The sequence below is a fragment of the Cnephaeus nilssonii genome (genome assembly GCF_951640355.1).
Source record: "Cnephaeus nilssonii genome assembly, chromosome: 4".
NCBI lineage: Eukaryota > Metazoa > Chordata > Mammalia > Chiroptera > Vespertilionidae > Cnephaeus > Cnephaeus nilssonii.
Genome location: NC_137075.1, coordinates 50,029,686 through 50,173,864, shown reverse-complemented (window position 1 = coordinate 50,173,864; position 144,179 = coordinate 50,029,686). Strand labels below are relative to the sequence as shown.

The window sequence follows — 144,179 nt, the reverse complement described above, 5'->3', positions numbered from 1 at the left end:
CCTGGGAGAGAGCCAACAGGGCTTGTCCAAGGCACAAAAATGCCTTCTTTCCAGACACCTGGTCAGGTCACTCTCTACTTTATAAACATGTTCAATCACTGGAAATGGGTTGAAAAAAATTTTTTTTCTGGAGATCTCTTAATATTAGTTGAGAAGAACATTGTCTTACTCCTTACATTTTGGGTTATTTTGTCTTATTTTAAGGCTTTGGAGACTAACTATCAATATAAAATTTTTACTTCCAACATTAAATCAACTCTAGATGTTACTACATAACCAAGCTTGCAGTCATAAGTAAATGAATCGGCTTACCTCCTCTTACTACTCCATTTGTGCAAATGGCAGACATAGAAATACCTGTGAGTGTTGTCACTACCACACTCAGGCCAATGATGATGACTCCAAGACCTGCAAAATCCCCCAAGAAAAGTGTTTGGCTCCAGTACTTCAAGAAGTCCCCAGTACGTCAGGAGGCAGCAGTCTGCCTCTTGTCACAGAAGGTTCAGTCTCCCCATGAGAAACCTGAAATGTTCTAAAGAATCCCACTCCACGAAGGTCTAGGAAACACCTGAAATGTACTAAACTTTAAAATTGAAGCCATGTCCAGGAATGATTTTCCAAGAAACACCAGGAAGAGGAGTGCAGACTAGCCTGAAAAATAAAATATTTGAGCAAGGAAGTTGAGCATCTGGAAACTGGGACCTGCAATGTGCCAGAGAGTCCATTAGAAAAGAGACCACAGCTGGCCAGAGTGGGCCAGGTCTATACTCACAGTACCTCATATTTTCTTCAGCATCCAGATCATCCAAAGAGTTAGCCAGGCTTCGGGAACATCGGGCTACTTTCTTGTTCCATAAAAAAAGGTATATAAAAAGTTTTGCCTACCCGTAGTAAGTGATGAGAGCATTAGATATCTTAGAAAGTTTACCTCCACGCACAAACCCGTTAGTTGCTATTGCAGAAGTTGACAACCCAGTAATAGAGGTTACCATGGTGGAAAGAAGAATTATGAGAACTCCAAGACCTGTTAGCAATGAAAGATAAAAGATAGCACATTTTACTTTTCTTCCTTGGATTCCGTATTGCCACAAACTATACTGCCTTTTGTTTAAGTCTTCATGTCCAAGCCTTGGGCCACAACGGAGTTCCTTTGTGCTAAAGAGAAACTGGTTTGCCTGGCATACAGATCAAGTCAGAGAACTGCTCATTACGATGAAGGATGGTTTCCAAAAGTAAACACAATCTAAACTGCAGCCCTGGAAAGGAAACGTTGACTTGTGCTGATGTCCTGGGAGAGAAACTACCCTGGCTGTGGAAAGAGAAAACATGACATTTGACCTTCTCTCTTGCTTGAGAGGAATGAATGAGAGAGTTGGGGGTTGACAAAGGTTAAATCCTTCCCCATTCTTCTTGCATCTCTCTTGCCTGAGGAGGGGTTGGGGGGAAAACTTGGATTACCTTTAAAAACACTCCAGAAAGGTCAGTGGTGAACTATTTGAGCCTGTGTTGCCTTTACCTTACAAATGATCATGCGGGTCACAAGTTTAATTACCTCCTCTGACATATCCATTTGTGGCAATAGCAGAGGTGGATAAACCTGTGATAGCAGTCACTGTCACGGCTAAGCCGATGATAATCACACCAAGACCTCAGTTGAGAGAGGAAAAATAAAGGCAATTAATTGGTGGAACAATCCATTAGGTCATTTGCATAAAAACCAGCAGGGTAATCACCAAAGGACCACTTTTGAGTTAACAAGGTGGCCTAACAATTGCCACAGAGTAAGTGCTCAGTTCTAAAGTTTTCTGTCAATAGTAGTACAGATCCTACAAACTCAAGAGCTAAGATGTGGAGTATGAAATTGAACACAATGAAGCAACTATGACTGGTCAAAATTTAACATGAACCTCACTGATGATGATGATGAAGTTCTAAACACATTTATACACATAGTAATTGGCCTATACAATACCAAGCTGTTAATATAACTAAAGAGTAAATGTTCATATTTCCAGGTAACTATCTTTTTATGTACATTTGGTTGTGTGGGAGTGGGAAATTAGATACAATCTAACAAATTGTTCATCTGGCAGATAAGTAATATGGAAAGAACCAAATTGAACTACTTTCACGCACTGGCTATGTGACTTCTGACAAGTTAATAATTTTCTGAGCCAAAATGGCAGTGAAATGAGAAAGAATGCATGTGTGAAGTGGCCAGCATTGTGCATAGAACACAGTCCACCATCAGTGGCATTGCTTTGTGATCTGATCCACAATAGCCATAATAGCTATTGTTTATTAAAAGCCTACTCTCTATCCAGCTATGTGTTAGATAACATGAGAAATACAAAGAACAAATAAAATGAAGAAAGCTGCCCTCCAGGATCTTATGGTACAGAAGTCAATGATTAAGAGAGGGAGAGCGTGGTAAACCAGAATTCAAAGGAAGGCAAGGGTGCCCTCCGCTAAGGATTATTTTGAGCTAAAGGTAGTTGAAAAGAAGCAGATACTTCCCTCTATTTGCCTAAACACAGGACATAAATTTGTAAAGGTGCCAGAGACAAGTCTAGACCATTATCAGCTGGAATTGGTACCAGAGGAACATAAGCTTATCTTCTACTAGTTCCTCCATATATTTGCCTTCCCACAGTTTGCCACCCTCCGTAAGTGTTGGCAGGCTCTCTAGTTCCAAGGATAATTAGAAGGGTAATCAGCCAAGAGAGGTTGTGATCTCTCTGGACGTTCCCCCAGGAGATATGGAAGTCTAGGGAGATTAAGGGAAGAAACGGGAACATCCAGGCTCGAGCATAGGTCTCTAGGCTATTTTACAGGTGCAGTAGGAAGAGGCTAACTATGGGTAAAACATGCAAACTTGGACCATATTGCTTTGGCACCTGTACATTCTTAAGTGTGGTGTTCTAAGAAATTGTTGCACTAAATTTTTTTACATCTATTGCAGGGATCCTGGGGTGAGCATCGCCTCTTCATCACTATGTAGCCTCAGTTCTTTGTACCTCTAAAAGTGATTTCTTTTGACCTTTTGCACATCATTTTGCTCTTGACTTTGTTTTGAGTAAGTTTGACCAAATGTTTAGCTCACCCCAACAACTATACAGAACCATATAGTTTGCATTTCAGGGCATTAAACCTACTCTGATTTTATTTCCCTACCCCAATTTTCCCCTTGCCTCTATTTTCCCAACAATTCTTAATTTATCCTTTGGTATTGCATACATTTCTGTAAATCATATGAAATCCTGAAATAAATTTTATTCATTTAAACAGTGGAGGGATTTGTTTATCTCTCACAAACAGAAAATCCCAGGCTAAAAAGTAAGGTAGGGAACATTTAGTTCATAGTTTTCTCAAAGTACAGTCATCTAATCACCTACTCCAGAAAATGCCTGGGGCACCTATTAAAAATGCCCATACTGAGTTTGATCTTTCAAAGTGAATCCCTGGATTCTACAGTTTTTAAAAATATATATTTTATTGATTTTTTTTACAGAGAGGAAGGGAGAGAGATAGAGAGTTAGAAACATCGATGAGAGAGAAATATCGGATCAGCTTCCTCCTGCACACCCCCTACTGGGGATGTGCCTGCAACCAAGGTACACACCCTTGACCGGAATCGAACCTGGGACCTTTCAGTCAGCAGGCCGATGCTCTATCCACTGAGCCAAACCGGTCAGGGCGATTCTACAGTTTTATAACTTAACATCCCAGGTAATTTTTATGCACCCCACAGTCTGAAAACTATTGCACTATCCTCAGCCTGTCTCAATTGGTGTCTTGCTATTCAGCAAGGTTCTTTAACATTTATCTTCAAAGAATTGATTGGGAAACCATTAGTCCAGCTCCCCAACTTTTAGATGACAAAATGACCCTCACAGAGTATAAATTACTTGCTTCTGGTCATACCTGCTTTTCACACCCTTCTTCCCTGCTTGATGTTAAGTTTACGGGAAACTATCTGGCCCCAGCCACAGTCTCCAAGGCAGAGAAGACCAAGGAGATGGCATTATTGGCTCATTCTACCATTTGCTTTCCTGGACAAGACAGCCAACACTCGTGACTCCAGAATGGTTACCTAAGGGCTACAGTTAGTTACTTCTGGCTCCAGCTTTCTTCTGGCTTTGTTCCCAGGGTCTGGGCTTAGTGTATTCAGGTTTCTTCTCCAAGCTATCCCCAGAGCAGAAAGAAACTATTTGTATTGTCTCTTTTCTTACCTAATAAAAGGGATTCAAATGGGACTTAATGAACTCATTTAGCTTTAAGTTTAGAGCAAAGGCCAGTAAAACTGAGTAAGGGTAGTAATAAGTTTCTACTACTCACTAAAGTCTATTCTCTGAGAATTAAAAGAAAGGGCAGTGTGAAACTTATTTTAACAGCCATTTAGGTAGAACTCTATCTCTTCTAAAGTAGGATTGAACTGTGTAAGTAAAAGGTCTTTATTAAAACAAGACTGATGTCTGAAAGCAAAATAAGCAGTTTAGCAGAAGATAGGATTCTTCCTATTTTACAGTGTTGCAATAAACATGAAACTGGATTGACTGTGAAGAGTAATGTAAGATCTGATTAAAGTTCAGATTATAGCCCAAACATATGGATGTTAAATAAATTGCATTAAAAAGAATTACTTTTGCCCTTGGCTATGCCCACACCTCCAAACAAAGTAATGATTCTTGATGATCTCAATAAGTTACTAAACTGCCCTTAGAAACCTAATTTTGCATGAAACCCTGGAGCAAAAACTTGGCGATATTAAGATGCAGATTTTCCATGGAACAGCATATACTTATTTGGGACCCTGAGGCTGTAAGCATTCATTTGACACGCATCATAAAGCCAGCAAGCAGCCCTTTGTCAGGAACCCAGCCGTTGCCAAACATGAAACATGGAAAAACTATGGGAACAGGTTCCAGTTTTTCAATTTACAACCCAGCCCTTTCTTTTTTCCGAGTTAGTCTTCTGATGATTCTGAATGTGTTTTGAGGAACAAAGGTGTTAAATGATGATCAAGTACCTTTTGAATGAGAAGTGAGATACATTCTGGAATAGTATCTGAAAGCATATCCAAATGTCTGTGTTCTTGATACTAATGATTTATAAGTCTTCCCTAAGAGTGAATCCATAATGTATTTTCCATATATAGAGTAGCACACCATTATCAATTTTTATCACATTAAAACAGGAACTTTGATAAAATTCAAATACATTTTTATATAAATTTTATTAATATACTTTCAATAAAAAGATTTGCCACAGGAAATAATACTTTAAATAGAATATAATATTTAAACATTAAATAATCACTCATAATAATTTCAACCACATTCATTTTCCATTTAGAAAAATTAGCAAGAGTTATATATATGATCTCAGTTGTTTTATCTGTCACTGTATGCTTCCATCTGGCAATACTTTATTAACCTTTGTTTTCTTACTGCTGATATCTGAAATGAACAGAATTATTTTCTTTGGAAAATGTTCAACAATTCAGCATTTTTATTAGTCAGGTCACATTTTCACTTGTTTTCCTCAAGTTATTTTTACTTAGTGAAGTTTTGCCAATAATCATAAGGGGGATACTCTGATAAATGTCAGTATGTCACAAATATGAATATTATTATTTAATATGAATGTGTGTCTATATACCTGTACACCTAAAACTCTATGAAAATGTAGAAATATTTCCTTGAGCATTTATCTGGTTGGCAAACTGGAAAATTCCAATCTCCCAGGAGTTAATGCTTTACCTTTCCTCTCTGACAAACAAGTCTAAGAGGCAAAGCAAGAGTACAAATGCTCTTCTGTGACCTTCATCTCCCATTCAGCATTAATGGTGAACACAAACTGCTCATTGAACTTAAAATTGACATAAAAAATTATATAAGAGAGGGGAAACATGCTTACCGATTCCAGCTTCTCCAACAATCCAGGAGAGGCGAATGAAGAGCATGACACCCCAGATGTTCAGCATGCACCTTACCTGCGGATGGAAGGATGTTGAAAGGGACATGAGAAGTGATAGTGCGGCAAACCAGGTCTTTGTAATCCTGGTGTTCAGGCCTTGTTAACAGTCTACTAGAACATTGAATGGATCATTCTCATTTGTAAACAGAGGAGCTTTCTCACCAGCACACCTTTCACCCATCCAAACTTCACAGCACCGGATTTATCATCTTCTTCTTTGTTTTCATCTTGTTCATCTCCAGGCATCCCATCACCGTTAGCAACCCTGTCAGTTGAACCTGGGGCAACTGCCACATTCTGCATTTTTACAGAGAGCAAAAACACAGTATACGGTCAACAAACACACATCTCCATAAAAATTTCAGAGCAAATCAAAACAATGGACATAAACTCTTAGACAAAAAAAAAATAATTCTAGATATTTTAAGATAATTAATTTCTGCCCTGGGAAGCTGAAGGCACTAAGACTACCGGTGAGCAATCTGGGCAGTTCTTCTACTGGTGAGAATATTACCTTTCAGGAAAATGACAGAACACAAAAGGAACAAAAGAGAGAAGAAAGGATGCAATAAAAGGAGGAAGGTCTATCAAGAGTGAATGAGGGTCTTTAAGAAGACTTGGTAAGAGGACCTGAAAGTTAACCTTCCTTACTAAAACAGAGTACCTGGCCTTCCTTCCATTATTCTCTCTGGGATTCATTTTATTCATCTAAAATAATAATGATGAAACTTCTCTACTCATGTCAGAGTATCTTTAAGAAGATTCAATGAATGCAGACACATTTTTTCTTTTTAAGAAAAAGGTTTAAAGGCATCGTATGGCTACAAGAATGCTATTTCTGTAGGGAAAATTTCTTTTCAATGAAATATGCCTTTGCCTGAGAACTGTGGGCTGTGCTATTAGTATTGTACAGAAGGAGAGAAGTCTCACAATTAGAAAGATTGGCTGAGTGTGAAGTAAGACGTAGTATAAAAAAGCTTAAAATCGTTATTTTATTTTTAATTTTATTTTTCCTATGGCCTAACTTTGAAAAAGACCTTCCTCTGAATTCATTGGGGGAGGTGGTAGCTCTGTTTCTTTCAAGAACAACTCCCTAATTTCTCTTTAGGTATGACTTTTATTAACTTCAGAAGCATCCACTTAATTTAGCCTATCTGGCACCTACCTGACTCTGTAATAGTTAAACTATACCCCATTGTGCTTCCCAAAATCAATCTTTCCCAGTAAGGGTTTTGAGACCATTAGGGAAGTCTTTTAATTCAGCACTTAATTATCATTATTAAAGAACAACTTTATTTGTTTAAACGTTTTAAATTTATTTAAGCCTAGAATGATATGTTCTGACATTACCAACTAAGAGGTCTTGAACAAAGGTATCCCTCACCCCCTAAAATGGAACTGGCATGAAATAAATATTCCATATTAATTATAAGAACCTTATTTGGGGGCCATGGGAATTCTTTCCCTCGCCATGCTCAGGGATTCTTGATGCTTGAGCTTTGGTGTACCATTAGCCTACACACTGTAAACTGGCTCTAATTTAGGCTGTTTATTCAAAATGAGTTTGACTTCTTGTCTCCTTCTTCCAGCATATTTTTTTTACTTCTCTATGTAAGTGAGGATATTTCCCAATTTTGTTCTCGCATAAGACTTTTTTTTCATGATGCTAATGTGACACTTGGGTAGCTAATGTAATATAGTACAATAAGAGTCATTGTATGTCAACTAAACTGAAAAGAAGATGGTGCTGTTGGTTACTTCTCCTCAATGACAACTATGGGCCTTATACATCAGGCTATTGATAAACAGTATTGAATCCCTAAAGGGGACTTGAAGGTCACCCGATATCTATCACTTAGGAGCAGACAACTTAGTTCCTCATCCGTTCTTGCTTCCTATTTCTTTTCTCTTCCTTCCCTATTGGGTATTCCCTTTCTCACGCTTTCCTTTGTACAGGCCACATTTCAAAAGGGAGAGGAAAGGAATAAATCCCAAACCAGATTATTTTATTTAATGACATCATTGGAGGGGAAAGGTTGAATGAAGAAGGATACAAATTAATAGTTAAAATTTAGTTATGAATTACCTGGAGTATATATCTTAAACATCCTTAAATCCCTATTTGCACAGATAATTGAAAGTCGACAGCAAATATTTACATCAATGTAAGATATGGATAAACGAAGTCCATGGAAGTAGAGGCTGAACTAGCAGGGCAGAACTTGGTGCTGTATTCCAGCCACAAATGCAAGTCATGCATGTAATTCACAATTTTTCAGTAGTTAATTTTTAAAAAGTAAAAATAAATTAGTAAAATAACATGGGTTCAGATATGGATCCTTAAATTTTAAAAATATACTTAATTTCTGCAGAATATCATATTTCTAATACTTGAAATGTAAATATTTGTTAACAGCTGTGGAACCCCACACAGTAGATGGGTGAAACAGTTGAGGTTGTTCTCCAGTCAATTAAAATTTCAACTTCTCTCTGAAAGGATTCTACAAACATAAGGCAGCTGAGTGGGTCAAATGTAACTTTCATTTTCTACAATTGGAAAATCAATGAGAACAGGGAATTGAAAAATGTGTTAAAATGTCCATGACAGTTGAAGAGATTATTTAGTTAGGAGATTCATTTATTGACTTAATTTGAGAAAAAAAACTTTGAAAGTTGTCAATAATCTAGTTAATCAAGATCCCATGGACAGATTAAGAAGTACAAATTGCCAATTATAAAAATAGTCATGGCGATATAAAGTACAGCATGAGGACTATAGTCAATAACATTGTAATAACTATATATAGTGTCAGATGGGTGATCACTTCATAAGGTGTATAAATGTCTGAGCACTATGTTGTACACTGAAACTAATATAATACTGTATGTCAACTATAATTGGAAAATAAATTAATTTTTAAAATTGTTATCTAAATGTTAATATGCTTTGGAAAAAAAGATCCCATGGCCAGCCCATCAGCAGTTACTCATTCAGGGAGAAGGCAATTTCCTTTTCCTGGATTAATTGGGGATCCCATGAGACAAAGCCTTAATCACTTGCTTTACAAAGGCAGTCTTGGGAATAAAACCCATGTTTTATGATTAAACCTGAACTTGAGGGTCTGGCCCAGGAAATTGCTTTGCTCTCTGATGAACTCTGAGGGTAACTATGACCCTTAGAACTGGATTAATGAGAATACCAATGGCTGTAAAAAATCTTACAAAGTAGGTTAAAGGATGAATAGAATATTAATATTTCCTCTTAAATGAACATATATTTCTGATTGATGCCCTTCTAGTCACGTTTAATAGTTCTTCAACTTATCTCTCTATATAAAGCAAAAAGAATCTTCTACAGGACATGTCAGGGAAATCTCATATATGGAAATTAGTAAGGCAATAATTTTCTCAACTATTCCTAAATGAAGTCAATGTAGGATGTATAACCCTCCCTTAAGTAAATATGTTCAACCTGCTAAAGTTTCAAAATTTTAAATATATTTATACCTTAGAGGGGGAAAAATCCTTCAATGTATATATTTCTTCTATTGACTTTAATGGTCTGATAGTAAATTTATAAGTACAGAATCTATTTCCATTGCTCATTCCCAAAGTTGAGAAATTGCTGCACCATATAAATTAGAAGACTTGGAATACAGTTTGGGCTATGCAATTAATTCAGGGTGTGTCCCCCCAGCGAGTTACTTAACCTTTCCTGGATATGGCAAATGAGGATACATCCACTGGGTTTTCTGAAAATCTTACTTTGAAGTAGTTTACTTGAAGGCAAATCCATTTTTCTATGTTTGCCATTTTCCTGTTCTGACATGGCAAAGCAAAACTTGGTTTCTCTTCTTAATAAATGCCTTGTTTGCAAGCCCAAACAGCAATGATGATAAAGTACTGAACAGGACTTTGGGGGAGGGTTTGTGGGTGCTTGGTGGCTGTGGCAAGCAGACTCCTGGCTTCTGCATGTTCTTGGGACCAACATCTCAAAGACTAATAAAAGTTTTATGCTTGCTGCCTGGAACCAGTTTTTTCCCTTCATTCTTGAAGTTAATTTGTTTGTTCACACTCCATTACCATAAATGATGACCCACAACCTTTATAAATGCATTTTAAATTGCATAGCTTTAGGGAATGATTATTTATTTACTAAGAGTTTTTACCTGTGCCTTAAGTATTCAGAGAAGTTAAAATAAAGCGCATTAAAAAGAAAGACCATTTGATAACAAACTTTGTTCTGCTAATACTAATAAAGTAGTAAAGCTTCAACTGTACACAGATTAAGGGGTAAATGAAAAAATTGACATATTTATTCTTTAAGTTCTAACTAGATATGTTTTCAAGTTTTTAGCCTTTAATCTTGCGATAGTAGAAACTTTATACCATCATTGAGAAGTAGTTTCATAAATATTTAGGCCTACATGATATCCTCCTCATTATTTTAAAATATTTTTTATTATTGAAATATTTAAACATATGCAATGATAAGGAGAATAATATATCTCATGTACCTATCATTCAGCTTCCACAATTATCAACATATGTCCAATATCATCCCCCCTAGACCCGTGGTCGGCAAACTGCAGCTCGCGAACCACATGCGGCTCTTTGGCCCCTTGAGTGTGGCTCTTCCACAAAATACCACGGCCTGGGCGAGTCTATTTTGAAGAAGTGGCATTAGAAGAAGTTTAAGTTTAAAAAATTTGGCTCTCAAAAGAAATTTCAATCGTTGTACTGTTGATATTTGGCTCTGTTGACTAATGAGTTTGCCGACCACTGCCCCAGACCTCTCAGACTGCTGTCACTGGATTGTTTTAAAACTAATTCCTAAGGACCAGATAATTCCTAAGGTTCATTTCAGAATTAAAACAGCAACAACATGATTCTAATCACATTTGTATATCATAATAAACAATATTATTATGTTATTATGTTTGTACATTTCTAGCCCTTTGTGATAAAGGGGAATATTTTAAATTGTGAAAATAAACAAAACAAAACAGAAACAGACTCATAGATACAGAGAACAAATTGATGATTGCTAGATGGGAGGGTGTGGAGGATGGTGAAAAAGGCAAATGGTATTAAGAAGTACAGACTGCCAGTTATAAAGTTAGTCATGGGGATGTAATATGATTATATATATATATATATATATATATATATATATATATATAGATATAGATAGTCAATAATATCGTAATAACTGTAAGGTAATATCCTGGTGATCAACCATAAGGTATATAAATATCTAATCACTATGTTATAGACTTGAAGCTAATGTGATATTGTTAACTATAAATAAAAATAAATTTTAAAAAAGGAAATAAAAAGGGTTTTTTATTGTTCTAAAAGTTACTATAGACTATGCCTCTAACTCATACCAATGGAACAATTTATAGTCACAGTATTTTTACTACATCTGAAAAACACATGGCTCACACACAAATGGACTTACATTTTTGATAACTTGGGCCAACATAGAGCTACATGTGATAAACCATAATAAACTAGAATAAGAAAATGAAATGAAATGATTCTTAGTATTTTCTAAGTATATTTGAAGGGAACTCCTACTCTACTCACCATCTATCACTGAACAATTTATAATGGAAAATTAATCTTTTTTGTTTGTTTGTTCCCATAGAGTATTTTAATAGTAAGAGCTCCCAGGTATGGCCTTTGGTACTACAAACTCGACAGGTATTAGAATGAGCCCTTATTTGCAGTTTAACTCCAACAAATATTTTAGGGGTAGCTTCTGGTCATCCCTCGCCTTTAAGGCATTTATTACCTCAATTTTAATGTCTATTTTATTTGCTTGGCGATATTTCTAATAGCCCCAATTTGAATGCTAAAACTCCAAATTTGAACTTTTAAACACTTTAGAAAAAGTTTTTTTTTATGGGGAATGCATTTGTACATTTTGTTTGTCCTTTTACAGAAGATAAGCATTTCTACATTGACTTCTGTGGTTTAATGCTTAACTTGACTACATATCCTTTATTTCTAGCCATAGCAATGCCATTTGACTTATAAAATTTTAAAATCTCTTTAACTCGCTTTATACAGAAGCTCTTATAAATAAATGGCTAATAAATGCTTTTAATGGTGACAATGAAAATTGAGATCTGCAATTAATTCTGTAGGGGAAGCAACATAATGTCTTGGCACAGTCCCCAAAATAAGAAGGAATTGGGGTCTCCTGCTCAACCCATCATGACTGAGGTGTGATTTCTTCTTTGTGCCCAAGTTCCACCGAATTTCATTGCCATGGAATGAGCCGAGGCAAAGGACTATGGGAGAGTAGGCTAGGATGAAATATGTAATAAAGAGCATTGGCTCTGCAGTCATGTAGGCATGGGTTCAACTTATCAGCCATGTGACCTTTAAAATAAAAATAAATTTTAAAAAAGGAAGTAAGAGGGGTTTTTGACCTTGGAAGTTTTGAGTTCTCTAAGTCATTGTTTTCTAAGGTCCATAGGATTTTATAACACTTTCACCAGCTATAAAATAAAAATAATAGTAGTACCTAACTTGAAGAGTTGTTATAAGGATTGAATGAGAATTTGTCAAATGTGAGCATTCTGCTTGATATATAAAAATTCTTAGTAAAAAGTTTATTATATATCAGAGTCACACTTAATGCTTTTATTCATAAATTTATTTTAGTTGCTAACAATCTGACTCATATATGAAGTCATTCTATTGACTTTGTTTAGAATCAGTTTCTAAACAGTTGGTTTCCTTAAGAATAATATTTTTATTTTTATAATATTTTATATATTTCATAGACAATTTATTTCAATGACATGAGAACAGTGATTTTGATGGAAAGGCTGTGTATTTTCCTGATTCCTTTGTAATTATGTTTTTTTCTGAAATGCTAACAATGGTAGTTAGTAAGGCTGAAAAGGAGTTCCATGAAGAGATGGCCATAAGTATTACGGTGGATACTAAAAGTGGGATTGTTTTTACAAAGTAAAAATACTAAATTAACCTTTGCTAGATGTATAATATAATGATCATTATGAATGTTTTGATATGGGAAGATCTCCAAAGTATATTTTTTAGTGAAAACAACGGAGTCCAAGAGAATGTGTAAAATATGTCCTAATAAATGTTTTAAAAAAAGAATATGGACAGAAAATTATATATATATATTAGTATAGGCATAAAAATTTCAGGATTTATAAGAAACTCTCAGTAATGATTCCCTTGAAGAGAATAACTAAATTTACATTAGATAAGGGATAGTTCATTACATATATTTAGTACTTGTTAAATATTAGATCGGTGTATATTTTACTTTTTAAATAAAAAATTTAAATTAGCTAGTAGCTAGTATAAAAATTACCATAGTCGTTATCAACATTTTTTGAGTTTCTATCCATTGGAGGCAATATGCTAGACTTTGTGTGCATATAAACATTAGTATTCACAAGCATCTTGCAAGATCAGCTGAAGTTATGTAGCTTGTACAATACTGTAGAGCAAGTAAGGGATACAGGACTCTTTTTTCCTGCTTTTAATTAGAGTTTTTATAAATCCTTAATTCATAATCACCAGTATAGGCATTTAACTCTTTACTATACAGAAAATAAAAAATATTTCTTCAACTATGATTGCAAATCATTGGCCTATCAAATTCTGTCAATATCTACTCCTACTAGAATTTCACTTAAGATTGATACTTAAAACAAGATCTTTCAAACTTATTTTTTATTTTATCGATTAGGACAAACTTGTATTTTTTTTTTCTGACTTGGGAATTATAACCACAACTAGCACAAAATCCAATTGGTTTCTGACTAAATATGTTTTGCCATTTAGTATAAATGTACCATTCTTAAGTGGCTTTTTAAAGTAATATAATAATGGATACAAAAAGATCACCAAACAAGTAATATGTCAATTACTTTCCACTTTTAAATTAAGTAAACGCTATCACTTACAATGTTTTTGTGTATAAAGATCTGTGACATATCTGAGTATTATATAACGTTTACTCTAGTTGTGATTTGAGAAACTACCATAAAAAATGTCAAGGACCACAAGGAGGTGGCAGTAGAGTTACATTACATTACATTGCAAATCTTCATCTTTTATTTGGGGGTGTGGGGTAGAGGAAAGCCTGGGAATAGTAGCAGCAAATTCACTGGGAAGGAGAGAGGTGAACTGAAGAAGGCACTGCTAATGTCTTGCAATCAAAGGATATCACAGGGTAGAACACATGGGGAGGCAGACTTGTCCCTACAACTTCGGTGACACTACAATGATCCTGGCTACAGGAATGTGCCCACTGTAGCTGCTGTGGTTGTATTTGAATTCTGCTCCCAAGTGGCTCTGTGGATACTTGTGTATGATTTAATCAAAATGAAGTACCTTAGATAAGTAAGGGTCAAGTCCATACAAAGAGTAACTTATTGCTGTACTAATTCAGAATGATTAGTCAGGGCATGGGGCCTAAACCTAACTTTTAATTTATTTAATTTGCCATTCCTTTGTAGCTGAGAAAAAAAAAAAAAAAGCTTTGAGTCAAAGTTAAGTCCTCAGTCTCATTTTATCTTTCCAAAAAGAATATGATAACCCAGCTATCACATCTGTCAAATGCAGCTATTGCATTTCTACTGAATCAGGTGGTCTTTTTTAACAACGTCGTTCCCTCTGAGTTATTCTTCCTGTGTATAAAGATTTACATGTTACGGCTTTAGAAATTGTAAATAAGCTACTCTTTTCTCTCCAGAATTCCAGTCCTAAAAAATGGTGAGTTTACTCCATTTCCTTTTTAATAGAGTTAAAATTTATTTTCTTTTATTGTAAGTTGGGGAAGGGGGTGAATGAGAATATTTAAATTTTGATCACAATTTTATGAAGGAGCAGCTTTAAAAATTATCTTGTAGAGTGTGGTGGAATGGGATTTCAGGTCTTTTTAAAGAGGACTTTGGCTCATTTTACTACTTCAGAATAAATTGAAATTTCTTTATAATGCCCTAAATTTCTCTTTCTACCCCTCCCACATCTTGGAAACCCCTTGTACACTCTTTTCTCAGCCTTCTTTTCCCTCTTTCCTCTCCCTTTTTTCTCTTCTCCTCTCTTCTTCCTCAAATAGAAAAGGAAAATGACACCTCGGTCTGATTTCAAATTGCCCTCTTCTCAAAAATCTTCTGGGGGAGTTGTCATTTTGTATGACATTGCCACATTGCTAACTCCTCTTGACTTAGCATTAATATCTCAGAGAATCTAAATCATATTCCTATAAAGAAAACAGCCACATAACAAAGTGTTGCAGATATAGTACACAGAACAAGTCAGGTTTGGTGGGGAGAGGAGGCTCTGTCTCCTTTCACCTCCTCACCGCCCCCAACCCTCCCCCCCCCCCCACCCCCCTGGCCCCACCACCAAATCACTCAGTCTCTGGTTGTAGAACCCAGAGTCAGGGACCTTATACAATCACGGGAAACAAGTTTTGGAGATGGGTTTCCTTGGAAAAAGAAGGATGAGCAGAAACTAAAAGGAACTTTTCACCTTTATTAGCATCTTTCATGAGATCAGCATTCCTAGAATCCCAGAGTAGGTGATCATTTAATTAAAGAAAATTGTTGAACGAATGAATGAATATGAAAGAAATTGTTCCAACCAATTTTTTCCCTCATCTCAACACTTGGGCAAGAGTAAACTATATTTGGATATGTGACAGTTAATTCTTCTTCTTAGCAAGTGATTATATCCACAAAGAATGATATTCATTCCCAAATGTGTTCCAGAAGAACAGGAAGATAAAGTGCATCAACATATCTTAGAGCAGGTTATGGAAGAAGAAATGAACGAAGCTTACACATGATTTGCTACAAGATTAGAAAAAGTGCTGCCTTATGTTTCTGGCAGATTTGGGAACTGTGGCTATATTCCTTAAATAATAAAAAGTTTAGCCACATCTGCTGCTTCTGTACTTAAATTTAATTTAGTTACTTTTATATGTTTAAGTGCACTCGGGAGCCTCAGGCAAAGCTTTGAAGAGGAAGGGATAACATGCTGAATCTTATAAATCTCTGCTGTCTCTTTAAAGAATATGGAAAATACCCATGTGCACTAAAGGCTGGTACCACAGAATTAACTACAGCAAGCACCAGGGATCTATATATATTTTTTTTACAACTGTTGTAGAAGCATTCATCCTAAGGTGAAATCAGCTTAGTATTCAGTTTGACATGTTTAACCAAGTGTGAATCGAGTAGACTACAATTGTAAACAAGCCAGGACATATTGCCTAACTTTCAGAGTCAATTCTCTAGTTTTCTTTCCTCAGTCAGCAAACATCTGTGAAACACTTTTGTGTATTTTCTGCTTATTGGGAACGAGGGACAGCCGTGTAAGTGAGATGGACAGTTTGGAATAGACCTCGTCATTGGACGCTTCTACATTCCTAGAGCTACTGAAGAACAGGAAATCGCCTGAAGGAGGAAGGGAGGATACCTGCTTGTTCTCTTAAACTTACCTTTGCAAGTTGCTCGTGAATTTCAAGCAGGCTGGGTCGATTGGCCTTGGGCCCACTGAGGCTGCCGGTGTTGCGATAGTACTCGATCTTGGGGACAGCATCCATGGTGTTGTGGCCAAAGGTTTGTAGGTAGTATGTGTTTGTGTGAGAATCATAAACATGAAAACTAGTATCTGTCTTAGTAGTTTCTCCATTTTGGAGGAAATTGTCATAGCACTCCTGTTTCCCAGGCCTAAAGCTGATTCTGAATCTGGTCTGGGCTTCATCCCCAAAAGAGGTTTCCTCATAATGTGGAGGGTCGCTGTTATCCGCTGCCGCACTGCTCTCATGGCCCTCATTTATGACATTAACTTGAAAGCGATTGGTATTACTGGGCGCTGAGTCCAGAAATACGTTGGAAGAATTGTTCAGTGACATCTTCCAACTAGATTTTTTTTTTTTGGAGGTGGGGACTCAGCTATTTACTTTATTGCTTTTTTAAAAAATTTATATATTTCCTCCTCAAAATAAACACTAATGTGTTTACATTAGGGAGCTCCTGGCTTTTGTTAGCTCAATAAGTAGATTCTTGATGTATTTCCTATTCAGTCTTCACATTATTCTTCAAAGCTGTCAATGAAAAAGAAAATTAAACTTGGTTCAAGTAATAGAAATATATTTAAGTAGGAATGGGGGTGTGAGGAAACTGTTGTTTCACAAGACATATCTTTTTGAGTTAATTTCATTAAAAAGTGCCTGTCCAGGAACCTTGATCACCTGAGTAATTAAATCCCATGATAAGTAACTGGGGATTTAGCAAACCGAGTTTCCAATAGAGTCATTAAACTGTTACCTGTGTTTGTAGTGATTGCTTAGACTCTGTGCAGTTGGATTCAATAAGAAAAGATATAACTACTATTTAGTACAGTAAGAGCTGATGAGAACATTCTTAGCCTGAAACAGTTCATCGACAGTACTAAATGTTGAAACTGCAAGGTATTTTTTGATTGATATCTATATAATTAAGTGATAAGTAAAATTTAAAAATATTTAATCTTCTAAAAGTATATTCTTGGTAGATTTAAAAAAAATATGTCCTGTCAAGACGATGTCCCTCTAAATGATGAGCTTTTTCACTTGCCTTCAAAATGTTTGATTTGCTCAAAAATTTGTCTGTTTTACAAATGCTATTATAAAGTCTTTAAAATAACACATGATTAATCAGGGTAAGGACATCAATCACAGTCCTCAGAAAAGTCGTGTTCGATATTTAGGTTAAACAACCATGCTTCTCTGATTCCCCTTAATTAAATATTCTGAATCTTCATTGAGAAGCTTATATGTGACTTTTAGATAAGCAGAGTATTGACTCATTTTCAAAATCCACAGTATAACCCCATCTTAGCGCATTCTTTCTTTAGAATAATATCCTTTTATTTATACCTTAACATTTGTCTTTTCCAAGAAAGTTTTAGAAAGATAAATACAAAACCTTGTCTTTCTCCTGAAATTAATAAAACTATTTATTTGAATTTAAAAAATTTCAACTTCAACTTTCAAGTAACCTGTCCTGGGGAAATCCTAAGCGACTCTGTTGTCTCTTCAGTTTTTATGGAATATCCCACTTCTCTTTATAGTCCTTGATATCCTCGCCCTTACTCCACTCCTCAGAATCTACTTTATGCATAATATTAAGTGGCATTTACCCTGCCCAGAAATGTTTAACTCACCACCAGGAGCCTTTTCTCAGGAAGCCTAACTTGCTTCAGCATCACCCAGGCATATATGGGGCACTTAGCTTTCAGCTCAGAATCTTAGCCTTCTTCTTATTGGTTAGAATCTTCCTTGAAAGAGATGACTGAGCAATGATTGGCCTGGAATAATTACAGTAGGTCCCGCCCAGTCATTAGCCCTGAGGAACCGTAAGTACTACATCAAATAGTAACTACTAGTAAACCATTAATCTTTTTAGGTAGAAAGTAAAATAAAGTTTCTTTAATTCATAAGGGGAGTTGTGTTACTCAACAGCAATTATCCAACAAAATACGAGCAGTGCTTTAGTTGTTTGGAACTAAATAAATTCAATCCCATCTTCTTATTTCACATGATTCTTAGTGACCTCCTAGTGTTTGGCATGTGCAGAAAATGTAGTCCTCCAGAGATAATTTCTATACTTTGTAACTAGAAAATGCTATTTGAGATTATTTTATCTTGCTTATCATACCTATTACTTTGACTCTTCTCTTCCTGGGAAGTGAGCAGATTGAGAGTACAGTCGATGATTTATTGCAAATATTCCTATGCAGTAGGAAAACAATTTCCAGAAGAAATCAAACTGTAGGTAAGTTTCCCAGTGGCACTGCTAAATGACCTTTTTGTCTCCCTTTGGGAAACATTTTATCAAACTCGGATTTTGAGTGTTGTAGAGGGAGAGGTTTGGCTCACATCTGGGAGGTGGTAATTATTAAGACAGCACAAACAATTCCTCCCTGCAGGTTCTGTCATGGTTTTCAGTTGCGAAGATTGAATGAGTCCTCCTGGTGTTTTATCCGAAACTATGCAAGTGAGTTCCAGTTGCCTGAGCAGCATGGCTGTGGTGTGATACAGGGAGTGAGAGCAAGTCTCTGGAGTCAGAATGCTCCCTTCCCATCCTGACCCTGCCACTTCCTACCTGTGTGATCTCCGGCAAGTTCCTCAGTCTCTTTCTGCCTTTATTTTCTCATCTGTAAAACGCAGTTGTGGATAATAGTGCTACCGACCTTGTTGTGGAGTTATTGTGAGGAATAAATGAGTCAATTTGTGTTTATACTTAGCGTTCGCTTTTACTATTTTGGCAATATTTTCATTTGGTGACTTTTACTTAGCCACATCCAAGATTCTGGGGTGAATCATTAGAGAGTGAGATAGATCCTATGCCTACTAAAATAGGGAGAAACAGATGCCAGACTGTATAAAGGGGACTAGAGGTACCTAAGTAAAGCCCCTTACATGCTCTTAGTCAGGTGTCATGCTAACCAGTCAGGCTAATATATGAGGCTGTACATTATATAGAGACAGAATTGCAAGTATGTACCTATAACTCCTTCTGCTCTCAAAATGCCGCTGGGACAAGGAATTTATCTGCTTTACAAAGAGTTCTGACTCCCCAAATAGAAGGTAGTTGGGCATAGGAATTAGTCACATTTCAGATTCAGCTAGATGGGGCTGGTTATTTAAATCAGTTGAGATGAGGCTGAAACCGAAAACAAGTCCTGTTCACTGGCCTTGGACAGGCTGTGGACTTACTTGCAGTTACTTCTGCCCCCTCCAGTCTCCTTTCCTTCAAATGTTCCCCCAATACCTGCCCCTTTCAGGAGCCAACCTATTTCTCTCTTTCTTGTTTTCTTGGGGGGATGGAGTACAATGGACACTTATTTATTATATTCCGTGTCCCAGATATGGTGCTAGGCAGGTCTTTTGTTGTTTGCTTTTGCATTTTTACTGTGGTAAAATACACTTCACATAAAATTTACTGCCTTAATCATCTTTAAGTACACAGTTCAGTGATATTAAATACATTCACATTGTCGTGAGACCATCACCACCATCCATCCCCATAACTCTTTTCATCTGGCAAAAAAAAACCCTATATACCTATTAAACAATAACTCCCTATTCTCCCCCACCCCCATTTCCCATTCTGTTTTTTTTTAATGATTTTTGAGTACTTTACTAATAAGCACCTCATATAAGTGGAATCACACAGTATTTTCCTTTCTGTAAATGGCTTATCTCACTTCGTATAATGTTCGTAGGCATATTGCAGAATTCCCTTCCTTTTCAAGGCTAAATAATATTCTATTGTATATATTTACCCAAATTACTTACCCTTCATCCTTTGATGGACACTTGGGTTGTTTCTATTTCTTAGCTATTGTGAATAATGCTGCTATAAATATGGGTGTACAAATATCTTTTGGAGACTCTGTTTTAAATTTCTTGGTCAAAGACCTGAGCAGTAACCGTATTTGTAAGATCTGTAGAAGTATGAGGACAGTGTTGGAGTGCAGCAGAGTATTTCCAAACAAGGATTCTGACATTAGATTGCCCAAGTTCAATTTCTAACACAACCATTCCCTAGCTTGGTGATCTTGGGAAGTTAGTCTCTCTCAACTTCAGTTTCCTACCTGTAAAATTGAGATAATAAAGTGAAAATAGTAATACTGAACTCAAAGGATTGATAAAAGTACCAAATCACATAATAAATGGAAAATACCTAATTTAGTATTAACTCAGTAAATATAAGTCATTCTTTAATATATATATATATATATATATATATATATATATATATATATATGTTGATTGATTTCAGAGAGGAAGAGAGAGAGCGAGAGAGAGATAGAAACCTCAATGATGAGAGAGAATCATTGATCGGCTGTCTCCTGCATGCCTCCCCACTGGGGAATGAGACCATAACTCGGGCATGTGCCCTTGACTGGAATCAAACCCGGGACCCTTGAGTCAGCAGGCTGACACTCTATCCACTGAGCCAAACCAGCTAGGGCTATAAGTTATTCTTTTTTTTGGTATGTTTGGCAGTGTTGTATTCTCAAGTGATACAAATATTTTTATATTTATTTATCTCCTGCTATTCCTCCATTCATTGATTATCAAGAATCAGATTTTTATAGTTGGAAAAGATTTTGGAATTATAAAATTCTATATTTTCACATATCAAATGAAGAGAATGAAGACTGGAATTGCAAGTATGAGACAGAATTTTATAAATTTTGTTTATAAAATACACTAAATAATTTACACTAAACCATTGCTTTTTAAGGTTTGGGAACCTTTATTAATATGACCAGTGAGGATAATAAATAATGATAGAAAGGTATGTTTAAACTGGGTTTTATGGTTCTCAAATTCCTTTCACATTCATCGTGTCACTTAGTTCTCTCAGCATTCCTACAGAATGGGCTTCTTTATCCTTGTTTTGCAGATGTTGAAAAGAAGTCTGCTTTAGGTAAATATCTAGGTCATAAAGCTTGTTTTGGGGTGGGCCAATATTAGAAATCATATATCTGAGTTTAAGCTCCTAAACTAAATTTTTTTTCATAACATCTTAAGTCCTCATTCATCTCAGATGTCTGGGTCGCCAGACATGTTTGTAGAGTTCATAGTACACCAGGATTGAAAGGGACATTAAGCATCCTCTAGTTAGCCTCCGCACTGAAGTCCACTGAGATTAGATGACTTAGCCCACTCGCACAGCTGAAGTGGTAGCAGGGCAGAGACTGGACTGCTTGTTCCTGGACAAGTGCTCTTTCCACTAGGTCATGCTGGAAACTCCCTTTTTTGTGCTGTTGATAAAAGGAGAGAAGGATATTCTCAAGATCCATCCATGTTGCCCCAAATGGCAGTATTTCATCTTTTCTTAGGACTGTAGTATTCCATGGTCTATATGTACCATATCATGCTAAGAGAAATAAATCGGACAGAAGAAGTCAAGCACCATATGATTTCCCTCATATGTGGGATATAAACTGAAATCAACAATGGACAAACAAGACAAACAAACAAACAAAAACTCATAGACACAGACAACAGTACAGTGGTTACCAGTGAGAAAAGAGGGTGGGGAGGAAGTGAAGAGGAAAGGGGTCAAGTGTATGGTGATGGAAGAAGATTTGACTTTGGGTGTTGGGCACACATGTATCCTAAAATTGCACACTTGAACTCTATTTAATTGCATTAGCCAATGTCACCCCAATAAATTTAATTTAAAAGGGGCAAGGAGGAGGAGGAAGTATCAGTTTGAAGCAGGTCTGGTCTGGATCTCAAGCTCAGGGGTTTTATTGTAGGAGATTCCAGAAGGAGAATAATTAGAAGGGTCAGGACACTGTGATAATTGGAGGTCTTCAGGGCCTGTGGCTATTTGTAGGTTTGTGTATTAGTTTTGTGAATTTTTTTTTCCAACCGTGAATATTTTTGACCAATGGCTATTACTAGGAAAATCATATTCGATTTATCCTTGGGACCAGGGGTCCCTTATGTTTAAGACACCTGATTCTCTAATGTTAAGTGGGCTGGAGTTGGGAGTGTGGAGAGGGTGTCATGGCATTGAAGAGGGGCAGAAGCAGGAAGCCTCTAGCAGAGTTCATTTGCATAAAAAGAAAGCAGGGATTTAAGGCTGATGTTTGAGATAAGAATAAAGATGGTATATATGGTTGAAGGATCCTTCTACTCTATTCATTAGACATCTCAGTATTAGGGGATAGAGGAAAGTGAGGAAACCCAACGATGGTTTATCATTTACACAGCAAGGTGGATAAATTAACCATGCATGTTTATTGAATTTAGTGAATGAAATGAGTCTCTCTCCAGCAGCACACTCAAGGTAATTACAATTGTATTCACCACGTGTCCCAAGAGCACAACACTAAAAACCAGGAAGCTGGAACAGTCATGCAAGTGCATATTCAAATGTCCCTTTATCAAACTCTTCAACTTCATCTTCCCATGTAGAGGAAGGCATGCTACTATACGGGTCTAACAGGATTTTGAAGCATCTGATAATAAGAAGTCCCAAGAAAATACACAAAATCCCAACAAAAGCAAAGCCAGTTTTTTGCTCCAAAGTCAATGAGAAAGCTGATACTTCGTTGACACTCATCTTAGCTGAAGAGTTGCCACAGTAGGAACTACTCATTATTCACTGTCACATCGTTGTGGCTCTTGAGAATTCCAGCTGGAGTCACCTCTTGGCCTAGATACAAAATTGAAATCAGTTTAGTTTTATCAATGTGTGATATTGAGCAGGTAATTGTTTTATAAAATCTGGCATTTTTCAAGCCCTCTTGACTTAACTCACAAGACATTTGAAAACATCATTAGATATGAATCAGGATCAAATTAGCATTGGAGATGCTGCTTCTATTGTAGCAATTACAGAACTGCCTTTGTGGACACATAAAACTGTAGCTCTATATGCTCAATATAAAACCAAGTATGGCCCTAGCTGGCTCCAAAGGGTCGCTAGTTCGATTCCCAGTCAGGGCACAAAGCTGGAGTGTGGGCTTCATTCAGTAGGGGGCATGCAGGAAGCAGCCCATCGATGTTTCTCTCTCTCTCTCTCTCTCTCTCTCTCTCTCTCTCTCTCTCTCTCTCTTTCTCTCTCTCTTCCTCGTCTCTCTCTTCCCCTCCATTTTCATTACTCTTTCTCTAAAATCAATAAAAACATATTTTTAAAAAATCAAGTATGAAGGTAAATATTCAAATAATTAATCTTAAAAGCTTTTAATCAAAAGCATTGTGAGGTAAAATCTCTGCTTCTTTGACCCGGATTGTCATCTATTTTTTGCATGTGTAGATACAACCACATATAATTATAGAGTGTGAGCTGGTCACGTTCTCTAAGGTCCATGTTACAAGGCCTATCTCTAGTGCCATTTTGTCTGATACAGATACTGATCTTTTTTTTTTATTTATTGACTTCAGAGAGAGGAAGTGAGAGGAAGAGAGAGATAAAAAGAAATATCAATGATGAAGGAGAATCATTGATCAGCTGCCTCCTGCATTCCCCCTACTGGGGATTGTGCCCTGATTGGGAATCAAAACATGCTCTCCTGGCTCATAGGTCAATGCTCAACCAGTGAGTTACATCGGCCAGGTGATTCTGATACTTTTAATGTCTTCTCTCTTTTTCCCTCCTTAGCTTTTAGACTTATGTTCATGTATTTTCTTTTCTACAACTACTCCACACAGTAAATCTCAAATTGTTAAAGAGAGAAATTGTATTTTTAAAATTTTGTTTATAAGTGCAGTATCCAACATAGCAGCTTGCCGAAAACAAGCAGCAGTAAATGTGGACTATAAGCCATCTTTCCACGATCTCCATTAGCTTTCAGAACACCCTAAATAAACATAAAATTCAAATTAAACAGCATGGTTCCTATGAAAATGTAGCTTCAAGGCAAGCCCCTCAGTTCCCTCCCAACCAGATCCCACACCTAAGCTTCTACTATTCTGAGATTCTGAAACTACAACAAAAGTGTTGGTAAAAAAAAAAACAAAAATAAAAGTGTATGCTGAATTGAAGCAAAACAATTTTCCCATTTGATGTCTTAATGTTAATTAAATTAATTACCTTTAGAATCAGTTAATCAAATCATAATGTAGACAGAGAAGCAGGGTCACAGCTGATCATTAGAAGAATTAAATCCTGTTAACTTGGCTCTTAGCCAGTGATTAATCCACTAAACCCTGTCATTCTTATTAAAACCCACCAACTGACCAAATAAACAAAGGTTTTTTCTAGCGCTAGCAATAAAACACTCAACTCATTTGTCACTACTAATTAAAGCATGGTATCTTGCTGCAAATAGTTACAAAATAGTCAAGGGGATGTAAAGTACAGCATAGGGAATATAGTCAATAATATTGTAATATCTATGAATGGTGCCAGGTGGGTACTGAAAAAATCAGGGTGAATACTTTGTAAAGCATATGATAGTCTAATCACTATGATGTATATTTGAAACTAATGCAAAATAATGTTAAAGATGAATGGTAATTGAAAACAAAATAAAGCAAGGTATCTTCCTATTAAAGATACAAAACCCTTATATTTTATATTATAATTTGTCTAACATCCTATCTAATAAAAGAGTAATATGCAAATTGACCATCACTCCAACACACAAGATGGCCACCCCCATGTAGTCAAAGATGGCTGCCCCCATGTGGACACAAGATGGCCGCCACAAGATGGCCTGCAGGGGAGGGCAGTTGGGGGGACCAGGCCTTCAGGGAGGGAAGTTAGGGGGGACCAGACTGGCAGGAGAGGACAGTTGGGCAGGGCCAGGCCTGCAGAGGAATGCTGTTGGGGGGGACCAGGCCTACAGGGGAGGGAAATTGGGGGGGACCAGGCCTGCAGGGGAGGGCAGTTGGGGGTGACCAGGCCTGCAGGGGAGGGCAGTTGGGGGTGACCAGGCCTGCAGGGGAGGGCAGTTGTGGGGGACCAGGCCTACCTCCTGGTCAAACTCCCAGTCGAAGGGACAATTTGCATATTAGCCTTTTATTATCTAGGATGAGGGATAGAATTAGGCAACTAGTATAGTGGGCCATGAAAAGAGAGGCATCAAAGGTGATTCCATTTTATTAAGGCTGGACACTTGAAAGAAAGTGTTTTCTTTTAAAAAATAAATAAATTGATTGGGTGACATTGGTAACATGAACATATAGGTTTCAGGTGTGGGTTTCTATGTTACAAGATCTGTATATTGCACCATCTGCCCACCACCCAAAATCAAATCTTCTCCTGTCACCATATATTAGGAGACAGTGTTTTCATTAACCAAAATAAAGAAAATATGAGCATAGTGTAAATTTAGAAAGCAAATGAGTTTTTTTCTGAACTTAGTGAATTAGTGGCACACATTAGACACTTTAATAGGCAGTTTTGAATCAATTAATCCAGATCATTTTGTCCAGCATAAAATTGCCAGTGGGGAGAATATCTTAAGGGCCTATTGTCAAGTAAAGTTTGTGTAAAAGAATGCATCCTGGGTGGAGAGAGTCAAATATATAGAAGCGTCAAAACTTCACAGATCAAAATTTAAGAGATGGAAAGAATGGAGTTTTGCCTAGGAAAAGAAAGATCAAGAAAGACGATAGCTGTATTCAAATATTTGAAGTGTGATCCTCTGGGATCTACTTGTTCTGGATTGATCTAGAAGGCAATTTTGTTGTAATTCTTTTAAGGTTCTATTTGCAGGTACTAGAAAGATGGAAGATGGAAGAAGCCTAGAAAAGAGGCTCAACAAACAATTCTCTTATGAGGAGAAAATCATATCTGTTTGTGGAGTCATATATGGAATGATCAGAAACACAAGGAAATCTGTAGTAGGAAGTTCCCCTGGAACAAAGGAGGCTAGAGTGTCTATAAGGTGTGGCTAAACTGTGACAAATTCTGCAGTGGTAATGGGAACTGAAAAATAGGACACTGCCATTCATAATTTTTTCATCATTTAAAATTTTCAGTTGAATGTCCAAGAGGGACACTAAACTGAAGAAGGTTTAGGAGTGATGGGTAAAGAGAAATGGGGTCAGGCCCTAAAGGAAACTTGACAGAAAAGAAGTTTTATTTGTACAAAAGTTAAAAGATCCTGAGATCATCAGACTAAGTACTTTCAAGAATAAGGATATGATTATACTGTATATTCAGTTTTAAAAAATAGAACCGAGTAAATTCACTTGGAGTTCAAAAGAACTATGACATCCCCATTTTTAATAAAAAATGTTGGGATGAGAAAGACAGATGTTTGGTAAATATCTTAAAAGGAAGAACTTAAACTTTTGTATTAGTCCTAAAATTCTACCTTTTATTAAAAATGAAAACAAAACACCAGTCAAGAAGAATAACTGAAAGCGTAGTATTCAAGGTTGAAGAAAGTCTGGCCATTGCTCTAGGCTGTGTCTACACAAGCAAATAAGTAAAATGTTAAGCAATTGCCTAACAGTATCTTTAGCAAATAGATGGTCTTGGTAATTTAAGCCATATACATAGTAGTTGAAATACTACTATTTTCAGGCCTAAAATTTTCAAATCTTTACCCAAACTTTCCATTTTTCTTGCTCTGTGAAATGAACAATGTGAATGAACTTGGTGTCATTTCAATACCAAGTCTTAAAGTGTTTGAGAATATACTGCTAAGTATGCTGTGCTTTGCACGTTTCTTTCTTTTTTTAAAATATATTTTTATTTATTTCAGAGAGGAAGGGAGAAGGAGAGACAGAAACACCAATGATGAGAAAAAATCATTGATTGGTTGCCTCCTGCACGCCCCTCTACTGGGGATTGAGCCTGCAACCTGGGCATGTGCCCTTGACTGGAATTAAACCCCGGACTCTTCAGTCCACTGGCTGACGCTCTATCCACTGAGCCAAACAAGCTAGAGCTGAGCTTTGCACATTTCTATTGGTATAGAGAATAATATGACATAAAATCAATGGTAATAACTAGATAGTGTTAAAATAAATAGAAGTCTTCAGTTATAACACTGATTTCTTCATAATTAATAAGTATCAAAAGTTACTCAACAACTCTGGATAAACAATATAGTTTCAGTTTCTCTTATCCCTGGAAGAGATTGGAAAGCAAATAAAAATAAATCAGCATGTTCTTCCTGCTGCACAACAATCATTTTAATGCCTACTTCAAAAGGAATCTGTTTTACTGGGAAATAGTACATGAGTGCAAAATGACAAAAATTTAGACCATGAAATTACAAAACCATGAATAAATTTTTATGAGAAAAAAATAGCTAAGAAATAAAATTTCCAAAAGGAAGTAGAATGTTAAAATTGTGTGGCAAAGTTATTTTAAACATGCTGTACAACAACAACAACAAAATGGGTAAAATTATCAATATTGTACAGTTTAAATATCAGGGTCTATATGTATTATGATTAAAGCATTTAAATACAATTTTATAGTACTCCTGCAAATGATAAAATATTGCCTCAAGTTATATTCACTGGAATAAGTATTTAGGAACCTTTAGAAATGAATAATTGAGTTGAAAACATCATTTCCTTCATGGAAATTGTCAGAAACTGCAATCTCTAAGTCCTGACAAGTCATAGGATTGGGCCAAGGGTATACCTGTAGATATAAAAAGGCCCAAATCTCACTGAGTTGCCTTGTAGTTATTAATCAACCAATAAAATATTTCTATGTTAAGCTTTATAAATCATACCATCTTTAGTAGTCAAACTAAGATAACAGTATTTTTATACCTGATATATAGCATTTTATAAACATGACTGTTATGTGTGATGCTTATTTCTTCTATGAAATAAGTTTACTGATTGGAGGTATAAAATTTATTTTTCAGAAACAGATAGTTATTTAATTTGCATGCAGCATGTGCAATTGCAGAACCAATATTGAAAAGTATGTGCCCATTAAAAATAAAGAATCTCCTGTATTTTATTTTAATCAACAGGTTTTCCCCCATTTATTTATCTATTAATGATATTCCAAGCAGGAAATCTGAAATAACAGCTATTGTAGTGGAATATAATGTTTCTGGGTGAAAAGCATTTTGATATTGGTCATTAGATATGATAATCTCTAATGGTAATAATATGAACATTCACAATTTCATAAAATGAGACATATAAGAAAAACCAAGCTTAAGAAATAATGAATCTTCTCATACACACAAGTACAGCCCCCCCCCCCACTGTATATCAAGGTTATTAAATCCCATTAAAGCTAAAGAGGTAAAATGAAACATTATTGAGGCCACATCTGCACAGAGCTAGTTAATCGTTAGGAATGGAATATGTTGTAATCAAAGGAAAACCTTAAATTACAAACCCAGATGTCTTCATCATGATGAAGTGCATAAATTTCAGGCCTTCCCAGGGATCCAAAACCTTGGGATCTGCCAGAACCACCCCTCCCCCTTTCAGATTTCAACCTTAAGAGAATTCCCTTCTTAAGAGAATCTTTGGATAATTCCTCAAGGACTCTGATATTCGTTCCTTTCAGAGCACTGAAAACCTAGTCTGAAAATTCTCAAAATGTCTCACTAGAGAAACCTAGACTATCATAATCATTATGCCTTGTCTGTCTCCAGTTCTCTTTGGACATACTAGACTGGAGAAGCATAGAAATCTACGAAACATGGGAGAAGCATCAGCACACTGCACTCATACGTGCTCTTTTGTTTTGTGTTGCTTTTTCTTTTTGGCAGCAACAGCAGCAGCAGCAGAAACATGAATGCTCTTCCTCCTTTAGAATTCGAACTCACCAGACCTGCAGGCTCCTTTCCCCCACCTCCTCTCCCTCTTCCTAGCTTCAGGAATGCAAGAGAATGAGGACATGCTTCTCATCTGGACCTGCACTGGCATCCTTCAGTTAATGCGGTGGGTAGGGGGAGAAAGTTACTTCTTGGCCAGGGTTGTCTCACCTTCCATGCTTGTTGCCATGGAGATGAAATCCAGCGAGTAGACTTAAGTGTTGGCAGGTTTGTCTGTGTTCGCTGATCTGTTCAGTAGTAATGTAAAAGGCATGTCCTGGGAACCTGCGTGGAGTCACAGGACCGTGGTTCGCGCTTTCCTGGCCTACCTGTGAAAATGTATCTGTCAGCGGGAGGCAGGAGCCGCGGGCGCCCGCGAAGTACTTGTGTGTGCGCGCGCGAGTGTGTGTTTTGCAGGAAAATGTGCTTGGATTTCTTCGATGTAGCAGTGTGCTAATATTTTGCTGCGCGCGCGCGAGTGTGTGTTTGTGAGGGCTCTAAATTCTTACGTCTTTCTTCTCCTCCAATACGGGAAAGACGCGAGTGAAAGCTTTAACTGGGACTGCATGCGGCATTTGAGGTTATTTCCCCCTGCTCCCCGTTTTCTCCACTACGCAAACCCAACCGCATCCCCTCCCTTTCTTAGGAGTTAAGTGCCTAGGCGCTGTCCGTAGTGCTGAAGCATTGCGTAGTAAAACCTAGCTCCCACTTAAGAAGATTCCCAGCGAGGGAAGCTCTGATAAAACTCCAATGTGGTTTTGAGGCACGTTTCTAAACAGTGTTAAAGAATCCAAGCCCAAACAATATTGAAAGCAAAACAAAACAAAAATCTCTCATCTCATTCTTACTTAGGAGGTCTTGTCGTTCTCCAGACTCAGCTAGAACATTCCAATTCTATTCAAGTTTGGATAATACACCCAGAACCTACAAGTTGTGAGCACCTGTAGATTTCCTAAACATTAATTATTGATCTTATGAGTAATTAAATTGTCAGCGTTTGGGGAAAATATAAATACAGAATTGGGTCATCGTTCATGTAAAAATAAAACACTGTAAAGGTGTGTTATAGTTTAATAATAAAGTGAAGACAAACTTTGTGGTCATTTGGAGTGTTTACTAATTAAAAAAAAATTTAGGGTCTTGCAAAATATGGGCAATGTACAACTGGGAGTTCATAAAATACTTCATTAAAAACAAAAAGGCTATTCTTTTTCATTTAAAAGTAGTAAACGCCCTATAATATAGGTGAATTGACTGCCCACCAAAGGCAAAAAAAATAGGAGTATCTTCTTCCAGTAACATGATCATAGCTATGATTTTGACTTTTTTTAAAGCTCACTAAATCCATATTATTTTTTTTTGGTACTAAGTGCTAAAGAAGTGCCTCTTGAAATTTAATGTGAATATGAATCCCCTGGGGATATTGCTAAAATGCACGTCCTCATTCAGCAAATGTGAAGTTGGGTCTCAGGTTCTGCATTTTGAACAATATCCCAGGGGATGCTGGCATTGCTAGCCTCAGAGCCATGTTTCAAGTAGCAAGGTGCTAGAGATATCATATTCTGGAAATGCAGTCACTTATAGAGTATGCGAAAGGAGGTCATTTTCTTCCCTCTGTTATTCTATATATGTTTTCAGACTGTTGCAAGAATAGTCTATTGATGTAAATGCAGGGGTTAACCATTTTGTACAATATTAACAACAAACTTTATGAATTTGATTTATTTTGACAACGTCTGAACACAGGCTGTATACTTTATTCCACTATTTCCATACTATGATTTTCAATAACCCATTCTCTTTTCAAACCCAGCTCAATGATGCAGGACTAAGTTACATGATTCTACTGTTGATGTATGGGCCGCACTCCAAGAATTTATTATGATTGGAGACCTTGACTTGTAATTTATAACTTTAAATATGGCTCCATAGTAAATGCTCATGACACTGATTTTAAAAATCTGTGTCAAATATAATTTAAATATATAGAGATATGTTACAAATATAATTCTCACCAAGTTTAGAAAGTGGGATATAACCATTGTTTCATAGATCATTTGAGTGAATGCTGATCTATTATATTTTGAAGGTTCCTCTAGATGGTTTTCTGGTATTTAAAAAAATCCACACCTCCATCAGTTGATGCAATGCTTTTAGTTAATGATTTTGAATTGATGCCAAAGGAAAGTTTTGACTATAAATTAGGTTCCTTGGTCATAGCGGGTGCATGACCTTGACCTTTTTTAAACTATATGAACAAGGGTGATACTCTATAAAGTCTGCAAAGTGGCTTATTCAGAAAAGCATAATGGATTAAAAATCCACTAAGTTCCACTTTCTTTGCTAGATGCTGGGACACAAAGATAGATGAGATTTGGTATTTGCCCTTGATGAGATACATTGCACAACAACTTGACAATTTCTACAAAGTTCTATAGAAGCACAGAGATTAGTAATTTATATTTTAATCTCTATTGCTAAAGAAGGTATGAAGAACAGTAATGAAGAATAGAATAAAACCCAGAATGCCCGTATTTTAAATTCTTACCAATGTCTGCTGCCAATAAAAGTTGTTGAAAGGGTCCAGCCGGTGTGGCTCAGTGGTTGAGCATGGACCCATGAACCAAAAAGTCCCAGTCAGGGTACATGGCTGGGTTGCAGACTCAATCCCCTACTGGGTCTCCAATCATAATAAATTATTGGAGTGGGGCCCATACATCAACAGTAGAATCATGTAACTTAGTCCTGCTTCCTTGAGCTGGGCTTGAAAAGCCAATGGGTGACTGCAGATCATAGCATGGAAATAGAGACTGGAGTGCAGGAGGCAGCCGATGGATGTTTTTCTCTCATTGATGTTTCCATCTCTCTATTCCTCTCCTTTCCCCTCTCTCTAAAAAATCAATTAGACAGAGAAGCATCGATCAGACTGTCAAACCTCAGAGGGAAGGTAGGGGAGGGTGGGGGTAAGGGGGAGAGATCAACCAAAGGACTTGTATGCATGCATATAAGCCTAACCAATGGACACAGATAACACGAGGGTGAAGGCATGAGTCGGGGGGGGGGGGGGAGTTGGGAAGGTAATGGGGGGATGAGGACACATATGTAATACCTTAATCAATAAAGAATTTAAAATGAAAAAAAATCAATTAAAAACTTATTTTTTTAAAAAAGAAAAAATGTTGAAATATATGAAATATTTGAATGTTCTTCTAAAGAACATGTAGTTAACCTATACTCCTGGATAGTCTATTATTTATTTTCGGAGCAATCAAAGTTATTAGAAAGATAAATATGTGGGTAGCATTGTCTAGACCTCCCCCAGACAGAATTGCCTTTACTATGCTGTGCATTACACTTTCAGCTTACACACAAATATTCTATATAAAATAACCTCAGCTTATAAAAACTACAGGATTGTTAGTAAAGACTTGCCAAACACATGACTTCCTATTTATTTATGATATTCCTCCAAAAAACATTTCTTTCAATATTAATTTCATGAATTGAACTCTCACACCCCTCCTACTCACTTAAAGGAGGTAAATAGTGTGTTCTCTTTTTATATACAATGTATTATATCATGTAATTGATTTCATTTGCCTTTTCTTTTAGTTACCAGGGATGTCAGAGTCAAATTAACAGCTACAAATTAGTAACTATATATAAGGACATGTAAATGTCCTCATAAAATAAAAAATGAAGTCAGTACATTAAAAATAAGTAAATAAACACATTTATTTCTCTACTTTTTGTCCAAAAGTTTTGACTATTGGGTGGGTTTTATAAATTTGTTTTTAACAAGATACTAAAATACATGGTTCTATTGTTGATGTATGGGCCCCACTCCAAGAATTTATTATGCTTCTATACTAAAATATAGAAAAAAATGATCATCTAGATAGCTATGAAGGTAAAATCTAATTTGTAATGACTAAATAATAAGCTAATAGGAGAAAATTTCAATTCATATAACTATCATCAGCTTTATTTCTAAACATTTTGTTTTCCTGTTTCTCCTTCTATACACTATAAACAGTGTCCCTTATATTACTACAATTTTTTTTGTTTTGTCAGAGAGTAGAAATGTTAATTATCTACCTTGTTAGAAGACATGGTAACTTTAGAAATTTGAGGAACATGACAGCTCTACTGTAATGAATATATTCTCGAATGAGGGTATCACAAAGAAACTGAAAGCAAGAATTTCCTCTGACAAGCCAGCTCAGAGTTCTTTTGAAAGGAAAATCGTGCTTGTTATGAATTCGTGCTCTCCTGGCTCCAGTTGACTTCTTGCTCTCATTTTCTATAGTGGGATTATCCTTTGAACTTATTAGACCATCATGTTACCTTCAGCTTTTCATGGAAATCTGTCTGGCTGAAGTTTGGTTATTCTTTCTGAGTTAAAATGTTTTAATGTTGCTGTGCCTTTTTATTTGAAACTAGAGGCCCCGGTGCATGAAATTTGTGCAAGGGGCTTGGCTTTCGCAGCTCTGGCTGCCTCGGCCAGCCCTCGCAGCCCCAGCTTCATCTGGAAGGTTGTCCTGAAGGACGTCTGGAAGGTCATTTGGTTGTTTGGTCTAATTAGCATATTAGCTCTTTATTATATAGGATGTATTTACTCAAATGTGAGATATTAAAACTTTTAAATAAAAAACTTAAAAAATGATTAAAGACAAATATAAATTACTTTTGTGATATAAATTTAAAAATTAATCCAATGCTTACTTAGCTTTAGGTGGGATTAGAGAATTAGCTATATCCAAAATTCAATTGTTTTTTTTTAAATATTTTTTTTGCCTATTTTGAGTATCATTTGAAGCTACCCATACTTTTTTCTACATACATGACTTTATTTTTTTTAAAATATATTTTATTGATTTTTTACAGAGAGGAAGAGAGAGGGATAGAGAGTTAGAAACATCGATGAGAGAGAAACATCGATCAGCTGCCTCTTGCACACCCCCTACTGGAGATGTGCCCGCAACCAAGGTACATGCCCTTGACTGGAATCGAACCTGGGACCCTTGAGTCCGCAGGCCGACGCTCTATCCACTGAGCCAAACCGGTTTCGGCGACATACATGACTTTAATATTTTTGAAGGATCAAGAATGATTTTGAAATTCCAATAAGAAATATATGCCCTCTACCTAAAACTACACAGATGCAGATAATTTTGCTCACAACTCAAGGCATTCATGGGCCCCTCAAAGTCCATTTGTATAATCCCAAAGTAAAGCAAGGAGTGATTTAAAAATTTCTGCTATAAATGAATGATCCATCATCCCATTCCCAATTTTGCAACTAAGTATTGACAGACTTAAAGACTTGTTTTTTGTTTGTTTTTTGAACCATCCATTATTTTTTGGTTGTTTTCCCCCTTGGATTTCCTTGGAAATTAGATGGAATCATTTTACCACATGATCTCTAAAAAGTAGCCAATACTGAATGTGCTGAAATAGGATTTGAGTACAGTAATAGGATGGATTTGATTAGAAAATGGCTATGTGGGATTTTTGTCAACAGTGAAGAAATTATCTAAGTGGAATCATAAGTGAATTGAGCATGATGACACTTTGGTGTAGATAATGATCTACCACTGTCTATTTGATGAGTCTCACTGACAATGAGATGTTATGTTTTGCTGGTAAACTTTTCTGCAAAGAAAAATGTACTAAATATTACAATTCAGAGTGATCTATGATGTTTTATTTCATTGGTTTTAATTTTAGTGCTCCTAAGCCTTAAATTGATTCATTTAAAGTGCACTTCAAACCCTGTGTTATATTTACTGTTGAATCTAATGAGTATTATAGGGTACCTTGGGCACAATCTCCAAGAATGTGTAAGCCATAACTACAGTATAATATATTTAATTGGCTTAAGTTATTTTGCTGGGTTAAAGAAACAGGGAAACAAAAGCAGTTTATTCTGCTATGGTCTATGTTTCTGTAATATCAATCAGTTATTGGCAAGTAAGGATGTCAATAAAATGTGGAAATCAATTGAATTATACATGATGTTCTCCAGTACATTAGTGTTTTGACTTCCCAGTAAAAGCAGCTTAACCCTCACCCCACTAACCCAGCTGAATGCAGTAAGCTGTGGAGGAAAGCAGTTCTACAGGCTGTGCCTGGCTCAATTTTTCCACATGCTGTCTTGACATGCATATTGAACAGTTTTCCTGATCTTTGTGCATTTGTCCTTATTTTCATAATGCAAACTTTCCTTATACTTTTGCATCATTCTTTCTTAAATACATTATTCTTTCAACTCACTTTTGTAAAGTTCTATATATTAGTATGTGTGTTTTTAACTTTTCACTTTTAACTGTGGTAGTATTTTCATTAGGTTTGTAAACGGTTTTTTGTAATGCTCTGGTTGTGAAGCTGTAGGGGTTTTACAATGGATGTTTCCTCAACATGATTTTTTCCCTAAATATTTCCTACTTTCTTTTTAATTGAATGAACTTTTTTTTTTAGAGAAGCTTTAGGATTACAGAAAAATCCACAGAAAGTACAGAAAGTTCCAGTATACCTCTTTTCTCTTACTTACCCCATAGTTTCTTCTGTTATTAACATCTTGCATTAGTACATGCATGTGTTACAATTGATGAAGCAATATCGATACCTTATCATTATTAAGTATAGTCCATAGTTTACATTAAAGTTCACTCTTTGTGTTGTTTAGTTTACAGGTTTTGCATAGTGTTGTGTACCCATCATTATATATCATAACAGAATAGTTTTACTTCCCTAGGTATTTCCTGTGCTCCACTTATTCATTCCTCTCCTCCCTCCACCCCCCAGTCAACCTCTGGGAAACACTGATCTTTTTATTGTAGCTATAATTTTGTCTTTCCCAGAATGTATGTATAGAGTTATGTAGACTCTGTTACCTTTTCAGACTGGCATTTTTTACTTAGCAATATGCATTTAAGGTGCTTCCACAACTTTTCGTGGCTTGATAGCTCATTTTTTTCATTGCTTCATAACATTCCACTGCTTGGGTATACCACAGTTTAAACATTAACCTATTGAAGCACGTCTTGGTTGCTCCCAATTTTGGGAAATTATGACTAAAGATGCTCTAACTATTCATGTGGAGGTTTTGTGTGAACATAAATTTTCAATTCATTTTGGTAAATAACTAAGAGTATGATTGCTGGATTAAGTGGTAAAAGTATGTTAAGCTTTATAAAAATCCAGCAATACTGTGTTTCAAAAAGGCTGTACCATTTTACATTCAGAGTTCCTGTTGCTTCACATCCCTCATCAGCATTTGGTGTTGTCAGTGCTTTGGATTTCAGCCATTCTAATAGCTATGTAGTGGTATCACATTGCTGTTTTTGTTTTGATTCTCTAACGGTATAAAATATTGAACATCTTATGCTTATCATCCATCTGTATATCTTTGGTGAGGTATCTGTTCAGATCTTTTCCCACTTTTTAATTGGTGATTTGTTTACTTTTTCTTTTTTAAAATTAAATCTTTATTGTTGAAAATATTACATATGTCCACCATTGACCCCTTCTAGACCACCCCAGTCCCCTGCTCCAGACCTTCACCACCCTATTGTCTGTGTCCATGAGTTATTCATTTATGCTACAAGTTCTTTGTTTTGTTTTCTTATCATTGAGCTGTAAGAGTTCTTTGTATATTTTGGATATATGTCCTTTATCAGATGTGTTTTGCAAAGATTTTTATCTTGGTCAGAGCTTGTCTTGTCTTTTTCTTAGGTTGCCAGTTATTTATAAGGCATTCTTTTTTAGAACATGAGGTGTGTGTTTTTCCCCAGGAATGTGTGTATTGTTAAAGATGAAACACTTGCATATTTGATATAAGATTTCTAAAACTAAGCTAGTCAAATAAAACTCACACCTCTCATATTTTAAGCAAAACTAAATTGAATGAGTATTTAGTAAGATACAATGTCACTTTGGGCAACTATAGAAGACAATTGGAAAGACTACAAAAGGGTCTTATCTTTCAGCTACCTACAAGGCAGTATTTAAAAAGTTGAAGTTAGTGGCTATTTCATAAAAGAATATTTAAAATATGAAGGTTTTATGGAGAAAGTTCAAAGAATGTTCTGAGGACTGATTAATTTTAATAATTTTTACATAGTATTTTGTATACAGTATACAGTTGTTCTTATAGGACTGTTCTAGAACTTTGGATGATGTGCAAAGTAATAAACAGTTGGGAAGAATAAGGTCTGATGTTTCAGAAATGTTTTTGATACTAGTTTCCAGAAATATTAGGAGGCCAGTTGCAGAAATATATAGGTGGAAGTAAATGGACACATTTCGCAGCGACGTTGGGGTTGTCAGACCATCTACCTTGACATCTATCATGCAGTCTCCTTAGGAATCTGAAGGCTATCTAGGGGAACTCAAAGTTGAGATTTGTTGGTGGAGCCAAGAAAATAACATAATTTATAAGTGTTTTACATACTTAATCTTATTTCGAAGTGCAGGCATTCCTAAATCTAACAGACACAATGAATGAATGCATGAATGAATGAATATAGTAATTTTTTCCTTTGTATTTGAGTCTGTGCCAAATATTACTTATTGATGCTCAGCATCATCCTTATCCTTAGAAGCTCTCCCTTTTAGTAAACATTTCTCAGACTCTGTTGCCAGTAGCATTCCAACTTGAACTCTATCACTGAGAGGTAGGTGCTGGTGTAGATTTTTAGAGGAGGAAGACAAAGAGAAACCATTCATCTCAGCAGCAGTAATCTTGTAGGTATTAGCAAATGGCTGATGAGATGAGATGTTATGCCAGTAGCTTTTGGGTATAAGAAAAGTTTGGGACTTACTGCCACGGGCAACAAAGATCATTGGTGCTGGTTCCCCGTGATCCCTCCCCACCCTAACTTTTTTGTTTATTTGTTTGTTTGTTTATTGATTAAGGTATTACATATGTGTCCTTATCCCCCCATTGCCTCCCACCCGCCCACTCATGCCCTCACCCTGCTGGTGTCTGTGTCCATTGGTTAGGCTTATATGCATGCATACAAGTCCTTTGGTTGATCTTTCCCCCTTACCCCCACCCTCCCCTACCTTCCTATTGAGGTTTGAGGGTCTAATCGATGCTTCCTGACTCTGGATTTGTTTTTGTCCATCAGTTTATTTTGTTCATTATATTCCACAAATGAGTGAGATCATGTGATCTTTCTCTGGCTTATTTTGCTTAGCATAATACTCTCCAGTTCTATTCATGCTGTTGCAAATGGTAAGAATTATTTCTTTTTTACCACAGTATTCCATTGCGTAGATGTACCACAGTTTTTTAATCCACTCATCTGCTGATGGGCACTTAGGCTGTTTCCAAATCTTAGCTATGGTAAATTGTGCTGCTACAAACATAAGGGTATATATATCTTTTCTGATTGGTGTTTCTAGTTTTTTGGGGACATATTCCTAGAAGTGGGATAACTGGGTCAAATGGGAGTTCCCTTTTTAGTTTTTTGAGGAAACGCCATACTGTTCTCCACAGTGGCTGCACCAGTCTGCATTCCCACCAGCAGTGCACCAGGGTTCCTTTTTCTCCGCATCCTCACCAGCACTTATTTGTTGATTTGTTGATGAGAGCCATTCTGACAGGTGTGACATGGTACCGCACTGTCATTTTGATTTGCATCTCTCTCATGATTAGGACTTTGAGCATGTTTTCATATGTCCCTTGGCCTTCCTTCCGTCTTCTTTCAAAAAGTATCTATTTAGGTCCGTTGCCTATTTTTTGATTGGGTTGTTTATCTTCCTTTTGTTAAGTTGTATGAGTTCCCTGTAAATGTTGGATATTAAACCCATATTGGTGATAACATTGGCAAATATGTTCTCCCCTGCAGTGGGCTTTCTTGTTGTTTTGTTGATGGTTTCTTTTGATGTACAGAGGCTTTTTATTTTGATGTAGTCCCATTTGTTTATTTTCTCTTTAGTTTCCATTGCCCTAGGAGCTATATTAGTGAAGATATTGCTTTGGCATATGTCTGAGATTTTGCTGCCTGTGGATTCCTCTAGTATTTTTATGGTTTCCTGTCTTACGTTTAAGTCCTTTATCCATTTTGAGTTTATTTTTGTGTATGTTGTAAGTTGGTGGTCTAGTTTCATTTTTTTGCAAGTATCTGTCCAATTTTCCCAACACCATTTATTGAAAAGACTGTCTTGACTCCATTGTATGTTCTTGCCTCCTTTGTCAAATATTAATTGAGCATAGTGGTTTGGGTCGATTTCTGGGTTCTCTATTCTATTCCATTGATCTATATGTCTGTTCTTGTGCCAGTACCAGGCTGTTTTGAGAACAGTGGCTTTGTAATACAACTTGATATCTGGTATTGAGATCCCTCCTACTTTGTTCTTCTTTCTCAGGATGGCTGCAGCTATCGGGGTCTTTTTTTATTCCAGATGAATTTTTGGAGAGTTCAGTCTAGGTCTGTGAAATATGCTGTTGGTATTTTAATGGGGAGTGCATTGAATTTATAGATTGCTTTGGGTAGTATGGACATTTTAATGATGTTGATTCTACCAACCCATGAACACAGTATGTTCTTCCATCTGTTTGTGTCTTCCTCTATCTCTTTTTTCAGTGTCTTGTAGTTTTCTAAGTACAGGTCTTTTACCTTCTTTGTTAAGATTATACCTAGGTATCTTAATTTTTTTGGTGCGATGGTAAATGGGATTGTTTTTCTAGTCTCTCTTTCTGTAAGTTCACTATTGGTGTGTAAAAATGCCATAGATTTCTTTCCGTTAATTTTGTATCTGGCTACATTGCTGAGTTCATTTATTAAGTCTAATAATTATTTGATGAAGTCTTTAGGGTTTTCTATGTACAGTATTATGTCATCTGCAAATAATGACAGTTTTATGTCTTCTTTTCCAATTTGAATACCTTTTATTTCTTCTTCTTGTCTAATTGCTCTATGGCTAACACTTCCAGTACTATGTCAAACAGGAGTTGTGAAAGTGGGCATCCCTGTCTAGTTCTGTTCTTAGGGGAAATGTTTTTAGTTTTTGCCCACTGAGTATGATGTTGGCTATGAGTTTGTCATATAAGGCTTTTACTATGTTGAGGTATGATCCCTCTATTCCCATTTGCTGAGGGTTTTTATCAAGAAAGGGTGCTGGATTTTGTCAAATGCTTTTTCTGCATCAATTGATATGACTGTGTGATTTTTATCTCTCAATTTGTTTATGTGATATATCACGTTTATTGATTTGTGGATATTGTACCATCCTTGCATCCCTGGGATAAATCCTACTTGGTCATGGTGTATGATCTTTCTGATGTAATGCTAGGTCAGATTTGCTAGAATTTTGTTGAGGATTTTGGCATCTCTGTTCATGAGGGATGTTGGCCTGTAATTCTCTTCCATTGTGTTGTCTTTATCTGGTTTTGGTATTAGGGTGATGCTGGCTTCATAGAATGAGCTTGGAAGTGTTCCTTCCTCTTGAATTTTTTGAAATAGTCTGAGGAGGACAGGTTTTAGTTCTTCCTTGAATGTTTGGTAAAACTCCCCTGTGAAGCCATCTGGCCCCGAGCTTTTGTTTGCTGGAAGCTTTTTGATGACTGCTTCAATTTGCGCCATAGTTATCGGCCTATTGAGATTTTTAGATTCTTCTTGTGTCCTCCCTCTTTGCTTCTTGGTGAGCCTGGCTAGAGGTTCATCAATCTTGTTTTTCCTTTCAAAGAACCAGCTCTTGGTTTCATTGATCTTTTGTGTGTGTGTATATATATATATATATATATATATATATATATATATATATATATATATTTGGTCTCTATGTCATTTATTTCTGCTCTGATCTTTATTATCTCCTTTCTTCTGCTCTCTCTGGGCTTTTCTTGTTGCTCTCTTAAAATCTAGCCATTACTCCTAGACCTTTGCTCCTCCAGCCCTACAAGTTATTGTGGTAAACATCTAAATGTTTGTGCATTAAATCCTACATGAAATATGTATATTGTTTGACTTGATCCAAAGCTTTATTTCTTTTTCTGCTGACTAAAGTAAGACATGAAAACCATGGAAATACACCTTATCAAGTTTGTTTAAATACATATTTATGTGTATATATTTGCATATTCAAACAGTTTGTGAATTGAAATGTAATGATATGAAATAATTTCATCCTACTAGTCTACAATACACCACGAAGAATGTATAATATTTGCATACTATTGAAAAATCATTGCTTCTAACAAATTAGGCTCATAAGTAGCCAGCAGGAATGGTGTGACACTTGTTAAAAAGAGCTGCAAAAGGGTAGATTTTTTTTTATTTGGTTCCGTTTCATAAAAGTGAGGTAACAAATCCAGTGGCAATGCCTAAAGGCAATGGGGGGTTATTTTTCTCACAAAAAAAGAAGTTTGGATATCAATAATCCAAGGCTTATACAATGGTTCTATAAGGTCATCGATGTTTCAATCTTCTAAACTAATGATCTGTCATCTGTAGCTTGTAGCTTTTGTCCTCAGAACTGTTGCCTCATGGTTTCAAGAAGGATATTCCAACCTCGAGTTCTGCAGAAAAGAAGGAATGCAAAGAATTTACTGGGAAAGACCCTTCTAGAATTCGTCACATATTTGTTTTTACAACTTCTTAGATAGACTTGTGTCCTGTGGCCCCCTATTTTACTAGGCACATTGCTACTCTCAACAAAATTGTGGTTCTGTCAATAAGAAAAAAAAAGGGAAATGTATATCAGATAGGAAACTTGTAGTGTTGTATAGCATAAAGCAAAGGAGCAAATAAAAACCAATATAAATGATATCTACAGAAAAAAAAATCTTAAAAGTAGTGTTTGTGGATAAAATTTGAGACTCAAATAAATATACGGAAATTAAAGAAATCTTTAGTCCTCAAAAAAAGTCCCACTATTTCTTACAAAAAATCAAAAGTAAATATTATTGGACAATAACCCCAGCATTGTAAAGTTGAAAAATGTACAATTATCTAGGAAATTCAAGCAAAACCCTTGGTATTTTCTGAATTATTTGAATAATTGAGGTGAAAGTAGAATTTCAGCCTGGATTATTCAGATAATTGCCCTAATTCTAAACTTCACTTGACTGGTAGAGAGCTTTCTTCAGAATGTGTTTTTATAATGCTAAATGCTAAAAAATAGATTCTTAAATTAAGCAGAGCAATGGAGGTGGAGGGAGAGAAATAGTAAATAGTTGATTGTCAGAATAAGACAGTATTTTTCTTTCTAGTGACAATAACTGTTAACCATTTTTTTTTAAATCATAGAATGAACTTCTATGATGCAAAAGGAAACTACATATGGATTTCAAATACAACCTGTAGTATTATTTTAAATAGATTTTTATTGACTTCAGAGAGGAAGGGAGAGGGAGAGAAAGATAAACACATCAATGATGATAGAGAATCACTGATTGGCTGCCTCCTGCATGCCCTATTGGGGATCGAGCCCGAAACTCAGGCATGTGCCCTTGACCGGAACTGAACCCTGGACCCTTCAATTCCCAGGCTGATGCTCTATCCACTGAACCAAACCGACTAGGGCACCTGTAGTATTTTTTTTTTTAGTTATAAATTCCATTTTAATTCTCTAAAGTTTGGAAACTCAATAGCTCCAAATTCAGCCATTTAATTTTATAAAGTCAAGCAAATTGACTTCAAAATCATACTATACTTTCTGTTTGACTTTCATAAGTTTGATCTTTGCCTTTGAATTCTTTAAAAAAATTTTATTTTTTAATTACAGTTGGCATATATTATTTTTTGTCAAATATGGAGTGCTTCACAAATTTGTGTGTCATCCTTGCTCAGAGGCCATGCTGATCTTCTCTTTATCATTCCAGTTTTAGTATATGTGCTGCCAAAGTGAGCATGGCATACATTATTATATTAATTTCCAGTGTACAACACAGTGATTAGATATTTATATAGCTTAGGAAGTGATCACTCTGATAAGTCTAGGACCTGTCTGACACCATACATCTATATATATAAAGTGTCAGTGACAGGAACGCCGTAATGACCAGAATGACCTGGGCCGGCCCGCCAACAGCCCCACAGCTCCTCCCCCTGCCCAGCCCCGCCCCTGATAGCCCTCCCCACAACAATAGGGGGCAGGCTGGCTGGCCAACCTCCTGCAGTCCCTCCCCTGGCTGGGCCACCTTTGATGGGCCCCCACCACCCCTATCGGCCCGTGGTCCCTCCTCTCAGTCAGCTCCGCCCACAATCGGCACCCTACTCTGATCAGGGGCAGAGTCAAGCCAACCACCCATGTTCCCCCACCCCCAGGCCTCTGGCCCCCAATAGGCCCCCCCACCCCATTCAGGGGCGGGGCCAGCTGGCCCACAGCCCTCAGTCCCTCTCCATGGCCAGCCCCACCCCTGATCAGCCCCCACCAACCCATCCACCTGTAGCCCCTCCCCCAGCCAGCTTCCCACACCAATTGGGGGAGGGGCTGGCTGGCCAACTTCCCACGGCCCCTCCCCATGGCCAGCCCCACCTCCAATAGGCCCCCCCACCTCAAATGGGGGTGGGGCCCACCAGCCAATCACCCTCGGCCTCTCCCACCAGCCGGCCCACCTCCTGCCATCTCCTCCTCCCAACAGGCCCGGCCCTGATCCGCCCCGATTGGGGCCGGGCCAGCCGAACCCCACCCGTGCATGAATTCCTGCACTGGGCCTCTAGTACTCTAGTAGTTATTATAATACTAGAGGCCCAATGCATGAAAATTTGTGCAAGAGTAGGCCTTCCTTCCCCCGGCTGCCGGCACTGGCTTCCCTCTGGCACCCGGGACCCGGGCTTCCCTCCTCCGGCCACCAGCAAGTGGCAAGGACCCAGGACCCCAGCTGGCTTCCCACCACCCCCCCCCCCCCCCCGCCCCCGCCCTGGCTTTGTCAGGAAGACGTCCGAAATGACGTCTGGAAGACATCCAGTCTAATTAGCATATTACCCTTTTGTTATTATAGATTATTGACTATAATCCCTATGCACTACTTTACATCCCTGTGACTATTTTTATAACTGGCAACTTGTACTTTTTAATGACTTCACCTTTTTCACCTATCTCCTAATCCCCCTTCTATATGGCAACCATCAATTTGTTCCTGTTTGCTTATTTTGTTTTTTAGTTGTCTGCTTTGTCTGACATATTATTTAGCATAATACCCTCTAGGTCCATCAATGTTGTTGGAAATGGCAAGATTTCATTCTTTTTTATGGTTAAGTGATATTCCATTGTATATATGTACCTCACAGGCAAAGATAAAAGGATGATCGCATTCTAGTTGCCACTAGAGTCTCTTCTTTGGAAGTAGAAGTCTGATTAGTGAGCCCAAGTGGAAAGTTATTTGCCAACCTTCCCTATAGCTGGGTGTGTCATGTGACTACGTTCTGACTCGAGTGGAAATATTTGAGAATTCTGGATGCAATCCTTCTTTCCTGGACTCTAATGCCCACAAGATGCCTAGATCTATAGCAGTCACCTTGGGCCAGAGGGTGACCTTCAGAAGGGAGGCCTCACACTAGGGTGGTCTAAGATTAAGATAGAAAGAATCTGAGTCCATGATGATGGTGGAACTACCATATCTGCTCGGAGACACCTCCCTCTGCACTTATTTTTCTCAAGAGAGTAATAACTTCTATCTTGTTTCAGACACTATTATTTAATTTCCAGTCTCTGTTACTAGCAGGTGAACACAATTCCTAAATGATGCACATGTTAAACATCAATTGAAACTATTTTGGGATTTTACGGTTAAATTCCCAGATATACATAATGGCCTCTCTCTCTCTCTCTCTCTCTCTCTCTCTCTCTCTCTCTCTCTCTCCCCGTTACACACACACACAATGTACATGTACACATTGCAATTTGTAAGAAAAAAGCTAAGTGGTTATGTGAAGTTGTATTAATACATTTTATGCAACTGCAAAGGGTCACATTTGTAAGAGGAGCTGTAAGAAGACAAAAACTAAAGCATTACTAAATTATTTCACAGCATGTATAATTAGACTTTAAAAAGTAGAGGGAGCAAGAAGAAAACACAGAAACAGAATGTAGCAATAGAATGTTAATAACTATTTTTTATTTTTTGTAGATTTAACTAAGTACAATATTAATAGCAAAAGAGGGAGAAAAGATCAATCTACAGAGCAGTCAGATGGAGTGGTAAGGATTAATCATTTTCTCTTCAGAAGCTGCCCCCAATTCTCTCATCTTTTAAGATGCAGCTCTTCTATGTAGCTCCCAGGGATCCCCATGTAGGAATTAACCTCTGCTCTGTATGCATTTATAGAAACAGGACTAAGGTACAGTGAGTAAGGCATTTGTCTTAGGCATAAAATTTAAAAGGGGGTCAAAAGCTCAATAATCATGATACATATTTTAATGGAATATTTAATTATAACACTACAGCATGCAGGCTGGTCTCCTGTTTTTGTAAATAAATTTTTTCTTTTATTAAACCTTTATTGTTGGAAGTATTACATAGGTCCTCCCCCCCAACCCAATAACCTCTTCCAGCCCACAATACATTTTTAATTATACTTTGCTTTTATCTTTATTATAGAACTCAAATAGCGCTTTTTATAAACATCCTTTCTCAACAGGCCCACACTTCTTTTTATATTCCTCATGCACCTACTACTCTGTTTCAAGAATAAAGGCCTCTTAAAAATATTAAATTAGATCTATTGAATGATTTTGCAAAAATATACTCGGGACTGCAGGATTAAGTTTTCATCATTAAATTCAACTATAGCAAAATAATAACTAGAGTAATGAATGTTTTGAAATGCTTACAATTCAGTTATTGGGAATATCACCTGACTTCTCTATGACTAAAACCCTACCCAGCCTGGAGAGATAGGGAATTGTAACACTACTTTACATTCATATGGCGCTTTGTGCTTTCTTTTAATACTCACTCAATCCTGCAAGGTTAAGTATTACTATTCTTATTTATTGTGGAAAAACTGAAAAGTGAAGTGCCTTGCCCAAGGAGTTTCAGGAAGAAAGTGGCAGAGCTCGCATTCTAACCCAGGTTTTCTGTGTCAAAATCCAATTCCCATCCTGGCTGGTGTTGCTCAGTTGGTTGAGCATGGTCCCTTGCACTGAAAGGTTGCCAGTTCGATTCCCAGTCATGGTACATGCCCAGTTTTGGGTTCATCCCTGTTTAGCATACATTTTCTCTCTCTCTCTCTCTCTATCTCTCTCTCTCTCTCTCTCTCTCTCTCTCTCTCTCTCTCTCTCCCTCCCTCCCTCTTTCTCTAAAATCAATAATATATATATGTATATCAAATCCCATTCCCTTCTTCAAACACTGTCATAGGATTGACTGAAGAGAAACAATTTAATAGAGCAACTATAATAGAGTGTATTGTGTTTAAAGAATCTCAGTAACACCTTAAGCAGCAGTATTTTAGCAAGTGTACTTAATGATTAAAAATTGTTCTGATTTTTGTGTGTTTGATGACATAGATGAACTCTTCTAGCATAACATCAAATGTTATGATTAAGCACAGAAACCTGCATATTGAAATGTCAAAGAACAGGGGGAAATTATGTAATACTTGAGTATGTTTCTAACTACAACTTTACTTCTAACGTGTGCAATATTTTGCAAAGTATGTAAATCATACATGTTTGCTTCTTCAAGAAAAAGAAACGTTTGAGAAATTCTTTGAACTTTTCAGCTGAAAAAAGTTATTTCAGTGTGAAATTAAAGTACTTAATAGTTATAATTAATCTTAATGGATTATTTTTATTCTTAGGGGAAAAATCCATGACTGTATTTTAAAACTCCATAGGGTAATTCAATTTGGTTAAGAGTCTATAACTGCTTCAAATATAATTTCCATCAGCATATAATAAAGACATAACCAAAAAACAAAACATCTGTTATTAGCCAATCTAGTAGATTTCTTTTAAAAATTATTGGATTCTCCTCAGTTCTCCTCATTGATTAATTCCTAGAGAAATGAAAAACTTGTCTTCTCTTTATAAGCTGATAGCTGAGTTCCAAGGAAAGCCTTTGTCAAGAACAACCAGAACTCACAAGAAATTCAAAGCCATTCGTTTTCTTGAATTGCAACCACTCATCAATTGCTACGTATTGAACCACAGGGTGCCTAGGCATTCAAGTGCCAAGTGATTTATTTGCATGATTCAAAGGATTTCTAAGGGAAGCCTGAAGATCTGCAGACGCCTTTAAAGATGCAAAGTGGTGTGTGCTTCTCCCATTTAAACTGCCCCTACCTGAAATGAACAGTCTGAATGGAACAGTGCTCTAGAGGTTTCTAACACCCTGAGCCGACCATTAAGCAAAGACCCCCGTTGGGTGCCCAGCGAGCGACGGGCTGGCGAGGGGGGCAGAGCCGGACCCCACCTGGGGCTCTGGACCCGTCCCGCCCTCCCGCCAGGAGCAGGGCCGGCGGCAGCGAGGGCGGGCCCCCCGGCCACCGCATCCCCGCCCTTCCCCCACCGGCCACTGCCACCCTGCCCTTCCCCCACCGCACTCCCACCCCCCACCCCCACACAGCCTCCCCATTGCCGGGCCCCGACTGGTTCTCGCGAGATCCGGGCAACTGGGCGCTCGGGGCCTTTTCAAATCGGGATCCGTTACCGCGCCCCCGGCCGCCGCCATTGTCGCGCTCGGAGCCTCGCAGCGCCGGCGGAGCAGCGGCGGCGGGATGGCGGACGCGGACAAGGCCGAGGTGCCCGGCGCCGCCGGCCGCGACAGCCCGCAGCAGCAGCCCGCGGAGCCGCCCGCGGAGCCGCGGCGAGAACCGCCCCCGCCGGAGACGGAGAAGCAGCCTCAGCTCAGCAGCAGCAGCAGCAGCAGCGCCAACGGCGTTAAAATGTATTGTCTTTTCCTCGGGGGACGGGCGAGGTGGGGGCGCAGCGCGGCCTGGGGCCGGGGCCGGCCGGGCTGGGTCTCGCGGGGAGCGGCCCCGGAGGAGCAGGTGCAGCCGGGCCGCTCCCAGGCCCGGCCGCCCGGCCGCCCGCCTCGGCCCGGCGCGCGGGGTGCGGGGGCCCGGGGCCCGGGGCCCGTCCCACTTGCAGCCGGAGGTCACGGCTCCCCCGTCTCCCCTGACTCCGGCCGGGGGGCCTTGGAGCGGAGCTCTGCGGCCGCCTCGGTGCCTGGGAAACGGCCGGCTTTTAAAGGCCGGCGGTTAGTGTTCATCACTAGGGAGTATCTAGGGATGACATCATCGACATTTCCTCCCGGCCCGGGGACGCGCTTCGGCGGCATCTCCCGACCTCCGGGCCTCGTGCTGAGCTTCAGGCATTCGGTTGGCCTGTTGTTTTTCCAAAGCAAAGACCGATTTCTGAACGGATAGGTACCCAGAGGGGGTTGAATCATGCGCTGTTAGGACCGAATCCATTGTGTTACCCCTAGCATTGGAAGAGGTACTTTGAAAGGGGGAAAACATGTGCTTTGCTCGCCCTTCCCGCCCCTCAAATGTGTGTCAACCCCTGCAGGCTATTTTTTTTTTTTTTTAAAACAGTGTGTGATGGCAGGTTCATAATTTGGTAAAATGGTATAGCAATATTTTCTTAATTGGAGGAAATCCACTACTTTTAAGATCGCACCTGTCACTAGAGCCTATAGAGAATGTAGTTGATGCGAATGCACCATCATTTCTAGTGACTATAAGGAAATGTCATTACCACCCCCCGCCCCCTTTGTTCTTGTTATAAGGGGGTATGTGAAGTCGGGCATTTATTTGTGTATGCCCAACTCTTTAAACCTGAAGTTGAAAGTATGTTGTTTTTTTTAGTGAAAACATTATTTTCCTTCTCTCAGTTATTCTTCAGAGTAGAAAGCAGTGAACATAATGCTCATATTACAAGAGGCCAGGGGCATGTGCTTTCTTCTGTTTTGTATGGGAATGTTTGAACCAGTGTAGTAAATCGGGACCAGTCTGTTTAAGGGTTGGTTGCACATGAGGGTGGTTAGGGCACTCTTGCTCTCAGTTTGGCTTGAATAGGCTAAGCCAGTACCTTTAGCCAGAATAGAGGTGAAGGTATAAGCGAAGGAATGTGGGTGCACCTCGGTAACTGAGGAACCAAAAGTGACTGAAGGTCTTCCTTGCATGCCTACCACAATGTGGGCTTTCAGGGATTTGGCATCATAAATATGAATGAAAACCAGTGAAATGATACACTTAAAATGTGCTTTCTAAAAACATCTGAACATGGGTCTTGCCACCCTTTTCTCTTGAACAAAAAGGATAGCCTTGGATTACAGAGAGAAGCCCTACTTTCCTTGGATATGAAAAGTTTCATATACCATGGAGCAAGATTCTAGTGTGTGTGGAGCCCTTCGGTGTATATGTTTCCACAACAGGTAAAGCTGGTATCTAAACTTCCATCAGATCCAGAAGTCTCTCATCCCTTTTAAAGTCTCACTGTGGTTTAGTTAGACAGGAGAGGAGAGAGGTGGAAAAAGAATCTCTTTAACTTCTAATTGGAAAAAGAAAATGCAAGGTGAAGAAATGTTACTAGTAAATCCAAATGCAGATCCTTTTCATATTGCTTATTATTCATTCCTTTGCTATATTCTTTTCCAAGAAGTTGAGTGAAGAGGTCAGTTTACTTTCTGGGGTTTCTTGTACCGTCTACTCTATTCCATAAAAATATATAATGGTGCAGCATGGGTGACCTACTCAACACTGAATAACTAGCAATCTAACAACCATTTTTTGGACCCTATGAACCAACAGGAGTAGTTAACACTCAATGCATAAACTTCAGTTGATTTCCATATATTTTTAATGATAAGAATTCATAGAGATGATAAAAATTACCAAATATTATCTTAAAATATATATTGCTTAGAATTGAACACAGTGCCTCTTGTTATCAAGATTGAAATGACTTTTGCTGAGGTTAATCCATAGTCACAGGATGGAGACCACTATGTCTTACTCATCTTTTATCCCCAAGGTATTATGATTAAAAAGACCCAATAAATATTTATTTAAGAAATGTAGAAGTGAACTTTTATGATCCTGAAACTCATATACAGAGGGTTTAGTGGGCATGTTCACAACTTTTGACCAGAAATTAAAGATGTTTTCCTAGGTGTAGTCGTCTTTTTCTTTGTGCCAAATAGTATCCTAGCTCTCATAAGTGAATATCAGGAGGAAAATAGTATTGTTATAACTCCTCATTATTCAAGGTTGATTAAGTATGTGGAAATTGAGAGTTATATTAGGGTACTAGTATAAAATATTAAGCATTGGAGAAGGGTGAAATAGTTGAAGTAGAATAGTATTTTTTAAAATCATATTATGAGTAAAGAATGGAACTGGGCTTAATTTTGGATCTCATGCTATAGCTTTATGTTTTTAAAATCATATTAAAACTATGTTTTCTTGTTTGATGTTCATTATTGATTTTTTTTCAAAAATTTATGTTATCATTTGGGTAGGAATAATACAATCGTAAGAGTAGATAACATTTTTGTGAGTTAAAATAGTCATAGTCTGTACAACAGGATGGTGATTACCAGAGTGAGAGGGGTTGGGGGGAGGTAGAAGAGGGTAAAGGGGGGATAAATAGTGATGGAAAGAGACTTACTTTGGATGGTGAATACACGGTACAATGTACAGATGATGTATTACAGAATTGTACACTTGAAACCTGTATAACTTAATTAACCAATATCACCCCAATAAATTCAATGAAAATTAAAAAGAAAAAGAATAGTCACCGTCAGTATTTCAAGTACATTAAGAGGAAGGTTTGTCTAAAGCAGTGGTTCTCAACCTTTCTAATGCCGCGGCCCTTTAATACAGTTCCTCATGTTGTGGTGACCCCCAACCATAAAATTATTTTCGTGGCTACTTCATAACTGTAACTTTGCTACTGTTAATGAATCGTAATGTAAATATCTGTGTTTTCCGATGGTCTTAGGCGACCCTGCTAGAGAACCGCTGCTGTAGAGCCTAAGACCATCGGAAAACACAGATATTTACATTACGATTCATAACAGTAGCAAAATTACAGTTATGAAGTAGCCACGAAAATAATTTTATGGTTGTGGGTCACCACAACATGAGGGACTGTATTAAAGGGTCGCGGCATGAGAAAGGTTGAGAAGCACTGGTCTAAAGGAATAGTTTGGGAATTATTACATGAACTTCTGGATATAGTGCCAGTATTTTGATATTATATAGCATTGTTTTCCTAAGAGATTTTACATATATTTTTACTATGTCTTCCATAATGTATTTAGGACATAGAAAGAGTTCAGAAATTGAGTAATTGTAGCTTAATTTCTTCATCAGACCATGCCTTTGGCTCTAAACTAATCTGCCTTCAATAGGTAGTCTTAATTATGCATATAGATGAGCAGTTGCCATTTTTGGTAGTTTGCTATAGTTGGACAGGTGAGATGATCCTTTCCAAGCTGTGCCCTTTCTGATGAGGGAAGATGTTTGACAGTGAAGGTGTCCCTTTCAAGGTCTGAAAAAGTGGCAAAGCAAATGTGGTCCTAATGTCTCTTAATTTTAGCAGTTTTTCTGCTAAAATTAAGAGCTAACAGCACCATTTGACTGTTCGCTCATTTAAGAATTAACATTTATTGAGCACGTTATATGCAGTCATCAACGCTAGATGCTGCTGACAACAACACAGGTAGTTTTTGTTTTTGTAGAGTTTTATAAATCATATGTATGGCTGTATTTTTTCTTGCTCAGAAAAGTGGTGTGTGAAAAGTTCTATATATCATGGAACAAGATTCTAGTGTGTGTGGAACACTGCAATGTATATGTTTCCACAATTGCTTGGCTTAGAAGATAATTTAGACCCTGGATTATGAAACCTGATTGGTTATCGGATTATCCAGAAAGTTTAAAAAAAATGTAGATTCCTGGATGCCATTCCCAGAGATTTTTATTAATATACTAGAGGCCCAGTACAAAAATTCCTGCACGGGCGGGGTCCAGTAGCCCAGCCATGCATGAATTCCTGCACCGGTGGGGTCCAGTCGCCCAGCCCCAATTGGGGCGGATCTGGGCTGGGCCAGCTGGGAGGAGGGGCTGCAGGCAATTGGCTGGAGGGCCCTGCCCAAGATTGGGGTTGGGGGGCTGATTGGAGGCAGGGCCGGCTGTGGGGAGGGGCTGTGGGTGGAAGAGGCTGATCAGGGGTCAGCTGCTGGGGGAAGGGCTATGGGAGGTTGGTCGGCCGGCCCCACCCCCCAATTGGGCCAGTTTGCTGCCTGCAGTGGGTGTCATAGCAACCCAACGTTCTGGTCGTTCCCGTGTTCCATTTGCTGGCTTTTTATATATATAGATGTTTATGAAAAATTGCTTTAAAATCAAAGTTTTAGTTAATTTTAAATTCACTAGTGTAATTAGTGATTTAAAATAAGTGTTATTTCTGTAAAACAAAGATTTCTTTTGAAAAGTAAACTGCATTTTAAAAATATATATTTAAATTTTTATCTATAGGATTTACTTTAAGTGTATACTTATATCCAAAAATGGTTGATGGATAGCATCACATAGTTGACTTGTGATTACAGTTTTATAAATTAAATAACTTTTCAGTTAGGGCCTCATTAAAAGGTAGTGTTGCATTTAAGTACTGCTCCCTTCCTACACTTCATCCCTCTATTACAGATAATACTAATAAAAATGACATGATTCTATAATGTGCCCAATCCTAGTTTATAGGTTAAAACACAGAAAATGTTGAGCATGAAAATATTAGGATAACTTATCAGTTTTCTATGTTGATGAAACTGAAAATAGAAAAAGTTTTGAGTCATATGGGAGTATATACATGTACAGATATGTAGATAATACCTATGTTTTTTTAACTATATTTTTCATCAATGGAGGAGAAAAGTTCTGGGAAGAAACTGTTAACCTTTAAAGAGATGAAAAATTTTAAGATATCATTTTGTAAAATAATTTTTTAGAGTTCTGAATAAGGCCCAGAAAGTTAATTCTCCATTAAAGGTGGCAGTTTTACATACTGTAGGAATAAAATCAGGCATTTCCCCCTCTTAAGTTCTAATAACATTTTATTATGCATTATGATGAGAAAAGCTGGGTGATTTTTTTGATTCTGCAGCTATATAATATAGAAAAAAAGGATTGTGAAATGAGAATTTTGGTAATATGCCCAAATCCTTGCTTTGAGAGATGGCATTGGGTAATTTCAAAGCCAGCAGTCTGATTCTCCAGCTGCTTTACTGAGATCTAACTTAGTGGATAGTATTGTGAAGTAAAGTGATAAATATTGAATGTTTAATATAGACTTCCATTTTGTTTTGTGTTTAATTCATAGGGAGAATGATGAATCAGTGAAAGAAGAGAAATCTGAATTAAAGGAAAAATCTACAGGAAATAAGAAGGCCCATAGATTTCATCCTTATTCAAAAGACAAGAATTCAGGCACTGGAGAGAAGAAGGGTCCAAATCGTAACAGAGTTTTCATTAGCAACATCCCATATGACATGAAATGGCAAGCTATTAAAGATCTCATGAGAGAAAAAGGTAAACATCTATGATAAACCCACTGTTGAATAATCACATTGAAGGGGGAGGGAACTAAGCAAACTTTTTTTTATACCTCTGAGCCACACAGACTCGAATAATTGATTTTTGTTTATTTCTTGACACATGAATTAATCACTTCCTCCTCTTTCACTTGACACAATTTCATTACAAGGTAGTATGGATAAATAAAGTTTTTTTCTTTTTGTTATTTTACCAGGATAGTAGTGAGCCAGCATATGCATGCCACCAAGAACTTTGTTAAAGTGATTGCTTTGTTTAGTTGAAGTTTTTATAGATTTTTAAAGGGCTATTGCATTAGTTAAGTAATACATTTAGCTGTTAAAGTATGAATAATAAGGTCTGATAATTTTTTCCCAAAAGCTGCTTTGTTATTATCTTGGTGGAGTCTGGAATCTGGCTGTGGAATTCATTTTGTTTGCATTGTCATGAATGCGATGATGCTGTCTCTGCAGTTCAATTTAAAAATTGCGTTACTGCTGTTGCAGTTTTGTTTTCAGAATAAACCTGAAAACCTACATTTTATATACATGGTTGGTTTTGGGGGAAAATAATTTTAATACTTGATCTTGTAAAAGTTAGTTTTGTTATCTCTTGAAAAATCGAGTTTCAACAGTCCTGCAAACTATGTACTTGGCTTTGAGGCTGATCTCCTCTAATAAACTAAAAAAAAATTGCATTGGTGTATCTGTTGTAAGGTGACAACTATTTGATTGGTTTTATTCATTGACTTTATTTAGAAAGTGTGTGGCTTGCTGTGAAGCATGACTTGTAAATTTAGTTTGATGGCAAACATGATTGAAGACATTCAGGTAGGAAGTCACCTTAAAACAGCTGTTGTGTGTAGGCGACTAAAGTTATTTGCAAAGTGCTAATGTTGATGTTTTAATATGATAGGCGAAGGGACCATTTGTATGTATATGTGCATTTGTTCACCAACTATATCATGCTGGCCAAATATGATCTGTAGTATGAATTAGGTTAATACGGTTGTTAGCTTTTTTAGAGAATGTGGATGATGTACATTTCTGAAAATTAGTTAAATTTACAGAGCCATTGACAGGAGGTATGTTGGTCTGGTTTTGATTGTTGGTGAATAATAGGTGCTTTTCTGTAGAGTTGTGCACAGGTGTGCAGTAAAGCAAGATACTGGTGTTTAAATGTATTGTTTCTTGGTATCTTCCTTTTGTATGTCTTATGTAGTTGGTGAGGTTACATACGTGGAGCTCTTTAAGGATGCGGAAGGAAAATCAAGGGTAAGTTCTGTGGGCAGTAATCTGCTTGAGGTTTAAAAGTTCCTCAGCAGTTTACTTTTTGTATAATATTTGTACCAGTTTTTTGGAAACTTAAGTTTCATTTTGTTTTACTTTATTATGCAAGATTTGAGGCTTTATACTAGCAAGTCTGACACTTATACAAATCAAGCTAGCTGCCTGGAAGGGATGGGTTTTGTAAATGCTCATCAAAGGGCATTCACTTTTTTAATGCTCTAAGGTAATGCTTCTTCTTAGACAATAGATTTTAATATAGGATTTTTTTGTTGTGTTTTGTTGTCTTCAAGGATATTTTAAAAGTCACTGAATTGATAATATTTCCTAAAAGTCCTATGAGAGGCCTATAACTTAAAGGTGCTGATTCAGAATGTATGTTTGGAATTTATATTGAAAAAACCTAATTTGGTAGCCTACAGGACTACATAAGAGGCAGTGCTCTGACCAATTGGTATTGATGACATTGATGATTTAAATTGACATAGAAGGGATTGGGTGATAGTCAATTTTGATTTTTAGCAGCAAGAAAAGAATATGCTGAAGAATGGAAAGCTCTTAACAGTATTTAATTTTATTAGCAAAAAACAATTGGGTGCATGAAACAAAAAACTTGGTCATTACATCCATTGTCACTTTGAACAGTAATAATGACGGAATTATTTTAAAAAATGATACTACAAATTTGTTTCTTTAACATAGGTGACCTTTTTTTTTGCATTCTTGAGACTGGATGCTGTTAAATTATATGCAGCCAGTTTGAGAACTTTGTTAAAAGTGAGATTAATTCCCATTTTGATTTTATATAAAATTGAAAAATATACATTTAAAACTATTTGTGTACAATATAGCTTTTAAAAATATTTGTAACTATGTAAGGACAGGTATATTGGAGTCTTCAATTGTTTGTTTGAATTACTTTTGATTGAATTTGTGCAATTACATTATATTAGTTTAAACGTAAAGAAGAGTCATCTAAAATGTGCTCTAAGCTTATTACGCTAGATCCTACTATCTTAAATAGACATATTTAAAATTATGGAAAAATTGTGGTCACTGCCTTTTATGTTCTGGAGGTATAAAAGAAAAAAGTGACTATTAACTGATTGCTTTTAATGACTTACATGTTAGACTCTACCATTAATTTCGTCTACTGATAAAACTTTTTCTCTTTTGCATATATTGACAAATCTACCTGGATATAGGGTTGTGGGTAAGAATTTTTTTTAAGTATCTTAAGTCAAATTTAAACTTCTGATTGTAAAAAAAAATAACCTTAGTACATAAAAATTTCCCCCCAATTTTTTCTCAATTAAGTGTGGTTGAATTTAAAGATGAAGAATTTGTAAAGAAAGCACTAGAAACCATGAACAAATATGATCTTAGCGGAAGACCCCTGAATATTAAAGAGGTAAGAGTTCTTATATTTGGAATAATTTAAACATTGGAATATAAGGACATATTTCCTTTGGATTTTTGTCTGAGTACATTTTGTTTAGCATAGATGTTCATTAAAACATTATCTATTAGTGATAATTTTGCTTGTACATGATTTTCTATTTGACTTCAAGCAGTTAGCCTATATATTTGATTTGCTCCAAATTATTATAAGCAGAGGTACATGATTTAAATAAATTTCAGGACCCAAACTGTGGCCAGTGTGGCTCGGTTGGGCATTGTCGTGTGTACCAGGAGGTAGCCGGTTTTATTCTCAGTCAAGGGCACATGCTCCGGTTACGGGCTTCATTCCCCTGGTAGGGGGTGTGCAAGAGGCAGTCGATTGATGTTGCACTTTCACATTGATGTTTCTCTCTCTCCTTCTTCTCTCTAAAAATCAATAAACTATTCTTTAAAAAAAATTTAAAGATGACACTTTAGGTGCTGATTTTATTTTGATGTATACATTTTCAGTTTTTAGATTGTGTTGCTTAACTTGAGAAATATAATATAGATACTAGAGTCCTGGTGCACAAAATTTGTCCATGGAGGGGGTTCCTCAGCCCGGCCTGCACCCTCTCCAATCTGGGACATCCCTGTCGCAATCTGGGATGACTGGCTCCTAACCACTCGCCTGCCTGCCTGCCTGATCACCCCTAACCCCTCTGCCTGCCTGCCTGATTGCCACTAACCCCTCTGCCTGCTGGCCTGATCGCCCCTACCTTGCCCCCCTGCTGGCCTGATCACCCCGACCTTGCCCCACTGCCGGCCTGATCGCCCACAACTGCCCTCCCTGCCAGCCATCTTGTGGCAGCCATCTTGTGTCCACATGGGGGTGGCCATCTTGTGTGTTGGGGTGTTGGTCAATTTGCATATTACCTCTTTATTATATAGGATATCTTTGCTAAAGTCTGTATTAAAAAAGGATAGAGGATATAACTTTGAGACCCTGAAGAGTTTCCAGTAGCACGGATGTTAATCATTGGTAATAGAGCAGTACTATCAGTCACAATTTAATCTAGTATAGTAGTGATTTGAGTCCCAGCTCTATCACCTTTTAGCTATGTGAGTAGGCATGTTACTTATTCTCTAAACCTTAGTAATTACAATAGTACTACAGATAATACTTACCTAATAGGGGTTTTATGAGAATTAAATGAGATACATGGTAAACCTCTATATGTCTTTATGTTCTTATCTCTAAAATGGGAATAATACTAAAACCTATTGATAGTGTTATAAGGAATCAGAGTTGATATATATATATATATATATATATATATATATATATATAAATTTAATAAATGTTAGCATAGTGCTCAGAATATTGTAACTATATAATAAATATTAGCTGTAATAATAATTAATATTGTCGTTACTCCTGTCCAAGGTGGGGATGTTACTGGTCATTGTTCTCTTATTTCTGAGTATGAGTTGATAATGCAGTAGTTCCGTTCTTCCTTATCAACAAGGGATACATTCCAAGACCCCCCGGTGGATATCTGAAACCACGGATAATACTGAACCCTAAATATTCTTTTTTTTTTTTTTTTTTTTTTTTTTTTTATCCATACATACCTTTTCACTTAAAGGAAGCTCTGTGCGACTTCCCTTTGGCATATTTGAATTGCCAGCTTCACTACTCTTGCACTTTAGGGCCATTATTAAGTAAAACTAGAGGCCTGGTGCATGAAATTTGTGCATGGGGGGGCTCCCCTCAGCCCAGCCTTCACCCTCTCCAATACAGGACCCCTCAGGGGATGTCCAACTGCCGGTTTAGGCTGGCCTGGTCGCCCCCAACTGCCCCCTGCTGGCCTAGTCACCCCTAACTGCCCCCCCACACCAGCCTCATCGCCCCTTACTGCCCCCCCCCCCCCCCCCCCCCCGCTGGCCTGGTCACCCCAGACTGCTCCCCTCAGCCAGCCTGGTTGCCCCTCACTGCCCCCCCTGCCAGCCTGGTCAACACTCACTGCCCCCCCTGCCGGCCTGGTAGCCCTCAACTGCCCCCTGCCAGCCTGGTCACTCTCAACTGCGGGCCCCCCCCCTTCGGCCTGGTCGCCCCACACAGCCTGCTGTTCAGTCATTTGGTCGTCCTTCACTAACCCCCCTGCTGGCCCGGTCGCCCCACGCAGCCTGTGTTCGGTCGTCTGTTCCATTGTTTCAGTCATGACGGCCCCTGGCTTTTTATATATTAGGATAAGGGTCACTTGAACACAAATTCTGTGATACAATGATAGTGATCTGGTAACTGAGGTGGCTACAAAGTGACTAAAGGGTGGGTAGTGTATATAGTGTGGAAGATGCTGGACAAAGGTCGGATTCATGTCCTAGGCTGGATTGTGTGAGACAGCACAAGATTTCATCACACTACTCAGGACAGCACACCATTTAAAACATATGAATTGTTTATTTCTGAATTTTCCATTTAATGTTTTCTGATTATGCTGACTGTGGGTAACTGAAGCCAAGGAAAGCAAAACTATGGATAATCAGTGCCTGCTATAGCTTAAAATGAAAGGACATGCTACCAACATATACAAGTATCCCAAATCCCTTTATTCAAGTTAGCTTCTGAATTCCTCTAATCCTGTTTGAACCTGGGTTAATTTTTTCTCTGACTGGGAAGTGGAGAATGGTAGAGAGAGTTTAGACTGTTATGGTCTGTGTCAACCATTTATTTAGTGGTTTTTATGTGTAAGCCAGGACCAGTGTTCCAGAAATGTGTTGATATCCTAAATAATTTCCCATAAGGGTGACATTTGTAGAATAACCACTCTTCTGGGTCATTATTATTTTGAGAATTATGATTTACTGTTTTATGGTGTTTCTTGTTCTTCAAAGACAAGTATTCTAGATTCTTAGTGTTTTTCTTTTTAATTGGAAACAAAGTTTATTGGATGCTAAAGGCCAGTTTGTCTTCTTTTAAGTTTTAGCAAATTGTAGATTCTCAATAATATTTCAGAGACCCTAAAATAGAGTTATGTGATCCATGCCAATAAAGCATACTTCCATTTTAAAACTTTCTAAGAGGAATAAATGGTATAGTTTGGCCTGAGTAAATGATGAGATGTTCTTTATTCAGTTAACTTTTTGGATTAAAATCACTAAAGGTCCTGTTTCTGGGAATAACTGGTTTTCCAATGGGTGTTGGGTCAGTGCTGAGAACTACTAGTGAGAGTCTAAGGAAAAGTTTATTTCTAGGATTCATTTACAGGTATTAGAATTTCACTTCATGTAATTCACTGGGGGTTTGTAACAGTTATAAACTTACTATTGGCTTTTTTTTTTTTTTTTTTAGCAATAGCAGACAATAACTAGCATGCTGACATCCAAAGGAAAATGAGGAATAAAAACTGTGTTATATACAATTTGTGTTATATAAATTGTATTGTATATATGTTTTATATATGTATATATGTTTATATATGTTATGTATATAAAAGACAAATAAAAACCTAGTAATACACTTTATTAATGTTAAGAACAAACAACCTATCTTAATAGTTCATGAAGCATTTAGTCTACTGTGTTTGTTCTCCTTCATAGGTAACCAAAATCTTAAATTTTGTGTTTGTGCAAGATTTTGAAACCTTAGACCTGAAACATTTATTATTTTATAGCATTCTCTAAAAACACTTATGTCTTTACTTCTGTATTTCTTTTTATTCTTCATGATGAAACAATATATTGGAAGCCAGAATACATTTATTCTTGCATTCACTTTTCACCTTCTATTCTCCCAGCCTTCCTAGAGAGTTTATTATCTAGAGAATGTATTAAAGTCACCAAACTTTCTTTTTATTAGTATTCCCAGACAGGCCAGCAGAGTAGAGTTGATGCTTACATATATCATAATCATTTAGTATTGCAGATGAAATAGCGTATTATTGTGTTTAGGTGCTTTTTTGTTTTTTTTATTTTTTGCAGTTCATCTAGTGAGATGAGTGAGAAGTATGTTTAAACTTCTTTGATTTAAAGGTAGAATATTTCTCTTATAAAGTTAATTAAGTAAAAAAACCATTGTTCACTATCATTCTTCATTGAGACACTTAGCCTTTCTTTATTCCCCCTCCCCCATCTTACATCATAATCATGTTGAGGAGGGAAAGAGGTTGGAAGGTGGATAATTATATTTTGCTTGTTCAGGAGTGAAATTTGCACATTATCGTAATTCCCCTCTACCCCAATATTCGTGGGTTTTATAACACTCTGCTCTGCTATTGTAAAGCTTTGAATTTGTCTCAGTTTGTCTTTGCATTGGTCATCCAGTGATAACAATTCACTGTTAGTGCATTTGGGAAAGAAAAGAATTACAGTAAGTATTTTGTTCCTCTTTGAGTTATGTGTATGTGTCCTATATTTTTACACTAGTACAAGGGCAAAATTAAACTAATTTCAAGTTCTTAAGTGACTTTAGTGATTGGAAAGAGATATTTAATTTACATTCCTGGAGACTGTAATCTTTTATCTGTCTACAGGTTTTTATGGGACTGCATTTTCTGGATGAGAAAAAAGCTTACTCTTTAAGAGGGCCAGTAATTTAACCCAGATGGGATAGCTACTGTAGAATTTGAAGTTGTTGTTTTAATTGTGTAGAGTTTCTGATGTATCTAGTGGTATTTAACATTCAATGTGTGTTATAGGATCCTGATGGAGAAAATGCTCGTAGGGCATTGCAACGAACAGGAGGATCATTTCCAGGAGGACATGTACCCGATATGGGATCGGGGTTGATGAATTTACCACCTTCCATTCTGAATAATCCAAACATTCCTCCTGAGGTTATCAGTAATTTGCAGGCTGGTAGACTTGGTTCCACAATTTTTGTTGCTAATGTAAGTTTAAGCTTTAGTCTAAAATTTTATCATTCAGATATAGTTGTAATTATGAGATTATTTATTTAGATGAATGGGTTATAGCTTTATAGAACATTTTATTTTTAACTAAAATAAGCCAAACATAATTATTGTAAGCTGAAACCTAATTTAATTATATATATATAGAGAGAGAGTGTATATACAAGTGTTTAGAATTTTAAAAAAGAGAACTGTGGAATTTATAAACACTTAGCAGTTCTTGGAATTTATAAATACTTAGCAGTTCTTTTATTTTATGTGACTTTTGTTTATATTGGTAAATGGATTTCTTTTGCTTTAATATTTGATGTCTGTGAATGTGCATGTTGTAGTTGGTTTGTCATTTGTTCTAAGCTTTTGAAAGTCAGTGATCAACAATACTTTCCAAAATCTGAATTTCTTTCAGTAAAAATAGGTGTGCAAATTTCAAATGTACAAAACAGGATTGAGTAGGTGAGAGACTATTTTTGGAATTTAAAAAAATTAAGGATAAGGAACAACATAGATGTAGCTTACCTAATTTTAAACAACTTAAGATCTTTTTATTTGAATATTATTGATATACTGTTTAACAAGAATTATAGTTCTTTATAGTTTTGAGAGTTTAGAAAAAACTTATTTATAAATGGGGAGGGGTTTATTAGGTACGTAACTTTATATAATTTTATATTAAGCTTGACTTCAAAGTTGGTTGGAAGAAGCTAAAGGAAGTGTTCAGCATAGCTGGAACTGTAAAGCGGGCAGATATTAAAGAAGACAAAGATGGCAAGAGCAGAGGAATGGGCACAGTCACTTTTGAACAAGCAATTGAAGCAGTTCAAGCAATTTGTATCCTAATTTACACTTTAGGATTATTTAATAAGGTTGAAGAAGCTTAATACCATTTTTGGGAGTCCTGGAATTTAAGGTTTCCTGGTTTAGAAATATGTGTTAGACTTTAGTCTCCAGTACGCAAAACCTTTTCTATGTCCAAGTACTAAAGTCACTCTTAAAACTTGAATTAGCCATATTGTACAGGCCTGGTATGAACCTTTTTCTACTTTTTCTTCCTGCCACTTAACTGTATGTATTACATGCTCTTGACAGTTATGCAATCTATTGTAAATTAATACAGTTGCTTTAAATGAAGACTTGTTAATTTTCTTTTTTCAATGGTTGAATTAAAAGATTACATTTTATATGTAAAATCAAACTATAAAACAAAGAATTGAAGTTTTTGAGTATATGGAAGAGACTAATACAAATGAGTAAAATATTAAAGATAGTCTGACTCAATAGGATTATTAAAAATGTGTTTGTATTCAAGTATAATTTTAATAGTTGTCTTAACTGGATTTCCTTAACTGAACCAACAGCTATGTTCAATGGGCAGTTTTTGTTTGATAGACCTATGCATGTGAAAATGGTGAGTTCCTATATATCACTTCATCTCTCCAAACTTTTCAAATCTTTTATCTGCTATCCTCTACATTACAGATCATTTTCATTATATAGTAACCTTATAATAATTGTTTTTGCAAATAGGATGACAAGTCTGTCCCTCATGAAGACTATCGTTCACATGACAGTAAAACACCACAATTACCACGTAAGTAAAAGCCATTAGAAACAATACAGACTATTGTTTTTCAATTTCATTATGTGCTAAGCAGAATTTTTTTTTTTTCATGCCTATATTCCAAGTTGCCCAAAGTTTGGAGTTTGTTTAGAAGTATGGAGATAGTTTGGCATGATTGACTAGGAAGACTGAGAAGATAAATATTTGCCATTTTTTCCTCTTTTTGGTAGCTTTTCCTCATTGTAAAAATAATATATACTAAAAGATTTGGTTAGTTTATATACATGAGGGGGGAAAAAACCTCTTTGTAATTTTACCACCCACAAGCAACCTCCATTATAACATTGTTTGATATTTTTTTCCAGTCTTTCCTTCTATGTATATTTTTTACATAGTTGAGAATTACCATATAATAATTTTGTGGGGTTTTTTGTTTAACATAAAGTATAAATACTATTCCATGTTGAAAATTCTTTCCAAATATTTTTTATCAGATGTATAATAGTCTGTTATATGGATGCTCCATAACTATTTCACTGTTAGGTATATTTAGGTGTTCTAACCTTTTTCCCTAAATAGAGTAATTCACGCACTTTTGTATACAAATCTTTGGTATGTTTTTGGTTATTTCCTTAAGATAAATATCCTGAAGTAGATTTATAGGTTCTCAAAGTGTACTCATTGGTCAGTATTATCAAAATGTTTTCCAAAGGATTATAAAACCACAATGTACTGTACTTAACCTGTGTCTCAATACAGCATCTGTAAAATGAAGATGATAATAGTACCTACTTCATGGGATTGGCATTAGTATTGGGTAAGTTAATCTATAATAATAAAAGCCTAAGCGACCATCGCAACCAAACGGACGACCGAACAGGCTGCGTGGGGTGACTAGGCTGGCAGGGGGGTTAGTGAGGGGTGACCAAACAACCGAGCAGCAGGCCAGCAGGGAAGCAGTTAGGGGTGATCAGGCAGGCAGGCAGGCAGGCGAACAGTTAGGAGCCAGTGGTCCCGGATTGTGAGAGGGATATCCCCAGGATCGGGCCTAAACCGGCAGTTGGACATCCCCCAAGGGATCCCAGATTGGAGAGGGTGCAGGCTGGGCTGAGGGGACCCCCTGCCCTGTGCACGAATTTCGTGCACCGGGGCTCTCGTATCTATAATAATAAAAGCGTAATATGCTAATTAGACCAGACAGCCTAACGACCTTCTGGATGTCCTGGATGAAGCTGGGGCTGCGAGGGCAGAGCTCCTTGCATGAATTTCGTGCTTCAAGCCTCTAGTATATATATAAAGCACTTAACACAGTTGTCAGTTAATATAAGCACTCAATAAATACTACCTCTTGAACTGTCTTACTATACCTTCTCTGGTTGTTATTAAAATTTTTAATGAAATATTTTAAATATTCAGACAAACTTAAAATTACTCAATGTACTAGTATCTATCATAGATCATATTTGTGTTAGATTTTTTTTTAAATAAAATTTTATAGATAAAGTTGTGATTTCTCTACTCCCCTGCTCACCTCACACCAGATAAATACCTTGAGGAAACAACTTATTATGAATAGTATTTATCTTTTAGGTTTTAATAATTTGACTACATATTTATACATCCATAAATATTATATGGAATTACTTTGCTGGATTTAAAATTTGGTGTGTGTGATATATATATTTTTCTGCAACTTACTGTTTTTAGTTTAACATCATTTCTTTTAGATTCACTTACATGTTGATATGTATAGCTCTAGTTCCTTCATTTTAACTGCTAATATCACATTTTATATATTTTTCTGTTTTTTAGTTATTCTAATTTTTATTATTAGAAATAATACTAAGTTGGGAAGTGTGTGTTCTTCTAATAGAATGATCGCTCAAGTGTTTGCTAGAAATTACGAGTAAAACAGTCTGGTCTTGGTGTATTGTTTTGGGGAAAATTTTTAACGACTGTTCATATTTTCTATTGCTTCTTGAGCCACTTTTGGTTATTTCTATTTTTCTAAGAATTTTACCATTTTTGTCCATTTAAAGATTTATTGGCATAAAATTGCCTCTTTCAAAATGTTGCCATATCTATAGTTCTATCTTTTAAGTTTTAAAAGTTTGCAATTTCTCTCTTTTTAAAATAAATATATTTTTATTGATTTCAGAGAGGAAGGGAGAGGGAGAGAGAGATAGAAAATCAATGATGAGAGAGAATCATTGATCGGCTGCCTCCTGCACGTCCCCCATTGGGGATCGAGCCTGTAACCCAGGCATGTGCCCTTCACTGGAATTGAACCTGGGACCCTTCAGTCCACAGGCTGACACTCTATCCACTGAGCCAAACCAGCTAGGGCTCTCTCTCTCTCTTTTTTTTTTTTTTTTTTTTGGTCAGAGATTTGTCACTTTTATTAGTGCTTTCAAAGAGGTAAATATTTTTTTCTGTATCTTAATTTCTGCTTGAAGCTTTAGTATTTTCTTTGGGTTTAGTCTCTTATTTTTGTCCTAACTCCTTAAGTTGAATATTTCACTAATTTGCATTTTCTATTTTCTAATATAAGTAGTTCTGACTATAAATTTAGCCACTATACACAAGTTTTTTTCTGGAGTATTTTTATTGTGATTTAATTTTTATTAAATTACCATTATGATTTCTTACTGTTTTCTAACTTAATACTGTGACCAGAGTAGATGGTCTATATCAGTGGTCGGCAAACTCATTAGTCAACAGAGCCAAATATCAACAGTACAACGATTGAAATTTCTTTTGAGAGCCAAATTTTTTAAACTTAAACTTCTTCTAACACCACTTCTTCAAAATAGACTCGCCCAGGCCGTGGTATTTTGTGGAAGAGCCACACTCAAGGGGCCAAAGAGACGCATGTGGCTCGCGAGCCACAGTTTGCCGACCACGGGTCTATATCATTGTGATTCTTTGGAATTAATTTGGACTTTGCTTTTTGGCCTAATATATGGCACATTTTAATAAATATTCCAGGTATCTTGGTGAATTTAGTGTTCTGTATATGTCCAGTAAATCACATTTTTAAGTCATTTAAATGGTCTTATATCTTTCCTAATAATTTTTTTTGCTTGTGCTGTCAATTACTGAGAGGTATATATAGTAAAATCTCTCACCAGTGGTGGATTTGTCTATTTTTTTTTTACTTTAAATATTTTAAAACTAACTTAGTGATTGCATTCAAGTTTAGAAAATATATTTTTTTCCAATGAATCAAAATTTTATCATTATAGAGTGATTTTATTATTTAGTAACTACTTTTTAGTCTTTTGTCTAATATTAATATAGATAGCATAGCTTTGTTTTCTTTATTCACATTTATTGATTTATTTGGATTAATTACCATTATCTTTTTTTCTCCTATCTTGCTTTCTCTTTTATTGGTTATCTTAGAAATTTTAATATATCTTTATAAAGTCTCAAGTTAAAGTACTTATCTTTTACTCAATAGTAGAGTGACCTTTGAATGCTTTCATTCTAATTATTTTTCTGTTGAATTATATGCTATTATTGCTCAGTGTTTTATTTCAATGTTGCCTTTTTAAAATTCCACAAGTCTGGTATTATTATTACTTAACATTTTTTGTCTCATTATTTCTCTAGACCCTGGCACTAATTTTTTCTCCTGAAGCATATATTTTAAAAGCTCTCTCAGTGAGCTTTTTTTTTTTAGTAAATTCTCTAAGTTTTGGTTTTATTATAAATGTCTTCAAATATAGTTTTACTGGTTATATAGTTTAAGATTGATAGTTATTTTCTCTTAGCACTTTGAAAATATTCCAGTCATCTGGCTTCCATTGTTGCTATTAAGTCAGCTTTCTGTTGAATTGTCCTTTATAGGTAAGCTGTGTTCTTCATATAGCTGATTTTAAGATCTTTGTCTTTGGTATGCACTTTCACTATAATGTGTGTAGTATGTATTACTATTTATTGAGCTTTCATAAACTGGATACTATTTTTAAAGGATAAGCTAGAAATTTCTCAGCACGTATATCTTTGAATATTGCCCCTTCTTTTATAGGGCAGTTCTTTGCATCTCCACCAAGTTTACCTTCTCATTCAGGGTGTCATCTTTCAAGATCTTGGCTTTATGCAGAATCTCCCAATTTACCTTTCAACTATTAATACGCATTTATTTATATAAAAAGTAAATCCTCTATTACATTTATACTTACTTTATATTGTCTTTTGAGATTTACATTTTTATATACTCTTTTCTATTGACATATGATATGAACTCATAGACTTTGACAAAATCAGTTTGTTATAGTTATGTTAATTATTAACCTCATTTTTTTTTTCTTCTTCCCCCCCTTTCTTTGCTCAAATTATAACTTGGCAAGTGGGAGCCTCTTCATTTCCTATGCCTTTGACATTCTTACTTTTTGGTAAAATGAGGATTTCCCAAAACCATGAAGATTTTTCTTATTTGAATACATGGAATTGACCTACTTTCAAGGAGTCCTAGTTCCTTTTAGTGAAGAATGGTATTAGGTGTGAAAATATGAGTGCTAGGTATAGATACAAGCTTTGTTGATGTTCAGATGTGCTGTTGCTTTCAATTGGATCATTTTAAGGGACTGAGCTGAAAAAGGATTTTCTTTACCAGGTCACATTGATCTTTCCAATTTAACACATGCTTCTGTACTCCACCTTTTAAAAAAGTATGTGGTTTTCTTAGCCCCTAATTGCTACATTAGCTAGCAAGAACTTTAAAAGTAGAATAAAACAGCCCTAGCCAGTTTGACTCAGTGGATAGAGTGTCGGCCTGAGGACCAAAGGGTCCTGGGTTTGAGTCCGGTCAAGGGCTCGTACCTAGGTTGTAGGCTCCTCGTTGGCAGGAGGCAACTGATGTGTTTCTCTCACATCGATATTTCTCTCTGTCTTTCCCTCTCTCTTCTACTCTCCATAAAAAAAGTCAATGGAAAAATATCCTCGGGTGAGGATTAACAACAACAAAAAAGATAGAATAAAACAGTTCCTATTTAAATATTAATTAGTTCTATCTTTAAGGTCATCAGATTATCTTCTTAAAGTCTTTTTCAATGAATTTAATTATTTTCTTTTAAGAGAAGTAGTAAAAAGAATATTGGATTTAGAAACAGAAAACTTAAACTCTAGTCTTAGTCACATAGCTAACTGGCATTGTAGAAGTAAATTAAGGTCTCAAAAATTTCCTCATCTATGGATAGTAGATGTGAAAACACTTAAGTACCATTTATATATATAAAAGGCTAATATGCAAAGTGTCCCCTCTAGACTTCGACTGGGAGACCGGGAGTTCGATTGCTCGTTATGACGTGTGCTGACCACTAGGGGCCGACACAAAATGAAGGGAGGCCCTGGCTGGCAGCTGGAAGGCCCTGATCGGCCCTGATCGCCAGCCAGGCCTAGGTACCCTACCCTTGTATGAATTTCATGCACGGGGCTTCTAGTGTAAATATAAATACATATTTATGTCAAAGATAAAAGTAGATAATATAACATTTTCTTTATTCAATATTTTCATGATAATTGACTTTTTAGTTTTATTTGGGCCATTTTAAAAGGAATTCTTAGATCTTAAGTGGTTCTATAAATTGGAGAAAGTCTCATTTTTAGATATGTATGCCACATATAAGGTGATACAATATTCAAAATCCTCTTGGTATTTTATTATTTCTTTTCCATATGCCTTTAATTGGGGTATAACATACACTGCTTCATGAAATACCTCTCATTATTTATAAACTAGAGGCCGGCCCGGTGAACAAAATTAGTGCACTCGAGAAGGGGGGGGGTGTCTCTCAGCCTGGCCTGTGCCCTCAGAGTCCGGGAGCCCCACGATTGATCGCCCCCACGGAGGGAGGCCCCAGCCACCTGCCACAGCGTTGCTGGCCAGGTAGCCTGGGCCTCCCTCTGTGGGGTGATCATGGGACAATGGTGGGCCCCCCAACCAGTCATGTTGCACCACCTTGGCTGGCCTGGCGCAGTGTGTGTCATAGCGTGGTCGTCTGGACAGTCGTTCTGTTTGGCCATTCGGTCGATTTGCATATTACACTTTTATTATTATAGATAGTACTATAGTGAGTGTTCAGTGTGCTGCATTCTAGTGAAAACAAGAACCATTGGTCTTATTTACAAATTTGTGAAATTTTAGGGATACTGTATTTAAATTTACAGGCTTATAGCTCTTTAAAAAAATGTAGTACCAGATAGATAATCATAGATGGATTGATAATATTCTTATATTTGTGTTTCAGGTGGTCTTGGAGGCATTGGAATGGGACTTGGTCCAGGTGGACAGCCTATTAGTGCCAGCCAGTTGAACATAGGTGGTGTAATGGGAAATTTAGGTCCAACTGGTAAGTACTCTAGCTTTATTTCTTTTTAAATTACGCATTTGCTAGGTCATAAAACTCACATGTACTAGTTTGTAATAATGTTTAAAGACTATTTATAGTTGATATTTAGGATGTCACTACAGTTTGAAAAAGGATGAAACTTTGGGGAGCAGAGAACATGAAAGAGGATGGGCAAATGTCAGGAGGTTTTCTCTGAGGCCAGCTGTACTGTAGCTGGTCTTTTAGCACTGTGGAGTTTTGAAATGGTTTTAAGGCAGAAGGTGAATGTTCAGCATAGTGCCTTGCATATCATGGCTATACATTATTTGTGGAATGGCTGAAAGGCTACCATATAATAAGCAATTTAAATTTGCATATTTAGTTGGGTAGGTAGCTTTTTACATAGCATTCAGCTCTTCACCTGAACTAACTTATAGTTTATTTTTGAAGATTGGTTTTTAAACTTTTTGGCTTCAGAACCCTTTTATACTCTTAAAATTTGTTGAGGGCTCCAAAGTACTTTTGATTATATGGTTATATTAATATTTACTATATTAGAAATTAAAACATAAATTCATTTAAAAATAATAAATTCATTATGTTAACATAAATATACTTTAAAAAATATTTTTAAAGTTGATTTTTAGAGAGAGAGGAAGGGAGAAGGAGAGAGGGAGAAAACCATTGATGCTAGAGGGAAACATTGATCAACTGCCTCCTCCATGCCCCCTACCTAGGATTGAGCCTGCAACCCGGGCATGTGCCCTGACTAGGAGGAGTTAAACCAGCAATCTCTTGGTGCAGGGGACAACACCCAGCCAACTGAGCCACACTGGCCAGGGCCACAAATATACATTTGAGGAAAATAAATTATATTTTCCAACACAAAAGAATTAGAAGAGTGGCATTGTTTTACCTTTTTGTACATCTCTTTAATGTTGGGCTTAATGCAAGACAGCGATGCTGTTTTCTTTTCTGCATTTAGTTTGTTACACTATCATATATCATGTAGTAGTTTTTGGAGAATTCCACATTATACTCATGAGAGAATGAGAGTAAAAACAGTTGAATAGTATCTTAGTATGAGTGAAATAGTTTTGACCTATTGGGCCCTCCATGATCCCAGACCATACTTTGAGAACTGCTATTTTAATTGATAGACTAATAAGTGTGATCAGATTCTTATTTTTTTTCTTTTTTTGAGATGCTATAGCTACACTTTAAGTTGTGGGAATAGTTATGCTAATCATTTTGGACACAAACAGATAGAGATTTTCTTCCTTACTGTTAGACCTTCCAACCTCTTAAACACATACTATTTTTATTCTTTAATTTCTTATTGATCCCTTAGCTATCATGTGTAGAGGATTCTGACCTGATGTCTAAATCTGCTGTAGTGATACTTCTGAGTTTGGGGGTAAAAAAATCAGTGATAGGGATATCTTTTGTCTGTTCTGCAAAAATAAACAATAAACATCTAGTCCTAGGTATTTTCTAAGTGAACATGAGTGTGACCAGTGAATTTGAGTGTGACCAGAGAATTTTGTTTTATTGTCTAATAAATATTCAAAGAAGCCTTTTTGAAGACTCATGACTAGACATCGGCTGTGGCATAGCACTTTAAACCATCCCACCTATGTCCTGCTGCTTCTCTTAGTGTTCCATTGTGTCTAAACCAGTGGTATCTATTTTATTGTATTACATTATATCATTCTTCAGTCATAAAAATAAGATTACTGAAGTACATACTGTGTATTTTATTTGAGGTATGGGAATGGATGGTCCAGGTTTTGGAGGAATGAATAGAATTGGAGGAGGTATGTATAAGCACTTGTTTTTTGTATGTACCCATCACCATTTTTAGTAAATAAGGAACTGTGTTGAGAATTCCAAGAGAAAAAAGTCATGGTTTATTGTTGGCTCACTTTCTAAAGGCTAATAGCAGAAAATTGAGCCTGGTACATACTTAAGGGATATAGAAGGTGATGTGCACAAGGTAGGGTAGATGAAGAGCTTACTGGTGAGACTTAACTTTACAAATGCATCTTTCAGCTATACAACTGATAGCCACATCTCAAAATTAATCTTTATTCCATAGGAATTGGGTTTGGTGGTCTGGAAGCAATGAATAGCATGGGAGGATTTGGAGGAGTTGGCCGGATGGGAGGTAGGTAAATGTATGTAGTGGGTTTTGTATGCTACATTTTGTTTAACTTAATATTTAAAAATGTTCCCCCATACTTAGGGGTGGGCACTATAGATGTCTTCAGAGGGCATTTGTGGGCACTTGGTAATAGGGACAGGCATAGTGAAACGAGATATATGTGGCATGTGAGGTAAGTTGGGTAAATCACAGACCTTTTTTGTATTTGTCACTTTTGCTGTCACTATAGTTTCAGTGGATTACTGTTTATTGATATACTTGAAAAAGGGTTAATTTGTTGCATGATTTTTTCAGAGCTATACCGTGGTGCAATGACTAGTAGCATGGAGAGAGATTTTGGACGTGGTGATATTGGAATAAATCGAGGCTTTGGAGATTCCTTTGGTAGACTTGGTAGGCTGGCTGCATACGTCTTTTCTTTACCCAGGTTATAGTTTTCAAAGTATGTTTCTCCTTTTCGTGTGAAAAATTGTAAATTTATAATATTTCACACAATTTATTACTAGAAGAAAAATACTTTATGGATTTTAATGTACTAGCTCTCTTTTTCACTGTCTTACACATTTGAACTCTATTTATAGAAGACTATACTTTTCAGTTACTGTACATCTTCTGAGAGCATAGTACCTTGGGACTTTTGAAGTATGACTATTTAAATTAATTAGTGTGTTATCTTTCCATCCTTGTTTAGGCAGTGCAATGATTGGAGGGTTTGCAGGAAGAATAGGAGCTTCTAACATGGGTCCAGTAGGATCTGGAATAAGTAGGTTTAAATTTTACTAGAATTTATTCAGTAATATTTGTGTGCTTGCAAATGACTGCAAGAGTAGTTATTGTAGTATAGTAATACTTTGTTCTTATATGTTAATGTCTTGTTATAATTTAGAAAAACTTTGATACTTACTGAGCTTTTCTGTTTTATCACTGAAATTTCTAAAGTAACTTTGAATTTTACTTATTTGATATTTCTAAACTAACACCAAAGTATGTGTTAACCATAAGCCAACCCAAGAATCCTTTCCAACTAAGAAATCTGGGGATTTCTCTGACCATGTGTCAAAACCAACTTTTACCTTTGCACCAACTTAGTTTCTTTGCTTATTCTCTACAACTGCTATTGGTTTCTAGTTTATTTCACCTGCGAATACCTTTTTTGTCTTTTGGAAGACACAGGTGAATTTCCCCATATAAAACTCTTCTAGAGAGAGACCTCCTGAAGTTGAGGGATAAGGTTGAAAGAGATGCATATTTCCTCTTCTCTTAAAACTTTCCTGTGGTAGAATCAAGAGTAGTTGAAACACTGGGGAGTGCTGAATCTCTTCATCTGTTTCCACTACAACATTTTACACCTTATCTTAAGGCTTAACACACAGCTTAGTTTTTACCTTTGTTGATTATTGAATTGTGTCTCTATGAGCTCTCCATACTTCATTGACTTCCTTTAATTGATTGAAATCTCACAAATAGGAAACACAGTCTATTTGAACTGTGAGTGAATTTATAAATCCTGTCAGCGGAAGATACCTATTTCCATTGTCCTTTGCTTCTCATTTTATTCCTTCTTTTCATCATCTTTTCAGCCTTGGCTATTTTCCTATTAATGGTAACTTCCCTACCTTCTGGTTTTCACCTCAGTGTTTATACTTTTTCGCTAATTTTATATTTATTATCCACCGAAAGACAACTTGAGGGTGATGTTAGTTTTTAGAATTTCTATGTATGTGAATTTTAGGTATGAGAAAAAAGGATAAGTTTTGAGAATGAGTAGGATTAGGATATTTAAAGAGGACGCAACACATAGAATGAAGTACATATGTGCTCTGAGCTAAATTCTCAAGTTCTGGCTAAAGGGGTATGATTTCATTTTTTTGTTGCTACCTCCTCAAGTTTTGTATAACATTGAGATTAAAAGTTATGTGTTTCCATGGTTATTGAAAATTGAATTGATACAGAAAGAGAAATTGTATGTGAAACTGAGGTGAAAGGGAAGCTAGGGAAAGAATATTATGTAGGAGAAGTAACAGTTGGTGTGTTGGAGTTGAATGATTTGAATTTGCCCCATTTATTTTTGCCTAGCAATTTTTAAGCTTGGTGCATTATTAGAAAGTAAAAATGAGGATAAACACTATAACATAATGGATAAAGTAATCAATCGGTAGAAAATCTATGTAACATATTTGATGAATTTTATGATCAGAGTATACAGTAACTTTATAGAAGTATATGTATATAATGTATTATATACTGGCTAAAATTAACAAATTCAATTAGCCATTAACATTCAACTAACCAAATGTATACCAAATTAAATTCTGTTCCTTGGAAGATTCTTATATTGTGTGTATGAAAATAATTTTATGCTTACATATTATCTAATTACATAAATTAATTTTTCTCTTCCTTTCTTTCTCAAAAATGATTCTTTCCCTCCTCTTTTTTCCTCTTCCTTCTCCTTCTGATTTTAAAATAAAAACACCAAACTTCCAAATCCTCTCATCCCTTCCTGAAAATCCAGGTGGTGGAATGGGTGGCATGAACAGTGTGACTGGAGGAATGGGGATGGGACTGGATCGGATGAGCTCCAGCTTTGATAGAATGGGACCAGGTATAGGAGCTATACTGGAAAGAAGCATCGATATGGATCGAGGATTCTTATCGGGTCCCATGGGAAGCGGAATGAGAGACAGAATAGGCTCCAAAGGCAACCAGATATTTGTCAGAAATGTAAGCAACTAAATATAAAGTATACTTAAAATTGTTTTGTGCCTTGTATATCTGTTACTAATACCTTTTTTCATTCTAGCTGCCTTTTGACTTGACTTGGCAGAAACTAAAAGAAAAATTCAGTCAGTGTGGTAAGTATGCCAATGACTGCAGTATATTGATAGTGATTATGGAGGAAAAAGTGATTTTAAACTTTTAAAGACTGTGTTTAGACCTTTACCTGTCCAGATACTTACTCTTGGGTAGTCTACTTTCACTTCAAATAAATAAATTATTTTGCTTTACTCTGACTTAGAGTAGTGCAAATTACTACTAAATAACATGATTTAGAGTAGAGCTTGTCATTGTCTCCTGTGGATAAAGAAAATGCTTGGTTTAATACCTGATTATTAAAAGGTTCCTATGTCATGATTGTTCACATTAAAAAGATTTTTTATTGGGGAAATACTAATGAATGGTATATTTATTTTCTTATTTATAGTACATCACAGTACATTGTCAGCATGACCCAATGAAATGCTGTGACATTTAAATGATATGAAGTTAATAGATGACCCGTTCTACATAACTTATTGCCTACTTAGCTAATAGCATAGAATCCACTGTCTGGATCTCCTTAGACATAGGTGTATTCTAGTGGCCCTTCTAATTCTTTTATAAACTGTTCTTGGATATAATGATACTACCTATACAACTTAATATGTTCATTAGGTCTGTAGAAGATGACATGTTTTAGTACTTTTAAAAGAGGGCCTTGTGTGTGTGTGTGTGTGTGAGATAAGAGAATTAGTGTGAGTGGAACAAAGTAACATTTTCTGCTAGTATTTTTCTGTTATTGGGTGGTGTCCTAGAGACTGTAATCATAATAGTAAGCTATATAGTTTGCATATAATGATGAAAAGGGGCTAAACATGGTATATTCAGCCTTTGAGAGCTAATGAAAAGTTAGAAGAGTGTTTGGAATATTACTATAATTTTTTGAGATCTTGAAGGGGATGAGTTTAATGTTCTCCCATGAAAGTAGCCTGTGTAGCCACTTACCACAAAGTGATAGATCACTTATGAACAAATTGCTCACTGTGGAATCTATTATCTATTACTAGGGGCCCAGTGCACAAATTCATGCACCTTGAAAGGAACTGTGGGGCCATGAGGCTGCGGTGGACATAGGGGTGGATCTCGGCCCATCCTCTGCGCCCCTGCCTGGCTCCTCCCGCTGCAGTCCCTGGTCTCTCTGCCTGCAGCCCCACTCCCATGTGCTGCCAGCTCCGGCCCCACTCGCACCTGCTGATGGTGCAGAGTGATTGGGGCTAGTGCCAGCAGTGGGTGCGAGCGGGGCCGGTGCCATCAGCGGGTGCGAGTAGCGGCTGCTGTCCTGATCACCCCTCAGAAGCCAGGGGGAGGTGGAGAAGCCCTCAGGGGTGATTGGGGATGGCAGCTGCTGCTAGCACCTGCTAACGGTGCCAAACGATTGGGACCAGCACCAGCAGCGGGTGCGAGCAGCTGCTCCCACACCGGCGCTGGCAGTGGGTGTGAGAGGCGGTTGCTGGCCCCGATCGCTGCTCAGGAGCAGGGGTAGGTGGAGAAGCCCTGAGGGGCGATCGGGGCCAGCAGCTGCCACTTGCACCTAAGGACGGGGCCAGTGCCAGCAGCAGGTGCAAGTGGTGGCTCTGGTGCCAGCAGTGGGTGCAAGCGGGGCCGGCGCTGGCAGCAGGTGCGAGCGCCAGGCAGGACCACGGCACTTGGGAGCAAAGAATTTTCAGTAACTACCAGAGGCTCGCCCCGATGACAGCAACTGGCGCCCCACCTTGGTCTGGTGCCCCCGCTCACCTGCTCCACCATCCCACTGCGGCCCACGCCTGCCATGTTCCGTGCTCTGCCACCTGCTCTTGACGCCCGCCATGTTCCACGCCTGTCCCCTGGTGGTCAGCGCATGTTATAGCCACCAGTTGTTCGGTTGTTCCACATTCGGTCTATTTGCATATTAGCCTTTTATTATATAGGGTGTTCTCAGAGTATTTTATACCTAACTCTACTGTAATAATCTGTTCACATGTTTTCTTCCCTCCTAGGTAGAGGCTCTTGAGGGCTAGAACTCTCTTTTTCTCCTGGTGCCTCTCATTGCCTCAATACATATAGTAAGAGTTTATTAAATGTTTTTAAGTGAGTTAAATATTCTGAGCAAATCTTCGTCTATTTAGTTAGTTACTCATTTATTAAATCTATTAATACTATATTTTTGGCAGTTTGTTGTAATTAGTATTTGAAAAGGCAAACAAAATAATGAATTATCTTCACCTTCAAAGAATATTCAGTTTGAGTCCATTTAGGATATACTTTCGGCCTCATTTTTGATCATCTTTTAAAAATAGTTTATTTAAAGAAGAGAAACTAAACTGTTTTTTTTAATAAAGAAAAATTGTTGAAAATGAGTCAACTAGTAAATAGTCCCCACTAAGAGAAAGCAGACTTATGAAGTTGTTTTGAGGTGCTGGTAGTCTTTGCAGGAGTAAGAAGACCTACCAGAATGAGTAAGCAACATCTGGCCATGAGTCTCATAGATTACAGAGGAATGAACATACTAGGGGCTTAACTGAAGTATATCAAATGAGGAGCAATGGCAGTAGGTATAGATAATCTCTGTTGTAATTTGAGTGAAAAAAAAATTTCCAAGTGAGATATGACATTATTTAAAAAAATAGAAATGAGTCCTAGCTGGTTTGGCTCAGTGGATAGAGTGTCAGACTGGGGACTAAAGGGTCCTGGGTTCGATTCCAGTTAAGGGCACATGCCTGGGTTACAGGTTTGATCCTCAGTAGGGGGTGTGCAGGAGGCAGCCGATCAGTGATTCTCTCATCATTGATGTTTTTATCCCTCTCCCTTCCTCTCTGAGATCATAAAAATATATTTTAAAAAAGTAAAAATGAAACAAAGATAAAGAACAAAGTGGAGCAGATAAATACCAAAATGTGACCAATATTGAGTTGACTGTTCTTTATCCTATTTAGGCAGATTTCCTTTGATGTCAGGTATGAGCAAGGCTTGAAGCAAACTAAAGTTTTTTTGGTGGGCTTCTACCTCAAGTGGTATTGTTTTGACCAAAGGACATCAGCAATTAAAACACATTTTCTGAAAGGAAAAAATAGTACCCAAATCTACATTTACAAAATTTGTATAGCATTTTTGGCAATAAAAAAAACAGTTAAATTATTATTCTTTAGTTTGTTATTTTAGCTCTACTATTCTGTCCCTTTTGATCAGTCTATAGTTATATCATGAGAACAATGATTTTTATTTTTCTTCTCAATTCTAATGGTAAAACCTGACTTTTATATTAAGATAATACCACACTTAAATAATTTCCTACCATCTTTCTGTTTTTAATCTTGAATTGTATTGATGGGAACAAAACTAAGTTATATAGTACTACAGAATTAAGTGTCCATCTATCGACAATTGTGGAAATAACCTGGCTTGTATGAACTGAACCATCCATTTTTCTGCTACATCACTTTGTTTTTAAATCTTAAAGAGCTTTTCTTTCTAATATGGGAAGTTTCTTTGTAACCTGTTTCAAGCCAGCAATAGACGGTTGCAGTCAAAGGCAGGTATGTTTTTTACACCTCCTGAGCTCAAGGCACATAAGTATATTCTCCTGGTTGCTTCCTAGTAAGCGTCTAGTGGTACTCCATGTATCTCCCCCAGACATCTGCCAGTAAATGGCACACTAATAGGCCCTCTGCTTATTAAATTTCTATAGTGGTTAATTGTCCTCGATGGAGCAATTACAAAGGCTAAGAAATGTTGTACTTTGAGTTATATTACCCTCAATACAACATTTCTTCAGCCTTTATAATTCAGGAAAAAAAGGTGTTCACATATTTTCAAATATAAAAAAATGAGGAATAACTGAGTATAGTAAAATAGGTCTCTTTTATCCTGCTTTATATAATTCCTCGGTGACATTTTAAATAAATTAACTGACCCATTCAGAGTTGGACCCCATTATTAGTTCAGGTTGTACTAATGAAGTCAAATGGGCATAGTCTTAAATTTGTTCTGTTTTTGTCTATACCCTTTAACTGTACTCTGGCCTTCTGGCTTAGTTTGATGCAGGGCCATAACATTTTAGAACTGCAGTGCCCGTTCTTAGTTAATACTGTTATAAACTATGTAAACAAATATAGCTTTCCCCCCACAAATTTCTATTACGTAGTTTTCTACCTGAGTATGCTTATTAATTGCGTAGGAAATGGGGACTTGATAGATTTTATTTACTAAAAGCACATGCTTCAAGCATGAATTGTGGACTTTGACTCTAGAAGAACTCAACAGTAAAAATAATATATGAGGAACATTTATTGATATAGGCACTTTATTTCTAAAGAAACACTAAAAACTTTGTGGATTTTTGGGTATCTTATGTCATAATTATTTCTTGTAGAATATTTGATTTTACTTTTTTTTTCCTCCTGTGGTTATGTTACAGCCTTTCTTTAGACATAGATTTCATTGAATCATGTATTTATGCTTAATTTGGTCTACTTTTAAATATGCTTTTACATAAACATTTCCCAAACTATCCACCACAAAAAATTAATAGGCTAGGTTAAATGAAGTAGAAAGTTTTCTTTTACTGAAGGATAAGTTATTTTTATAACTAGTAAAAATGTAACAGCAAACATTTGATTATTCTGTGAAACCAATTTCTCATTGCATACTATTTTGTCCTATACATTTGCTAAAATAGTCCAGTTTTTGTTTTTCTTGGAATCACTCAATATATTTGTAGATATTTATGTTACTAAAGGAAGTCCTCAGAGAATGTAAAAGCCAGAGAGGTCTAATTTTAATCAGTTATTTGAAACTAATTTTTTCTCCTTAAATATTTATCTTAAGACAAGAAAATATCTTAATTGATGTTTTTATGGGGAAACTTAGCAGACAGTTCTTTATAGTTCTGTGCCTACTGGGATTTATGGAACAGTTTATCTGTGAAACAAGTATCTATAGGCCACTTTCTATATAGCCTGAATGTTAAGTACCTTTGCTAAGAGACCATGTGAGGTCAGCAGTTTGGGTGTCTAACTAATCTCTAAACCAGTGGTTCTCAACCTTCCTAATGCTGCGACCCTTTAATACAGTTCCTCATGTTGTGGTGACCCCCAACCATAAAATTATTTTGTAATGTAAATATCTGTGTTTTCTGATGGTCTTAGGTGACCCTCGGAGCCTAAGACCATTGGAAAACACAGATATTTACATTATGATTCATAACAGTAGCAAAATTACAATTATGAAGTAGCAACGAAAATAATTTTATGGTTGGGGGTCACCACAACATGAGGAACTGTATTAAAGGGTCGCGGCATTAGGAAGGTTAAGAACCACTGCTCTAAACCAAGTTTCAAGTACCTTTACTAAGAGACCAACTGTATGAGGTCAGCTTGGGGGTCTGAGTGATGATCACTAAACCAAGACACAATTTAAGCGGGGGGTGGGGGGCGGGGAACTTGTCGTGAAATATTGAGACAGATTTTGCAAGAGATCCTATCTAATAAAAGAGTAATATGCAAATTAACCCCAACCAAGATGGCTGCCACCATGGAGCAAGCAGGAGGGAGGCTTGGGTTTCCCCGGTGATGGAGGAAGCCAAGCTTTCCACACACCCTGGCGGGCCCAGGCCTCCGCTTAAGGCTACAAAGTTTCAATTATAGAAGATAAATAAATCCCAAAAGAAATGGCTGCCGCCACAGAGCGAGCAGGAGGCTTGGATCTGCTCCAGGCTACAAAGTTTCAATTGTAGGAGATAAATAAATCCCAGATACCAGGGCCTCTGCTTGGGTCACCAGGAGGGTGTGGCCGGCCTGCAAACAACCACAGGCCCCTCGCCCAGGCCGCCCCACGCCCCAAGGGAACCCCCAACCTGATCCGGGACACCCTTCAGGGCAAACCAGCTGGCCCCCACCCATGCACCAGGCCTCTATCCTAGCTAATAAAAGAGTAATATGCAGATTGACCATCACTCCAACACACAAGATGGGTGCCCCCGTGTGGTCAAAGATCCTGCCCCCATGTGGACACAAGATGGCCAGCAGGGGAGGGCAGTTGGGAGGGACCAGGCCTGCAAGGGAGGACAGTTGTGGGCGATCAGGCCAGCAGGGGAGGGCAGTTGGAAGGGACCAGGCCTGCAAGGGAGGGCAGTTAGGGGTGACCAGGCCGGCAGAGGAGGGAAGTTGGGGGTGACCGGGCCTGCAGGGGAGAGCAGTTGGGGGGGACTAGGCCTGCAGGGGAGGGGAGTTAGAGGTGACCAGGCCTGCAGGGGAGGGCAGTTAGGGGTGACCAGGCCTGCAGGGGAGGGTAGTTAGAGGCAAACAGGCTGGCAGGGGAGCAGTTAGGCACCAATCAGGCTGGCAGGGGATTGGTTAGGGGGTGATCAGGCTGGCAGGCAGAGGCAGTTAGGGGCAATCAGAAAGGCAGGCAGGCGAGCAGTTGGGAGCCAGCAATCCTGGATTGTGAAAAGGATGTCCGACTGCTCGTCAAACGGGCAGTTGGACATCCCTCGAGGGGTCCCAGATTGGAGAGGGCGCAGGCTGGGCTGAGGGACACCCCTCCCCTCCCCCCATGCACGAATTTCGTGCACCGGGCCTCTAGTAGTTATATATTTTCCTTTGAAGTTTTAAACATTGCTTGCTTGAGTGAACCTTACTATTGCTAATAAACCTATGGTGGGATACTTATATTAAGAAAAACCCTACATTTTTAGGTAAAATTAGAATGATGACAAACTTTTAATCGTAAAAGCCCTAGAACAGTGGTCAGCAAACTCATCAGTCAACAGAGCTAAATATCAACCGTACAACAATTGAAATTTCTTTTGAGAGCCAAATTTTTTAAACTTAAACTTCTTCTAATGCCACTTCTTCAAAATAGACTCACTCAGGCCGTGGTATTTTGTGGAAGAGCCACACTCAAGGGGCCAAAGAGCCTCATGTGGCTTGCGAGCCGCAGTTTGCTGACCACGGCCCTAGAAAATTAATCTGAGGATTTAACATAAAAAATAAAAATTTTTGTTTTAAGTAGTTCTCTTTAAAATCAATGTAAAGTGCTGCCATTTACCAAGGTATACTTCTTTAATTAAAGTCGCTTTCTTCCAGGTCCCAGCATTCAAGATATTAAGAGGACTCTGGAAATTGCTTTGTATCTATGTTAAAGTTTTTAAAAACAAATTTTCCAGTTTCATTTTATGATGTTTATTAGAAAATGTGATTTCGCTCTCTGTATGCATATTTTTATGTGTGTATATTTTTAACCAGTTATAGGGTAAATATTGTTTGGGTCTATTTTAACCATTATAACTTCTTAAGGATTAGTCTGTTTTATAACTTTTAGAACACAATTAAAGACTTCCTGCTCTGGTTTACAAAATCATGGTTTGGGCTCAACATGACATTTATTAACATGGGCCATTTAATTAGTTTTGAGTGAATGAGTAATAGGCTGTCAGTTTTAAAAAATAAAGTTATTGTGTGTGTGTGTCGGGGGGGGGGGGGGGGATGGATGAAAAAAACAGTAGGAAAGTACTCCAGGATGTTCCAGATAAGAATCAATCAGATCAATATTTTAAAAAAAACACAAAAAAAACACACAAACCTTACTGGTGCATTGAGATTAAAAGTTGTTCCCATTGCCTGAAAAGAGCTTCTGGAATTTTTTGCTAAGCCCTTTTCTTTTACCTCCCTCCTTCTTCCCCCTTTACAGAACTAAATCTGAACTAATATGTCTGGCTCTGATTTTGTTGCCAGACTAAAATTAGCCCATAGTGATCTGGCAACTAAAGTATTCAAGGGGAGGGAAATATTATGGTAAGTAGTCACACATCACACTTAAATCTTTGTGGATCGAGTGATCATACATCCCAGGTTGCTTGGGGATAGTCTCACTTTACATGTGTTATATACGCTCTCTAGTGTTCTGGTTTGGATGATAGATCTTTATTGCCGCTTTGTATTTTGATAAATGATAATTTACTTCAAATACAGACTCTAGATTCAGCAATGACACTAACTGTATGGAATAATTGTCTAGTTTTCTTCCTCTTTCTGGAAACTCCTCTGAGGTTCTTTGTGCTCTTACCATAACTGTTTTTACCTTTATTGATTTAAATCTGCAGTGTCTCTTCTATGCCTACTTCTATATATATTTGGTGCCATTCTTACACTTGGAGTTCGGAATGTGATATTGAGTAAATGACTTTGCCACTGTGGTTGAAAAGCAGAGTTAGCGGGGACTTTCATGACCTGGTAAAAATTAAATTTCTGGGCAGTTGCTATTATTTTCAGGGATCAAAAAGTTGAAATGGAGAATAAAGGGTAAGGGAAAGGAGACTGGGCAGAAAGCAATAATTTTGTCTAAATAGTTTTCTTAAAATTTATTGTTTGTCACCCAGCCGGCATGGCTCAGTGATTGAGCATCGACCTATGAACTAGGAGGTCACTGTTTGATTCCTGGTCAGGGCACATGCCCAGATTGTGTGCTCAATCCCCAGTGTGGGGCCTGCAGGAGGCAGCTGTTCAGTGATTCTCTCTTCTCATTGATGTTTCTATTTCTCCCTCTCCCTCCCTTTCTGAAATCAATAAAAATATATTTTTAAAAAATAAATTTGTGGTTTGTCATTGGGCATAGTGACTTGGTGGCATTTTGTGCTAGCTTGCCTTATTGCTATAAATTTTACTTCCAAAACTAAGGATTTAACATAAAAATTATTTTTTGTTTTAATAAATTATTAAATCCTAAGCAAATTTATTTTAGTCCAATTTTGCATATTCTAACCTGTATATATTTATTACTTTATGTGAGTTCCATTATATTCAGAATATAAAGTGATGTGAATAATGCTTGTATATGTTATTTTTAAATCATTAATGTTTCTAGTCAAGTTACCTACCACTGCATTGGCAATGAAAAATTTCAAACCTGTGTAGTTAAATATGGAACCTGTTTTAACTGACGAGTAATTCTATAATTTTTCTTATACAGGTCATGTAATGTTTGCAGAAATAAAAATGGAGAATGGAAAGTCAAAAGGCTGTGGAACAGTCAGATTTGACTCCGCAGAATCCGCTGAGAAAGCCTGCAGAATAATGAATGGCATAAAAATCAGTGGTAGAGAAATTGATGTTCGCTTGGATCGTAATGCATAATTTCAAACCACGGTTGGAACATTTTTACATCTGTTTTGCTGAATCTCCTAGTAAAAGTCATTTTTAAGTAATACTGTATGCTTACAAACGTTGTAAAAATGAACTTTTAAAACTCCCACCAGCTTTTAACAGTATAGTGTTAAATATACTGTGATTTTTGTTATCTCAAGTTTGGGTTTTTAAAGACAGCAAATCTGGTCATTCAGTTTAAATGAATGGTTATACTGTTTTTTAATGAAATAAGCCATTTTCATGTTATTTTCAGTACTACATAGTGGGGTTTGTTCAAGTTTCTCCAGCTTTTATCAGCTTATTTATTGTAAGTTAAAAAATAGATTTTTTTTTTCAAAACTTCTGTTATCTTTATGTAATTGTTCTTGATAAGAAAGTACTCAGACAAATTAGGATATGATTTTGGTTGATTTAAATTACTTTTCTTCGGTAAAGAATTATTGTAAGTTTTAGAGTCTAAAGTTTAGGATATTTTTTATTTTACTTAAATGAAGAAATGGAGTTTTCTCTGCCCATCCCTATCATTCACATTTTCCACCTATTAATATTAACCTCCACAGCCCCTTATTTTATTATTTCCAATAATTCCTAGTTCATATAGAACTGATAATGTAGCAAGTCCCAAGTACAATAATAGACAGATTATTCCCAACTTTCTGTCTAGTTTCCAGCCATTGAAGTGAACTGCTAAAAAAAGAAAAATAATTGAAATGTTGAGAGAGATAGTTACGTAAGTTAGACCTCTGCTGTTCACTTCTACAGGAGCTGATGTATTTATAAATACAGTTTTAATCAACCATGGAACACCTAGGCACAGCATATCAAACACATTGGATCCCACGATGTTAGACATAGCCATATCTCCTTTGCCTGCAAAAAAAGCATGGTGTTAAAATGTGCATACCAATACTGTATTTTAATAATAAGCTTCATAAGAAAAGACACTGGATACTTTTTTGTTTGTTGGTTTTGGAAAATTGTATTAGAGCAAAAGTCTTACTGAATTTGTATTTTTTAATTTGGGGAGGTTAGTATTTAAAGTATTAACATTTATTTATCTAATTATCTTTATTAAAGCATTTTTCAATAAGGTAGATTACTTGTTGCTTTTCATTCTAATTTAACATGTTTAATTACAATTTAATACACATTTCAGATGAATTTTATTCGGGGAATTAGAATTAGTGAAATTAATGTTAGTTATTAAATAGTAAATCCTTCCTCTTGAGTTACTCCTTTTTTCCTTCAAGTATGTTACTGAAGAAATAAATATATTTAAAGGCAACTTTGCTTAGTGTAGTTCAACCAGGCTTGAAGAATGAGCATTGCAGCTTGAGGGACCTAATTCTTACCTTTTCTTGCAACCAGCACACTTGCAATCGTGTCTGGTATGCTTGTTCCTGCTGCTAATAAAGTAAGGCCCATTATTGTATCTGGAATTTCTAATGTTTCCCCTGTAATAAATATAGATATTATAAGTTACAAATCTTACAGGTTCACTAACCATCCTCTGCATATTTCAGATATTTCCTTCCTGAACAAAAAGAAAATAGGCATATTTAGATTACAGAGCCAGTATGTATATACTTAGGTTTTAGTTAGCAAATGTTTGAGTAAGATTGGTAAATGGGGTAACATAGGTAGTACAGATTTTTTCTTTTAAATACCCACCTGAGGATATGTTTTTATTGATTTTAGAGACAGGAAGAGAGAGAGAGAAACATAGATTTGAGAGAGAAACAGCGATTGGTTGCCTTCCATAAGCGCAAACAAAACCTAGGTATGTGCCCTGACCAGGAATTGAATCTGCAACCTTTTGCTGTAAGAGGTAGTGCTCCAGGGCAAGTAGGACAGATTTTTAAAGACAGATACTTAATAGACAAAATTCTACCAAGGAGCAGTTCCCCTCCTTGCTATGCTTACAGAAGTTTTGGATGTCATCACTATTATATCATCAAGGCTGTTGCTTAATGTATACTAATAAGATTGGTCCCTTTTTTCTTATTAAAAACTTTTTTCTTAAAGTGTTCAGTGTTAAGCAAATTGTTTATAGCTATTTTTAAAATATAAATGTGTTAATATGGTATACATTTTTTTTTTAAAATATATTTTATTGATTTTTTACAGAGAGGAAGAGAGAGGGATAGAGAGTTAGAAACATCGATGAGAGAGAAACATCGACCAGCTGCCTCCTGCACACCCCCTACTGGGGATGTGCCCGCAACCAAGGTACATGCCCTTGACCGGAATCGAACCTGGGACCCTTGAGTCCGCAGGCCGACGCTCTATCCACTGAGCCAAACCGGTTTTGGCTGGTATACATTTTTAACTCCTACTTTAGTGATATACCTCAATTTAGTGTTTTCTTTGAGAAATATCATAAATCTGAAGAAAACAAAATAGGGTTCTTCTTGAGTTTTTCTAACATTATAGTCCTAATTTATTAATACTTCCATTAAATTTGATGTCAGTTCAACATTTTTCAGTAATGTATTTATTCTAGGAAACAGGTCCAGTGGGAAGTTAAAAAAACTACATGTAACTGCTCTTTTATTGTTATAATTGAACACTTGCTTTAGAATCATTCTTCCTTTCAAGTATTACTTTAAAAAAACCTTTACGTAGCTGTTTATTGCATGCTTATATATATTGATATTGGACTTGATTGTTAATTTTTGTTATGGTTGGCCAGAGTTCTTATGTACATAAATAACATATAAATAACATCTTGGGGGTGTTCTATGATCTGTTACTTGATTTTGCTCTTTTCCTGTTTTCCCAATGTCAAATGTGTTCTGGCTGAGAAAGTTTGGAGAGGTTTAATATGCAAGCTAATTGAACTATTTTATCTTCCTCTTTAAAAAAAGAAAAAAATATTTTGTTTTTTGCTAGATACAATTCTAAGTTACATATTAAATTGGAAAAAGTCAGAGATCAGCAAGTGTGTTTTTTTTTTTTGGTAAAGGGCTAGGTAGTAATTATGTTAGACTTTGCAGGCAATTATTCGGCTCTGCTAATGCAGTAGTGAAAACATCCATAGTTAATATGTAAATGAGTGACCCGATTAGCAAAAGACAGAAGACCAGTGATTTGGACACTCAGGAGGTAGTTTGCTCACTTCTGATACTAGTTCATTCAGGTTAACCTTTGGGGGAAAATTCCTGAATTTTTTGTTTTACATTTATATTTAGTTTTTCCTTCTGGACTAGGAATTCTATGGGATTGGAGCTGATTATGGCCAAGCAGTAATAGTTAAATCTTAATTGTGAAAGTAGTAGAAACCTAAGATGAAAATTTATTTTAGATCCTTTTTACTTATTTCATAATATAATTATATTGCCATGTCAAAAAGCAAAATAAAAACCCGGCTTGGTGTGGGTCAGTAATTAGAGTGTTGGCCCATGCACTGAAGGGCATGTACCTGGGTTGCAGGTTGTATCCCTGGCCAGGTTGGGGCACAAGTGGGAGGCACCCAATCAATGTGTGTCTCCCACATTCATGTTTCTCTCTCTTTCCCCCCCCTCCTTCCCAACCTTTCACTCTCTCTAAATATCAATGGCAAAAATAAATAAAAAGCAAAATAAAATGTATTCCAGTTAAACTGTGAACATCATTATTTTCCCCAAACATTGACATCTTGCTATATTTTCTGTTATGTGATTGAACTTAATATAAAGAGTTATGGAGCCCATGCAATGTGATTTAATTATTAGTCTAACAGACATCCTGTGAATTTATTTCATTTATGAGATGATTCCCTTGACTCATACCCCTGGGCTGTATAATTTTGAGAATATGGTTGATATGGAATATGAACTCAAAATCTGGATGATTGATATATTAATATTGAATTTTTTTGTAAATAGCATATTTACTCTTTGCTAGAAAAGAAATTTGCTCCTTAGCTAGACGACCTTAGTGCATGTATGGAGTTCTAATGTGAAACTGATGGTTTTCTTTTTAAATTGTGCTCTTGTATTCAAGATACATACCAGTTATCGTGACCATCCAAACAAGGATATATGTAAATGCAGATATCCAAAGTGCCGACATGAAAAAGGTTATCACAAAATAATTTTTCCAAAATTTTCTTCTACAATCTGGTGTGGTTAGAAAAAGTAATGTAATAATAGGAAGGGATAATACCCACAAAATTCTTTTGAAATCTGCTTCAGGCATGTTGAAAACACTTGGTGGATCTGTTGAGAAAAAAATGATTCTGAATTTCTTAAATAGCCAGTTACGTTAGAAATGTTCATTTAGAAGCTATATTGAAATAAATTAGCTGTATCAGTTTTAAGAGGCTATTTAAAACATTTGAATACCTCATTACTGATATTGCTGGAAAAAGAAACTAATTGAGACTTTAGGGCAAACTGTAAAATGTGATTCTCAGCATTTCTTGAGTTCGGGCCTTCATCAAAATGTCTTGGGTCATTCACTAAATATGTTAGAGATGATGTTTGTGGAGTGTCAGTTGGACATCTTTTTGTTTTAAGTTGAATATTCCATTCTAATTCTTATTGTAAGTTATTTTGAGGGGCTTTTTTCATTAATTTACAATTCATCACCAGTCTTAGAAACAACCTTAAGAAAATATGAACTAGTATAGAATTTACATGTAATTTATAAACTTGAGTATGTTTCTTTATTCAATTTGTCTTATGAAGTTAATGGAAGACAATAGCATATTGGATAAAATGGGAATTCACTTTAAGATAGTTTAAAATTTGTATGGCATTTAGAGAATAATGTACCCATATATTTGATCAATCAAATTACAACTAATGCTAGTAAAATAACTAGTAAAATTTGCCAAGCCTCAGCCAATGAGCTATTAAGTAAAATTAGGTATAATTTTAGTGTAAATAGTAAAATTTGGACTGATTCTTTTCAGTTTCTTGTTATAAAATTTAACTTAGAGATGAATAACTCTGATACCTGAAAGACTAGAAACTAATTTTTGTATGAAGGGGAAGAGTCATGTTTTTAGTTTTTGTAGGTAGTAAATTAGTTCCCTTCCTAATGTACTAAATTAAATTTAGAATCTGTTTTATACAACCATTTTATATAAAAGTAACCCCTAAATTGATATTTCTGGTCATAGATGAATTTGACTCTCTACCAAACGTATTTACCTAAATGGTTTGCTATTGCTTCAAATTACATGTTTAAAACTCAACTCGTTTTTTCTTCTCACCAACCCTTTCTCCTAAATTCCTAGTTTTTGTAAGCAGTGTTCCGTTTTCTTAGTCATTTCTGATGAAAGTTTAAGAATTATCTCTGCTCCCTTTTCTGGCCGTGTATAGTCCTTTAATTGCCTGGTCTTCAGGATGCTTTCTCTGCATTGGCTTATGTCTACTCATTCCCACTGCCTTCTCTCTGACTAGGCACCTATTAAACACATCAGCTTTTAATAGCCTCTTATAGATAGCCGTGTCTTTTATCCCATGTTTCAGTTCTAATAATCTTCCTGCTCACAATCTATCCCTTTTAGGAAACACAGTTATACTTTATTTCTTTCTCTAAATATATAAATCCTCATATTTTAGTCATTTTCCCCCCTGCGGTATTGGAAGCTTCATAAGGATATGGACTGCCTCTTCATCTCTGAGTCTCCAGTGTCTTTTATATAATAAGAATATATATTTGCTGAATTAAATGAAATTACATTTCACCAGTGAATAGACTTAGTAGTGGACAGGATGTGGTTTTTACCTTCAGAAACCTGATTAAGACCATGTAAACTTATAGAAAGCTGGGAGTAACAGGAATCCTCATAAAATATTCCACTATCATTTCTTGATGGCCGACAGGTGAATGGTCGACCCTCATCTTCCCATCCCATTAGTGGTTGTTGTTCACTTCTCTCCTCCATAGCTTTGGCAAGACGGGTACAGCAGGGACTGCATTTCTTTATAATATATTGGTTAATTTTAATGTCAAAACACAGCACCAGAACATATAATCCATATATCAAAAGTAGTAGAGTTCCTTCATACCTATAAATTAGAGAAATGTGTTTTTTTAAATAAAAAATTAAAATTATTTGAGAGTTAATAGCTTAAGCAGCTTAATTTTAATGCAGCAATTGAATAATCAAATGTTTCTAGGTATATTTTGGTATAGATGTGTTACAGCATTATTATAAATTTATTGATAGGAGCTTGACTCTTCTATATTTTAAAAAACAAGAATTGGAAACTCATCTTCATTTATAGATTCCTTTAAGATGGTTGGCATAAAAATACCTTGAAAATAATGATCAAGATTTTCAAAATTAAAGTGAAACTAATGCATAGTAATGGGTAGTCTTCATCTCAGTTCATTGGCAGAATCCATTCCCCAAAATATGTAATTATAAGAGAATATAGCATGTGTTAGTTCATTTTAACTGTCTCTTCAAATTTTATAGTGTAGCAATTTTGTGTAAAAATTGGAATATGTTAGGCTTGCTTTGGGGTTTTCAGTTTCCTATACAGTTTTTTTTTAAATAATATTAACTAAAGAAAACAAGATATTCTCAAACATAAAATTATACCGTAAGCACTGAGAACTTTTTTTCCTCCACTGGTTTCCTATTTAAAGAATTGTGATTAGCTAATACCGTCACATTTGAATCTTACCTTTACCTTTTATAGCTAGTAAATCTGCTACAGCTAGAAGCACAGAGCTCTTGATTGCCATAGTGGAGGGATACTCTCACAGTCATTGTCCCCTTACAGATAGCTGAGAAATATCCCGACTGTAACCCATAGATTTTCTTTGGGGGAAAGACGAGTTCAGAACGATTCATTTAGAGATTTTGCTCCCTGCTAGATTTTAAGTTTTTTGATAGCAGGTATTATGCAGCACTCCTAAGTTAGTTGTACTGCAGAGGGGAGCCACCTGTGACATTTCTTTATCCCTTACGATTGTCAGTGTAGTGGTAAATACCTAATAGGTACTTGGTGCATATCAGTTGAAAAAGTTATCTGTCTATTAAGTCACTCCCTTTTTTATTTTCTCGGAACAGCAAAGCATAGGGAGATTATTTAAAAAAGCAAGTAATTTTTAATATTGAAACCTAAATATTTGTTATTCTGCGAGGAAGAAGGCTATAGTTCCTCTTCCTAAATGAACAGAAAGAAAGATATAAGGATTCAAAAGGGCGTTTACTTTCTCCATCCCCCATCTCCAATCTTGTGACCATGACCACTTCTAGGCAAGGTGAGCAATAACCCAATAGATGAAAAAGCCAACTGTTAGGACTTGAATGGACAACAACAGTTGGGAGACTTCCTGGTCAGTCAGTGGGGAGAAGGAAGGATGATAACATCCAGTGACTAATAAGACAGAAAAGGAGACTGACCACTAAAAATTGCAAAGAAGGGAGAAAAATGCAGCCAGCAATCGTGATGAGGAACTTTAGCCCAGAGACCACTGGAAAGGGTGCGAAAGAGGCAGACATTTGAAAAGTTACTAAACCATTAGAATTTCATGAAATTTTCTCTGTAATTGTGTTTTACATAACAGTGATAATTATTTCAAGCTTACCAGTACACTTGGTTGTCAAATATTATGCCAAGAACTGCTGCTACACTAATCGCATATGCCGCGCAGTCTCTGAATAGGGGCCAGCACGATAGCGTTGAAACCTATAAAATGATAATTTTGTTTCCATTACACTGCAACTTCAAGTACATGCTTAATGTAATAAAATTGTTTGTATATTTGTAGCTAAATATCTTTTGCATATTGCCTAGAGAAAAAGGAACTTTTAGGAAAATTGTTTCTAAACCTGATTTTCATAAATTTGACCTAGAGCTATTTGTGGGTTAATCTAAAATTGAATACATGTTGGTTTTTCTACTGATTAATAAACTTGATTGAACAGATTACTAATGCCTTGTTTGTTCTAGACTATAAACAGTTCTTTAATTTGTCAAGACAATATATTTTGTTGAAGAGTTTTTGTACATACCACATTAGATAGCAAGCCACATGCTGCACAGATGCCCAGGAGATTATAAGTTGCAGATCCAAGAATGGTGCTAATGCCAATATCTCCCTTTGTGATAAATACACCTATGAGCAAGAGAGTAAGCAGGTAAGTTAATGTTGATTTGAAATAGATAAAATCACATGGGATTAGCAAAAAAAAAAAATAGAAGGTGCAATATTTACCTAGGAAAGCGGTCACTAATTCGGGAGCTGAACTACCGGCTGCCATAAAAGTTGCACCTGCAACATCCTGAGACAATCCAAGGGCTGAAGACAAATGAGATACTGTTATGCCCAGTAAATTGACAAATGAAAGAGTAAGTCTTTATAACTAAATACAGTAGATATTCAAAACTACAGCTTACAGAAAAGCACTCATACTGACCTCAACTGGAAAGGTAAAATAAGCAGGTTAAGAAATAGAGGGACCCACTGTCTTGCTTTCATTGTCACTCCATGACCTAAAGCTTCTGTAGAAAGGGAGAGAAGGCCAGGAGTGCACCGAAGCATGCCGCAACTCAGTCCTCTGAGCGCAATATGGATCTTACGGGACCCAGAAAAGAGTCCTTCCTGGTTGTAGATGTGTAGCAACAGCACAGCTTTTTAAAAACTCGATGCTCCGATAGGAGCTGAGAAAATGGGTAATTCAGGAATCCTAATCCAACTTGAAAGAGGAGAAAAAGTGAATATTGGCAGTATTTAAGATCTGTAAATGAAGCTGAATAAAGGAGCATGTTCACAAATTGGTCATTTCAACCTTGTCTAAATACAAAAGAGGAAATTAACAAAAAACAAGATTGACTATTGTATAACAATGCTAATTTAAATTATGAAACCATGAGAACTGTTTTAGATTAGGAAATTTAGGAAAATACTACTATTCAAATTGTGGGTATCCCCCATGTTAACAAGCATGCAAATCCATTCAGTGATTGCTGGGATAAGAGTCTTAAATGTTTTGCCCCTTCAGTTTTAGAGCTAAGGGACCTGCTGTGGCAAGGACAGAGAGCCATGTGGAGGAAACCACCTTGCTTAGGGAAGGTTGAGACAAGGTTGCACCAGAAAAACCCAACCAGGCTTTGCTGGTAGAATGAAAATTAGCTGACAGAGGTAGCATGCTGGGCCTTATTTACCTGGGTCACACAGACTAAATTTCAGGTTCCCAAGGCTCTTGATAGCCATCCTTTGCTGATGTTTATTTATTTTATTTATTGATTCTTGACACTTCAGTCTTCCTGGGACCCTCAAATTCTGCTGTGTTTGCTTGAGTCACCTGTGGTCAGTATTTCCTTGGTTTTTTTTGCCTGTGGGGACCATTACCTGTTGCTTATTCTCAGGTCCTCCTCATGTTCTGTTTCTCTGCTGGGACATCTACTCTTGACTTTCCTGATTTTTTTCCTTGGTGTGGCAGATTGTATTTTAAAAAAAATGGCTACAGTATTTCTGCTCACATGATTTCCCAGAACCTTTTCATTCCTTATCAATAATAATAAAAAAAAGGTGGAGTTTATGTTTATGTCTCCTCCTGGGCCTGGATACGCCTTTGTGACTCATGCTTGGACTGACAGAGTGGCAAAGCCATTGTATTTGCCAGGCTAGGACATAAAAGGTGGTAAACTTCCTCATGCTCTCTAAGAACATTTGCTTTAGAGCCACAAGTCGCCATATAAAAAATCTGGCTGTCTTGAAATCCCCATCCTGGAGAGACCTCATGAAGAGCCCAAATTGAAATAGAGATGCTCGAGGGACCATCTGTTTTGAACCGTCCCAGGCACCCACCATGTAAGGGAGGGGGCTTTCAGATGATCTGCCTTCTCTTATGATCTTGAGCAAAACCACTTGGCTGAGCCCTGTTTGGGGGCGATTTGTTACGCAGGAATGGATAATGGGAACACCTAGCTATTGGTCATTTATTTGTTGCATTTACTGACAACCTACTATGCCAGATGTTTTTTTATGTGCTGAGAATAGGACAGTAACAATCACAAACGCTTCTTCTCTTGTGGGGCTTTAGTTCTAGTGAGAGGAAACAGACAAGAAAGCAAGCTCTGTGTTATGTTAGAAATAGTGAAGAACAAAAGCATGGAGGGGGAATATGAAATGTCACAACAGAAAGATTGTAATTTTGGATCAGGTTACCAGAAAGGACTTCACTGGGACGGTAACTTAACACACACTTCAGAGGGAGGGAGCTAGGCACACATGCACCTGGGGAAAGAGTATTCCAGGCAGAAGGAGGGAGTGCAAAAGATCTGAGGTGGAAGCCAACCCATGTGTTCAAGAAACAGAAGGCCAGCATGTATGGAATTAAGTGTGCGAAGGGAGGGAGGGAGTTGATAAGGTCAGAGGTAACAGGCAGCCAGATCATGTAAGGCCTTGTGGATCCTAGTAAGGACTTGGGCTTTTATTCTGAAAGATTTGGAAGTAATTACAAAGCCATCCACATGCTTCCTGCTGATGGTACCAAAATCAGTCTTTTTTTTTTTTTTTTTTTTATCCCTGTGGGGTTATTTGGTCTCAGAGGCCCAACCAGCTCTAGTCTGTTAAGCCTTGTGAAAAGTGCTCTAGGGATAGTTGGGATGATCCAATTCAGGTCCTCTATCCTATTCCTCACTATTTGCCTGTGGTCATGTCACTTGATGAACACCTACCTGCATTGACTAATAAGGGAGAGAAGTAATGATTTATGAAAGTCCTATTTCATAGCATTTCTTTTACTGCCTAGAGTGAGATATATGTATATGTGTGTGTGTGTGTGTGTGTGTGTATATATATATATATATATATATATACACACACACACATATATATACACACACACACACACACACACACACACATATATATATATATACACACACACACACACACACATATATATATATATATATATATATATATATATATATATCCCATGTAATAAAAAGCTAATATGCAAATAGACCAAATGGTGGAACAACCAGAACAACCAAACAACCGGTCGCTATGACATGCGCTGACGACCAGGGGTAGTGTATGGAACATGGCGGGCGTTGGCCATGGTGGATGGTGGAGCAGGTGAGTGGGGGCGTCAGACCAAGGCAGGGTGCCAGCCACTGTCAGGGGTGAGCCTCTGGTGGTTACTAAAAATTCTTTGCTCCCGCGCACTACAGTCCCGCTCAGAGCTCGCACCTGCTACTGGTGACCAGTGCCAGTCCTGATCACTCGGTGCTATCAGCGGGTGTGAGTGGCAGCTGCCATCCCTGATCGTCCCTGAGAGCTTCTCCACCTCCCCCTGCTCCTGAGGGGCGATTGAGGCAGCAGGCACCGCTAGCACCCGCTGACGGCACCAGCCCCACTGGCACTACTGCTGGCACTGGCCCCAATCACTCTATGCCGTCAACGGGTGCGAGCAGGGCCGGTGCCGTCAGCATATGGGAGCAGCAGCAGCGGGAGTGGGGCTGCCTGCACACAGGGGACCAGGGGGCTGCAGCAGGAGGGGCCAGGTAGGGGCACGGAGGATGGGCCGAGACCCGTCCCTGTGCCTACCGCAGCCTCATGGCCCACAGTTCCTTTCAAGGTGCACAAATTCGTGCACCGGGCCCCTTGTGTGTGTGTGTGTGTGTGTGTGTGTGTGTATCCTATCTAATAATAGACAAATATGCAAATTGACCATACCTCTGACAAGCCCACAAGCCACGCCCACCATCCAATCAGAACGAGTATGCAAATTAACCCAAACCAAGATGGCTACAGCCACAGAGAGCAAGGTTTCCTAGGTAACAGAGGAAGCCAAGCTTTCCGCCTGTCCTGGCCAGGCCTAAGCCTCCACTCAAGCTACAAAGTTTCAATTATAGAAGGTAAACAAATTCAAACAAATGGTGGCAGAACGGAGCTTGAGAGAGCAGGCCAGGGTTGCTGCTGGCAACAGGGGAAGCAAAGCTTTCTGCACACCCTGGCTGGGCCCACCTGCTTAAGGCAACAAAGTTTCAATTATAACCCCAACACAAATGGTTACCGGCCTCAGAGGGAGCCCCAGGCTTGGCTCCGCTCCAGGCTACAAAGTTTTAATTGTAGAAGGAAAATAAATTCCAGATACCAGGGCCTCTGCTTGCATTGCCAGGGGGCGTGGCCCACCTGCAAACCACCACAGGCCCCTCGCTCAGGCCACCCCACACCCCAAGGGAACCCCCACCTGATCCGGGACGCCCTTCAGGGCAAACCAGCTGGCCCCCACCCCTGTACCAGGCCTCTATCCTATCTAATAAAAGAGTAATATGCAGATTGATCATCACTGCAACACACAATATAGCTGCCCCCATGTGGTCAAAGATCCTGCCCCCATGTGGACACAAGATGGCCACCACAAGATGGCCAGCAGGAGAGGGCAGTTGGGAGGCACCTGGCCTGCAAGGGAGGGCAGTTAGGGGTAACCAGGCCGGCAGAGGAGGGAAGTTGGGGGCAAACAGGCTGGCAGGCAGGCAAGCAGTTGGGAGCCAGCAGTCCTGGATTGTGAGAGGGATGTCCACCGGGATTGGGCCTAAACGGGCAGTCGGACATCCCTTGAGGGGTCCCAGATTGGAGAGGGTACAGGCTGGGCTGAGGGACAACCCCCCTCCGTACACGAAGTTCGTGCACCAGGCCTCTAGTATACATATGTGTGTGTGTGTGTGTGTGTGTGTATATATATATATATATGGCCCGGTGCACGAATTTGTGCATGGGGGGGGGGTGTCCCTCAGCCCAGCCTGTGCCCTCTCGCAGTCCAGGATCCCTCGGATCCCCCAAGTGGTCTTTAGCGCTGCCGAGGAAATGCTCGCCAGCCATGAGCCCAGCTTCTGGCTGAGCAGCGCTCCCCCTGTGGGAGCACACTGACCACCAGGGGGCAGCTCCTGTGTTGAGCATCTGCCCCCTAGTAGTCAGTGCATATCATAGCGACCAGTCGCTCTGCCCTTCGGTTGATTTGCATATTAGGGTTTTATTATATAGGATATCACTTTATATGATATATATAACAATTATATAATTATATATTTTTATGTATGTATATCTGCATACTTTTATTACAGTTCTGTGGTGTGTAGTAAGATAAATTGGCCATGAAACAAAACAGAACAAGATAAAACCTATTGCTCTGTGATTAACTTTTTTCATTTTAGGTGTGAAATAAATAATATCTTACATTGATGGTATGTAATTCACCCTCATATACATAATTTATTAATCCCAACTATCCTCAAATATGAGTGATGCTATTTCCATTTTACAGATAAGAAACAGGTCCAGGAGGCTAAATAATTCAGTTAGGTGGATAGTGAGGATCTTAAATGTGAGAAGTTACTACATAAACCCCAAGTATATTGGTTCTAAGTCCAGTGCTATTTCAATTTCATGACAGAAACCCAATATAACAATGGCAGTTAGGCAGGCCAATTATAACGTTATTTTCTTCTCTGCCTCGTGGCACTGGCACACAACTGCCCCCAATTTATTCATTCCTTGGGGGAAAAATAGTTACTGGGAGTCAGAATGTAGAAGTGTAATAATATTGGGTATTATCATGAATTCTCTAATCAAATCAGGGCTAGATAATATGTGGAGGAAATTGAAAAAGAACAAAATGCTTTATCTTGAAGTTACTGTCCAAACTCAGTGCAACTGAAGAGCTAATGACCCCTCTTCATTTAGCTGAAGAGTGTTTCATTGGAGAAATTCAATCCACAGGGTGATCTGTTGGGTTGTTGCAAGGTAGGGAAATAGGTGGCCCTTTGAACACTTCTGCTCTCAAAAGGCAGTAACGACCAAGCGTGTCGCTCTTCACTGAGCTCTAATTGAGTCAGGAAAGGAAAGAACTTGTATCGATGGGCGTGTAAAATTTAGAGATATTTTAACAAGTTATATCTTAAGGTTCTAAGCATATTTTGTAAAAATGGTTTAAACATCTGAACTTTAGAATGGCCTGGATTTGTCTTCGCTGACCTTTGGAGAGCATTTCTTTCCTCTCTATTACTCTAAAGGAGTCATCACAGTTTCCTTCAGGATATAGTAGAAAAGTTTAAGGTGAGTTTGCTTTATAAGTTTAGATATCACATTGTTTATATAAAGTGCAAGTCGATGATAATGAACTGATTACTAAAACTCAGCAAACTTTTTCTTAAGTGTGTTTACTTCTAGGATGCCATGTTGGGAAGTTTATAACAGTTTTTGAAAATCCACTTCTGGAAATATGGGAGGAAAAGTTTTAAACTAAAATGGAGACCTGGATTCTGGCCCTGCTGATAAGTAACTTAATATGAGATTTTAGATAAGTCATTCAGACAAGGCTTGTATTTTGCCATCTGTAAAATGGGGAGTTGGACTACACAATCTTTAACACATTAAGCGTCCTGTCAGTCACTGGTGACTGACACTATACTTTACATCTGGAAGACAAAACAGGCTGGGCGCTTAACATGTTAAGGTATCTTCTAATTTTTTCAATTTCTACTCAAAATGTAGAGTATGAATTTTGTATTTCATGTTAAATAGTCCCATAATAAAAACCCCTCTATATCATTTAAAATTTAGAAGATAGAGGAAAATAGAAGAGGCAGAGTTACTTACACGCTTACCATTGTGTTTAACCACTGCTATCATTTTAATGTATTTCTAGTCTCTTTCACATTTTAATAGAGTTATAACTATAGGCAGTATGCACTTTGGTATCCTCTGGCACAATTTTAAAAAGTCTTCATGATAGCAAATTTTCATGTTTTGTGAATGGATTTGAGTTTCAGAAGCAATCAAAAGTCAGTCAGACTCAATTCTAGTGACTCCAATGGGTCGTCATGCTAAGTAATTTTACTTAGGGTCCAAAATGAAGTGTGACAGCACAGCCAGTGTTGCTCAGTGGTTGAGAATCAACCCATGAACTTGTAGGTCACAGTTTGATTCCCACTCAGGGTATATTCCCAGGTTGTGGGCTCGATCCCCAATAGGGGGCGTGCAGGGGGCAGCCGATCAATGATTCTCTTTTATCATTAATGTTTTTATCCCTCTCTCCCTTTCCCTCTCTCTGGAAAAAACGAAAACACAACAAAACAAAACATAAAAAGATAAAGAAAATAAAAAATGAAGTATGACAGCAAACCAAAGCTTTTTATGGTTTGCAAAACCCATGTTGACATCAATTTTAAATATTTTTCTAGAAATATTTTGAGTAAAGTTAGCATTCATTGGAATCAGTGCCTGCCTCTCAATGCCCAACTGCATGTATATTCTGTGAGGTTCTTAACAATAAATAAAAACATTATGAGCATTTTATAGTTACCACCTTATATTTTGTCTGCACTATGATGGAGTAAATTCTGAAACCCTGTACAATGATTTTAAATGCCCGATTCCATTGAAAAGGCACTCTCTTCACTCCCAACCGAACAGCTACAATATTACAATGAATGTCACTGTCGTAAGCCTAGCATACAAAGCCCGTGCAAGACATTTTATCACCAAACTTCACAGTTACCTGAGTTTTGGCCCCATAATTTGCCCAGTGTCACAGAGTAATTGTAGAGATGGAATGAGCACCTAGATCATTTTTACTTTAAAAAGCTGCTCTTTCAGTCATCCATGCAGGTAAAGTGAAGAGATTAATACTAATTATCATCATCATCATCATCATCATCATCATTGCCTAGTCCTGCAATAGCATCTTGGTAATATCCAAACGACTTGGCACTTTATTTAGATCCAGGCACCTGGTGTAGATTTAGCAGCAATCCAAGGGGACCACAATTTAGATCAGAGAGAAAAGAAAAACAAAGAGGATGAAAATGCTCTTAGGAGGATGAGTGGCCCTGTGGCAGGGAGGAAGCACTATTCTTAGGTTCTTTGTTCTTCGGGAAGGCTTTGCTTCTGTAAATTTCACAAGGATTAAGAAAATCAAACACTGAAACTGTGGGCTGTCCAAATGCCATACTCACAGAATTACTGGACTCCCTTTCAATTTTATCAATTTAGAACCAAATCTACCTGGAATTAAAACTTGCATTTCTTTATTATTATCTATTTCTGAAACACAAAGTAGAACCTGGGCAAATGTTAGTTCAAAGCAGAGTGAATAAAAATAATTTTAATAAAAAAGCAAATACTTTAATTATGTTTCTCTATATCTTACTAAGATTGTTTTCACTTAAGACATGTTATACCTCAAAGGATCAGCATGGTGGAGGGATTAGAATTGTTAATTGAATAGTGTATTAGTGTGATATTTAAAATGAAAAGTTTCATAGCTGGCTCATTGTGAACTTTGAGCTATATCAAGTGACCAGTCTTAAGGGGTTCTCAGTTTTTTGTGTAGTTAGCTTAGGGAAAGGTTAAAAACAGAAAAGCTGCTCTGAATAGTGGTTAAATAATTCTAGGAGAGCCCCATTACATGTGAAAATACTAGAAGCCAGGTGCATGAATTTGTGCATGGGTGGGGGCCAGCCAGGGGAGGAGCCGCTAGAGGTTGGCCAGCTGGCCCCACCCCCAATCCTTCTGGTCATTCTGCTGTTCCAGTCACTCGGCTTTTATATATATAGATGTAAAAATGATTTTTTTTTTTGTTTTATACTGAACCTTTGTGTTTCTAAAAATAAACTGAGAGCCCAGCTGGTGTGGCTCAGATGGTTGAGCATCAACCTATGAACCAGGAGGTCATGGTTCGATTCCAGGTCAGTGCACATGTCCGGGTTGTGGGCTCAATCCCCAGTAGGGAGTGTGCAGAAGGCAGCTGATCAATGATTCTCTCTCATCATTGATGTTTCTATCCTTCTCTCCCTCTCCCTTCTGCTCTCTAAAATAAAATAAACAAAAAATATATTTTAAAATATGTGTAGTTTAAATATAAATTAAATTAAAAATATAAACTATATTAACTTATAGCCCAAAATAGGACTATTATCTCTCACTTTATTTTTAAAAGTATACTTTTATTGATTTTATTTTATTCATGGGTCAATGCTCAACCACTGAGCCACCTCAGCTGGGCAAAACATTCTTTAAACAATAAAAGTTTGCTAAAGATGGAATAAAATGGTATGGATTTTAATCTAAAAGAAATAAAAGGAACTCTAAACAATATTCTAGAGATGTTTAAGGTATTGTTTAAAGTTACCAAATGGGTTATTAGGTGCAATAAAAAAAAAGATTTAATAAACTTACTTCTTACCTTGTGGAGTAGTACTTGCTTTTATTTGCCTTAAACTTGGTTTCCAAGCTCTAGCAGATGCACCTAGACTTGGTATGTTCCCCAAACATATTGATATTGACTTTGATCATTCACCATCTTCACCTTCATCTTTCCTGAACAAAGGATTCTAATCTTGGTAGTCTGTTCTTATGTACTAATGAACAGTTTGTGAGTGTTTGCTATGTGCTAGGTCCTTTTGTAAGCAGTTGTATTTCTTCAGTACTTGGCACACAGCTCTATGAACTCAGAGCTCTAGTTACCCTGCTGCACAGTCAGATCTAGTAAATGGTGGGGCTGCGATTTGAACCTAGGCTGTGTCAGGCTCCAGAGTGGACACTTTCAACCATCTCAACTATGTGGCACTGTAGCATAGAATGGCCTTCTCTCCCTCCATCCCCTTTAAGGATCCTCAGCGATGCTATCGACCATTCAGCAAGTATCTGGTAGAGGCATAGAACAAAGAAGACAGAGCCCCAAGCAAACCGTGCCAGATATGAGTACAAGGTGATGTGACTGACTTCACAAACCAAACCGAGCAGGGGAATCCAAACTTTCCTACATCAGTATTAATGCATGACCAGAGACCACCGAGGCTCCCCTTGCTTCCTTGTTGTCATTTGGAATCCTCTCTGTTTCTGTCTTTGTCTGTCTCTGTCTCTCTTACACACACACACTCCCAAGAGTATCTACACAAGTACTGTCTAGAGCAGCACAACAGATGGGAATGAGGGAGGTCTCCATGGTTTATTTCTTACCTCATTATCCTTAGCTCTAACTTGTCTCAGATAATATTTCCTCTCTGACGACATCTTTTAACCCCTTATCATGAATTTTCCACCCGTTTCCCCATTTAATAATATGGGTTAATTTTACTTCAGCCCTCTGTGGTCAAAGAATCATCATTAGCCTCTTTTCCTATAGAATCTAAATGAGGGCGGGGGGAAAGCGAGGGGTTAGGCAATAGCATTTTCTCATATTGGTTCTACACAGTTAAGATGACAGCACAATATCTCAGGTTGTCTACTGGGGCATGTGCTGCTTTTCCAGTGTTGAGTTAGAGAGGAGAGATTCTATGACTTTCATGATTCCAAGTAGAACAAGAAGAAGGGTACGATCCTTGCTCGAAGCCTAGGTGGTGACAGCTCTAGGGGACATTGCCAGACCACCGCATACAGCTACTGACAAAGAGCACTTGCTTGCCTGAGCTGGGGCCGGGCCAGGGTGTCAGCAAGAGGCTCTGCCCTCCTCCTCCTCCGTCCCCTGCACAGAGGTTCCATTCCTGAGCTCTTTTAGTCTTCACCTTCTGGAGGCCCTTCTGCTGGCCAAATGAACCATTGCTTGTGACTTGAGGAGGGGGTAATGGGATGATGGATCTGGGTGGGCCATGGTCCTGCCAATCCTACCACTGTATTCTAGGTTGGGACTCAGAACATGTCCCCCACAGAAAGTCATTGTATCATACATGATTGATTCCACAGTGCTATACTATGATCTCATGTACAACCTAGACAATATGTGTAGGCCTCAGAGTTCAGTTATTGTGGGTACATGTTTATAACATTAGTTTACAATCCCCAATTGGTTGCCAAAAGTCTGAGCTGATTTTTCAAAGTGGATTCTCACTATTTTGTAGTATACTTTGTACATTATTACAGTGAGTATTTGATGAGGGTTTTTTATTTGTTTTTTGGGTGTGTGTGTGTCAACATTTTCAGTGCCCTTGGAAGGGAAATATTTTTAAGATGGTTCATATAGAACAGTTCTTCTGAAACAACCACATTACAGTAACTAATCTGAAACAAGGATGTGTAAAATCATATCATATAGCAATCAGGAACATTCTTGGGTTTGGGCGCTAGAGAGACCAGGGCTTTGCCATATACTGACTGTGTAGTCTTATGAAATTGCATATCTTCTCAGCCTCAGTTTTCTCTTCAGTAAACCAATCTAATAGTCCCTACTTTGTAGGGTCTTTGTGGAGACTAAATGAAACCATATATATTTAATTTAGAACCATGCTTTTATCACTGCTTTATCATGGTAACTAATGAAATAAATGAATGACTAAATAACACTCCAGTACTTTGTGGAATGCATCAGTAAACTATTTTGAGGATAGTGTTAATTCGCTGATGGGATGGGTGGAACTATTGTCACTCAATGCTAATCAAAGAACTATGGAGGAATGTAACACATTTGCATACTTCTCTGGATGTAAACCACTTTCAGGGAGATTGCTTTTTATTGCTGATGTTTAAATGTGGATGAGACCATGCTAGGTCTTGAAAAGAGAAATGACAACGTTAATTTATAGACATTTTAAAAAGAATTGAGCTAGCACTATTTCTATCTCATTTTGTTGTTAGTATTTTCAGTACCCAAGACCAGGGTCAGTTCTTAGCTGCTGAGGAAGATTGGGCAGTGGCGTGGCCTCATCCGTTAGTCACACATCTGTAATACCTACTGTATTCTATTTCAGAGCCAGGAGTAGTGCACTGAGAAGTGCATGTTGTTGATGATGTTTCAGATTAATTCCACAAGTGGCATGGTGGAAGTGATTGTTACAGATACTCTGTGAAGTCACTCACTGAAGATTGTTCTAAAGTGGAAATCTAAGCTTTAATGCAGTAGTCTCTCTCTGTAGAGCTAGAAGAGTTATTTATTTACCACTGTGAAGACAATTTTTTATGCATTTATTCTTTCAGTCAAGTCATTGTTCGATAATGTAAAAGCAAAACATTTTAAAAGATTATTTTACTTTCCAGAAAGAGAAAGATTCTAGGTGGGATATATTACCTTGAATTGAAAGTCTCTTAGACTTATATAATTAACATTATCTATTTAGGTTTTCTAGTTAAAAGTATGTTTCTTCCCACAAGGATGAACAAGTGGGTTATTGCAACAGAGTTGAGAGTATAGAAACAGGTCCACACGTATATAAGAATTTAGTATATGAAACTGATCAACTTTAGAAAAAAATAGCATTGTGTCCTATAGCAAAACAAATTCTTAGGGGATGAAATAAATAAATGTAAAAAAATATATAAGATATATAAGTAAAATAAAATATGACAATTTTTCTGACCAATGGATAAAAAAAGTCTAAGTATAAAACCAAAAGGAGAATCATAAACTATTTATAAGTTCACTTAAAATTTGTAAAATTTCAATGTGATAAACACACAAAATACAAAAGCAAAAACAAACAATGAAAAAACATATGATATAAATTTTGTATTAGAAAAAGGGTTAATATCCTTATATTAAAAAAAGCCTTGGAAATCAATAAGAAAACGATAAATTACCCCACCCACACCCCCATTAGAACATGGGCAATAAAACACAAAAGAAAAAAATAAATTTCAATACACTTATAAAATGTTAACCTCAGAAATGGATAAAAGATAAATACAAACTTTATAAAATGAAGTTCCATTTTTAAAGCAACTAACAAAGGCATTTAAAATGGGATTGTTCATGGTTTTCTGGAATGGAAGCTACCACATATTCCGGAGGTTTAGGTCCGCACACCTCTGTGCCATGCTTTTGGCAATGTATAAGATAAAGCTTAAAATAGGCACAGCTCTGCATCTTTACCAGGAAGTGATCAGAGAAGTTTGCAAAGATTTTATGCAAGTAGGGGCATAACATTATTGAAAACAAAAACAAAAAATTAAAAAACAAAATCAAATGTCTCATAAATTTATAATGTTAAAAATTATAAATTTCTACATGGTGACTACTATGCATAAAAAACAGTTTTCGGTCATCAAATCATTTTCAAAATCCTAAAGTATAATGCTACCATTAAAAATTGAGTTTTTGAAGAGCATTTAATACGATGGGAGATGTACATAATTTGATATTACATGACAGGAAAAGACCTTAAATTGTATCTATAGCAAGATCCAAAGGCTGAAAGGAAATATAACCAGTGGTAACTGTGGGGATCTCTGGGTGATGGAAATATAGATGATTTTTACTTTTTTCTTTTCTTTTTAAAAAAAATATATTTTTATTGATTTCAGAGAGGAAGGGAGAGGGAAAGAGAGATAGAAACATCAATGATGAGAGAGGATCATTGATTGGCTGCTTCCTGCACTCCCCCTACTGGGGATCTAGCCCACAACCCAGGCATGTACCCTTGACCGGAATCAAACCTGGGACCCTTCAGTCTGCAGGCTGATGCTCTATCCACTGAGCCAAACCAGCTAGGGCTCTTCCGTTTTTCTTGTGTTTCATCAGTCCAGGTAAAAACACTATGTTAAAGTAATTTAATCTCTATTAAATGAAAACTATCAATATCAATTTAAAACAATGTCAGTCTAAAAATGCATGTATTTACATCTACGTAAGTTAAATAATTATAACAAACGTATGCTGACTACTCTATAATTTTTTTTCCCCATTAAACAAATATGTGTTAAGTGTCCCCACTGTTGCCAGGTCTTGTTTTAGGTCCGAGGGGACAGCTATACTCCAGTGAACAAGAGAGAACAAACTTGGCTTGCCTGCCAGTGGCAGTGGGGGAAGAGCCGTGGGTAAAGGAGAGTTTCTATTCATGCTCTTTTCTGTGAAGAAATGCTCACTGTTTCTGTCCAATAGGTGACCTGACCCTTGACGTAGACTTTCTCTGAAGTGCGCATGCCTAAAGAATTAAACTAACCATGCTGGCATAGTTGCTTATGTGGCATAACACATCACTGATACCTTGATTTTAGGGACGAGGGCACCAATGAAAGTTCTATGCTCAGAATTCTGGGTGATGCCCGTAACTGAAGGGATATAAACAATGGGCTTAAACTGGTGGATCTTATTTTCAGATTCCAGTAATGAAGCGGAATTACAAATAGTGAAATTCTACAACCGGTTGAGAGGGACAGATTGCTGCTGAGCTATTTCCAGGACAGCCAGGCCCATATATGTGTGTGGCACCACTATTCTGGAAGGTCACCCAGGAGATTCCCAGCCACTTACATTCACTGATGAGTTCCAAGGAGGGCAGGAAGTACTCGTCACAGACAATAGACAGGGCCAGGAACATGTAGAGGATAATTAGGAAGTAGATTACGATGCCTCCATCTGCGCGCTCCTGTTTTGTGAAAAACCCTTCAGGAAACTCCGATGATGGAGAAATAACACATTGGGTGCTATTTCCTGGTGAGGAAAAGGAGGTGAAAGTTTGAAGGATGTTGAAATCACACATTCCAAGCTCACAAAGGGAAATTGCTTAAGAAATCTGTAAAGTGTGGGGTTTCTGGGTGGAATTTTAGGAACCCTGGTGACAATGTACATAGCCCTTTTGAATATGATGTAGTTGTAGATCCGGAAAAAAAAAAAAGTCTTTGAGACCCAAAAGAGAGGCTTTAATGAAATAAGCTGATGATAGTGGAAGAATTAAAAAGAGGAAATCATGAAGTCACTCCTCCTCGTCTGCTTCATTTCTAAAAGCGAATTCCAAACCCCTCTTCCTCCTCAAGTAGAAACTATAATCTCTGATTAGTAAGATTTCTAATATCTGAACAATTTCATTTTCCAGTTGCAGAACCCAAGTTGTCCCCAGGCCCGCGAACAGTCACCCACTGTCTGCAGAGTGAGTTTCTGGGATGAAAGATTTTTTCACGATGAACTCTCCAACAATAAAAACTGAGGCTGTCCTGCTTCATGGTGTCTGTGAATTATTTCGGTGCTATCTTTGAGGTTTATTTGAGGGATCAAAAGAGTTTCATATTCTTCCAAATGCTAAAATTCAGAGCAAGCACAGGAGGAAGCATAAGCAAAGGGGGTCAAGGGAGAATGTCCCTTTGTCCCTTCATTTATAGGCAGCAGCAGCAGCAGGGGTAGCTGACCCCTGCACCCACCTACCTGTGGCCCGTGGGAGACGCTGGGGCAGGGAGGCCCCCGGGGGAGGCAGGCGTGCAGCAGCCCAGAGGATGCTGAGGAGCAGGGCCCTTCTTGTCCAGCGTGGACCCCCTTCTGTCTGCATGTCTGCTGCGCTCTTACTGCAGTGTGCAGCTTGAGGAGGAGAGGAAAGGAGGGCTAAGCTGGATCATGTGAGGAGTCTCCTTCCTGCCCAATGCCCTGCCCAAGGCACATTTCAGCAAAGCCAGTGCGGGAGGGAGGGTGATTGGGGCCAGCCAAGCTTCTCTGATCAGGAGCCCCAAGCCCCAGGGAGGCTGGAGGAGGTAGGGAGGAGAGCAGGCAATCCTGTCTACATCTGCCCTGGGCCCACAGTCCCTGCGGGCAGATCCTGGAAGCTTGTACTTTATGGGACCTTTATTTAATGTTTTCATACTGGCTCTGCTTTCGACTTTCTCTAGATTTGTAAGGATCTGAGCTTTTACAACTGCTCCCCCTTCTCTCCAGCTCTTGCTTGTAGAAATTGTTGGGGCTGGTGTATGTGTCTTCTGTGGCTAGCTTGGCACCTTTTCTGTTTCTGTTTTTGCCATTCATCCTTGTCTCCAATTAGGGCTAGACGCAGGAAGGTGACTTAGGAGGCTACTGCCATCATCTAGTGGAGGAATGAATGATGGTGGCTTGAACCAAAACAGTGGCAATGGGCATGGAGAGGAATCAACAGCTTCAAGAATTGTTAAGGAGACAGATTGGATGCTACTTGATCATTGATGAGCTGTGCTCTCTGCCAGAAGTTATCTAAAATGCAAATTCAACAAGGCAGGGAGTGTTCAAATATAGACCTCTATCTTCTCCATCCTAACATTGACCAGGCTTGTCAAGGTGTTAAAAACTTGTGGCGTTATAGTAACATGTCGCTAGCTAATCTCACAGGCTCTAGAGCCAGACCACTTGGTTGGAGTCCTATTACTGCTGCCTACTAGTTATGTAACCTCTATGCTCCACTATCTGTCAAATGGGAATGGTATAGTACCACCTATATTTGGGTGGTGGTGAGAATTGCATAAATGAATGCATATAATTAGAATGCATATAATCTAATTAGAACAGCCACTTCCACAATATTATCTCTCCATTGGTTTATATTGTTATTATTATTATTATTATTATTATTATTATTATTGATGAGATAGAAGTTTCTTGGCCTTAAAGGAATTTTATAGCTTTACAGCTCTCATAGTTCATTTGCTTTGCAGAAAGAGCATATGCTTGCTAATGTTTAGATTTAGAAAATGTGTTTTTCTGGAAAAGAGTTGCTTCTAGATGTTTGGGATCTTGGGTTGGTAAAAATTCTCAACCACCCTTTAGTTCTGCTGGGAATTGGTACCCACTATAAACCTCTCTGAAACTGTCATTTCGAGGAACTGGCTATTCAGATGTGTGGTGTGGTGGTGAGGCTGGGATGATGAGTCACTGAAGTGAAGCCCAGTAACAGAGTAGAGTTTCTGCTGCCCACAGCCGCGGGGGAGATGGACTGGCCCACGAGACCGTGGCTCAGTACCACAGTGGCTAAGTCCAGGGAGAAGGCCATTTACTTGGGTGCTGAGTGGAAGTGTTTCATGAGTCTTTTTTCTCCAAAATGTATAGTTCAACCAACGAATAAAACTAAACATTATAAACACGCAAAATAGCACACAAACGCAAACCCATCGTGAATACTTCCAATGTATAGTGTTAATCTGGGAAACAGGAAGTATCTGAAGATATAATCCTGTTACAACAGGAGAGCAATGTCTTGCATGCAGTAAGTCCTTAATAAACATTTGCTGATTGATTAGATTGTAGTGATTCTTAAAAATACACTCCATGAGCAAACATGTACTTGCTCTGAAAAGCTATATAATAAGGATTTACCAGGAAAAAAGAATTTAGGATGCTACTTATATTTGCTTTATATATTTATTCTTCATACTCTTAAAAAGCTTTTTATTGTAAAATAAAACACAGACAAAGAAAGCCACACAAAATAACTATAGTTTATTGTTATATTATTGTTGTTGTTATTGTCATTTTTATATGATAAATAGCCCAGGTTAAGAAACAGAACATAGCCAGCCACCCTAGAAATCTATTCATGTGCCTCAGTCTCAACTCCCCCTTTTCTCGGAAAATAACCAGACTCCTGACTTGTATAGTCATCACTTTCAATGTGTATTTTTAATAGTTTATCACCCACCCCTGATTGGGTGTCTCCTTTGGATAATATAGCTTAGCCTTTTAAAAAAGTCCTTTGAGTCTCTTTTAGTATAAAGATTTCTCATCCCTCCTTTTCTTTTCCTTATAATTTATCTGTTGGAAAATCCAGGGCATTTGATCTGTTGAGTTTCCCAGATGTTGCTGATCGTGTCCTATAGGACAGCTCAATATGTTCCTCTGTTTTCTATGTTTTTGTGTTGGGCAACTGGATGCATAGGCTTGATCAGACTCAGTTCTGTCCCTCTGGCAAGATAGACTGTGGTGTGATCTTTCCTCAGAAGCACACAATGTCTGCTTGTTTCTCTTTTGGTGACGTTAGCAGCCTTTCACGCTTATTACCTTAATCCATTCATTCTTTAGAGGTTGCCTAAGGGTGGCATTCTAATTCTATAATTTCTTTTTCATTTGTTACTTGGGATATTTTACAATGATATGATTTCTATCATCTACTCTTTGGGGACCATGGATACCCAGTTTATATAGAAATGACAAAAATACATGCTTGATTATTTTCCTTTATTTATCAATTCTCAAGATTATTCGTTCTTTGTTTTCTTCCAAATATAATCAATTTGATTTTTGAAATTATTATAAATTAATGTATTGAAATATATTTGATGGGTTTTAATTGAAATTATATATTTTTATCTTCATCTGAGGATATGTTTATTGATTTTAGAGAAAGGGAGGGGAGAGAGAGAGAGAGAGAGAGAGAGAGAGCGAGTGAGAAACAACACTCGGTTGCCTCCCATATGCATTCCAACTAGGGATCAAACTCGAAACCTATGTATGTGCCCTGTCTGGGAATCGAACCCAAGACATTTTAGGTGTATGAGACTATACTCCAACCAACTGAGCCACTGGGCCAGGGCAGCAATTATCATTTCTGAAACTCAAATTTTCTCATCTTTAGCTGGTGGGAGCTTCTTCAGGTTGTCTTCTAAGGGCCTTTGACATGATCTTAATAGGTTTTGATATAAAAAATGTTCCAGGCTCATCTTACACATCAAACCAGCCATGTATCAAAAACACCTCTTTCTTTTTTAATTGAAAAGTGTATTAAGACCATGATCAAAAATCTAGGTTCCTTGAGATGCTCATTGTTATTGGGTCATTTCCATTGTCTGAAGGGATGCTATTCTGCCCCTTTGTTTCTTTTAATCTTATAACTTTGTGTAGGATTTGACCTCCACACCTTTCATTTCCTCACTTCCATGAGAAATTATTTTTTCCTGAACTTTTAGAAGAAGGTGTTCAGTATAGCTTTTCTCAATGCACAGAGATCCCTCTGCCATTGTTTGCCTGTAGTGAGATTTACTGGCATTGTCCTCCACTCCTATTTTTATTGGGAACTACTCTTCCCCTTTTTTTCTCTGATGTCTCTATCCTGCTCAGCTTTTTTTTTTTTTCTCCCCGCCCCCCCTCCCCTCAGCTTTTATTCCATGTCTAGAAATTTCAAATCTCTATGCATCAGCCTTGACCTGAAAGGGAGCCCTGGTTGACCAGTTTTTAGAGTTCAAATATGTCAGACCTACTATGATCCCTGGTACTCACCCACTGTGGGACTGAGCCAAACCTTTTTTAGTTTTAACTGCTATTCTCAGATTTTCTGTGCCTTTCCTGTGCTTTCTCCCATAGAAGCTGCTGCCATGCATGCCTGGTGTCCAAGAGTGGTTTGTCTCCACTTATTTGTATTTGGGGGTTTTTGGAGATAGCTTGACACAATTTTACTTAAAATGCTGTTCATGGGTCTTTGGATTTGCTATCTAGTTGCTTTGTCTGTTTCTATGTGGAGATTCAGCAAGAGTGTAAAACCATGCCACTTCTGTCTCCCATTTTTAAAAAACTTTTTGTTTTCAACCAAAGGAATTAATAGATTTAAGAATAGCCACGAAGTTTTTTTTTTTTTTTTTAGTACATTGAACAAGTGCTTTGCTTTACAAAGATTCTAGTTCCATACAACCAGTGGGGAAGTTATCTGCTATGTAAAGCTGCATACAGCTAAGTTGTTAGATAGGTTCGTGCTGAGCAAACAAAACAAAGCTGAAGCTATTGGGAGTTTGACCTTGGGAAAATAACCTCACTCCTTAGGGCTTCCTTGTTCTCATTTGTAAAATGCAAGGGCTGGGCTAGCTATTATTTTAAGATACGGCTTTAACTCTTCTCCTTACTAGCACCATATTAGACATTATTAACCTCTGAGTGGTGGTTTGTACTGAGAGTGGAAATTAAATTAAGCAGAGAAGTTCCAGAACAAGCCATCTCTTGAAATGGCCAAGTAAATTAACCCATTAAAATGAGCGGTGAGGTGGTTATTGAGCTGTGATCAAGTTATAGATTGGTAGTCATATTTGTTTTTAAAGAACAACACTATCAGAATTATCTTCAGCTCTCCCTTGCTCACTGACCAACTTCAGGTAAACAGTTCTCCAAGATACCTGGACCTCTATGAGTTAGACAGCACCTGTGATGCCTGGGAAGCAAAGCTAGCAGTTATGTGATTACTGAATGGAGGGTCTTCATGTGCATCATTCAGTACAAGTATCCCATCATCCCTAGAGGATAGAGGAGTAGGTCTCACTGGCTGCTCAATAGAAGGACCTGATGGCTTTTAAACTTACTGATGGTGTGGCACTTACCCAGACCAGTTGAATCAAAATCTATGGGGGAGGCTCTGGCATGGATATTTTAAAAAGTTTCCCAGTTGACTCTAGGAAGGTTGAGAACTACTGGATGAATATTGCTATCCATGCTTTACAGATGATAGATTGAGCCAATTGTCTAAAATCTAAAGTTACATAGTTCTCAACTAAGTAGCAGAGCCAGGATGTAGACAAAGGTCTATGTGATGCCAAAGCTCATGAACATCCTTATCTGCTAAGCAGTGCCACTATGTCAGGATGGAAGTTCTGTGAGGGCAAAACCATGTCCAACTTCCTACTGCACTTCCAGTGTTCAACCCAGGGCCGGCTGGGCACACGAAGGGAATTTAATAAGTATTATTGAATTAGTAAATAAGAAGTTCCACAGTGACTTTTCCTTGACTACATCCACAGGACTGCATAGGAACACACAGGGTGTTTGTTACTTGGCACTTTGCTCCCATCAAAAGCCATCTGCTCCATTGTCTAAGCATTAGTGTCCCCTGAGTGGCTCAATAAGCTCTGCAGCTCCACCTGCTGATGCTTCAAACACAGTTGGGATTTCCAATTTCCTGTTGCAATGGACTTGGGAGAATCTATTAGGAGCCCTATGAAATCTGTCATTTGAAAAGATCTTTGATGCTCCTTCATGGAATGAGGGCTAGGAATCCTGGCCACTCTCAGCCTTGTATTTTCTGCACTCCAGCACTGAATTGGAAGTTTTCTTAGGCTGTCCCTGTTACTGTGAAGACAGAGGAAGGAAAAGGAAGCATAGCTATGGTGTTCCATGCTCTGACTCCATATATAATATATAAAAACTATATAATATACATCAGAAAAGTGCACATATTTTGTCACTTCCCTTTGCAAATTAAATATACAGAGTTGAGTTCTACAAGGTAACACTTAATAAGGTGAGGGATTGATTGTCACCACGGTAAGAACAACCTGGGAAGGCTGGGTTAGAGGGTGTGTTGCATGTGAATGCATTGCTGTAGGGAGCCTTCAATGTCTCAGTTGCAGCTGTCCCACGAATGGCCCTCTCTCAGCTGCTTGCACAGGAGAGTAGCCTGAGAATCTGTACGACTCAGAGGTTTCAGCTCAGTCTACACAGACCTTTCATATTTTGTCCAACCATCACTGGAGTTGCTAGCTTGAGCCTCATGTCAGCCAGCTGGTCAGCATTCCACTCAATGGTTCACGTATTTAGAAGGTATCTGCCAGCTTTCCCTTGCTTCATCCTTAGTGAGTTCACCACCAAATATTGGGGTCAAGCAATGGCTTACAGTATGACTGAAAACTTTCCATTTTTAACCCAGTTCTTTTATCATTCACTGCTGTGTGGACCCAACTCAGTGAAAATTATTTAAAATATTTTCAACTCCAAGAAGACCTTCATGGTCTTCTCATCCCCCTACCCCCCTTCATGAGAGGGCATATTCCAATTCTCTAAATACTAAAGGGGAGTTCAAGGTTTGCAGATCAAATGTTATTTAAAATAAAAATATTTTAGAGTGTAAATACTTTTAGAATTAGCTAAACCTGAGTTAAATCTCCACTCCTTCATTTTATTTATTTATTTATTTATTTATTTATTTATTTATTTATTTATTTATCGAATCTATTGTGGTGACATTGGTTAATAAAATTATGTTGGTTTCAGGTATACAATTCTACAGTTTTTATTCTGTATATTGTATTGTGTGTTTACCACCCCGTCAAGTCTCCTTCCATCACCGTTTATCCTCCCTTTATCCTCTTCTACCTTCCTCCACCTCCCCTTCTCTCTGGCAATCGCCATTCTGTTGTCTGGAACTCAATACATGGGGGACACAGCACATGCTATTTAGGCTGTGTGATTACAGACCTAGAACATCTGCATTTGTAACTCCATAAGATCACCGTTTATATTACTAGAACTTGGCAGAGGCTTAGCTGTCAATGAAATTGAATGCATTGGACAGGCCATCAGCTAGAGGGAGGGAAAACAAGGGATTTTTATTAGCTATATTTAAAAAAATTGGAATTTTACTTTTAGAATGCTTTTTAATATTGTTGCTCCCACTTCATTTATGCTAGCTTCGCTCTGTCTTTGTTGTAAGAATTTAAATAAAATCCTGTGTGAGTGTTCCAGTACTTGGTGGTTTACTGAGTGACCTGGAAAAGGCCTGCCTCAGTCTGGCTTTGTCATTTTCTCCTCTGGCTCTATTTCATGGAGATGCTCTGAGGGACTGGTGAGTGAGACAAGAAGTGGAGGGGCCGTGACTCAAACATGCTGGAGTGTGGAGATTTATTGTCTTTACTTTAATATAATAAACCCCCTCAGGGTCTGAGTTAGCATCATCATTTTTCCTTAGTCTGCTCTGTGAAGGCTGCCAAATCTACGTGGAGAGATTGATGCCTCCTTTACTCTGAATAATAGGGACAAAGGCATTCATCAGGGATTCTTCAGAATTTGCTGGCCCTAGAATTTCTCCCCAAGGTTTGGAACTCAAGTGCCCTAGAGCATTTAGGAGGGAATATAAGAGAATGTGGTTCTGAAGAGAGAAAGCCAGTAAGTGCTTTGTAATGCTCTTTGTGCTGGGACAGGCTATTCACATTACTTTATGTGTTTTGAAGTCCTTCCTTGCTAAGCAGAGAGAGGTTGTCATAACTCTGTTGTGTGTGTTGGGGGTGGGGGAGAGGGACAGGGAGGGCTGTAGGAGTAGGGAAGTTGACCAGAAAGATCGACTATTGCAATACGAGTAGCTCATGTTCCAGACCATGCATTTCATGACTGTTGTTGGGACTGAGACTATGGTAATCTGATCTGTTTTTAGCTAGATATTTCCAAAGAACTAGAAGTGTATTACTACTTTCTAGAACCCAAGGACACACATATCTCACCTTTTTCCCTTCTCTCCCTCTTTTTTCAGTTCCTCTCCCCCCCCCGCCCCCCAATTGATAGGTCACTATGCTAGACATGCAGGTGTACCTCCCAGGTTCTCCTCGAGGGAGGATTTGTTATCCCAACATGGGGTGGGGGTGGGGTGTTGTCAGCAGGAGCCTCCAGAGACTGCCTGAGCTGTAGAGAGATGCCTCACGTGCTATCACACCATCCCCAGCTGTCTAAGCAAGAAGGGGATGGGGATGTAGAAGTCCAGCCATTTCAGCCTGACACAGACAACTCTGATGGGCAATGCTCATTTTGGAGCTCCCTGCTGGCCTAGGTTCCATTGGACCTGCCTTGAAGTTCAAGTTCTTCCACTTCCCAATTCTGCTTCTTTTCTTCCCTCTCACAAGTGCTGAGCCCCAATAAACATATGCTCCAAATTCCATGTTAGTAACAGCTTCAAAATGCCCCACCTGTGAGAGGCTCTAGCCTGCCTGGTTGCTGGTAGAATCCTATGCTCAGAACTCCAGCCTACTCTTGATATGTAAACAGTGAGTTTTAGATTTTAGATAACACATTTATCCTTTAAAACAAATCTTGGCTTTGAAACTTGTTGTCATGGATAGAAAACACACACACACACACACACACACACACACACACACACACACACAAATTGAATTTATAACTCAAACTTGAGTAATGGCTCCTTTGTTCTAGTCTATGTTTATCCTTTTTTTTTTTTTTTTAAAGCAATGAATGCCATTGAGTCCATGGGTAGATAGCCACAGGGCAAGAGGAAATAAAAAAAAAGAAAGAGTTGGAAAGTATAAAACATTGTCCACATTATAGCTATGATGCAGAGCTTTGTACACTCTAGAGCACTGGACAACCTCTGGAGTTGTTGCTCTTTGGATGGAAGAGTGCTGTTCTTTCCGCCAGGTTGCTGTCCATTGAACAACTGGGCTGGCCGCGACTTAGTCTCTTCCTCAGCAAACTCTGCTCCAGGTGAGTTGGGAGGCTGTGTAGATAGGATGAAGCAGCAGCCACGATGGCAGGAATGGCTTTAATCTAGTTAGAGTATTTTAATTTCAGCCCCTGTCTTTTCTGCCCTTCTTTTCTCAGGTGCTTATTTCCTGGCACTGAGTGCCCTTCTTAATCCAGAGATTTTCGGACTTCCTCCTAGACACATAGGGAACAACAGGTTCTCTTTCAAAGGGTAGCCTCCTTTTCTGTGCCTTCTGTGCTTACCTTTTGACTGTGACGGAGCAGCCATCAGTTTGTCCTATGTGGGGACTCCTGTCACTGAACAGTGTGGCCACGGAGAACCCAAGGGACCAGTGGTCTTGAATTCTCTTTTAAAGGAATTTAGCTGCAGCAGTTAGCATTCAGTCAGCAGCCCCTTGGCTTCCTTTTAGGAGGGGTCATGATGAGGAACAGGTACTGAGCTGCCATGTGGATAGAATCTCTCAGCGGACTGTACTTTGTGGAGTAAAGGTCTTTATGTGCCTGGGACACTGAACCAGGCTCAGATGTAATAGCCAATCTCAAAATTCGTAAAGAACCATGGTTTTCTTTAAAAAACAAATTACAAAATTTGTTTGGCCCTTTTACATGGTAAAGTAGATAAATGTTCCCTAAAAAAAAAAAAAAATGAATTTTTTAAAAAGCTTTTTTGAGCATCTACTATGAGACATCTCATGTTCTAAGCCTTTACACATATTATTGTATTTAATTCTTAGCATCAACTCTAAGAGAAAGTTTCTACTAATATTTGCATTTTATATAGGAAAAAGGCATCCATTCTGGTTCAGCCTCTCACTGTTCATAAGGAGTTGCTAACTACCTTTCTGCCGCAGTCTTTTCGCAGCAAGGGTTCAGGAATCTGGAGAAGGGGCTGCCACATAAATGGATATACTAGACAAGAAATATAAATTTGGAAGACATTTGGGGGAGCCAGGTGGAAACCAGCTCTCTAGTGGAGTGGGCTCCCTGAATGTCCGGACCTATGGCTTTTTATCCACACATTTTGCCCTTTAGCAAAGCAAACACACATATCAAAGGTAAGGTTTGGTAAACAGCAAAGGATTATCAGGTTAGGGAAATTGCCTACAGCTGTTCAGCCAGCAGGTAATAATATGCAGATTTTCAGCCCTGCTGAATATCAGAAGTCCATCAGCCTTTTGAGGACCTTTCGCATTTATTATGACCTGCTGGTCTTAGTCTCCAGTACCTTTCTTTTTGAGTTACTCAATAACTATTTGCTGAGCACCTATTGTATGCCAGGTGCAATGCCAGTACTGGAGGCGGAGTGCTGAATAAAATACAATCGTGGTCCCTGCATTGTTGGAAGTCAAAGATGGTTGGGGTGTGCGGTTCTTGAGGAGCAATACTTGCATATCAGATTTTTATTTATTTATTTATTTATTTTTGCTGGGGAATAAACCTCAAACCCCCTGCTTACTGCCTAATTTTTCTTAAAGGCTTATTTGGGAGAAACCAGGTTTCTGAAAAATTTCTAAAAAATGTATTGTATGCAGCCCATTTTCCTTCTAAGTTCCCAATCTTAGTGAATGACACCACCCTGATTGTCATCCTTGACACCTACTTCTCCCATATCCTACCACATTTATCAATCACTGAGTCCAGGTAGCTCTTTCTCCTAAACATCTCTTGGGTCAACACATCCTTCTCCATATCCAGTGCTACCATCACCTGTTGCCCAGACAACCAGGTGATGGGAGCCTCCTGACAAGGGTGTCATCTCTTTGCCACTCTACAGCCCACTGTCCTTTCAACACCTATGTGTGAAGTGGCCAGTTGGATATACAAGTACACAGCTCAGATGTGCAGCCTGGTGGAAGAAGAGGTGTCAGCAAATGAATTTCACAAAGAGGGTCACTGAGGTAGGAGGAAAACCAGAGGAATGTGGTATTGCCAGGGTAGAAGATGGGTGGTTTCCAAGGAGGAAGTGATAACAGGTTTATTTTTATTTATTTTTTTAAAATATATTTTATTGATTTTATTACAGAGAGGAAGAGAGAGGGATAGAGAGTTAGAAACATCGATGATAGAGAAACATCGATCAGCTGCCTCTTGCACACCCCCTACTGGGGATATGCCCGCAACCAAGGTACATGTTCTTGACCGGAATCGAACCTGGGACCTTTCAGTCCGTAGGCCAACACTCTATCCACTGAGCCAAACCGGTTTTGGCGTGATAACAGGTTTATATAAAACACAAAACAGCCCATTATATCTGCCAACACAGGGAGGGTGACCTTAACAGAGATGTTTCATTGGAGTCCTTAGGACAGAAGTACAATACCTGTGAGAAGGAAAGAGCAGAGGTGGGTTTCTTTTTTTTTTTTTTTTTCCTGTATGTGAAAGAGAAATTGAATTAGCTGTTGAAGGAGAATATTAGATGTGGGATTTGTTTTGTTGTTTATACCATGGGAAATTCTATAGCATGCTTGTGCATTGATGGGAATGATCCAATAACAAGCAAGAGACTGAAAATGCAGCAGAGAGAGGGGATCCTTGAGGAGGTGCTGAGGATGAGGATCAGTCCCACGCCACAGAGGACAGGTGGGCCTTTGTTGGAGGAGCTCTGTTCCCTCCACTGGAACTAGAGCAATGGGGAAGATAGATAGAGAAAAGGAGATGAGTAGATTTTGTGGGAGGAAGATATATGCATTCTTATCTGATGGTGTCTACGTGTTATTCTCTTGAACAGCATTTTTTTTAATTTTATTTTTCAATTACAGTTTACATTCAATTTATTTTGTATTAGTTTCAGGTGGATAGCATAGTGCTTAGACAATCATTTACATTTGTTACAAAATGTTCCCCTAGATGTTTCCAGTACCCACCTGGCACCATACATAGTTATTACAATATTATTGACTATATTCCCTATGCTGTACTTTACATTCCCATGACTATTCTGTAACTTCCAATCTGTACTTCTCAATCCCTTCACCTTTTTCACCCAGTCCTCCAGTTCCCTTCCCCTCTGGCAATGATGATTTATATATATTTTAAAGCAAAATATCATTTAAAATACCATGTTTAATTCACATTTGAATAAGGTTTGAGGAACAAGACTGTAAAATGGTATAAAATAATCATTGAGACTGGAAAAGCTTACTAGGGAAACATACTAGCAAGAGGAGAGTCAAGTGTTTTGTCCAGTTTGAGCTTTTGATCATGAATTTAAAGTGAAACTGGTCAGCTATATTTTGGGTGTATGTTTTTTCTCCAGTAACTATTTTTTAAAAATCTTTATTGTTGAAAGTATCACATGTGTCCCCCTTCTCCCCCTATTGACCTCTCCAACCCACTCCTGCCCCCTGCCCAGGCCCTCACCACCCCACTGTCTGTGTCCATGGATTATATATAATGCATACAAGGTCTTTGGTTGATTACCTCCCACCTACCTACCCTCCCCCGCCTTCCCTCAGAGATTCTGTGCTCTGTTCCATGCTTCCATGTCTCTGGATCCACTCTGTCGATCAGTTTATTTTGTTAATTAGATTCCATATATGACCCAGTAACTACGTTTTAAATGCAGTGTGGATAAATTGGACTCAGCTGGGCTTGGTTTGATTTCATGCAAGAATGACAGAAGAAAGGTATAAAGGAGAAGAGGAAATTTTCAAAGAGATAATTGTAATTATAGACTTGTGATATAAATGAGTAAGAAGGAACAAGAAGAGGGAACTCACTTGTGGATAATGAGAATAAGGTTGATGGTTTGGAGGTATCAATAGGTTAAAGAATTATGTCAGTGAGCTGAATATAGAGGAGGGTCATATAAACAGATTTGGAGTTGATGCTGATTGTAATAATGCCCAGGTAGTGTGTAATAAGACTACTGGTAGATCAGCTGTAATAAAGTGGAGAGAAAAGCAACTGGAGTATAGAGAGTCAAGGAGCTGAAAATCTGGAGTTTAGATGTCATCTCATTTTGCATACATCTCAATGTTTTATAGTTGTTGGTCTATTGAATAAGTACTACATTTGTCCTGTCACGGCTTCTTTCCTAATTCCCAGTATAATACCTGATCTATAAAATACTCAATATATATTTACTGAATGAACAAATAAGTTCATTCTTTTAAAAAATTTTAAAGTTTCTTTTGAATCAAGAGCTACACCCTGGGACATCATCGTCTTGAGTCCTCATGGATCACTTTTTGTGAGCTGCTTCCGGGGTAATGAAATTTACTGCTGCCGTGGATGCTGTAAGAGGCACTCCTGTTTAATTCCCCGCAGTATTTTAATGCAGGAGTATGCTGAAGAAGTCATTCTCCCTCACACAGCACTCCCTTCACTAGGCCCCACAAGGGCAATTTTCCTAGGATTTCATTGCTAGGATAACCTGTGACTTAAGTGAACGGTGCTTTGTGAGTCTCATAAGCAAGCATGTTTTCCTCTTTGCTTTGCCCATTTCAACCAGATTTATGGCTCAGGCTCAGCTTTAGCAATTATGCATAAAAATGTGGTATGTGTTTCTTAGGAATGATTTTACCCTTTGCTTTATCTGATTATCATTTTCTGATTTCCTCATCATGGTGATTTCTTCTCATGTTTTTTTTTTTTTTTCCCTTCTATTCTAGACTCTTTCTTGAGTATTTAATGCTAAAGCGTGTTTCCCAAGTTTTAGCTACATGAAAATTTTTTTTAACCACTTCAATTGGTGCAAGCTTCTGGTGATCATGGGGAAAGCAAACCCATTATTTTATAAATAATGATAGTAAAGATTCATCAGATTATGACCATTCATAAATAATACATGTTTCTGAGGATTTATGGAGCTAATCTTTTTGAGTTATGCTTAGAATGTCTACAGCATATAGTTTTAAAAATGTCATTTTTGGATTTAATAGCAGGCACAAAATTTCTTACAAAAAGTGAATGCATTTCTGAGCACTTCTCAATGAAATAAAAAGCTCCTATCTGAGACTGTTAATTTAAGGGAACTTATTAATTTTTTATCATATATTTGCTTAACAAATGATATAATAAGTGTAAAGAGAACTGAATCATGACCAAGGAGTCTGGGAGCCTTATAGGAAGGGCACATGCAATACTAAGCGGAGGTCTGATGACAAATATGGACAGAAGAACTGCTGCATGGGAAGAATAAATGAAACAGAAAGATAAGTGAAATGCTACAGGACCAAGCAATAGGCATACTGGACACAAAAATCTACAGACTGTAAAGAAAATGAAAGGGGGAAAAAAGAGGAAGTGTTACAATGTTAGTTTTGCAATACACCATATTGGAGAGTCATTAAATATAGTAAGTACATTACATGCTGTCACTATGGGAAAGTTGAATTCATAACACAAGCTGAGACACCTACTATGTTTTACAAGTGTCCTTTTCCGCAGATAGCAATGCAAGCCTGCGGGACAAAGAACGATACATGGGCACCCCTCAGCCAAGGCATGTGCCCTGGCGGAGTGAGACCCGACCACTGCATGTAGGTTGGTTAGGGACAACTGGTTGCTTCTTTCTCTACAGTTTGATCACTAGTCTCAGTAAGTGTTGTATAGAAAAGAATGAGATTGTCAATGGTGTTTGCAGTGAAATATAGGAATAAGTAAATAAACAGCATTAGAGTTTTATCAACAACTGTAAAGATCTTCCAGAATGGTATAAGTTATATTGGCATAGCTAGTTTTACATATTTTTGTAAGTTGCCTCCAGTCCTTTTCTTGGGAGAAGTTGGGTTACTCCTTAAAGAACATAAAACAAGACTACATAAAGTCATATAATGACTACTGGATTTTTGAAAAATGACTCTGGGGATGAAATGCTTATTGTTAGTATTATTAGAACTACGAGCTATCATACATTGTGTGCTTCTAATTTGTTAAGCAATATGCTAAACATTTTTATGCCTTATTTAGTCCTCATAGCAATTTGATGATAAGTACAATCACTATTCCCTTGGATGCAATCTGGAAATATTTAGCGAGTTCTTAATATGTGCTGGCAACTTCTCTAAAGTGAGGGAGACAAAGATCTTGCTTTCTTGGTGCTTCCCTTCTAATGGAGGATGATGAACATAGTAGTGAATGCTAGGAGAAGTGTACAGTGAGACAAGGGGATGAAGAGTGACAGGAAATGCTATTTCAGGCAGGGTGATCTGGAAGATCATGCCACTGGAGAAGAGACTGGTATACAGAGAGTGTTTCATTTTACAAAAGAGGAAACAAGAGCTCAAAAAGGCTAAGTAACTTGCCAAGGTCACACAGATGGAGCGTGATAGAGCTGGAATTCAAGTCTAGGCGTCTCAAACTCTGGAACCTTCACTTTTCACCATTAACTTCACTGCCTCCAGGCTCCAGGCTAATTCCACTGCAGGCCCAGAGGGCAGTTTTGAAGGGAGGATCTCAACTCCTGGAATTCCAGCTTCCCAAGTCAGGGCTTGCTGCTTGCTGAGGCTCAGTGTGGCCCTCTTGCTATGGCCACGGCAGTGTGGGTAGGCTACAGTTTCATGGCTGGGAATCCGTTTTGCTGTGTGAAAGTAGTGGACGGGGAGTGTTTTGGGGAACTGCGATGCACAGAGTTAGCACTTCCAATGTGCTGCTTGACCTGGAACCTGCAGAATGTTCAAACTGCTTGAGGGTAATCCACGCTGTGTTCTTAGCCTGAGTCCTACATGATAAGACTGGTAGCAGCGGAAACACATTCCCCCTCTGAGCTCCTCTCATTTATTTTCAGTCATGCTGCAGTCGCTGCTGGAAGGGAATGCGACTCTGTACCATTTACACTCACCAGCCTACATTTGTCCAGGCAGAACTCCTGTAACATTCCCATCTCCCCCTTGGTATTCCCAGTGTGTATGTCAGTCTCTGGTGGTCCGATGGCACTGTGTGTATAGCCTGGGTCCAATCACCTTCTCTCCCAGTCCAGGGATGAGCATTAGAGTAGGTGCTTGTTCATAAGCAGGAGGGAAAACCATTCTATTGAGAGTAGCCTGGATCTGGGATAAGTTCCAGAAGAAACCCTGGAATTAGCCTGAAACCTGGAGACAGTGAAGTTAATGGTGAAAAGTGAAGGTTCCAGAGTTTGAGACGCCTGGACTTGAATTCCAGTAGTGATTATATGACTTTATGTAGTCTAGTTTTATGTTCTTTAAGGAGTAACCCAGCTTCTCCCAAGGAAGGACTGGAGGTAGCTTACAAAAATATGTAAAACTAGCTGTGCCAATAAAACTTATACCATCCTGGAAGATCTTTACAGTTGTTGATAAAACTCTAATGCTGTTTATTTACTTATTCCTATATTTCACTTCAAACACCATTAACAATCTCATTCTTCTCTATACGTGCAAAATAACAGTCTTCAAGTGGATGTAGATTTGAATACATTTGAAGTTGTTGATGTCACAGATGGTCTCAGAAGAATTATAACCTGTTCATTCATTTGCTCATTTATCAAGTACTTATTAAGTACCTTTAATAGGCACATCACAATTCTTAACACAGGAGATGCAGAGAGCACATGGTCTCAGGGGAGAGAGAGACATGAACAAGATCATTGCATTTAGTGTTATAAGTGGTTTAAAGGAGGCATAAGCAGGGTAATGTGGGAAAAACAAAGAGTGACACTGTTGGGGAATCCAAAAAGGCTTTACAGAGAAGGTGCTGTTGGAGGTGGACCTTGATGGATGAGTAGAATTTGCCAGGGGAGGGAGGAATGAAGGGTAGTATAGAGGGGATGGCTTGTCCAAAGACGCAGACTTCACGCTTGGCCTGGCTTACTCAGAAAACAGCAAGGGGACCTGAGATGCCCCTGCAGGGAACTGGGGGAGGGATGACTGGCAGAAGCCTGGCTTGACCAAGGGCCTCTGCTCCCAGGCAGGGGGCCAGGCCTTTTTCTTTCCCTCCGTGGAATGGAACCATAGGTTTTTGGAACAAAAAGGGGCCTTAGAGAAATCTAGTCGATAAAGAACCGAGACTCACTCAGATGGTGACTGAATTAAACTAGAAATTAAAAAAAAAAAAAAGAATATGATTTAAGAGTTACTGTCAAAGGAAAAAACCTCTTGAGGATTTCTGTTTTGATTGAATTCATCTATATTATTTATCAATGTAAACATTTTGTTTCTTAAATGTGCTTGTGTTTCAGTGGCGGACACTGAGTTGTAAAGATATCAGATTCTTACAGCCAAGTTGAGTCTGTCAGCAAGTTTACCGCAGCATTAAGATTAATGCTGTGGCCAGGCACCCACACCACACAGGTGGGAGGATAAATTGGAACAGTCCTCCTGAAGGGCAATTTGGCAATGTACATCAAACAACCTATGAAACCTGAACAGCGTTGACTTCTAAATTCATTTTTAAAGAATCTGTTCTAAGGGAACGGCCAGGAATGCATCTACAGTATATTTATTCATTGTAGTGTTGTTTATAATGTCAAAAAAGTAGGTAACTTACATTTTCTAATAAAATAATTATGGTACAATGGAGTGCTTTGTAGATGTTAAGATGATTAAATAAAATTACTTGTTTATATGGATATATAGTTCTAAATGAAAAACAATAGGTTACAAAATAATAACCCTAACCTTATAATATATAAAAGACTAAGTGACTGACCATCTGTCCATCTGACCATCCGACTGACCGACCAGCTGGTACATATGACGCGCACTGGCAATTTATGAGACTGACGAGCTACCTACTGCGCTAACGAGGCACCTCGCACTGGCAATTTAAAAATAAACATTGACTCATGCATGCGCGATACATATAAAGCTCTTGCTGGCACCAATCGCATGCGTGTGTTTCGATCTGTCATTGTCCATCGTGAATTTGGTTGATATTTCTATTATAGAGAAAGGGCAAATAACGATATTAAAATATTTCTTCTAATTAATTTCCTTTCAATGTGCACGAATCCATGCACCGGGCTACTCGTCTTGTACTATTTAGATATATAGTCTATGTATGTGTATGAAAAAGTTTAGAAAAATATATACCAAGATGTTAATAGTGGTTATGACTGAGTGGTAGAATAAGAGCCAATTCTTAATTTATACTATTGGTTTATCTATATAATTTTTAGTTTTTTTTGTTTTGTTTAACAATTAACATGTATCACCTGATTATTTGTGCAATACAAAGTTATACATTATTTCCCCCCATGTGTGCAGACTGGCTGGTTGCTCATTCACCACACCCATTTAAGACTCTTCTGTTGTTCCATTTAAGACTGGCCAACAACTGGGGGAAAAGAAAATGAAAAAGTTTGGGACCATATATTACGGTTGAAAAAACTCTGCCTATGTAGGCCATGTCTGTGATGGGAAAGATAAGCTAGGCTTATCTCCACTTCTTTATGGAAAACACAAATCTTTAGATTAAGCATGGCTGGCCAAGTTCCAGAATTTCCATTTCCTCAGTAACTGAGCAGTGTAATATTTGGATAAAAGCATCTTCTATTTTTAAAATCATCTATGCTGAGCAAAAGTCTTACCCAGACACCTGGATTCCCTTTCAGAAATCATGATTTTCATATTCAGCATATAGAGATGGAAATAATGTGCGGTTAAGTCAGTCCTCTTAGGGGGAGTTGCTCATTTGTTCTTTTGACCACTTATTTTGACTCTGGTATTGAAATGGGGGAGGGATGACTGGGGGAGGAAACTGGGGGAGGTGTCTATTGAAATACACACCCAAATCTAGTGTCTATTTCAAGCACTTTCAGAAAGAATTCTGTACCTTGGGTTTTATGAAGATGGTAAAGGAAAAAGAATGAATTGAAACACCATTCGCTGTTCTTCTTCTTTTTTTAAAAAAAAAATATATATTTTGATTTCAGAGAGGAAGGGAGAGGGAGAGAGATAGAAACATCCATGATGAGAGAGAATCGTTGATCGGCTCTCTCCTGCATACCCCTTACTGGGGGTCAAGCTTGCAATCCGGGCGTGTGCCCTGACTGGGAATCAAACCATGACCTTCTGGTTCATAGGTCGGCGCTCAACCACTGAGCCACGCTGGCCAGGGGTCCATTCGCTGTTCCTATGCATAGACTTCAAGACACAAATGAAAGGTATGCAGCAGATTCTGCCCTTTCCTCTTGTCCTTCCTCACCAAGGATCTTAGAGATAACCTTTGATTACACTAATTCTGGTCCAAACTGATTTCTTTTCTGCAGGTCTCATGTTGTTCTTAAGTGAAAAGGTCTTATGTGAAAAGATCTGCATCCTGCTTATGACTTTATTGCAGAGTCTTTGCTTATGCAGAATAAAGGACTGAGATATTGTGTTGATTTTCCATTTTTCCTCTGTATTTCAGGAAAACCAAGTTGTTTGTATTTCTTTAGCCTGGAAACTTGCAGGTAAGAGAAGAGGAACTGCTTGAGAACAAAGGCTGCTCCCGTGTGTTATACAATCTTGAGCTCATCAGAGAGATGGAGTTGGGTGCAGGACAAGAGTGGTGCAGAGCGAGCACCTTCACGACAAGGTGAGAACAGGGGACTCCGGGATATTGAGAGGGGTCTGGAGACCAGCCAGTCTGGAGAGCAGTTGGGACACACCCTGTTCCCCAGTGTTCTGCAAGGGGCAAGGCTTTGAGGGCGAAGGACAGGAGAGTACCTGGGCAGGATGGGCATAGGTTCTCTGCTTCAGAGCTGTCAGACTTCAAGGGACCATGTGGACATGAACTTGGAAGATGTCAGAGAAGCCGTTAGGAAAATGAGGACCTGCCCCTGTTTTCAAATACTGGAGGCTGGAATAAAGTCTGAGGGGCCACATATCTCCAGCCCTGAATGGCACGAGCTTGGGGCTTATGTGGTTGATACAAAGAAAATGGTTTCTGGCTCTGAGTCCTTCAGACACACTTTTTAGAGGACCTTGTTTCCCTTCAGTATTCCCTAAGGTGCTGCCTGTGGTTTGTATAGACTTCTGATTGTTGTGGCCATAAAAAGAGGTTGGTTGAACTGTTGCATTCCCTTTGTAAGAATTAGTCATTTGTGATCCAGAAGCTGAAGTTTTAGGGGCTATGATTATTTATGGAGTTTGTGACTCTTTTGTGCGGAAAAAGTCACTTCCAGTTTGGCGCTAAGAATAGATAACCCATTTTTGTAGCTTCATGAGATCTCCTATGTCACATTGTTAAACATCATCCCTCCCCTCTATATCAGCTCCAGCTATAATTGTTTCTCTGTGCCTTGGAGCAGGTAATCCATTTTTAGTTACGCTATTAAAAACTATGCCATTGATTATTCCTTGGTTTATGTCATGGTTCCTGAGGCTATGATTTAAGTCACTGTAAGTTTGGATCTCTAATAGATGTTGCTTATGCATTGGATGGGACTGTTAGCACAGGCTGGAGCAAGGAGGACGACACAACATGGAAATGAACATGGGTTACTTACTCACTGTGGATGAGAAATATAGTCAGGAGCCCTGACCTCAGGTTTCTGAGAGCTCAGTGGAAAAGTTAGAACATAGTTACCAACACCTTTAACACACAAATAACCTTAGAATAAGGCAGGAATTAATAAGGGTGAGACTCAAGTTATGGGCATTTAAAGAAGGGAGAGTTTATTTCTGGATGGAATACTTGTAGAATAGTCATGGATGAGGCATAGGATGTGGGGAGGTGAAGGAAAAGGTAATTTATATGTCTATTTTTGAGGAGGCATTGCAGCTAAAGCCTGTGGATTTGGTTCTTAAGATAACCCACAGACAATCCAATCCACCATATTTTTTTGTATCTTAAGCCTCAGTTGGAGGTAGATTGGAACAAGGTAAAGTCATGTTCCATTTCTTTTTAGAGGAGTTTGAATTCCTTCCATTTTCATTTTCCCTTTTCATTCCTTTTAACAGAAGATCTAACTGAGCCAATAGTGTCATTTCAGCATTCTCCAGAGATGGGGCATGACTGGGCCGAGGGGAGGCTTAGGACCACCCTTACAGCTTGGCTTTCCCCATGTTAGATATCCAGCAATTTATAGCTGAACAGCCTGGAGATATTGACTCTTTTCTCCCCCTCTCCCCTTCTTCTCTGCTCTGGTGCCACTCTTAGGCCCAAGAGAGCGAAATGTGGAGAATGTGGTTATCACTACAAGGTGCTCTCCACACGCGGCGGAGGTCTTCAATAAGGCAATGGTGAAGAGGAGAAGCAGCTGGATAGAGAAGGTTCCACACATAATGGCACCAGGCCTGGCTGTTGTATTGCAATGTAATTGTAGTATCTGATAATCATTGAGCACTTGCTTGCCACAACACTCTTGGCATGCATTATCCTATTTACTCCGAATCACTACCCTATGAAGGAGATACAACTGTCATCCTTATTTTACAGATGAGGAAACGTAGGCAGAAATGGTAAGACAATTGTCAAGGTTACCAGCTAATAAGCATTAAAGTCTGGTTGTAGAGTCCCAAAGCATAATTTCCTGTTTTTAAATTTTTTTAATCCTCAACTGAGGATATGTTTTCCTTGATTTTAGAGACAGAGAGAAGAGGGAGAGAAAGAGAGAGAGAGAGAGAGAGAGAGAGAGAGAGAGAGAGAGAGAGAGAGAGATTGAATGGTTGCCTCTCATATGCACCCCAAACAGGGATTGAACCCACAACCTAGGTATGTGCCCTGCCTGGGAATTGAACCCATGACTTTCTGGTGTACAGGATTATATTCCAACCAACTGAGCCAGACTGGCTGGGGCTTAAGCCACACTAACTGCTTTCAAAGAGCAGAGCAGGGAGTGTATAGGGAATTTCTGCTAGTGCTCTCAGTATTCTAGTAGGTAATGGAGATATTGCTGAGTTTACTTACATTAGCAGAGATAATTTAATGAACCGCATTAACACAAAAACAATGGTTGTACTCACAGAATTTATGTCTCTCATTTCCTCAGATGTTTTCTCTGTCTTCTGCCATCAATAGGGCAGTGGCTAAATTGGCATTTTTAAAAAGCATCAATAATGAATTGAAATAGCTTTTTGATGGAAAAAGTATTGATAGCCTATAAAAGAGTAACACGTTTAATAACTTGCCTAGAGTTGACTGACAACAGCAAATGAAACACATTTGCAGCATGTTGTATTTTGTTGGTTTAGATTCTGAAAAATAAATAAGCCAATAAACTCTCCTATTGAAGATTGCTGGCTGTGTGTCTTGAGTTACAGGACTGTAATATTGATTCTCCAATCAGGAAACATGAGTTTGCATCCCTAAATGTACCTTTGCTTCTCAGACACGTATTTGTATAATTCTTCAGCTTCCTGTAGTAGGACTGATATTGAACCTATATCCTATGTTCACTTGTCATTTACAGGTTCACAGCCAATTCTAGACGCTGTTTCCAATACCAGAGAGAGGGAACATTTAGGTCTGAGAGAACCTGGTTATAAGGGAGAAGGTGAGGAGTGCAATGTTGTGCTGTGCATGAGTATGATTTGATAACTTCTTTAAAGGGGAAAGTTTAATTCCTTGTTTTCCAGTCAGGTCAAAATATTCTCATATGAAATTATCTGCATCAAGATGTCATGTGACAGAAGAAAAGGAAATCAGTAGTTGCTATGGCGAGGGGCTGAGGCTGGAGGGACCTATACTTTTCAGTATATGTGATTAATTCTTTTTGCACTTCATAATGTGTGCATGTTTTACCTTTTCACTAAAACACAAATGAGTTTCCTTTAAGACTGTGTATGCCCTTAATAGACCTATTGCCCTGGGGTCCTAGAGAACAGTGCATGCCAACTCCAGGATCATATAAGGTTAAATTCCTTAACTTAATTTCAATGTATTTGCACCACAATCTCTCTCTCTCTCTCTCTCTCTCTCTCTCTCTCTCTCTCTCTCTCTCTCTTTAAATAACTTGGATTAGGGAGACAGGCAAGTATAAAATCTGCAGAGTGGGCCATCAGGTTGCAGACCAGGCAGGGAAGAACCAACATTATAGTTCAAGACCACCTACTGTCAGAATTCTTTCTTGCTGGGGAAGGTCAATCATTTGGGGGGAGAGGTCAATTTTTTGTTGTATTTAGACCTTCAACTGATTGAATGTGGCCAAACCTCACTTGGAAGGGTAATCTGCTTTATTGAAAATCCACTGATTTAAATGTTGATCTTACTCCAAAACACCCTAACAGAACCATTCAGAATAAGTGTGTCCCAATATCTGGGCAACATGGCTCAGACAAAATGACACATAACATTAACCATCACAGAGACGTAGACACACAGGGATGAAGATGATATGAAGGATGATGTGAAGATGCAGGCAGAGATCAAAGTGATGTTGCCTACAAGCCAAGAAATGCTACGGATTGCTGGCAACGTCCAAAGGCCAGAGAGAGGCATGGAATGGTGTCTCGAATGGGACCTCCAGGAGGAATCAATCCTGTCAACACCTTGATTTTGGATTTTGGGCCCCTGAACTTCGAGACAGTAAATTCCTATCATTTTAAGCCACTTAGTTTATGGTAATTTGTTTCAATAGCCCCAGGAAGCCAATACATAGCTAAACTCAGTAGTAACATGGCCTTATTTTCCAGTGGAATTTAGGGTCTGATGTCCCACTGGGAAGGGGATGCAATATTCACGATGCCAGGCACATTGCAGAACTCTGTGTGGGCACCGGGGAGGACCAGGAAGGGAAAAAAAAGCTTAGAAGTGGGGTTTCCAGGGTACGCCAGGACCAAAAGTCAATGGCAAGCTACACACTGAAACAAGTGCAATATATATGATAGGGAAATAGGGGTTACTTTTCTTATATATGAAAAACTGCTGCAAAAATAAAGTAATAAGAAAAACGTAAGTGCCTTTTAGAAACATGAGGAAAGTTGAGAAACAATATCTAAAGAAAGAATGACAAATGACTACTACATCACCACCAGGATGATCTGGCTCATTGCGTATCCTGACTTATATTAAATTTGTGCTCAAGATTTACTCCTTTAAGTGTGTCCCAAAGAGTCATGTTCAGAGTCCAGCTTGTGAGCAGACCTATATCCGGCCAGATGAAGTAATGGAGGTGCTCACAGCTAAATCCATCAGCAGGAGTGCTACTGCTGCTGCTCAGGAATAGTTCCAAACCCGGAACAAAGGGTGTTGTGAAATATGAAAGCATAATCAATTGATTAATCAATAAAGAGGCATTTATTGAAGGCCTCTTTTGTCTCCCACTCTGCACTGTGCACTGAGGAGCAGGAGAACAACATGTCCTGCTCCAACTACCCCCACCCACCCCTGCCATGGAGGAGAAAGACTGGGGTTTAAGAAAAAACAGGACCACAACCCAGGAGGATGAATTGATCAGTCCAGATCATATCAGTTCTGGCTATACATTAGAATCCTTAGAGAGATTTTAAAAAAATACAGATGCCACTAGAGTGTTTCATCGCAGCACTACTTACAGAAGCTCCACACTGGAAATTACCCAAATGCACATCAGCAGTAGTGTGGGTAAATACCTTTGGATGGCTCATAATGGAGTGGTAGCATTTAGCAATGAACATGAGAGATTGACAGCTACATGCAAGAATGTTGATAAATCTCTTTAGTATAATGCTGAGGGAAAGAAACCAGATAAAAAGGTGTCATCCTGTAATGTCCCAGCGTAATGTAAGACGTTAACAATAGAGGCAACTTGGTGCAGGGTATGCAGGATCTTTGTACTATTCACACTTTTTTTCTAAAAATCTATTCTGTTCTAAAATTTAAAAGCTTATTTAAATACAGAAAAGTCATACTGTATGATTCCATTTGTATCAAATACAAAAACAGACAAAATTTGCCCTCTGCTATTAGAAGTCAGGGACGTGTTCTCACTGGGAGGAATGATGTCTGGAAGGGTACATAAGGGGACCCTGGGGAGTTGGTAATGTTCTGTGTCTTTATCTGTATGCTGCTTACAAAGGCATGATCCACTGTGACAATTTATCGAGGTGAACACTTATTTGCACTTTCTGTAGGTAACATTTTATTTCAATAAAAAGTTTAAAGCTAGTCTGATGTCAGTTCTACCTAACTAACTAAGTCAGATTTCTTGGAGGAGGGCTTGGGCAGTAGTGTTTTGTTTTTTTGTTTTAAATGTATTTTTATTGATTTCAGAGAGGAAGGGAGAGGAAGATAGAAACATCAATGATGAGAGAGAATCATTGATTGGCTGCCTCCAGCACGCCCCCTACTGGGGATCGTCCCCCCAACCTGAGCATGTGCCTTGACTGGGAATGGAACTGTGACTGCCTGGTTCCTAGGTGGATGCTCAACCACTGAGCCATGTACCAGTATACAGGGCAGTAGTGTTTTGTTTTGTTTTTTAAATTTATTTTCATTTTAATTTTTGTTAATCCTCATCCAAGGATATTTTTCCATTGCTTTTTTAAGGGAGAGTGGAAGAGAGAGGGAAAGACAGAGAGAAATATCGATGTGAGAGAAACACATCGATTGGTTGCCTCCTGCACGAGCCCTGACCAGGGCCCGGGTCGGGGAGGAGCCTGCAACAAATGTATGTGCCCTTGACTGGAATCAAACCCAGGACCCTTTCATCCACAGGCCGATGCTCTATCCACTAAGCCAAACCAGCTAGGGCCAGGCAGTAGTGTTTTTAAAAAGCTTCCTAGGTTATTCTAATGTGCACCCCAGATTGAGAGCCCTGCTATTTGTCCTGTGGGCAGTGAGAGGAGCCAGAAACCAGGAGAGCCTGGAGCTATGAGTTCCAGCTTCCCAGAGAAGGCAGACCATGCCTGGATCCCCTAAGGCTGTAAGGGAATGATGAGGCCAGCGGAAGTCCACCATAAATGAGCATTTCCAGCCGAGGAAATATTCAATTTCAAATTCTCATTTTTTTTTGGTTGTTTTTTTTTTTTTTTTCTGGTAGTGGCTACATTTTCACTTAGAAACTTGATCCCTCATCTTAAATGCTCTTGTTGACCCCTTAGGTTCAAGGGTCTCACCAGGCTTCATGCAAATAGAATTAAAACATCATTTTATCTAATTTTTACTCTTTTTTATTTTATTTCTACTCAAGCTTTAGTAGGCCCTCTAGAAAGCTTGCTGGAAATAATGACCAGAAAAACAAGCCTCAGCATTTCGGTTGCACCATAGAAGCAGTCCCTGTACTATTAGTGACCAGCTGCTAAGGCAGAATATGTTTAAGGCTTCTCAGGGGCAAGGATGGATAGATCCCCAGCTCACAGCTGATCTTACGTCTGAGAGTGTGTCACTGTTTATGATTATTTTTAGTTCAGACAATCCAGTTGATTCACTGATGAGTGTCATGAGGGGCAAGGGGAGCTAAGGAATTTACACTAAGAGCATCTGTGAACTTGTTGGCGTTTTCTTTTTCTTTTCTTTTTTTAAAAATACATTTTATTGATTTTTACAGAGAGGAAGAGAGAGGGATAGAGAGTTAGAAACATCGATGAGAGAGAAACATCGATCAGCTGCCTCCTGCACACTCCCTACTGGGTAGGTGCCCGCAACCAAGGTACATGCCCTTGACCGGAATCGAACCTTGAGTCCGCAGGCCGACGCTCTATCCACTGAGCCAAACCGGTTAGGGCACTGTTGGCGTTTTCATTCTCATAGCCTTTACTTCCTTGGTAGCGATGATGATAACAGCTGGACTTCATTGAATGTTGACATCACACCAGGCACTCTGTCAAGCCTTTCCATGAGTTACCTAATTTAATCCTCACTTTAACCTCTTGCACCCCCACTTGACAGATGAAAACACTGTTGTACAGGATTAATAACTCAGCCAAGATACCAATAACTATTAGAAGCAGAGCCTGTTATGTCAGAGTAGTTGACTTCCAGACCGCACTTGTAACCATGGTGAGATACTGCCTGTGGTTGTCCCATCAAGTTGGGATGATGTGACCCTGTAACAACTTGTCCTTAAAGTGTTTACCTCCTCTCCGTCCCTATCCAGATTTACCCCACCCCACCCTACATCTTACGATTTGTCACCTCATCTTTTCTTCTTCTCCCTCTGGCTTTCTTTTTCCATCTCCCGATACTCGAACATTTACTCTGTTTCTCCTCTCCCACTTCTTATCTCCAGATGAGTAGATGATAAATTAAATCATATTAAGATGTTGGGATTTGCTGAGTAATTTCTCTCAAGATCAATTGCATTTGAAGAGAAACTCTGCAAGGAGGATAGTGCTTGCAAAGGTGAAGTGAACTAGCCCAGGGCTCAGCAAACTATGCCTGCAGGCCAGGCCCTGTTTTGGTTAAAAAAAAAAAAAAAGTTGCATGGGATAAAAGCTGTGCCCTTTTGTGTATTTGTTATTTATGATTACTTTGGTGCCACAGGGCAGAGTAGAGTAGTTGCTACAGAGGTTGTACAGACCACAAAGCCTGCTTGCTATCTGAGCCTTACAGAGAAACTTTGCCACTCCCGAGTTACTCTGTGGAGATGCCCTCGTCAGAACTGGGTGCATAGGTGCTCAAGAAAAGCCAGTTCCCTCTTCTGCAAGTTTCAGGTGTCTCCCTGCAGTGAACTGTGGGCAGGTTCCGAAATCACCTCCACTCATCCATGGTGGGCATAGAGGCTGCAGTCCTCATGGAATATCCATTTCACTTTGGCAAGTAAAAGGATGACAAGGGTCCTCAGAGAAACAGAGCAATGCATTATTCATTTCGCAGAGAGCATTTCCCGGTATGCAAGCAGCAGGGAAGCCCAGCCTGGAGGGAGCAGCCAGCAGTGGTGGGCTGGGCGGCAAGAGCCACGCCCAGTGCCACACATGCAGGGCAGTTAAGTGTCCTGGCAGCTGTTTCTTCCACCAGATAGAAGAAGGGACTGGATTTCTCTTTCTAATTATGTTTAAAATATCAAAAACTGAAATTAGTCTTCAAGCACTTGAAATTAACTGTAGTATCTGCTTCTTTATTATACTTTTGTTAAGGACCATTGTCCATCATGCAATCCTTGTTTTTTACGCGTTAGTGGCCGGGGTGGTGTGGGGATTGTGGACATAGAACAATCAAAAGGCTAGGCTGCAGAGGTACTTGCTCCTGGCTCCATTCCAGGAACCCACTAAATGCAACCCCCATTCCTCCATGAATTCTACTTTCTCTAATTTGCACATATGGACCATTCCCCCCCCCCCCCCCCCCCGCCCCAAGAAATGCTATTTCCCTTCCAAGGGACACCCAAGTACTGGGATCTAGTCTTTTCTCCAAGATAACTTACCTCTTAAATACATCAGATGGGACTTGCTCTTTCACATTGTGCCTCTCAGCACTCTAAATCACACCGACTCTGTGTGGCTGGTACAGTGCTGGAGATGGGAACTAGTAAGAAATTAATTCTGCCCTAGCCAGGTGGCCCAGTTAGTTGGAATGTTATCCTGTACACCAAAAGGGTTGTGGGTTCCATTCTCGGTCAGGGTACATACCTAGGTTTCATGTATCAGAGGCAACCGATCGATGTTTCTCTCACATCTATTAAAAATGAATCCTGTTGTCCTAGCCTACAGTAGCTTCCCTGGAAGGCAGGCTTCCTGGAACAACTTCATTCCTGGGAGCAAGAGTGAGGGAGAAGGGCAGTGAGGCAGCGGGGAGGCGGGTGAGAACCAGCTGTAGAGCGGGCCTCCTCTAAGTGAGAAGGATCACTTCATCTCAGGAGAGCATTTTCCAAGAAGTTGTATGAACTGAGTCTGGGAGAGCTGACCCTGAGGAGAGAAGTCGGGGAGAACTTATCTACCAGCTCCCATCTTCCCTACCAGCCCCTGAAAGTTTCATTCAGGGGCTCCTATGCCCCATGCTTCCTGACTACAAGCACCGGCTCTGAGTGGGGCCCCAAGAAGTCCCAGGGCTCCTAGGCACTTGGTCAGCACTGTGCGAGTGCCCGTTGGCACCCTTACTAGTATTTCCTCACACACATTGGCTTTCCAGGTGAACACCATCTGCAACTCTCTGGTGAGGCTTTCTCTAGAGGCAGGCGCATGCCTGTCCCATGTACCAGGATTGGAGAGTTGGTAGCTAAACGCTGCAATGTCACTCCATTGTGTGAGCCAACTATGAAGCCTGTGCTGTGCATTCTCCCAGAGGCTTCCGGTGGCGTGGAACCTTGCTCTCCACTGCGACACCCTCTCTTTAACACACGCTGCCGTGGCTTCCCTCTCCTCCCCACCTCACCCCCTCCCCCACTCCCTTATCAGTGCTTCTAGGATCATCTTTAAATTCTTATCTCAGCATCTGTTTCTGGGAGAACCCAACTGAAGACAACAGAGAGGCCCCAGAGGAGGTGCCACCGTGTGCTCTACCTGAGTAGGTGCTCCAGCTGCAGTGACAGCTGGGGCGGAAGTCAGGGAGCCGAGGGGACCTGAGGTGGGCGGACAGATGTCTGATGGGTTCTACACCTGGCAAGAGGATTCCAGGCCCCGAGTACATTTACGTTGTGCAGAGACTGTGCCGAGCACTGCCTGTGGATCAATGCACCTACGCCTCACCATTGTGAACCAGGCACTGTGATCATCGCCCACGTTTTACAAATGAAATACCTGAAGCTCAGAACAATGAAATAACCTGCCTACGGCAATATAATAAGAAAGGGCAGAGGTGGAACTTGAGCCCCAAGCCAATCTGTATCCGGAGCCTGTGCTGTATGTTAACCGTTAAGAGGGGTGCGTTTTAACCATTGCTGTTTGCAGGTGTGTCATGACCCAGTTTAATGTTAGGGTACAGGGCCTTGCAGGCAGCCTGTTCCATGGATCTTTTATCAGACTCAGTTTCTCATTTGAGTATGTGAGTGTGTGAATGTGAGAGTGTGAGTGTGTGTGTGTGAGTGTGTCTGCATTGGGTGGTGGGAGCACGGGACCTGGGGGGTTAACATGTAGAGACCCCTTTCCCTGCAGGGTGACTCAAAGCAATCACCTCCCACAGTTTGCAATCAAAGCAGGAGCTGGTCGGTCGCAGTCTCATGTCTGGCTTTAGGGCCTTTTCCAGGACCACAGGCTATTTCTAAATTAGACTCTAACTTACTGGCCATCAAATAGCACAAAACAAAACAACTTTTTGATGAGTTAAGTGTAAATGAGTCAGAGGCAGAGAGATTAAGTTTTCCCTCAAATACACATGGGTTAAAAGAAATTATAGTCTCCAGAGGCGCTGGCTCCTGAGGCCCGAGTTTCTGCCGAGTCAGCACGCTGAGAAAGTTTCTGACTGCCAAACCCCAAGCGCCACTGGCATCCGCGCCTCAGCTTCTTGCTGAATCCAGGAGGAATCCATCTTTCTAAATCCTTGCTGTCCGTCAGACCCGGGAGCCCATTTCTGTGCAAATGATTCCTTGTTATAATTTGTTATGTCACCTCCTCACAGACTCAGGGACTTTTCCTTCTTTTTTACACCAGTCCCAATGGAGTATTTCAACACGTCTCTCTTCCTCCTCTGTCTCTCTCCTGCCCTACCACCGTCTCTCTGCGTCCAGCGACAAAACAGGAGTGTGTGCCCTCGCCAGTTCCTGAGTGGTTAGAGCACCGGCCCACAAACCAAAGGGTCACGGGTTTGATTCCCGGTCAAGGGCATGCACCTTGGTTGCAGGCACGATCCCCGGCCCCAGGTCGGGGTGAGTTCGGGAGGTAACCAATTGATGAGTATCTCTCACATGGATATATCTCTCTGTCTCTCCCCCTCCTTTCCACTCTCTCTTAAAATCAATTAAAAATACCCTCAGGTGAGGATTAACAACAAACAAACAAACACATAAAAACCACAGGAGTTAGAGACAGGGCTTTCTCGAAGGCGAGCCCTGGTCCCATGGTGCCTCTGGCAGTGCATTCCTGACGGGTGCAGAGCAGGCAGGAAAAACGACAGCACCATGCCAAATGCAAGCAGGCATACAGACTGCATCGCATTTCTCCTGCTAGTGTCCCTCTGGGTTCCCATGAAATCATCTTTGGGGACAATTATTATTATTTTACTTGAACAGAGACATCACTGTACATAGCATCCTCCAATCCCACTGTTAAGAACAAACGATTAGAATCAAAACGGCAATGCGGTACCCTCTCACACCTGTCAGAATGGCTATCATCAACAAATCAACAAACGACACGTGCTGGTGAGGATGCGGAGAAAAAGGAAGCCTCGTGCACTGCTGGTGGGAATGCAGACTGGTGCAGCCACTGTGGAGAACAGTATGGCGTTTCCTCAAAAAACTAAAAATGGGACTCCCATTTGACCCAGTAATCCCACTTCTAGGAATATATCCCAAGGAAACAGAAACACCAATCAGAAAGGATATATGCACGCCTATGTTCATAGCAGCACAATTCACAATTGCTAAGATTTGGAAACAGCCTAAGTGCCCATTAGCAGATGAGTGGATTAGAAAACTGTGGTACATCTACACAATGGAATACTATGCTGCCATAAAAAGAAGGAAATCTTACCATTTGCAGCAACCTGGATGGAACTGGAGAGCAATATGCTAAGTGAAATAAGTCAGTCAGTGAAAGAAAAATGCCACATGATCTCACTCATTTATGGATAATAAAGAACATTATAAACTGATGAACAAAAATATATATAGAGGCAGAGAAGCATTGAACAGACTGTCAAACGACAGTGGGAAGTCTGGGGAGGGTTGTGGGGGGTAAGTAAGAGATCAACCGAAGGACTTGTATGCATGCATATAAGCATAACCAAAGGACGCAAGACACTGGAGGGGGGGTGAGGGCATGTGCCGGGGGGTAGGGGAGGCTGGGGGAAGGTCAATTGGGAAAAAAAAGGAGACATATGTACTACTATTTATAATATTTTAAACAACAACAACAACAACAACGAAAAGAACAAACGATTAGAAAAGGATGAGATGATTTGGAGTATCTAGATACTTCCCATTCCAAGATTTGAGTTAAAAATGTGTCCCCCTGTTGTAGGGAGGCTATAAAAGTGCAAGAGCAGGAGGACTACCGAGGTGTCCTTGAATACTGCTGGCAGAGGGCAGCGGCACGGCATTTATAAGGAGCGCACAGGCTGGCCGGTGTGAAGACTGAGCCCAGACTGGCCCAGCTTGCCTGGATTTGCTCATTTGCAGGCAATTCCAGTTCCAAGGTGGGTGAGATGAACAATCCAGAGCCAGGAAAAATAAACTTCTTCTCTTTGCATTTCAATACCAATGGCTACGGTTTCCAAAACGGAGCCACTGGCACCGGCCAACTCCTTTGCCTTTGGCGTGAGTTTTAATGAGCACCCAGACTCTAGCTGTCTCTCTCAGGCTTTCTGCACAGGATCAGATGATGCCTCGGAAGCCCACGGGTAGAGCCTATGCCAACCCCACCTGCAACATTCCAGAGGGCTTGCCCACAGGGGCACTTCTCATTCTATTGATCCTGGAAGGTGGTTGGGTCTGAGTGTGGGACAGAGTCCAGAAAACAGGCACATCAACCTATCAGATGTTCTGTTGGGTTGGTGGCATACGCTGGCATAGAATTGTGCCCATTTAATGGTCTGCATGCAGCCCATGAAAGGATTCTGAAGTACGGCTTTCTCTGACACTGAGCCGGCCACGTGGAAGCCTTAGTAAAGTTGAGCAGCAGATGGAAAACTCCATTGAACCTTTTATTGGCCATATGTCACTTTTGAGTGTTGGCCAACACACCAAATCTGCAGCTAATATATAATGATTTAAACAGCAAAAAGAGCAGCTGCACTTTGGTTTCTGATGCCCTTCCTCCAGGTTGCGGGAGTTTCTTGAGCCGCTTTCTTTAACCCTGCGCAGCCTCTGAATCTGCACCAGGTGCCACCAACTTTGGAGCCGCATCCAGCTTAGTTGGCTGGTCTCTCTGCCTTTTCCTCTTTGAGGCCCGAGGTTTGTACTTCTTTGTGATTATCACCATTTAATTGATAAGAAAATGCTGCAAAGCACGAGACACGAATGTTTTTATGCTTCTGCCTGCGTGGCTCTTTCTCTTCTTGGATGCAGGGCCCCGTGCACTCTCTGTTGGGGTGACTGGGCTGGCCTTCTGCTCAGTCTGCAGGATGTGTCCTTGGAGGAGACTGTGGGAGGGCGGCTCATTCTGATTTATGAGGACATGACCTGGGATGGTGTTCCTCTGGAAAAATCCAGCTCTCTTACTGTCAGAATCTTCTAGAAGGAAATGATGAATATGAGGAATAGGGAGAACAGGCCACCTCTTGGCTCTTGGGTCTCTCCTGGCTCTTCAATCCCACGTAGTTGAAGTGCCAAGTCTCCATCCCAGCTGCCGTAGACATGCTGGCTGGCTTAGCGCTTGAAGCCTCGTGCAAAGAGGCTCCTTGTTATCAAGTGAGAGTTACGTGGTCGTTTCTGGGGTCAGTGTGCTGGAAACTGCCAGGAAAGTGGAGGAAAACAATATGAATTTAAACTTGCAATGCCTGCCAACCACTAACCCAATAACTCACTGGAGGAATATATGGTTGTTAAAGTTGTGCCATAAAAAGGCTCTATAATCGTCACTCTAACAAACTCCAACTCAGGTTTCTGCATATTAATTCCTGCAAAACTCAGCTACCTCCCTATTATTATTCAAAAGACTTTGGACAGCATTGTGGATAAAAATTATAACAGAGTACATCAAACCCGATGATTCCTATAACATCTGGAGCGAAGCACATTGCACGGGGACTAAAAAGCACATTTGTCATGGGTGTTTGGGTTTGTTTTCTGTTTTTACAAAGAGAGGAAGTTAGAAATACCTTTCCTACAGGGATTTTTAGTTATCTGTCCCTGTGCTGAACTGGACACCTCACAGAAGAATTATAGCCTCGGTTTCTGTATTTACAGGAGTTGATTCTCTTTATAGGCCTGATTAACATTTTGTCCTATGGTAACTACACTTTGGGGAATTTATCCTACAGATAGAACTGCTCTGTGAAATAACATGTGTACACGGCTAACCATTCCAACATTATTTTATGAAAGCAGGAGATTGGAAACAACCAAAACATTCATCAGTGAGAGTAGACTGATTTATAATATATTCATACACTGAAGGCAGCTGTATAAAAGAACCAGAATGCTCTCAGTAAACAGACATGGAAAGAGCTCCAGGACCTTTGTTAGTAAGTCAGACACAGAAAGTAGTGCACAGTGTATTCTATTTTGATCCATGTAGTATGTGTACTCACATAAAGAGACTTTGGGAAGGTGCATGAGACAGTAGGCTGATAGGACAACACAAACAGAGACCACAGGAGAGAAGAACCCATGGCTTCTTAACCTCTTGGAATCTGGCTTTTGTAGCCATTGTTTTGAAGGAATTTTCCCTCCTGGCTCACATGCTATGTCCTAAATGCCAAACTCTCACCCTCCGTAGTGTCACTCCCCATGGCTGAGCATACACTCCTGTGGAACAAGGTCACTCCAGTGTAGTACAACCTGAAGTTCTGTCGCCCCCTAATTCTGAGTGCCCGGGAATGACGCTTACAGTTCATGAGCCTCAGCAGATACGGAGAGGAAAGAGGAAGGAGTGTGTCTGAGTTCCTGCTCTCTTTGCAGAGGATCTCTTTTAATCATTGCAATGGCCTATGACATGGGTGCCATTATCATCTCCATTTTACAGATGAGAAGACGGCAGTTCAGAGAACTTAACTGATTTGCCTCAAGCCTACGTAATAAGGTAGAGACTTGAACCTCAGATGACCAGTCACTCATGCAAACTTGTGAGGGCTCTCGTGAGTGGGAAGTACAGCAGTGTTTCCATTCAGCTCTTGGTCTTTTCTCCCCTCCGGCCCGCTCCCCTCCCTGAGTCTCCGCTAGACTGTTTCTTCCTCTACTCGGGCTGCCTATTTCCTGGCTCCCTTTGCTGCCTTTTCTTCTCCTCAAACAAGATTGTGCCCAGGGTTTTGCCCTTGCCCTCCTCCTCGCTAACGTCCCTCCCCGGAGAGTTTTCACTCACACTACACGGGTTTACCTTCCAAGCCTGTGTCTGTATCTCCAGACAATTATTTCCACTTGCTTGAGGGACATTTCCACCTGGACATCTTGCTGGTACCTGAAGGCCAATACTTCCCAAGCTAAATATATCATCTTTCTGCTCATAATTTCGTTCTTCTTTTTCTTTCCCTGTTCTAATAATACACACCCCAAACTCCCCATCCCTTACTCTCAAAATCTAGAGAAGGCTTTGGTTCCTTTTTCTCCCTTGCTTCCAGTTTCCAGTAAGTACAATATTCTGCTGTTTTGACTTCGACTGCCTTCGTATAGCTCAGTCGCTCATCACTTCTTCCCCCAGCGCTCTCTTAACTGACATCCCACATCCAGCTTTGTTCCTCTCCTAACTGTCTGACCAATAATCTTCATACAGTGTGGCATGCACACTGAGACCTATGTGAGTTAGACTTTCAAATGCTAATGAAGGACACACTCAAAAAGACTTCGTAAATGGAAAGGCCAGGAGCACAAATTATTACAAAGCTGCCAATTCTCCCAAAATTAATCTATAAATATAATAGGGCCTCAATAAAAATACCAACAGGGCTTTTTCATATTTTTTGGTAACCAGGCAAGCTGACTCGAGAGTTCTTATGAAAAAATAAATATGCCAGAATATTCCAGGAAAATCCTGAAAAGGAGGAATGAAAAGGGAGAACTAGTCCTAAAAGATATTAATATCATTATAAAGTGACTAGAGGCCAGGTGCACAAAAATCGTGCACTTGTGGGGGGAGATCCCTCAGCCCAGCCTGAGCCCTCTTGCAGTCCGGGAGCCCTCGGGGGATGTCCAACTGATGGCTTTGCTTGCTCCCCGCGGGGAGCGGGCCTAAGCCAGCAGTCGGACATCCTTAGTGCTGCCGCGGAGACCCCGGCTTCTGGCTGAGTGGCCCTCCCCTTGTGGGAGCGCACTGACCACCAGGGGGCAGTTCCTGTGTTGAACATTATAGCGACCAGACTTTCTGCCGTTTGGTCGATTTGTATATTAACCTTTTATTATATAGGATAGTAATTAATATAGGTTAACATCTGTACATGAATAAACAAGTGGAACAATAGACAAGAATAGATTCAGAAACTGGTCCCAATACTTAAATGAGAATTCAGTATTGATAAAGGTTGCATATCTTAATCAGTGGGGAAACATTTACAATTCAATAAACGGTGTTGGAACAATTGGGTAGCCATCTGGAAAATAATACAGTTGTATTTCTCCTAACTCTTTACACCAAAATTAGTGCCAGATGGACTATCAACATGAAAATTAAACTAGCACATTTTTAGGGGAAAATGAGGGAGAAATTTTAATGATCTTGGGGTGAAGAATGTCCTAAACATGATAAGTTTAAGAGACATAAAAGATGGATAAGTTTGGCTCTAAAAACCAAGCATTTCTGCATGGTAGGAAACATAAATAAAATCAAAATCATAAACAGAGAAAATATTGTTAACAAATATGTCAAACAAAGGGCTAAATTTGTTAAAATTGAAAAAGACCTCCTACAAATCAATAAGAAAAAGATCAACAGTCTGACAGAAAAATTGGCAAAGGACAGGAGCAAATGCAGAGAATAATCCCCCTTATCCCCAGAGGATACATTGCAAGACCCCCAGTGGTGCCTGAAACCATGGAACTTTCACCCTTTCACTTAAAGGAAGCACTTTACAGCTTTTCTTTGGCGTATTTGAGATTCCAGCATCACCACTGTTGCACTTTTAGGCCATTATTAAGTAAAATATGGGTCACTTGAACACAGGCACTGCAATACCATTACAGTCAATCTGCTAACCGAGGAGCTACTAAGTGATGAATGGGCAGGTGGCGTGTACAGTGTGGATCTGCTGGACACAGGGATGATTCCCATCCAGAGTGGGAGGGAGAGGGACAGCTTGAGGTTTCATCACACTACTCAAAATGGATGCATTGAAACTTATAAATTGTTTCTTTCTGGACTTTTCCTTATAATATTCTCAGATTGCAGTGATCCTAGATAACGGAAACTGTGGAAAGTGAAACCGCAGAGCTGGGGGTTGCCTGGAACTCACCAAAGGAAACGCAAACGGTGCTAAGACAGTTGGAAAGATGCTAGGTTCCCATACAATAAGCAAATGTAAATTAAAACTGCATTTCTCCATCTAATATCTAGAGTTTCTTAAAATGTATTTTTTAAAAATATATTTTTATTGGTTTCAGAGAGGAAGGGAGAGGAAGTGAGAGATAGAAACATCAATGATGAGAGAGAATCATTGATCAGCTGCCACCTGCACGCCCCCTACTGGGGATTGAGCCTGCAACCCAGGCATGTGCCCTTGACCGGAATCGAACCCGGGACCCTTCAGTCCACAGGTCGATGCTCTATCCACTGAGCCAAACCGGCTAGGGCAAAATGTATTTTTGACAACCTATGTTTGACCAGGGTGTTTGGGAAACAGACATTTATACATTTTTGAGGTATGTAAATTGATACAACATCTAAGAGGGCAATTTCAGAAAATCTTTCAACATTTAAAATGTGCCTATCCTTTCATACATCGATTTCATATTTAGGAATTTCCCTTACAATTATATCTAAGCTTGTGCCTGAAGAAATATATAAGGATGTTCACTGCTGCACTAAGTGTAATAGCATCTTTGACCATCTCAAAAAAAGAAATGAAAAAATAAAAAAGCATGAAACCTGCCACACTTAGCCTCCACTTAAATTTTCCTGATTGTTTCCCACCAGCCATTGAAATTTATGTCATCTGGCCCCAGCCTGCCTTTTCTGTCTTGCACCTTGCTTCTCTGTTATCCACATATTGGGCCGCATGAGCACATTATTTGCCCTGCACCTGCCCATCTCCTCTCTTTGTGCTGATCTCATTGCCTGACACAGTCTTCCCAGCCTTGCCTCTTCCTCATCTGTGTAAACACGAACTCTTCTTTGTAACATGCTACCTCTTTCTGAAGGTATCCCTCTGTAATCCCTCGTCCCTAGTTGAAAATCTCTGCCTGCTCTGACTTTGACATGACCCCCTGTCACAGCAACTTGGGGGCAGTCTCTTGAAGGTCAGTGATATTTTGATGTTCTCCCTTTGATGCAACTGCTTAATCTTGGGACACTTTGCTGGGACCCTTACGTAAGACACCATTAACTTAGGTTTT

General features: G+C 38.6%; 4 protein-coding genes across 9 annotated transcripts in view; 1 reads left to right on the top strand and 3 right to left on the bottom strand.

Moving 5' to 3' along the window:
* SLC12A1 (solute carrier family 12 member 1) overlaps positions 1 to 16,900 on the bottom strand; it is a gene marked incomplete at both ends in the record, with an annotated part of 83,747 nt that extends 66,847 nt beyond the window's left edge. The window contains 4 exons of one of the 3 annotated variants that reach the window (XM_079769324.1): positions 1,553 to 1,648; positions 5,920 to 5,995; positions 6,142 to 6,276; positions 16,484 to 16,900. In XM_079769324.1, the coding sequence (XP_079625450.1) occupies positions 1,553 to 1,648; positions 5,920 to 5,995; positions 6,142 to 6,276; positions 16,484 to 16,900 (724 nt within the window). Of the gene's footprint in view, positions 1 to 312; positions 409 to 928; positions 1,025 to 1,552; positions 1,649 to 5,919; positions 5,996 to 6,141; positions 6,277 to 16,483 lie in introns of all 3 variants that reach the window. The other 2 variants (XM_079769322.1, XM_079769323.1) reach the window with 2 other exon arrangements.
* Positions 16,901 to 22,910: 6,010 nt separating this feature from the next.
* Positions 22,911 to 23,156, bottom strand: CTXN2 (cortexin 2; the record flags this gene model as incomplete). The annotated part of the gene is made up of 1 exon (XM_079767659.1): positions 22,911 to 23,156. One exon carries the CDS (start codon positions 23,154 to 23,156, stop codon positions 22,911 to 22,913), a length of 246 nt encoding a protein of 81 aa, XP_079623785.1.
* A 24,632-nt stretch (positions 23,157 to 47,788) lies between these two features.
* MYEF2 (myelin expression factor 2) lies at positions 47,789 to 83,324 on the top strand. Of its 4 annotated transcripts, XM_079768396.1 has the most exons (17): positions 47,789 to 48,103; positions 53,548 to 53,756; positions 54,981 to 55,033; positions 56,251 to 56,258; positions 56,363 to 56,456; positions 61,126 to 61,317; positions 62,013 to 62,166; positions 62,694 to 62,743; positions 62,863 to 62,926; positions 69,151 to 69,252; positions 70,998 to 71,048; positions 71,330 to 71,398; positions 71,690 to 71,788; positions 72,087 to 72,158; positions 73,911 to 74,119; positions 74,199 to 74,250; positions 83,159 to 83,324. In XM_079768396.1, exons 1-17 carry the CDS (start codon positions 47,934 to 47,936, stop codon positions 83,320 to 83,322), a joined length of 1,812 nt encoding a protein of 603 aa, XP_079624522.1. In that variant the 5' UTR covers positions 47,789 to 47,933; the 3' UTR covers positions 83,323 to 83,324. The 4 variants fall into 4 exon arrangements, with proteins under 4 accessions (XP_079624522.1, XP_079624524.1, XP_079624523.1 ...); XM_079768398.1 differs by lacking the exon at positions 70,998 to 71,048; XM_079768397.1 differs by lacking the exon at positions 72,087 to 72,158.
* Positions 83,325 to 83,875: 551 nt separating this feature from the next.
* On the bottom strand, positions 83,876 to 106,493 carry SLC24A5 (solute carrier family 24 member 5; the record flags this gene model as incomplete). The annotated part of the gene is made up of 9 exons (XM_079768400.1): positions 83,876 to 84,204; positions 84,687 to 84,788; positions 87,327 to 87,533; positions 89,053 to 89,336; positions 90,871 to 90,971; positions 91,298 to 91,401; positions 91,501 to 91,584; positions 105,485 to 105,664; positions 106,373 to 106,493. The coding sequence occupies 9 exons, from the start codon at positions 106,491 to 106,493 to the stop codon at positions 83,882 to 83,884; spliced, it is 1,506 nt and encodes a 501-aa protein (XP_079624526.1). The 3' UTR covers positions 83,876 to 83,881.
* Positions 106,494 to 144,179: the final 37,686 nt, after the last annotated feature.

Coding starts and splice junctions, on each gene's coding strand:
- MYEF2 (XM_079768396.1), top strand. CDS start 47,934: ATGGCGGACGCGGACAAGGCCGAGGTGCCCGGCGCCGCCGGCCGCGAC. Junction 48,104..53,547: donor AGCGCCAACGGCGTTAAAAT/GTATTGTCTTTT, acceptor TTTAATTCATAG/GGAGAATGATGAATCAGTGA. Junction 71,399..71,689: donor AGGAGTTGGCCGGATGGGAG/GTAGGTAAATGT, acceptor TGATTTTTTCAG/AGCTATACCGTGGTGCAATG.